Here is a 130,019-nt window from a genome sequence, read left to right on the forward strand (position 1 = left end):
CTCTACAAAGTTGTTGCTGTTGTTTAGTGAGGTGTGCGCAGCTGGTGTGGGCATGCTCCATGGAGTGTGCATTTATTTTGCATGTGTTAGTGGATAAGGATCTGTGTAGTAACTCGCCCCCTCTCCAAAGGGCAGCTGATTACATCGCACTACCCAAGCGATAGCCCTTTATGCCTTAGCTAATAGTAAGGGGTAGAGTATCAGTCTCCTTATCTGACAAAGGGGGCTCCTTTCTTTCAGAAGGCGGGCTCGGGAGGTAGCAAAAGACCTACTGTTAATGTTTCTAATGTTTACCTGGCAACCCTACAAATCCACTTGGTGGGTCATTGATGGATAAAATGTTTTGGTGTAGAAAGAGTGTGCAAACTTTAGATTTAACACAGAACTCTTCATCAGACAATATGGAAAGCAAATGCAATCTCAGCTGCTGGGCGCCGATTGGTGAAAGGATGCTCTTTGCTCTGCTGGGACTCCTGTTAAGAAATAAATAATCTAACGGGGATCAGTTATCTTTTAGTTCCTTTCTACCACCTTTTGGTAATTACAATCATATCGCAATTATATACCTTGTCAATAAGTGGGATGAAGGAAGGGTTCTCATCTCTTTAGTGAGCAGAAGTTCCCCAAGGAGCTGTTTTCGGCTTAATTTCCCGAGTACAATCTTCAGTAGCCGTTGCATTGAGGAGGACAACCCTTTTTCGTGTATCCTTAACGAAGAGCTCTGTGCAACTGGAAAGCCTGCTCTTCCTCTTAACGACGGAAGTGCGCCACTAAAGCTGCGACCTTTAAACAGCCGGACTTCGGAAGGGTCGGCATGAAAGGGGCTTGCTGTCCGGGGTAGATTGTCCAAAATTAGCTGTTGGTGCGCTCCCTTCTCCCTTGGGGGGGGGATCAAGAGGAGCAGTGAGCCTCTCCATCCACGTCAAGCCACCCAGGCCCATCCCGGGGGCGCTGAAGTGACTCGTGCGTCGGCCTGATCCTCTTGCCACTTCCCCTTCCCAGGGCTGTTCCTTGCCTTCCCGCTTTTGCAAAGGCTTCTGCCAACCAGCACCCCAGTGTCGGCGGTCAGGTGTGTGTGTGTGTTTCGCAGGCGCTGCCAGGCAAGGGCCTTCTGGGCTGAATCCCAACTGACTTTTCGGCGTCTAATAATTAGACAGCGCCAGCTAATTATTTCTCCCCTCCTCATTTCGGTGGGCGCGCAAGACTGAGAAGCCGGACGGTGGGGGTGGGGATGAGGATGATCTTGAGGAAAGTTCACACGTGCAGATGTATTAGTTACTGATTCATTTGATTAAATGCTAGTCTCAAGTGCTCTGATCCACAGCTGAAGGCGGCTCCATTAGCATAACACTGATGTTTAATTTTCATACGCATAATTAGCCATATATTTAACACTAATAGCGACGCACGCCGCCTTTTGCCGTGTAAAGCAGCCTGGGGAATAGGGATCTTTCTCTCTCTATATATAAATCCAACCCGCCCCCCATCCGCGATGCTCCCGGGTTTGGCCTGAGCTGAACTTCTTCTTCCTCCTCTCTCCTCAGTTCCTCTCCCTCCCGCCCCCTTTCCTCGGTTACACCTAGATTTGTCGAGGGCGCTCACAGAAGAACCCAATCTATGTAATCAAGCACACATTTTGGCAAAGGGAGAACACCAATAATAATAATAAAAAGAACGTTCAACACAAATCGTATTGCTGATGGCGTTACAGATATTAGTGGGGAGGCCTCCCCTCCCCGCGGGCGCTCTGGCTCGCTCGCTCGCTCGCTTTCTGGCTCACTCACTTTCCAGCGCCTGCGAACAGCTTGCTTGCTTGTGGATGGCTGGGAAAAGGGGGGGCAGAAATAACTGAGACCCGAGAAACTCCTTGGGGAGATCTGATCCAAGCTAGAAGGGATCCCCCCAGCCCGCCTCCCTTCAGTAGACCACGTTCAGCGGGTTAGGACATAACGATACTTCTCTGCTTCCCCCGACCCCCAGCCCAGGCGAGGGGGTGGAAGCCCATCTAGCTGCAGAGCCAAGGGACCATGCGCTCTCCATCACCCACCGTCGGCGGCGGCAGTAGGACCGCACCTGACGACGCAGCGCTCTTGCCTCAGCGGAGCTCGTAAGTGATCTGTCACCAAGGCCGGGAAGGGGGGGGAGCGGTATGGGAGGGTTGGGTCCGATCCCTGGCCCATCGGCAACAGGCGCTCCCTTCAGCGCTCTGAAGTCCCCAGACTGCCCAGGGTTGAGAAGCCCACGGTCGAGATTGGCCGTCGCTTCTGGAGGGAAGAGAGCGGAGGTTGACCTCCGGACCGGAGGAGCGGCCGAAGCAGCAGCCTGGTGTTCAGACGCTCCTCTGAGCCGGGGTGGAGCTGGCGGTGGCGGTAGCCACGCATTCCGACGCGGACTCTCCCCACCCCGGTCCACCTGGCGGCTCCTAGCCCTGGGGCAAAGGATCCCAGCACCACCCAACGCTCAAGGGTTCCCGTTAGGCAGACCAAGCGGGGGATGTTTACATTGGGGTGGCTGGGGTTTGTTATGCCTCCAAAAGAAGTCCCAGCCTTGTGTCTTGCAGGCGCTCTCTCTCTCTCTCCACCCACCCACGGGCCCAGAGCTTTGTTATGGAGTTAACTTTTAAATCAGCAGGTTTAGGGTTGCATCCTTAAGGTAAAGTTTATGGTTCAGTTACAACTTCTTTGTGAGAAGCTTATTTCCTTTAAGGAGCCACAAGGGTCCAGCCGTGGGGGGAGGGGACCGGAAGCTTTGCCCCCTGCTTCCCCCCGTCCACCGTGCCCGATCTACCAAAGTCTTAGTGTTCTTGGCTGGAACGGCTTCAGTCCTCTTAAAGTCTAGCTGCCATCCTGAACTATTGGGAAGAAAATCCCTTGCGATCCAGTGGGACGTCTGAGTAAAGGAGTTCAGGGAGTGCACTTTTAAGCTGCCCATTGGGACGGGGGCGTTGAGGGAGGCGTGTATCCCACTGAACGTAGTGGGGCTTATTCCTGAATAATAAACCTGTTTGGGATTGGGCATTGCCTGTCAACATTGCCGACTTTGGCTTTGAACTGGATGTGTATAGCTAAGCGGTCGCCTTGGAGAGCACCTGTGTAGAAAGAAATCTGTCGTTGTTCTAGGCTGTGAGGGGCACGGGTCTGTCTTATCCAGAAATTCATCAAGGTTTGTTTCTCAGTCGGTTGGGGGGAGGCGTAAAAAGAAATGCCAGGTGGGCACTGAAAGGCCTTCCCGTAGACTGGCAGACTTTGGGCTCTGGGAAAGGGGCAGCCTTTTCAGTCTCCCACATCTGTAAGGGCAAAGCCACAGCAGAGTTTCTCTCACACCCACTTTAAACCTTCCTGCAATCACCTTTATAATTAAGATTATAAATGTGTACCATAAATGCCACCACCTCGCTCTAATTGCTACGCAAACAGCTTGTTACCGCAGCAGTTGGTGAAATCCTGCGGTTCTAATAAAATTAACGGGGGGGGGGAGGGACCTCGCGGGAAAAGCAGATACGAAACCGAGAGAGATGCTAGCCCAGTCCGAGGCATATAGCACAAGGCCATCAATGTCTACTCAGAAGTAAGTCCCGTTGAGTTAAATTGTGTTTACTCCCAGGTAAGTGGGTATAGGACCGCAGTCTTGTGGAAATGTAGCCGCAGCAGGCGGAAGCCTCTGTTGTTGCTTCTGCTTCTGCGAACTTCCAAGGATCTAGTCCTCCGTGTTCAAGTGAACTCACCCAGGGCCCCTTGTTTGACCTTTATTTCTTGACATTTTCTAACGGGATCCGGATTCCTCCCACAATCTGAGTCGGGGTCTGGTGGAAGATAGATCTGGATCTACTGGTAGATGGCCGGATGGATTTCTGACTTATAAGCAACCAAAAGGCAATGTTCTTCTGAATTAGGCACCCCTAACCTGCTGTAGGTTTGTCCGTGTTGACGTGTGTGTTTGAGTCATCTCAGCGTATACTGCGGTTCATGAGCCCCATCAGGTACGCAAGAGCCACCGTGGGCCCTTGGTTGGGCCCTCCGCGCCCAGCCGTTTCGCTACTATTTCGCCCTTGGCTCTGATTGTTGGACCTCAGCATTCTGGCAATAAACAAAGCAGATCCGTCAAGCCGGAAGCCTGTCCATGCCCGGTCGAAAAGCACAGATGTCTGGGAGGAGCAGATATGGGGTAGGGTGACTTGAGGAGAGTAACGGCGGTAGTATCAACCACAAACGGATCTGCTTGGGCCGATAATACAGGGTAACCTAGTTTATAAAGTCCAGTTTAATTCACTGGGACTTCCGCTCTTGGTAAGCGTGGTTGCAGCCTCAGTGTAGCCCAGTGGAGTTCAACGTGGTAATTGCCTTTGGGTCAATGGAGCCAGGGGCTAAGGGTTTGGACTTCGGAGCCGAAGGGCTTAAGGAGTTTCCTCGCCCCTTTTCTCAATGAACATTGGATGGCCTTGGAGAAGTCACCGGCTGTCCGCCTCAGCTCATCCATGAAATGGGCATACTCCCCGCCTGGCTGGGGTTGAAGAGCCAAAGATCGAAAAAAGAAACAGAAAAGCTTGGGCTGCCCTGAAATGAATTAACCCTAAGTGAGTCATGCTCATTCACTTCAATGGGTCTACCCTGAGTAGGACCACCGTGGTCCTTTGTATCGGGCTCGGTTTCCTTAGGGGTTGCAATGGGGATTCCTTCCCAAGAAGTGCGCCTAGGCCTTTGAAGTGCTGAATTCAGGCCAAGGTATACACACACACTTAGCTGCGAGCAAGTCATGTTGAACTCCTGTTCCCGCCCTGGGTTTCTACTGGGAGGAAGGGCGGGATATAAATCTAACAAATAAATAATAACATCATAAACTCTCAGGGATTTATCTACAGGACTGCACAGCTAAGTTCCTTTTTATCGCAGGACGGGGACTTAAGCGCGTGGATGGCTTTAAAAGAGGATGAGACAAATTTATGAAGGGTAAGGCTATCAATGGCTACTAGCCCTGATGGCTACGCTCTGCCTCCAGAGTCGGAGGCAGGATGCTTCTGAAAACCAGTTGCTGGAAACCGCAGGAGGGGACAGCGCTCTTTGCCTCAGGCCCTGCTTGCGGGCTTCCCATGGGCCTCTGGTTGGCCACTGTGAGAACAGGATGCTGGACTAGATGGGCCACTGGCCTGATCCCGCAGACTCTTCTCCTGAGTTTATGCTTAACCCTTCGTGGACAATTGGGCTTGTAAAAGCGTTGCTTCTGTAAGCAGTAGCGGAGACATTAACCCTCTCCCAAACGGAGCTGCTGCCCCATTGACTTCAGAGCTTTTCAGTCGAGCTACTAAAAGGAAAGTATACCTCCTCCCTCCCTTTTCTCCCACAGAACTATTCAACAACCCTAACCCCCCAAGCCTTCAGAATCGGTCTTTAATTTTAGTTCTTTAAGGCTGCAATCCTAAACGCATTTACCTGGGAGTTACATCCCCCAGAAAACTCACTGGGGCTTACTTCTGAGTAGGCATGCAGAGGATCGCGTTGTAAGGAACTTTCTGCCAAAGGCGGACAGGTTTAGCAGCAAGGCGCGAAGTCCTTGCACGTGTCACAGTAAGGGAGGGAAAACCCTCCTGCCCCTGCCTCGCCCTTGCCTTTCGGGTCTCTTTGATTTCAGCGTAGCTTCCTTCCAGGGGCCGCTAACCCTGACTGGCCACTAACTTCCCAGTTAAGCCGCCTTTAGGATTAAAGTGCTGCCACGTTTTCCCTTTGCGCGCGTTAGACTGCAATCCTATACTCATTTACCTGGGAGCAAGCCCCCTTGAACTCACTGGAGCTTACTTCTGCGTAGGCGCGCGCAGGATTGCGCTCTAGGCGCGCAGTGGGGACACAATCCCACCGCAGCCTGGTGGCAACGTCGCTCTGCGTCTGCTTGCTTGTTAGGGCTGTCGGCGTAAACCGTCAACTCGATTAAATATATTTACAGCTTGGAGGGTCCCCCTTGGCCTCGAAACTCAGATGTAAGGGGGTCGGCCGCGGCGCTTTGTCTGGAAAGATAATCTCCCTTGGCTTTGCCAATGCCTCGCCACACCACCACCAAAGCGGCCCAAACCCCAATCCACTGTAGGGAAGAAAAGCTGTCAATTTTGTAAGGATTCAGGCAGAAGCCAACACGCAAACAAAACCGCAGCGGAAATCTCGTTGCCCTCCCGGTGGCCACCGCACGCCACTCACTGCCCTCCGAGCCTTTGAGAGGCTGGCGCCCTCTCCCTTTGAGGGCAGCAAAAGCAGCTTTGCGCCCGAGCCTTGCGGCGCGTGTGCGTCTCCATGCCCTTCGGGGGGGAGCTATTAGCCAGGTCTGGGGGTGGGGTAAAACTTCAGGGGGTGTCAGCCGCCAAACTCCCCCCTCCCTGAATCCGATCTGAATCTCAAAACGCTTCCTTTTCTGCATTCAGGCGGCATGATTAGGAAGCACCTAATTGCAGATCATCAAAACCCTTCCTTCCTTCTTTGGGCTCTCAGCTTGGGATTTGGGGCAGCTGGAGATTTGATTCTTAGGCGGGCAGATCAGAGAACAGTCCCTCCCGCCCCCCCTCCTCTCCTCCTCCAAATCCAACCTACCCAACCCAAATAAACAAATCCCTTCCCGGCAAGCAGAGGCTGCCCATCTGGGATCAGGCTGCTGCCTTGACAAAATAAAAATAAATAAAACTAGAGAAAACACAACGTCTTCCTAAAGCAAAACTTAAAAGAAGGTATGATCATTAGCCTCCCTCTCCCCAAAAGCTGGAAAATATAATTATTATTAGCATTAGCAGCTTCCGCTTTGCCTCCCCCCCCCCCACCGATGAATCGGTTTCAAATATCTGGCGTATCTGTGAACATTCGCTCCTAAAAATATTTGAAAGCAGTGAAAGCAACGCGGGGGGGGGAGAAGAGAGAGTTCCAGTAAGCGGCTGTTGTAGGTAAGACGAGTTTACAAGACCAAGCCGCTTATTTTATTTTGTTTTTAAAATTTCTTCGAAAAGTAGCGTTGCCGTTTTATACGGAGCGCCTGTACCGTTAGATACAAATGTCAAAAGTAGGAAAACACGCAAAAGAGAAACCAAAACCTGGAAGTCAGAAAGGCGATGTTTGGATTTCGCACCTGCGAAGCTCATCTAGGGAGGAGTCGTTAAACCGGGGGCAGCTTACACGCTTTTGCCCAAAACGCTTACACTGCAAAGCAGTAAATAAATTCAAAACACAAATATGGAGGAGGAAGAGGAATCGTGCTGCAGTTCAGCTCTTTAAGGGAACGGCCACGTTAGTCAATTGCATTTAGGAAAGTGACATCCTCCGATAGGTCTTTTGTCCAGCAGCGTTAAGTATCTCTCTACCCAAAGGGAAGGGGTCAGGGAAGACAGCGGCTTCTTCTTCTTCTTCCCTCGCCTTCAGGGACTCTTCCACACGGCAACTTTCTCTCCGGCCTCGCAAGATTTCCGTCCAATCCATGCCAGGCCTCATCAAGGAATAAAATCAACGCCCAGTACTGTCTGCCAGCGAAGCCTCTGCTGCCGACTTCCAGGGAGGAGTCGCCTCCAAGTTAAGACAAGAAGACGGGTCCTTTCTTCCAGCCCTGGTTGCTTCTGCTCGGCGTCGAGTCCCCCATGCCAGGCGGCGTTCCCAGCTGGCCCTTAAGTTTCCCCCGCCACTTGGGTCAGGATTTCTGCTCCTCTTGAAGTAATTACAATGGTGTGCTCGAACTGGGCCGATCTGAAATACACACGCAGGAGCATTAATTAGCGGAGGGGGCAAAGGTGACCCCAGGATCCGAGATGTACTTCTTGGGGAAGGGAGAATTTTTGAAAGAACCGCTCAGCGACACAATCTCCCTTCTTTCCTTTTGCCAGAGAGTTCAACAGCTAGATACACATTAAAAACCGATTTGACAACAACAACAAATGCAACAGTAATAATAACACTTAAAAAAATAAGCACCTTCTGTCGTCCACGGATACTGCAGTCCATTTGTCCTCTAGGATTTTAAATTCAGAAGAGCCTTCCATTATTATTGGTTCTGTCATACAGCAAAATAAAACATAAATGAAAGGATGGTTTGTACAAATCTCCTCCTTCCTAACCCTAAAATGTCAGCTTGTCCAGGTAAACCCTGCGGTCTTCTATTTTACTGAGCGTCCCCTTCCAGCCCCCCCCCCCAAAAAAAACATCAAATCAGACAAAACAGCAACTGAACTGAGAAGGAGAAAGTGACAACCTTCAAGCTTGCACTTGGGTGCCTTCTGTTTTTAAAGAGTGAAGAAGGGCATTTTAATCAGGCTTTAATTAAGATCCCCATGGATCATAACAACCAAAGCGCCAGCCACTCTCCTCCAAACAGCAGACAGGATGAAAATATTTGACTTTTTTTTTAATATAAAAAAACAGGCTTTAAAATGTTCATTAAATCAGCAAAACAACAATTTTCTTATTTTCCTCTAATTGCCGCACCATTTAGGCACGCCGTGAGCGAGGAATACATTTTTCCCCCTTCACCCCCTTATAAGCTCTCTATGATTGGTATTTCGTATGTTCAATCTCCCAGGCAAGGACTGCTGACTGGCTACTGAGAACGCAACACAGCCAAAACAAGGCAACAGCAGCTCCCTGGTCTACAATAAAGGGCATAATCGTTCCCAGAGAGCTGGGTGGTTAACGTTGCTTTGGGGGGGGAGCTTTTAGATTGTCCTCTTGGGGCAAACACAGCTCCTAAAACCACATTATTGTCAAAGCCCGGGTCAAATCTGTCATTAAGATTGACTGAGGAATTTTTGTCTCTTCCCCACCCCCTTTTTGTCGTTTGATTACTACTTGAGCAGATTGTTCCACTCACTTCCGTTTAAATGATCTACCTCACAGGGCTGTTGTGAGCATAAGCACACATATAAACAGGGCAAATGCACTGTGTAAATTCACAGTGCTTTATTCTTAAACACACCAATATTAAAAAGTTAGGCTCCGATGGAGCCATAGCAGTTGTGACCTAATTACAACTAACTTTGACTGGATTGGGGGTAAAACGGGAGGGTGGCGTAGAGCTCATTAAAAAAATGAACTGAATACAAACAAACTGCATACCACAGTCCAAGCCTGGGGGCACACATCCAAATATTAAGGGTGTCATAAGTACCTTTTTATTAGGAAGAATTGTTTTGGGATTTTCAGTAAATCCTAATATAAATAAATCCTCCATAAATAAAAATATTGCTCTTGTTTTCAGTACTAACCTATTGTGAATGCCATACCCTCTTGCATTAACAAATCACTTTCATTCTCTGCAAAACAAAACAAACAAAAAAGCATTTTAATTGCAAGTGGAAACAATGTGCTCAGGCACAGACAGTATACGATACATACTACCTTTCCTGGGGTGTCATCTAACAGAATGTCTTCCTAGTATTTGAGGGATCAGTTGACCAAATCAGTGGCTCAAAACAAACGACACCCACACCTTCCTCAAAAATGCCCAAAATGTCCCTGCCCGTAGTTAATGATTCTGAATTCAAAACAAGGCAGCCAAATTCCAGCCTGCAGTTGCTTCAACCCTTGTTCCCCAAGTCTCTAGGGGCAGTTAACCATTGCTCAGGGGTATGTATCAGTGATGTGTGTGTGTGTGTGAATCATAAAGAAAATACAATCAAGCTGTTGTGCATCTGTTTTTAAATTAAATAATCATATGAAGCTTCTAAAGACCTTTTATCAAAAAACAACTGAAGATGGGGAGTGCTGGATTTTTATCAAAATCCCATGGCTAATTTTTGTTCTCCAAAGAAAACCAAAACTGAGGTGTTTCCAAATTAGTAGGAGGCAGCAATGCAGAGGTAGGCAACATGGTGCCTGCCAGATGTTGTTGGCTACAACTCTTATCACTCCAGGAAGCATGGCAAATGGTCAGGAATTATGGGAGTTGTAGTCCAAAACACCACTTCAGCGACCCTTGCACTAACGCCTGGATTCTCCCTTAGCATCTTTTTCTGGAAGTATGCAAATCAATGGGGCTTACATCCAAGTACATTTTCCCTTCTCTCTCTTTCTCTCTCTGTGGTGATCAATTGGGATTGCAAGGTCTAACTTCTGGGTTCCCCTCTTTAAAAGAAAAAAAGCTCCTTCTGCCCTAGTGCTTTCTCCCAAGTTCCTGTGCAGCAAAAAAGGGTGGTTACTGCCAAGAGTTGTCTTTTATTAACAATACTGAGCGCTGAGCATGGTTTTGTTCCTGTACAAAGGTGATTCACCATTCTTTTCTAAGGGGGAAAGAAGAAAAGGAAGTGGGTGTCACTCAGTGTCAAAGGAAAGTTGGAGCTTCTGATCTGCTTGTTCCACTACTAGTCCCATCATCAGTAACAACTTACAACCTTTCTCTCAGAGAGTCCTGTGTATTCCTTCCTTAGTTAAGCTACAAAATGAATAGAAGGGCAATAGCTGCAGGCACAGATGCCTGTTGGGAGAGAAGCCTGGATTCTAAATCTTGACTCCTATTTGTCAAGCAATACCGAATTACTGGGCAACCAGGAGGACTCAATCTCATTTCCCCAAAGCTCCACTCCAATTTCAAAGACCCAGTGTGAATGTAGCAGTAAAAATTACAAGACAATCTGCAGCACGTCAAAATGTAACAGACTGGTTGTGATGAGCTTTTGTAGGCAACAGCTTACTTCAGCAGATGCATCAGAAGAGCAAAAGCACCTCTGCTTGGCACGCCAAGAGATACTTCCTGTTTGGGATTGAAACACTGAGTCACACCTGGAAAAATCAGGGCTCAAATATGCTCCCTGTGAAATGTCATCCTGCCATAACTTTTGGTTGAGCAAAGGAACAGCCTCCATTAAGTCATTGTGTTGGAGGCAATACAAAAGGTGTGTGTGGGTGTTTCAGATGTGATCCCAAAGTCATTGTTTGATAGTCTGGTCACCAGATAATGAACATGTGTCTGCAAACTCTTCTCATTGGCCCTCTTTATAGCGATAGGTGGAATGGTAAAGCTGACTTAGTACAGTGACAGATTACGATGGTTTTACATGCAAGAGAACTGAAGGGCGGTAAGGACCACCCTATAACTCAACCCACATTTCATACATTTTCCAGGACATAGGGAGTCTTGATGGGACTTTGGCAGGGGTGGCCAATATAGGGCCCTCCAGATGTTGTAGACTTCAACTTTCATCTCCCCTGATCATTGGCCATGCTGGCCAGGGCTGATGGAACTTGTGGTCCCCAACATCTATTCATTTCATAGCATTTATTCATTTTGCTTTTTATAAGCTTGTTTTTAACACTGATTTTTATTAACAATTTTATATTCTTTGTAAACTGCTTATATACTGTTAAGTGGTATGCAGATGTTGATAAACAAGCATCTGGAGTACACTACACTGGCCAGCCCTTCACTACGCTCTTGTAACATGTCAAAATATTAAAATGACAACACACACACACATCACAAAGCGACTCCAACAGCAGATTTCCCTCTCATCTAATGCAGGGACAGCCAATGTGGTGCCCTCCAGATGCTGTGGACTACAACTCCCATCATTCCTGACTATTGACTACACTGAATGAGGCTGACAGGAGCTGAAGTCCAAAATATCTGGAGTGTACCATGCTGGCCACCCCTAGTCTAAGTGGAACCAAAGGAAGGTTGGCTTTGCAGCCTAGAGCTCACAAGCTGCTTAACAAGATGCGAGTATTGGGGTGATGTAATGAAGCCTAACAACAACAGACAAGCAGTTCGGGGGTAAGGTGAAGAGCAAACAAAAAGCAACCCTAGAACCTGTTGGGATCAGGAAAGCATCAGACTCTGGTTTTTGTTAATTTATTTTTCCTCAGTCAGGGGTGTTGCTAGATACTTGAAAGCCCAAGAGGAACAGGCCCATGATACAAATTTGCACATGCTCACTTATGCGTATAGATGCAAATTTAGGTCTCTGAGCAAATTAAGTTGATGGGAGGCTGCAGCCTCACCAGTACTGTGCACAAGATCCAGGGACCACTGTAAAATGCCCAGGGGTTGGGCCTCTTGGACTGCTCCCTAACAACATCCCTGCAAACAATCCCATGTCTTTTGTTTCATACAGGGCTGTGGCAATTGACAAGAGCAGACTTCAGACTTTCATCTCCCCCCCCTCATTTTTTAAAATTGGAAAGGGGCACATGTCTTTGCAGCTGGGTGGAAATGTAATCCAGGATGCTCAAGCACAAGGGTCATGAACAGACTGAAAGGGGGTCCTCTTACCATGATGCCAAACTTCAGGGTGGCCGTGGAAGTAAGATCCTATCCCGTGTCCAACAAAGTAGGGGCATACTCGAAAATCATTCTGAAGGGCTATATGGCTTTTTAAAGGAGAGCAAAAATGAATACATTTCACAGAAGAAGAAAATTACTCTCCAGCATTCAGAGAATGAAGTAAACATTAGAAGTGTTCAGATATGCACATTTGTGTCAATTAGATCATTAGTGACTTTTTCTGTTTCAGTAAATTTCAGTAAAGTTAAGTTCAAGGTGGGTTACAAGGCGCTCTTTGAGTAATGCAACACTTGCATCACATTTCCAATGTGGTTGGATACTTCCCAAATACTTATCTATGAAATACCAAACACTGCTTTTGAAGGTCACTGTTGCACATAGAGCTCTCTCCCCAGAAAGACACAGGAAGGTGGTAGTTTCATTTTCTCTTTGGGGTGTCAAGAAGACAAGATATGAATCTTTAATTCACAGGGTTATCCTGGCATTCAAAAATCAGATAAACCTTTAAAAACAAAGTTACATTTATCATGGAACTGACAGAGGGTAACCAAGCAGGCAATGCTTTTTAAAGTTCCACCAAGCATCAAATCAGCCTGAGCATTAGTGCCAAGCTGAAAAATAAACCCCAAACCATTTATTGTATGAATAAATGTGCATACGTGGATGCAGATACTAGCAAGAGAATGGTTCTGCAGCATTTGGGCTACATTTGGGGCCACAACTGTTATTTATACACCCTCCTATATGATGCTGCCTTATGCCAAATCAGACCATTGGTCCATCTAGCTCAGTAGTGTCAACTCTGACTACCAGAGGCTCTCTGGGGCCTGCTGAGATCATTTTAACTGGAGATGCTGGAGACTGATCATGGGCCCTTCTGCATATAAGAGCTGCTTTATAATGAAGCTACAATAAGCAAGAATCTTACAATTGAAACTTACTAAATTTAATCTGGCATTAGACTGTAGACATAATACATTAATACATAATAAAAAGTTGCCGTATATCCTCACCCCCTAACGGGAGTGCTTCAGTTCAGGGCTCCAGCCAGTTAGCTGTTAACAGCTCAAGCAATCCAATTCACTCCTTGACCCACTGGGCTGTATTTTGAGGGGGGGGTCAGGGGGGAATTCCTTATATTGGTTTTTTAAAAAAAGGTTTTTAAATACTTTTGCAAAGCTGAAGGCTTGCCCAAACTCACTGCTACTTTCCTCTTGTTTCAGTGTTTCCTGTCAGCATAGGGGCAAAGCTTTTGCTGTTAGAGGGAGTGCTTAATCAGCCTTAAATATACCTTTACATTTCCATATTCCGGTAGGTTGCTCCCGTGGTTTACAGAATACAGACATTCAAAGACAGGTATCTTCAATCAGAAGACCCTTTAGGTATTCTTTCTGGAATTTAATAATGCCGTCACAAGGCAAAATGGAACCATATGAAAGGGACGGTGATTGGATGAAAGTTTAGGTCTCTACTTGCTCGGATACCTGCCCTGCAAAAGCCTCACTTGAGATGTACATTTCACCATCACAGAGACAAGGATGGCTCTTATTGTTTTTCCTCTTCTTAAAACAAGTAACATAGCCCCAACTTAGTAGTGTCTGTGGGAAGCATGAGAAGTTGCAGTCTTAGACTGTGCCATGTACACACTTTTGGTGTGTGGAAATGTTGTAAGTACCCCTTTTAGCAAAGTCATCATCATGTGTACATGCAGAGGGCATGTGATTTCCACACATTTTATTAGTTCAGCAGAAGACCAAGGTGTGAGGCATTTAAAGAAGCTACTGTTTGGTTTTAATTTTTTTTAAGGGCTGAATATTCTTTATGGTTAGATTTCAGATAAATCAGTCTATTTGCCTGTGAAAGTCAGGATTTGATTCCTTCCTCTGAATCTGTTTACATGTAGCTTTGTTGCATCTGGCCACGCATTTGCCCCACTGCTTAAGAATGTATCACTGCTACAGTTGTGCTGCCCTCACAATGAATGGCACCCCAGAGCTGAAAAGTGGAAGACTGGAGAACTAGGTTAATAACTTTTAATGATGCTCAGAGATAACACCTTGAATGGATTTTTTTGAACAGGTCCAATAGATTAGCTACTGTTGTCGACCACACCAACAAAAATCTTTAGCTATTATGGTATTTTGTTTGATTCTGGAGCACAGCAGAGTATAGATCTCAAATGTATGATAGCTCAAATGTCTTTATGGATCTCCGAAATACTCACAAGGAGTTAAGTAATAACACAAAGAAGCAGAAACATGGAAGTTAAAAGATTTTTTTTTAAAAAAAATCTTCCTAGGGTTTCAGTGGTTTTTTTTAAAAAAAAAATACAATTGTTTCACCGCAGTCTTCAAAAAGAAGAGAAGTAGAAATGAGAAGCTGGAAAGTTAACAATTTTCTCACTAACACATAAAAATGAACACACAAAGGAGACAAGAACAAGTAACTCATTATTTCCCCCTCCTCCGATGGGGGCACCACCCTTTGTATATCTCTCTGCTTGTCTCCAAGTGTGTTTCCTAGTGCCAAAATAATTTAATCAGTTTTCTATTTGGGTTTGCCTACCTTTTTCTTCCTACTTATCTTGACATACTAACGGAGCCTGTCCTTTTCAGGCTTAGTCTAAAGCAGCAACAGAAGGTTTTTCCAACATGCAGGTTATTATTTTTTAAATCCTCTTTGAATTTTTATTCAGAAATAGAGTGTTGGTTTAAATATGCACACACTACTTAAATCTATCAAACTAGAATGCAGTTTGATAAGTCACCACCACTAAGGAAGATGATCGAAGGAAGTAAATGTAAGCTCCATTCATGTGGCAGAGTTTCTAATGCATGTTTGAAATACCCAGTTAGAACAGCAGGAATTTATACTGACTATTGAATGTAATATTGTGAAAGGTGACAACTGTCCACCAAACACAGGTTATCTAAATAATTTTAAAAATGCAGTACACTGCACATCTGTATTGCATTGTGTTTCTGGCACTGATTGGCTGAGCCAGTGTGATAGCATGGAATGTTGTTTACAAACCTTCCAGTCACTCCGGAGACCAAAGCTGTCTATGTTTGCACTTCTGCTTTTATGAAGGAAGGGAAGCTTGTCAGTTTGGCTGGGATTAAGCCTCACACCAGCCCTAGGAACAGCAGCAGCTTTATGTGTCAGGGTGAGAACTGGGGAAAGATCCCAGGAAGCTAGATAACAGGGAACCGGCAGACAAGTTTGTTGATCGAAAGGTGCAGAGTATGCAATGAAGTGAGAAACAAGAAACTGAATAAAGAGGAGATGCTGGCATGAAGAAAAGGACAGAGGAGAAAGGATACTGAAGTGACAAGGAGCTCTGAAGAAATCTCACAACATTTATGTTCAGTTCATGTTTCATAACGAGGGAAGGAGAAAGGGAGACAGGAATGCTAATGCGGCTGGCAAAGAGACACAGAATAGATGGGAAAGCAGGGATCTAAAACAATGGGAGGTGGCACATGAAGAAAGGAAAAGTCAAAGAGAAAGTAAGATGGGCCACAACTTTACACTGAGTGAAAGGACAGAAGAGAAGATAAGGGAGGTTTGGGAGGCTGAGGTGTGGGAGCAAATGAGGCCAGGCTTGCTAGATCTAAACTTGAGCCTAAGGCTGCACCAATTTTGGAGCAAAGAGGAGGTTTTGGAGAACACATTCTTCAAAAGTTGACTTTTTTTTGCTCCATTTTACTCCTCTTCACTGTACCTTTCAACAACTGTTTCAGCATCATTAAAAAACAAAATAAATTCTTCTCGACAGGAAGCATTACTGTCACTCTGAATAGGCTTCCTGACAATGTCACAAACATGCAAACAATGTTGCCTCTTTGCAGATCCCCCAACAATTGCCAAAATACAGAGGCCAGTTTTCATGGTGGCTGAAGGTTGCCAATGCCACCATTCTTTAGCTTTTGGACTAGTCTATATTCAGTTCTAGTCTAGCTGTACCTTTTAAGAGTTAAGAAGAATAGAGATTTCTGCAAGTCATGTTTTTCTGCTGCTGCAGTATTGTGACCTAGCAACTCTAACTGGGCAACAAAGTCCAAGATAATAGTTGTGGGGGCAACTGAAATTTCACATATTGATTTGAACCAAGTCTGACAATTATTTGGCTGTAGGCCTCTATATATGTTAACAGAGAATTGAAGACAGCTGTAGGTTTCAAATTAAAGCACAGAACATGTGCACTTGTTGAGGAAGAATAAGTGATTTGCCAATTTGCAAAACTGCTACAATCTCCCCCCCCCCGCCCCAAAAGTCAACATACACTGGAGGTAAATGCTAGCTATTGGTGTTGAAATCTCTCTACCTATTACCTGCAAGACATCTGGTTTTATTCAATTGCAAAGGAGCCTTCTGCCTTACTGGCTGAAGTTATGTGATGTAACCTAATGCTTATATGGCCATTAGGGTTGCCAGGTTCTTGGCCTGAGACTGATCCTGTATCTTTAGGAGAAGAGAAAGTCAGCCAAGTGCAGGTGTTCTTGCAACTCTGTAATGGGAAAAACCACAAGGTGCAATTCTTCCTTTCCCCTGCACAACTTTTGAAGATACAGAAGAACTCTTGGTTGCCAGGCCTGTTTAAGCATACTGACAGCACAAAGTAGGTTTCTTCTGTAATTTCCTCTATTCATGACTTTGCACTCAAAAGAAATTCCTTATACACAGTTCTACCAATGGATTCGGCTTCATGTGCTACAGAGAGATATAACAGCACCTTGCAACCCTGGTTCTGAAAGAGGCTTAGCTTTCCCCCATTCTAAAGATGTTAGAATAGACGGCAAAAGCCAGTTATTTGCCCAAGGCCAAATAGTAAAACCTTGGCTGGATTGGGAATCTGAACCCACATTTCCCAATTCAAAACCCATCTTTTTATACATTGGAGCCCTAGGCCCTGTATCTGTTACTGGACATGTGAAAATCAGCATTTAAAGATAATAAAAACACCTAGCCTGTGAGAGGCAGAGCTGGAGAGCTAATGTGAAAGAAAGCCTTCCATGGGACACTTTGAAATCCAGTGCTATGCATCTGGCAGCACTCTGCATTCTACACACAAGTGACAACTAGGTATGGGGAAGAAATCTGGTTCACTTTGCATTCTAATGCAATCCCACCTAACTGGCACGTTCTGAAACAATACATGAATCAAAACAGAGCTATCATTTGAAATGTGCACCTCTCTGAAGTTTGTGATACAGTTCTCCAACCCAAAACTGTGCATATTAGAGGAAAGTGTGCATAAAAATGCACATATATTAACATACAGACATGAATTACATTAGGGAAAATTGCTTGCAAAAATTTGTATATTAGGAGAAATGTGTATTCAAATGCTGACAAGTTTTTGTGAGGAATCTTTAAAAAAATCACAAACTGATGTGAAAATGTGGTGCACTAAAGACTGCAAAATAAAAAACTGAGTGAAACCAACATTGCTAGATCTGTCTACCTCTAGTGACAACAGGGAGATGTTGAAAACAGAAGTGAAAGGCCAGCCCCCTCCCCCACTGAAGATCTAGGAAAAGGAAAAGTGACAAGCAAGTGTCATAGATGTGCCACAGAAAGAGGCTGGATGAGAGCTTTCCCAAAACGTTTCTCCTTGGATAGTGTTGTAAAGATTGGCATTGGGTATGAAGTTCAACTGACGAAAAGCTATACCCCAGAAAATGTTTACTTTCTGCACATTTTCGTGTGACCCTGGAGAACCACTGGGGTGTCAAGTTCAAGGTGTGAGTGACAACTTCACTCTGAAGGGAAACTTTGGGAAGAGATGCTGAACTTGTAACCCCCTCAAATATGAACCAAGTGAAATAAATCTCAATTGAAACAGGTAGTGACAGATTCATAATTACCTCCATGTCATCTTTTCTTAGTTGAAATGAAAACTGGAAGCTGTGAGAAGGTAATTCAATTAAGCTGGGTCAGAAGGTGCTTATGGTCCTGGAAAACCCAGAAAGATCTGGCCCCCTGCTTTTGTTATGGGCTCAGCTTCTTTCCAGCCAAGAAAGCCCTAATGTTATGGGGGCAGACACTGAGAAGGGAGGAGAGAGAACAATTAAATTGATTTGCACCACTTGGATACAGAAGTCTTTCCGTCCAAAGAAAGGAATGGAAAAGGGCAATTCAATTGTGCACCCTTGTACAACTGTCCCATGCAACCATACCACCTGAAGATTTACAGTGCAGTTGCTTCTGTGAAAGCACCTCTTTAGCCAAATTGCATTGCATGTTACATGCGTGAGGGAGAAATCTTGTATAGAAGACTTCTTCCTAATGCATCATTTTAACACATAGGAGCAGCTTTCATTTTAGGGCTACCAGATGTCTGGTTTCCAGTTGGATACTCCGGCTTTTGGGGGTCCTCTCTGGGTCTCCGGGTGAGTCAGCTTAATCTCCAGACTCTCAGCTTTCATTTTTTTAAAAATTAAGTTTCTAGGTGGTCTGGTTCTCGAGATATACACCAAAACTTCACACACACCCCACAACTTCCATGAAATGATCTCTTAGCTGGCTGCTCTAACCCCGCCCTTTCAGGTTTGTAGCCAGTAAGTGAAGTCAGGGTTGTGATTGATAAGGGATTTCTGGGCCTCCAGGCAGTCCTTAGATTCCATTGCAAAGGTAGAAAATGATTGTTTTTTCCTGTTTATCTGAAAATCTCATAAACTGAGTAAGTATATAGCTTTCAGCAGTATCAAAAGTCTTTTTTCCTCTTGTGTTCACACGTCAAAATTTTAAATTTTCCTGGGCTGTTGAAGATGGCAGTGTTTTTAAAACCTTCCTAATATGAAGCTTTAATCCAATACTTGTTTTTCTGGGAATAAAGTTGCTATGCTAATCCCACATACCCGGAGTAAACCCTATTGAATTCAATAGGACTTTTGTGTAGACATGGTTAGGATTGTGCTGTAAATTAATGGGACTTTTGAGTGAATATAGTAAAGAACTGTGTTCGTGTTGCAAAACTTTCTCTCCCCCTCCAATCCTATTTTTAAAGCAATTAGGCAGGGTTTACAGAGATATCACTGCTTTTATTATGTAGGAAACTAATACTGATTTTTTAAAAATGTTCTGCAATGACCAACTCATTGGACAATAAACTATTATATGGGGTCTATGTATTTTTACATCTCCAGTGTGTGTGTGTGTGTATGGAGTCTTCCCAACAACCCTGTGAGGTAGGATTGCCTATTGGAAACCAAGGCAGCTCACAGCAAGAAATAAATCCCTTTAAAATCCAATAATCATAAAAAAGTATAGACAGTTGCAAAATAGCTTAAAGTGGCATGATTCTGAATTTTGGGTTGGGTGAGTGTTCCTTATCACTTGAGGCTGCAGTTCTGTGCATGCTTCCCTGTTTCAGTAAGTCCCATTGAATACATTGGGACTTGCTTCTCAGTAAACAAACATAGGATTGCACTACAAATATCTTTACAGGTTGTGTAAATAATAAGCATCTTTGAAAGTCATGCTTATATAATATTTCTTCATTTAAAACATGACTTTCCCTAAAGAATCCTAGGAAATGTAGTTTCCCCCTCACAGTTATAGTTCCCATCACCCTTAACAAACTACAGTTCCATTTTTTTCTGTGGTGGGATTCATGTGCTTCAAATGTGTGTTGAATGTCCTTTAAATGCATGGTGTGGATCTGCCCTAGGTATGATATGCATTCATTAGTGAATTGAAAAGAACAATGTTAAAATATACTTTTTTAAACAGGGGAAGGGCTGTAGCTCAGTGGTAGGGCATATGCTTTTCATGAAAAGGTCCAAAATTCAATTTCTGGAAAACACTATTGCCTGGAATCCTGGAGAGCCAATGCTAGTATGTGTCATCAGTACTCAGCTAGATGGTATCAAATGGCCTGAGTGATTCCTTTGTTCCTAAAAGTGGACAGAGACCCAAGGGCCACAGTGACTCCAAAATTTATTTACGTATTTTATTTATAACATTTATATACCGCTTTATTGTAAAAAAAACCTCAAAGGGGTTTAGAGAAGGAATTAAAATTATTGGCAAAAACATACAGGTATTTAAAAACATTCAAAATAATAAAACCAACAATGAATTAAAAACAGATAAAAAACACAATAGCTTCTACATGTCTGGATAGGCTTGCCTAAACAAGAATGATTTTAGCAGGTGCTGAAAACAGTACAATGAAGGTGTCTGCCAAATGTCAATAGGCAGGGAGTTCCAAAGTGTAGGTGCTGCCACACTAAAGGACTGATTTCTTACAAGAGCAGAACAAGTACTATGTGGCACCTATAGCATGGAAAGCACACCTTGAACTTGGCCTGGTAGCAAATCAATGACCAGTGCAGATTTCAGAGCAGAGGTTTTATTTATTTATTTATTATTTAATTTATATCCCGCCCTTCCTTCCAGCAGGAGCCCAGGGTCTCACTCTTGTCAGCAATCGTGCCACAGCATTCTGCGCTAACTTCAGCCCCTGGGTCAGGTTGTGCTGCATGGGGATTTCTGTGACCTTGGCTGACCGGCTGCCAGGATTTTTTTTAGTTTGGTTAGGAATCCTGACTGTTTGTGGGATGCTGAATTTTCTGCCTTACTCAGGAATTTTGTTGTGGTTGGTATGGTATTGCATTTAGGAAATCATCACTGTCTTTTATTTTTACTTTTCTATTTGCATTTCATTTACCTTTAACCTCACTCCTTTACATCCATAGAAGCAAAAACAGTGGTTCCATGTGCTCAGCTCAACCCCCTTAAACCCACTGATGATGCACCTTGTTGGTTGCATGACAGTTTGTTTGTTGCCCAATACTGGCAAAAGAGAATTCACATACAGTAGGGCCCTGCTTTACAGTGCTTTGCTGTACAGCGATTCACTAATACAGCTGTCTCAATTAGACTAAAGCCCCACTCATACGGCACTTGTTCTGCTTTTACGGCAGTTTTCGGGCATCGCGCAGCATTCTATTCAATGGGTTCCGCTTTACAGCGATTTTTGCTTTACAGCGGGGGTCCGGAACATAACCTGCTGTATGAGTGGGGCCCTACTGTACTGGGAAATGTGGCTGCAACTGTTGTTGTTCCCAAGCTGCTGTCTGTGCAGGTAGATCAAACCATGTGTGTTTTCCCTCTGTCAATTATTACTCACTGGAATTGTATTGGCTGTCAAAGTGAGTTTATAGCAGCCCACAAGGTAGACAGAAAAGAGCAGAGAATCTTCTTACTCTTACTCATTTCCGAGACCTCTTTCAGAAGTGAAGGGTCAAATCTATAAGGTACGGGCAGAGCATTGCAGGCATGGGGTTGCCAACCCTCCTTGGATATGGAAATATTTGCAGAGGATCCCTAGTCAAGCTTTACCAACAGCACAATCCTAACCATATCTACTCAAAAGTAAATCCTATTGAGTTCTATGGGGCTTAGTAAGTGTGTTTAGAATTGCAGCGTTCAGGAGCATCCATCTTTAGTCCTGAATGCTCCTATCTAACATCTCCACAACACTAGGCTCCGTTCTTCCTACAATGGCCTTCTGGTGACTGGGCTGGCCTGAGGGCACTTAAATCCTTCTTGCCAGAATCAAGTAGGCTAGATTAAATGTTCCCTACCCAGGCTCTATCTGTCAGCTAAGATTTCTATCCTAATTTCCAATCAGAGAAATGTTTTTGTTTGAATTGTATGCTCCAAGCAACTGTGGTTGATGCTTAATGTATCATGCTTAATGACATCACTACAGCCCGCCCCTGTGACATCACTATGGCCCACCTCCATGACATCACTAGGGCCCGCCCCAGAAATCTCAGGCTTTGGAATGCTTCTGATCTGGCAACCCTATTTCATATATATGTCACACACACACACATCCTGACATCCAATTTTGCAATGGTACAGTATGATGTCACTTCCTGCAGATTGTAAACGTCCTTCTGCGTAGGAAAACAATAGTTACTTTATATGGTTATATTGGAATGCAGATTACCTTTAAATCATTTTTTACTTAGTATCGACACAAAGCCTAACCTAGCCTTTTATCCTTTTTAGAGATGGCTGTGATGCAAGCCAAAGCCTTATGGGCACTAGATTTTCACTGCAAGCAAGAAACAACTTGAGCCACACATGAAGCACATCAGACTTGTATACTCTGCATTGCAAGTATCTGACAATCTTTATGCCAGCTCACACAATACATTTTCTGACCATATGAACAGTCTCAAGGTTGCCTGGATATACACTAATATAGAGAAACAGCATATGTCTATGACAGTGGAGTTAGCAGAAGCGCCTGCATTTGCAGCTAATGGGAAAAAATTGCCACTATTATAATGAGGCTGACTACAGCCATGAACCATCGGTTCACAAACCACATTTCTCCACAGAAGCACATACCTAGGAAAGATCAGGACTTCTCACATGGACCAGCCCCACCTCTCTATCCAAGTAAAATGATTGTACAAACTAGATTTATGGTGAAATAGCAGGGGCAAATGCCCCAATTCCCATTTCCCCACACATGGCCATATTAGTATATTGCACAGAATCTCACTCTTGTGGATGTAAATCTATAGTCCCTTGTTATGCTTCACTGAGCCCTATCCTTTTGTTCCCCAATCTGGTCCAAGAGGTGAACTACGCAGAATTTCGTCTTCTTTATATTTTTTGTAATTGCATATCTCTGCAGGCTTGCTAGATGAGTATTACTAATCTCTGTGTTGGGGGAATAATACAGAAAAAAGTGCTTAAAAGGAGGGGGGAAGGAGCTTATTTAGAAAGAAGCAGGCTCACAATTGTTAAATGCAAAATTACCTAGTTCTCGGAAGAGATTTAACACAAGGTGAGCAGAAAAAAGGACCAGGAGGGTGATGGGAAACCAAGCCATGGCTACAGATCCTTATGAGATAGGAACCAACTGCTAACAACCAAATGCACGAAAACAGATTTTATTTCTAATTCAGAAGCACTCAAAGGGGGCACCTCACTACATACAACCATTAGCTTTGTTAATCAGCACTGCTGAAGCTGGAAGCAGGGTAACTGCCAACTGAGATGCAGTCCAATTTTTGAACATATATGTTCAATTCATAATTTTTCCAACGGTATTATAATAGCTTACCTGGTTGATTACCCAATGTTTTTGGGAGAGTTTAAAATATTTTCCTTAAGTAGTAGTTCTAGACTAAGGGAATACACAAGTTCAGGGATTCCCTCTAATGACAATGAATGATGAAGTATAATTAGTAATATTTTTGAAAGCCCACAATTTAGGGCCTTCTCCTTATAGAAAGGTACATTTTTAGTTTCAAACTAACACAAATTACTATATTTTTCTTACAATAGTGCTGAACTTTTATTTAAGGTGCTCTGTTTCTGAAAGGCAGACATGATGGATTGAAATAAAAGATAATTTATTGCAATGCTTACTTTCAAGTGTAGGGAGAAGCAGTGTAATTGTAATTTACAGTAGCTGTCAAAGAAAATCTATCACAGATGACATTAAAATGACTTATTTTGCCTGAGCCACTTATTGTTTAAATGTGCATAATCTGATAGAAACAGATTTCTTTTTTAAAAGTCTGCCTTTGTATTGTTCTAAGTTAATATCAAAACATATATTTATAAGTTAAAACATTTAAAAACCATTTATTGATACTCTTATCTCAGTAATTTTAACTACAAGTTTGAAATTGGCATAATTTAACTGCAACGTTTGCATGCATTTGCTTAGATCTATGCAACCACATTCAGGGAACCTGACTCGCTGTTTTAGAAACTGTTAACCTGTAGAGGTTTTTTAAAACAAATTAAAAAAAAAATCTCACAAGATATATATAAACTGCATTCAAATCCAATTATGTCCCCATTATACTTCATCTGAATTTTGGTGATCAACTTAAATGGACTGAACAAAAATAGGTTAGTAATTGTTTAGGCATAGAAAACCAATCTGCTGAATAATTTTTGTAAATGTATTCATTTCTTCGATTAGACATACTATAAAAAATTGCTATAGTTCTTTAAGTTATAAGAACATTCTGGATTACAGAATCCATTCATACGCATCCTATATATTAATATAATGTGCTTTCTATGGCATCTTAAGATACATGCTGCAAACATACTGAGCACATTTGTAGAGAGAAGGCATGCATTCAAATCTTGACAGGTCTCTCCACTAACACTGACAAGGGGAAAACCTATATATTTCCCCTACCAAACTCTAGCTTTGGTTACATGAATATAAAATGACAAAGTCTACATATACAAGATTGTAACAGGCCAGGAAAAACATTACTGTATGAAGATTTGGGCAAAACCAGCATATTTAAACACAGAATAAGATATTAAAGGAGGTGAGATAGGCGCCCAGATGATCATGGTCTGTTATTCTGTATGCGATTGTGACTATGGAAAAATCCAAATTAATTTGTTTTTCAACAGAGCTTTGCATACGCATTTACATGCTGTGAATTACTGACCTCTGCATCAACATAGGGGGAGAAAAGGAAGGAGAAAGAGAAGGAGAAAGAAAAAAGAGAGAGGCCAACGTCACTTTCAATTCTACTCCTCTTCTCTCTCTCGCTCTTTTTTTTAAATACAGCTAGAATTAATGTAGTGAATCTAATGAAATGCATTATCCTGCACGGAGATTTATCAGATTTTCTGAGTGAATGCTGTACTTTGCTAGCACTGGCTGGAGTTCACCTGCTTGTTGGTGTGGCGTGTGGCTCTTTTTTTGTAAAGAGTTAAGTCGTACACAAAAAAGGGGGAACAAAGGTCAGCACCCAGTCGCCACTTGAATGTGAGGTTTTTCTTTTTATTCCCCTTGATGTGTGCTAGGCTCTGTGTTATTAGTCTTAATGATGGAAAATTGTAGTGTTGATACAAATCTTTTTTTCAAAGTAGTAGGCGGGAGCTCCATTTGTTAGTAAGTTTTTTTGTGACTAAAAGCCACGGACAGTACATTTATGTAGCAGTAAAAGTCCTAGATGCTCTTTCCATAGCAGAGCTAATTATTCCCACTGTGACCTTCCTGATCTACCCTATTCCTAGTACATCTCATCTGCACGCCTGTTCCTCTGTGTAGATGGTGTCAGAGAATATGAAAAACCCTATAATGAAACCATTTTCATGATGGAGAAAGGCTACTGGAGTTGCACTTGCTACAAAGAGGCTCAATTATATGAGTAATTGTGATAATTTTCTACATTCATAGCCTTCAATGGGGGGGGGAAGAATGAGAGCCACAAAGGAAAATTACTTTAACAAGAAAGTACAGAGAGTAAAAATGGAAGAAGAGACAAAAAAAGGGGGGGGAAGAGAGGGGGAAAAATAAGCAGAGAGGGGAAAAAAGTTTAAAAAATAGATCTGGTAGGGAGGAATAGCAAGACAGGGAGAACAACAGAAATGCTCAAAAAGCCTATGTGCAGCTGTGTTGCACAATTAAATTGAATTTTTTCCCCCTGCAGTTGATGAATGTGACTACTGCAAATGTGCCTCTGTAGTTAGCTATCATTTGTTGTTCCGTGACAGGAAAAGGATAATTACCTCTCAGAGAGAATCAAAGGCTGACATGCCCTTTAGACACAGCCATGAATGCAGTGCTCGAGAGAATGCTTGAATAAGAATCTCGTCTTCTGTGCCCCCTTCGACTCAAGAATAAATTTTGTTAAAATGCAAGAGCACCACCAGTAAATTTGTTGAACCCTAGGTGTTCAAAAATATGGAGGTGCATCCATCGACTCATCCCATTTGCAAAAATAAAACTACATTTTGAATTCACTTCTATTATATTCATGGACAGTAAGATAGTGAGATATGCATTAAATTTCTTTTCCCAGTAGGGGTCTGATTCAACATTTCCTATGAAAGAACAGAAAGACACTATCCTTTTTCCCCAGGCTAGTTAGCCTATAATTTAAAACTGTCAAAAACACAATTTTATACAAAGTCTTCAATAAAAGCTTCTCAGATACAACCCAAAGTGGTTTTACTAAAGTTTGATTCAGACTCTGTTACAATATTTTTAAAGCTATAAATACATCAAACTGATATTTTCCTGCTCTCTTTTCTTATTTCTCTTAAAGTATTTGAAGATTCATACAGCGGGTGGGGGAGGGAAGACAGCATTTTTTCAGGATTCTGAGCAATGCATGTTTTATAGCCATCAAGATTCATGCAATTTCTTCCTGATAGCATTAACATATTAATGAAAAGGTGTGAGATGTAACTCCCCCTCCCCCTCAAAAAGTGTACAAATAGTAAAAGTATTCGGTAATATGTTTTAATAAACTGGAACATAATTGGCCACTAGAGTTTTATCATGTTGTTCAAGGATCAAAGCCCCAAACAATGAGGGGAAAACCTCTTAAAAGAGCTCTCTTGAATTTATGTTTGTATGCATTTTGTTATAAAAGGAAAGATTTTTTAGTGCTGAAAAATACTGATGATCTTCAATAGTTTCATGACATTAATAACGTCCTTGATGGAATTATTTATCATGCAACAAACAGATGATCTCCAATATTTCTAAATACGATTTTATTAAGGTAGTCAAAGAAGTTACCAATCATACCTGCAAAGGTAAGACATCAGCCAGTTTTAGAAAATTCTTTGGCTCTTTCTACAGGTATCTCCACTGACCCTGTCTAGTGTAATTTACGTTTAAAAATCCTTTCTTACCCAGGGAACAACATTACTGCCTGGCAGTTCACATAGTGATATCAGACTGAAATGATGGTTCTGAATCATAAAACATGTCATCAGCTTTATACCAAACCACCAATAACCTTTGTCCCACTTGCCAGCCTTCCCTTTACTTGTCAGTGTAAGGCTTACCTGATTGTGTTTCCAATTACAGAGAAAGGAGCCCCAGGTCTGCAAGCTGCAATTGCTTCATCTCTACATTTCCTGGCAACCTCCACTAACTTTTGACCAGACTCATCCACATTGCCCACTAGAATTGTTTCGGAAGTGTCACCGTGGTAGCCATTGAAATACACCTAAAGACATGCAGAAACGTAAAAGAGACATTTGCATTTTACAGTCAGAGTACACATTCATCAGTATTAAAATAACATTCTTGGGTTTCTTTCATGATGCATTTAAGGTTAGTGTGCAGCAACAATAACAACAACACAGAAAAGGGGAATAGAAAATTAGGGGGAGGGGGAAGTTAGTCTCATCTATTAACTCTGATTGTTCATGAAAATGAGAAGACCGTTAAGTATCAAACCACAAGTCGGGTGTTCTACACACATGTAAGCCATAAAATTAAAGGTTGCATATTAAGGCTGCATGCGGTCCTCCAGAGAGTTAGGCTTTTCAAGTCTCATTGGTCAATGGAATTTTCTCAGTCTTAGCATTAAATAATAAAATAATGAGAACCATACAGAAGTCAAGGCTGGAAAAGTTTAACACAATGTACAACAAATTATCTTTATGAGAATGAAGTGCAAAGGTAGACCTGAATCAGGATACAGGACCAGACCGCCACTCTATGGCCTGGGACTGCTATTTCAGGTCACCAGCCACATTTATTGAGAGGCTACTTATTGGACATAAAATTAAATCCCATGACTCTTGCACTCAACATTCTCTTTTTCTTTCCTGCAATAGATTAGACAATGCAGGACATGAGAGGAGTATCAGTTCATGCCACAAAGGAGGATAAGATAATGCCAGCATAGGATTTACAGGGTTGGCAATGTATGCCATATCTCTAAATTAGACGGCATCTGGAATTTAGGAGGATAAGAACATAAGAACATAAGAAGAGTCTGCTGGATCAGGCCAGTGGCCCATCTAGTCCAGCATCCTGTTCTCACAGTGGCCAACCAGGTGCCTGGGGGAAGCCCGCAAGCAGGACCCGAGTGCAAGAACACTCTCCCCTCCTGAGGCTTCCAGCAACTGGTTTTCAGAAGCATGCTGCCTCTGACTAGGGTGGCAGAGCACAGCCATCACAGCTAGTAGCCATTGATAGCCCTGTCCTCCATGAATTTGTCTAATCTTCTTTTAAAGCCATCCAAGCTGGTGGCCATTACTGCATCTTGTGAGAGCAAATTCCATAGTTTAACTATGCGCTGAGTAAAGAAGTACTTCCTTTTGTCTGTCCTGAATCTTCCAACATTCAGCTTCTTTGAATGTCCACGAGTTCTAGTATTATGAGAGAGGGAGAAGAACTTTTCTCTATCCACTTTCTCAATGCCATGCATAATTTTATACACTTCTATCATGTCTCCTCTGACCCGCCTTTTCTCTAAACTAAAAAGCCCCAAATGCTGCAACCTTTCCTCGTAAGGGAGTCGCTCCATCCCCTTGATCATTCTGGTTGCCCTCTTCTGAACCTTTTCCAACTCTATAATATCCTTTTTGAGATGAGGCGACCAGAACTGTACACAGTATTCCAAATGCGGCCGCACCATAGATTTATACAACAGCATTATGATATCGGCTGTTTTATTTTCAATACCTTTCCTAATTATCGCTAGCATGGAATTTGCCTTTTTCACAGCTGCCGCACACTGGGTCGACATTTTCATCGTGCTGTCCACTACAACCCCGAGGTCTCTCTCCTGGTCAGTCACCGCCAGTTCAGACCCCATGAGCGTATATGTGAAATTAAGATTTTTTGCTCCAATATGCATAATTTTACACTTGTTTATATTGAATTGCATTTGCCATTTTTCTGCCCATTCACTCAGTTTGGAGAGGTCTTTTTGGAGCTCTTCGCAATCCCTTTTTGTTTTAACAACCCTGAACAATTTAGTATCGTCAGCAAACTTGGCCACTTCACTGCTCACTCCTAATTCTAGGTCATTAATGAACAAGTTGAAAAGTACAGGTCCCAATACCGATCCTTGAGGGACTCCATTTTCTACAGCCCTCCATTGGGAGAACTGTCCGTTTATTCCTACTCTCTGCTTTCTGCTTCTTAACCAATTCCTTATCCACAAGAGGACCTCTCCTCTTATTCCATGACTGCTAAGCTTCCTCAGAAGCCTTTGGTGAGGTACCTTGTCAAACGCTTTTTGAAAGTCTAAGTACACTATGTCCACTGGATCACCTCTATCTATATGCTTGTTGACACTCTCAAAGAATTCTAATAGGTTACTGAGACAGGACTTTCCCTTGCAGAAGCCATGCTGGCTCTGCTTCAGCAAGGCTTGTTCTTCTATGTGCTTAGTTAATCTAGCTTTAAGAATACTTTCTACCAGTTTTCCAGGGACAGAAGTTAAGCTAACTGGCCTGTAATTTCCGGGATCCCCTCTGGATCCCTTTTTGAAGATTGGCGTTACATTTGCCACTTTCCAGTCCTCAGGCACGGAGGAGGACCCAAGGGACAAGTTACATATTTTAGTTAGCAGATCAGCAATTTCACATTTGAGTTCTTTGAGAACTCTCGGGTGGATGCCATCCGGGCCCGGTGATTTGTCAGTTTTTATATTGTCCATTAAGCTTAGAACTTCCTCTCTCGTTACCACTATTTGTCTCAGTTCCTCAGAATCCCTTCCTGCAAATGTTAGTTCAGGTTCAGGGATCTGCCCTATATCTTCCACTGTGAAGACAGATGCAAAGAATTCATTTAGCTTCTCTGCAATCTCCTTATCGTTCTTTAGTACACCTTTGACTCCCTTATCATCCAAGGGTCCAATCGTCTCCCTAGATGGTCTCCTGCTTTGAATGTATTTATAGAATTTTTTTTGTTGGTTTTTATGTTCTTAGCAATGTGCTCCTCAAATTCTTTTTTAGCATCCCTTATTGTCTTCTTGCATTTCTTTTGCCAGAGTTTGTGTTCTTTTTTATTTTCTTCATTCGGACAAGACTTCCATTTTTTGAAGGAAGACTTTTTGCCTCTAAGAGCTTCCTTGACTTTGCTCGTTAACCATGCTGCCATCTTCTTGGCCCTGGCGGTACCTTTTCTGATCTGCGGTATGCACTCCAGTTGAGCTTCTAATAGAGTGTTTTTAAACAACTTCCAAGCATTTTTGAGTGATGTGACCCTCTGGACTTTGTTTTTCAGCTTTCTTTTTACCAATCCCCTCATTTTTGTGAAGTTTCCTCTTTTGAAGTCAAATGTGAGCGTGTTGGATTTTCTTGGCAATTGGCCAGTTACATGTATGTTTAATTTAATAGCACTGTGGTCACTGCTCCCAATCGGTTCAGCAACACTTACATCTCGCACCAGGTCCCGGTCCCCACTGAGGATTAAGTCCACGGTTGCCGTCCCTCTGGTCGGTTCCATGACCAACTGGTCTAGGGAATAGTCATTTAGAATATCTAGAAACTTTGCTTCTTTGTCATGACTGGAACACATATGCAGCCAGTCTATGTCCGGGTAGTTGAAGTCACCCATTACTACCACATTTCCTAGTTTGGATGCTTCCTCAATTTCATATCTCATCTCAAGGTCTCCCTGAGCATTTTGATCAGGGGGACGATAGATCCTTCCCAGTATTAAGTCCCTCCTGGGGCATGGTATCACCACCCACAACGATTCTGTGGAGGAGTCTGCCTCTTTTGGGGTTTCGAGCTTGCTGGATTCAATGCCTTCTTTCACGTATAGAGCGACTCCGCCACCAATACGTCCTTCCCTGTCCTTCCGATATAGTTTATATCCAGGGATAACCGTATCCCACTGGTTTTCTCCATTCCACCAGGTCTCCGTTATGCTCACTATATCAATGCTCTCCTCTAAGACCAAGCACTCCAGTTCTCCCATCTTGGTTCGCAGGCTCCTAGCATTAGCGTACAGGCACTTGTAAGCAGTGTCTCTCTTCAAGTGTCTTTGGCACTTGTGGTTTGGCCTGTGGTAATTTTGCTCTTCTGAATTTATATCCTGTGCCCCTGCTCTCACAATGCCTACTTCTAGGCCTACCCCTTTTAAAATTTCATCATTTCTTTGGTTTTTATCCCAGGGGGGAGGTTTATTCCGAACCTGACCTTTCTCAGCTCCTGTCGGGTTTTCCCCCTCAGTCAGTTTAAAAGCTGCTCTGCCACCTTTTTAATTTTAAGTGCCAGCAGTCTGGTTCCATTCTGGTTCAAGTGGAGCCCGTCCCTTTTGTATAGGCCCGGCTTGTCCCAAAATGTTCCCCAGTGTCTAACAAATCCAAACCCTTCCACCCGACACCATCGTCTCATCCACGCATTGAGACTGCGAAGCTGGGCCTGTCTGGCTGGTCCTGCGCGTGGAACCGGTAGCATTTCAGAGAAAGCCACCTTGGAGGTCCTGGCTTTCAGCATCCTACCTAGCAACCTAAATTTTGCTTCCAGGACCTCACGGCTGCATTTCCCCATGTCGTTGGTGCCAACGTGCACCACGACCACTGACTCCTTCCCAGCACTGTCTACCAAACTATCTAAACGACGGGCGATATCCGCAAGCTTCGCACCAGGCAGGCAAAACACCTTGCGGTCTACACGCCCATCACACACCCCACTGTCTATGTTCCTAATGATCGAATCACCCACTACAAGGATCCCTCCACCCCCTGGAGATTTATCCTCGGCACGAGAGGATAGCTCCTCATCCCCCAAGGAATGGGTCCCTTCTAAGGGATCGTTTCCCTCTTCCTCAGCTGGATGCTCTCCTTCCCCGAGACCATCGTTGTCCATGATAGCAGGAGAGCTATCATCGTTGGAGTGGGACACAGCTATAACGTCCCTGAAGGCCTCCTCCACACACCTCTCTGCCTCTCTCAGCTTTTCCAGGTCCGCCACCTTGGCCTCAAGGAAATGAAGTCGTTCCCGGAGAGCCAGGAGCTCATTGCACCGAGAGCATACCCACGACTTCTGTCCAACAGGCAGATAGTCGTACATGCTGCAGGCGGTGCAAAACACTGGAAAGCCCCCACACCCCTGCTGGCTTCTTACCTGCATAGTTTTGTTTAAGGTTTATTACGTCAATGGGTTGGAGACTGCGGTTTAGTTGAGGTCAGGGAACAGACGGGCAGAGTGGGGGGCCCTGGCCTCCTCGCCCTGCTGCCGAACTCGCTCTGCTGCTTAACTCGCCTTGACGCTTTGTCAGCTGGGGCTCCCTCTAGCTCGTGGAGCAGATATATATAAATATTTAAAATAATAAAAACACAATCCAAAATACAGCATTTATACCCTACATGGACAGTTATTTATTCTGCTTTCCATTTCTCTTAAACATTTCTGTGTGGCTACCACTTGCTCTTTGCATTAATGTAGATGCAGTATAAATAAAGAGTGTATTAAGTTATAATAATATTTAAACATTTGATTAAATCACTGTTAGTGTGAACATCTACAGCTTCAGTACAGCTGGAACATCTTTAGCTGCCACTTTTAAAAACAGTACCTATAACCACTTGTGGTTACAGTGCTTTATTTTTATTTCAGTTTTGCATCTTATTGGCTCTTTTTTTTAATAAGGGAGATGACTTGTAATTGTGGCAGTATGGACATGCACAGAAATGAAAAGCTCTCAGGGTGCATCCAGACTGTCAGTATTTTTCGGAAGGGTTTCAAGTGCATAACAGAACTTCAGGTTTGTGTAATTGAGGGGGATTAAAATGCTCTGTTGCTCTAGCACAACAAATCTGGTTGTTGTTTTTAAAAAATTGACTTTTGGAAAGTGAAAATGAAACAATTATAAGTGTGGGATAAACAAATGATTAATGGAAAGAGACAAACACCCCACAAGCAAATCAGGATAAATGCTCACATTGTCATACAACTGCCCCATAAACAAATCGGAATGAATCTGCTATGTATTTTAGAAAGTTGATTGTTCACTATGTATTTGGACACCTCTTAAGGCAGTGTTTCTCAACGGGTGTGCCTCCAGATGTTGTTGGACCACAATTCCCATCTTTCCTGACCATTGGCAATGCTGGCTGAGGCTGATGGGAGTTGTGGTCCAGCAACATCTGGAGGCACACCCGTTAAGAAACACTGTCTTAAGGTATTGTAACCAAGTTTTGCATGATGGTTCCTGACATCAAGGAACAGGCTTTCATCTATGTTGGGACACAACTAGACACCATTTTGAATCAAATGGTAGACTTAACCTTTCAAAATGGCACTGGTTTTAACCAAATTTTGCATGATGGTTCCTGAGATCAAGGAACAGATTTTTATTTACGTTTGGATACAGTTGGATGCCATTTTAAACCAAGATGGCAGACTGAACCTTTAAAACTGCACCAGGTTTAACATTGATTTTTTGGGTATCTTAGAATTCCTGAGCAATCTCAGGTATGAGATTGCAAGTGCTAAATAAAGATAAAATATAGTCTAATCACCACATAAGCTCTGTGCAAGCAAATCAGGATGAACAATGAATAAACAGGTTGTGTGGAGGAACTCCCACACAAACAAAAGTGTTACTTTTGTTACTGTATGGCACCGTGCAATTTGGATTTTATCAGTAACTAAAATTAATTCAAGTTACTGAATAGATTTAAACTAAAGCAATTTATAGATTTCTCAACAGACAATTCTAGTTCTAGAACTGTAGAGTTTTACAATCTGCTATTTAAAAGATATGTACAGTAAAGTTCCCATATGACATCAATAAAATGTATGTAAGAAGCTTTATTTTAATAAGCTATCATTTTCCAGAATGTTTCTTTCTAAGCTTAAATGGAAGCTACTCTTCTAATTCCAGATAAAGCCTGAGATATTCAATATCTGCTTTCATGGAATAGGTCCCATTGTAGAAAGTGAAACTTTCCTCCGAATAAATACACAAAAGAATGTAGCCCAATCACATTCCTATTTTCCATAAGCAAATGCCGCTATTCAGAAGTATTTACTTCCAAGAAGGTGTGCACACTTACTAGGGAGTTAGCTCCACTGAACACTATAGGATGTATACCTGACTAAATAAACATAGAATTGTATTATTCAGCGCTTGACTGTTCACTGCAATCCTGAGCACCCTTACTAAGGACATCCTACTGAAGTCAATGTGACTTACTTCTAATAAGTGTGCATAAGTTCACACTGAACATTTCAATGACAAACATTTATTGTGACTTGCAGGCCTAACAGTACAATCCTATATATGTCTACTCAGACAGAAGTCTCATTCAATTCAGTGGGACTTACTCCTAGGTGTGTATAGGATTGCAGTCTAAGTTCCTCTGGATAGCACCCAGTAGGTGCAAACCACTAGGCCCAATGATCCAACATAAAAAATGGAGGTGGCATAGCAGTTGTATTTGGTTAATTGCTTCCATCATTTTTAATGAACAGAAACCAAGAGATAATGGCTCTTTTTTCATAAGGTTAGTGGAGTTGTCTCAAATTCTTAACTTATCTTTTTCTCTACCCAGGAAGATCTCTATACAATTTTCTTTCAGGAGTTAGGGCAGTTTTCAGAATCCTTTTGCTGACTTGAGAGCCCGTGTGGTGTAGTGGTTAAGGTGTTGGACTACAACCTGGGAGACCAGGGTTCGAATCCCCACACAGCCATGAAGCTCACTGGGTGACCTTGGGCCAGTCACTACCTCTCAGCCTCAGAGGAAGGCAATGGTAAACCACCTCTGAATACCGCTTACCATGAAAACCCTATTCATAGGGTTGCCATAAGTCGGAATCGACTTGAAGGCAATCCATTTCCATTTTTTGTGCTGACAACTTTCTCAATCCTTTGTACACAAAAGCACACAATCCCTTAAGCTACTACTAAAGTGAAAAATCAATCTTATAATTTCAGCCACTATCGCTGGACTTGGAAAAGCAGGACATGTAAAAAAAATGTCTTACACTGGTAATGCTATATTAACCATTGCTACAATACATACAATTCATCTTTCATAATTTATATTTTTAAGACACAAACAATATTTAGAGTAAGTAAGTAGAATATAGTAGTTTTCAAAGGGTCAGTGCTAAAATTACAACTATCTATTAAGATATGGGATAGTTCCTACATGATAATTACTGGTTAAGAGCTATAATGTGTTAGTAGCCAGTGAAGTACAAAGAATTGGTTTCTACAATTCTTTAAACAATATGTGAAGTCCATGTGATTGCAGTAAATATAACACTTTCCTCTGTAGTCTCTAATTTTTCCACAAATTAATAGAGTAAAATACATTTAGTTTGTTATTCCTAGACAATTTGCACACACAGAAGAGCATTTACATTTGATAGACAGATTATTATTTAATCATTTTATAGATCCTGTATACAACCATAAACAAATTATTGTAGAATGCCAGCAACTGTAATTGTCTTTTTTGGTCCATAATCGTTGCTTCTCGCCATGAAATGGCCCAGTTATGCCCATTAAGAAAGGTTAATCACAAATACAGCCAAAAAAGTATTCCTCAGATATATTAGATATGAATTATTATAGACTAAAACGAGAAGGATCAATAACTGCAGGAAGTAGATATTCCTGGACATTGTATTTGTGATTTTAACATTGCAGTATCAAGAAACACTTTATGAATATAAGGGAACATTTGAAATGAACTTTATTTTTAAATATTACTGTAAAGGCAGTAGTGGTGACACTGGGATTAGCTGGGTAGCAAGCTAAATTTGAATCGACAAGCAGCATGCCTGTGCAGGAATAAACAATGCAACAAAATTACACCTGTGGCTTACACCCAGATTTTAAAGATGTTTACGCAGAAGTAAATGCCACTGAGTTCAATGGAATTTACTTTCAAGGAATATATGCTTAGGATGGCAGCTTTAGAAACAAGTAGCCTGGTCTTAACAATAAAATCTTCCAATGCCAAAATACAAAGGATCAGACTTCAGGGGAAAGATTGGCACAAGGAACAAATGGGTAGGAGAAAAAGTTTGCAAACTGTTGATGACCCCATAAAGTAGAGAGAATCCCAGGAGCCTTTTGTTGCCAGGGCAAATGTGGGTTCTAGGGTAACTATTACACACCTGATTTTAAGAGAAGGTAAATCTGGAAGTGGGGCATGGACTGCGGCACTGGCTGGAAACAGAGCCAACTGTCTTGCCAGATGCAGGGTGCTGCCTTAGAAGCTGTAGTGGCCCAAGCTGTTATTTGCATCATTACAGCTACAGGACATGCATAAAATCAGATACTCAGGCTCTAAGAAGCAAAATCATTAGAGGGCAGGATCCAAAGAACCATGCAACTGGTGCTGTGTCTAAGCCTGCTTTGAACATTCTCAAACAATAGCCGCCCCCGCCCCCAAGCCCATATCATGATCTGGGTGAGGAGAAGCCTCACTCCCTTGACAAAGCTGCCTCTGATGCTGCTTGGCAGCACACTTCCTACATGTGTATATGTGGGTGGCTTTTCTCCTGGGCTCACCAGCATCACTGAAGGAACAACATCAGTGGCAACTGCTGCCCTTTTGGGGAAGGGCTACTCTGGGGGTGGAGCCAGTTATTTTCCCAATGATTTGCTCTTAATTGCTTGTATTCTACTCTTGCATTTGTTTTGTAAGCCACCTTATGGAGATAACTGGATTGAAAAGCAGAACAGAAATAATTTAACACAAACCAGTGGATATAGCAAACTTTTTCCTGAAACTGAAGAGACTTTCAAAAGAACTTTTGCAACATGCCTCTGATGTTTTAAAAGGGAAAAAAGGTAAACAGTCCCATGGCGCAAGCCCAAGCTGTAGCTCTGTGGATTCCAGATATTGGCAAGGATCCAAAGAGGCCTTTCAGACCCACTCACTGGGATGTGTGACTTTTCAAACAGGCAATGGGATGAAACACAGCTATAGAATACTGTGGAAAAGCAAACAAAAAAGCAACTGCATGAATGGGTGTTCCAATGTGTTTCAAGGGAAAATCAAGATACATTTACCAAGGGAAAATATTCACACTACTTCTTCATACTAAGACTGTTTGTGGCTAGCACAGTATGCAACTAGAGCAGCTTTTGTGAATGATAACTGGAATATTTTCCCTTCATAAGGATTCTATGAAAACATATTGGGAACAGCAATCCTTGCAGCTCGTATGTGTGTGTGTGTGTGTGTTTTCTCTGACTTTTCCCCCTGGAGTGACAAGAATAGATGCTGTATCACAGGCTCCTTATGAAATTCTCTACCATTTAAGAACAGAGGTGAGGAACCTCAGGCCTGGGGCTGACGTGGCTCCCCAGGCTGCTCTGTCCAGCCCTCAGGACTCTCATGCCCCTCACCAGAATCCTCACCCCACTTTCCTGGGAGTAAGGCCTTTTGAACTCAACAGGACTTATTTATGAGTAGACATGCTTAGGATTGTGTTGTTGGTTGCTCTTAGGACAGACTACATAATACACACAAACGTATGTAGCAATGCCCTGATGGAAAGACAGATACGTTATGCGAAGGGAGAGAGTATTCAACCTTTTTTTACCTCCTGTTTTTCTACTCCAAAACCTCCCACCAAGCAGCTTCCCCTCACACACACACACCCCACATCTCAGTGATTCTTAGGTGAATATTTACACCCAGTTGATACATCATTTCATATTTTGGCATTCATGACTGATTCAATGGAGACATGCCAACAAATCACTCTTGAGGACTAGGCATATACGTATTTTGAACAGTATAAGGCATTGGCTCCCAAATGTTTTTCCCTCATGGCCCACTTAAAAATTACTGAGGAACTTAGCTGACCACTTAATGATTTTTCTGCTACCTGTTGTAGCTATTGTAATGTGCTACGCTTGATGCTGTATGAATTTTAATTGTAAGTTTATTGTTTCTTTAATTTCTCATGTTTTGTTATGTGCCTTCAAGTCGACTACGACTTATGGCGACCCTATGAATCAGTGACCTTCAAAAGCATCCGTCATGAATCATTGATTTCTCATATATTGTATTTATTGTATTACAATTTGAGCTCCATAGAATTCAACTTGTAATAAATAAAATACAATTACAGTAATACTTCAGCTAATGAACTACATGCATTCCTGGACATTACTTCATTAACAGAAAGTTTGGTACCAGAGGTAGGAATAACATGGGATAGGTTCCTACACCACAAAAAAGAAGAGCAGTTCAACATATTTCAGCAAACTTTTTATTCAAAACTAACAATACACATGTTTGAAATGAAACAGCCAGGTCAGGTAAGCCACTTGAAGGCTTCTTCCAAAATGCTTCCAGGGATGCCAGCCTTGCCTTTTTTTTTTTTATCATGTAGCATCTTGCTGTAGCAATCTAAAGCTCTGAGCACAGTTCTCCGCTCCGTACGCTTAAGCAGGCAGTCAAGGGGCAGCTGCCGCCGCCACCCTGTACTTGGTCTCCCCTCTCTCCCTCTCCCTCCCTCTCTCAATTCTGCCCTACACTCGAGCAGACATGTCTGCAGTAAACAGTACTTCCAGGGCACGTGAAGCACTGTTTACTGTGGAGCTTCCTGCGCCACACCTGGCAAGGAGCACCATTCCAGCCAAGTGTGAGGGAGCTGCCTACAGCAGCTACAATCCAGTAGACAAGGAGCCACATTCTATGTCAGAGGGCATATGTAAAATTAGACCAACGGAAGGGAAGAAAACAAGAGATGACAGTCAACTAAGACTGCCAAGAGTGCTGAGAGTTGTTAGGAAACCACTCACAGAGGTACAATTTCCAGCACCCATAAAATTATACAGTTCCCAGGATACTTTAGGGGAAGCTATGCCTGTTAAAGTGACAGAAATGTGTTTTAAATGTATGGTGTGGATGTAGTTCAGGGATCTGCAAATTTACTTCTGTGGATCACATTTTCTAGAAGATGCGAGTGGGAGAGTATCCAATCCACTCCAATGTTTTTACTTTGTAGATGATGCTACAAAACAGTGGAAGACCTGCCCTATGAATCCTTTGTTGAATGCACTATAATAATTATTCACTAATAAGCAAAAAACCTTGCAGTTTAAGAATGTACCTATAGCCCACAGATACTTCTATCAAACTTTAAAAAGCAGGGAGATTGGGCAGCTATAGTGAATGCACCAGGGGAGCAGGAGACCTGACTTCCTCTCTGAGAAATTTGTCAAAATGCAAACACAATTTGGGCTGGTCTTTCACAATTCAATCCACTTCCTGTGTAGCTTGGAAGAATTTGGTAACATGTGCCTCTGAGCATATAGTGAGTGGTGGCATCACCTACCATCTCCAAAGATGGAGAATTACATTTTTGTATGTTTGTTGGTGTTCTTCTTACTTTGCTTCTTTTCCATGTTACTACTGTTTCTACAGAGAATCTAACCTAGCAAATCATATTTCTCTCATTATTCATCCTAGAAATCTGTGTCAAGTTCATTTTTATTAATTTCAAAGTCTTTTTAGCAGTCAATGTCATATGATGGTGAAGACAGCCTTTTGTGTTTCAAACTGGAGGTTATGCTCTATTTCTGTTTTGGGCGCATTAATAGTTGAATCTGAAACTGCAGTTTGATGTAAAATCAGACTGATTACAATATGTTGCTACTTAAGCAATGACTCTAGCTGTTGGAAAAAACAAACTTGGCCTGCCCAAGATGCACTTGTTCAGCCTGCTATGCTTAAACCATTCACTTAAGGAAAGGTGAGCATGGTCAATTAAAAACATAGAGCACACCTATAATTTTGCTAGAATATATTTCACCTCCCACCGTTTTATCTTGTGCAAACTGAGACACTCCTCATGTCCACTGGAAACTATTCTGCAGAACAGTCAGAGCCATTATTCCACAACTGTTTTTGGAACTTTTTTTTAGTGTTGCAAAATATTGCCGTACTTCACATATTCACAGAAATAGAAGCAAAAGGAAATGATTTACTACAGGAAACTTCACTAAGATTCCGAAGTAAATCAAACATATTTAAAGTGACTATCTGAACTATATCAACTATTTTAATATTGTTGCTTCCTCCTGCTAAACAAGATCAGCACAGCACATGTCTTGTTTCTGTTATTTGGGCTGATTGCAGGTGTTGCCACCACTCACCATATGCTCAGAGGCACATGTTACCAAACTCTTCCAAGCTACACAAGAAGTGGATTGGACTGTGAAAGACCAACCCAAATTGTGTTTGCATTTTGACAAATGTGTAGGGCAGTACAATATCTCAGAGAGGAGGTCAGGTCTCCTGCTCCCCTGGTGCATTCACTATAGCTGCCCAATTTCCCTGCTTTTTAAAGTTTGGTAGAAATATCTGTTGGCTATAGGTACATTCTTAAACCTCAAGGTTTTTTGCTTGTTAGTGAATTTCTCTGGTTTTTAATCCAGGAGGTAAGAAATGGGATGCTGTGCAAGTTTGCTGAGAATGGACTGATCATTTGCGTGCTTATTGAGTTCAGTGGGATTTACTCCCCTGCAATCATGCTTAGGATAGGTGAGACTGACCGATGGGGAGGGGAGGAGGACGAGCGGGAGGAGGGGGAGGAGGAGGGCAGGTTTGATCATTTGCATGTTTATTGAGTTCAGTGGGATTTACACTCCTGTCCAATCATGCTTGAAAAAAATGGGCTGCCTTCAAGTCGATCCCGACTTATGGCTACCCTATGAAGAGGGTGTTCATGGTAAGTGGCATTCAGAGGGGGTTTACCATTGCATCCCTCTGAGGCTAGTCCTCCCCAGCTGGCTAGGGTCTGCTCAGCTTGCCACAGCTGCACAAGCCAGACCCTTCCTTGTCTGCAACTGCCAGCTGTGGGGCAACTGGGCTTCTTGGGACTATGCAGCTTGCCCATGGCTGCACAGATGGCAGGGCACGTAACCTCTGAGCCACTCACTGTGGTGGTGATCTTTAGCTGGCCCTTTACACCCACGGGACACGAGCAGGGATTTGACTCACAGACTCTGGACTCCCAGCCAGGTTCTCCTCCCCACTGTGCTAACTGACCATGGGAAGGAAGATCTGGAGTTGGCAGGAGAGGAGGAAGAAGGAAGAGGGGAGGAGGAAGGGAGAGGAGAGGGGAAGGAGGGGAAAGGCAGGCCTGATAATTGCATGCTTATTGTTCAGTGGGATTTACTCCCGTGCAATCATGGCTAGGATAGGTAAAACTGACCATGGGGGAGGAGGAGGGGAGGGGAGAGTAGAGGGAAGGAAGAGGGGAGCAGAAGGAGGGGGAGGGGGAAGGAGCCAATTGGAAGGGGCAAAAGGGAGGTTATGGGATGTAGGAGGAGGGGAGGGCAGGTTTGATCATTTGCATGCTTATTGAGTTCAATGGGATTTACTCCTGTGCAATCACGCTTAGGATAGATAAAACTGACCATGGGGGAGGAGGAAGGGGGAGGGCAGAGGGGAAGGGAAAGGAAGGGACTGGAAGGGGATGGGGAGGGGAAGGGGTGAAGGAAGGGGGAGAGAAGGGGCAAGAGGGAGGGGATAGGAGGGGAGGACAGGTTTGATCATTTGCAACCTTTTTGAGTTCAGTGGGATTTACTTCTGTGGAATCATGCTTAGGATAAGTGAAACTGACCTGGGGGAGGGGCAGCATGGGGAGGACAGAAAGGGGAGGGGGAAGAGAGGAGATTGGATGGGTGGGCACTGGGCAGAGGGGAAGCCCCTTTCCTTTCCTAAAGGAAAACACTGTGAACAGTATCATTCTTTTTCAGAGTTTCCCCCACCTTTTTATTCTATAGCAGGCACATGTGGCCTCCCACCCAAATTTAAACCAAAGCTGTCACTGGCCACATCCACACCAGACCTTTATTTCACTTTAGACAGTCCAAAGAATCCTGGGAAGTGTAGTTAATAAAGGGTGCTGAGAGTTGCTCGGAGATGCCCTCTTCCCCTCACAGAGCTTCAATCAGAGCAGCTGACTGTTAAACCACTCTGGCCACTGGAGCTCTGTCAGCAGAAAAGGAGTCTCCTCTCAGCACGCTTCATAAACTACACTTCCCAGGATTCTCTGGGGAAAGCCATGACTGTCTCAAGTGAAATCAAAGTCTGATGTGGGTGTGGCCCCTCTCATGGCTGTATAATAAGTATACTTTTGTTCTTAACACTCAGAACTCAAGAGTAAACCCACTGAAATAAATGAACTTGTTACATCAGTGGGTCTACTTTGAGTACAACTAATGTTGAATATTAGAATTATCACTGCAGCATTAAGAGACATTAAGTGGTTAAACAAAATCTTGTTGAATCAGTACAGTATTCCAAAATCTGCCTTAATTGGTTGGTAGTCTCTGTGCTGATAAGGGGGAAAAATAACAAAATTAAGGTGAATTCACAGTTTGTATCAAAGGAATGCTTGTTGTTCCAAAATTTACAATCAAAGTCCCACAATTTCCCCCAAAATCCTGGAGGATTAAAAACATATATATTATAAAAAAGTTTAAACTTTAGAGGAAATAATAGCTAAAGCAAATTCTCTTTCAATATTAATTTTTAAAGAAAAGCAAGTTACAAAAAATTGGCAAAATGTAATTAATTTCTCTTTTGATAACTGAACACACCTCCATTTATGCTTTTAGCATTCTTGGCTCCTATGTGGTTCATTTTCAAACTAAAATTTGTTCAGCAAAAATGAACCCTCAGTATTTACATCAGTGGTGTGCACAACTCAGTTAAGCCAAAAGATGGGTTTTAAACTTAAGTCTCAAGGGAAACCAAGTATTTTGAATTAACTGAGCTGTGGATCAAGTTGTGTATTTGTGAGTAAAGGGTTCAGGGCTCTTATGCCACAAATGGAACACAATACTACCTTACGGGGATTTTAATAAATGTACGGAACACTGCTAGCAAAAGAGTTGCTGTCCAAATAGACTGACACAGGCCAATGTAGCCTCTAATGACAGAGTAAGATAATGACAGGCCCCACTCAAAATCAGCAGGAAGAAGAAGATCAATCTTGGCAGAGTGAAGGAAAAATGCTGGCTTTCTTCATGTTAGCTCATCTCATACATATCTGTCTTCAGCTGCTGCCCAGTACTGTGGTGCTCTGCATTAACTACACAGTGGATCAATAACAATTACACCTTCTCAGAAACATGACACATAGCAGGATTGGGTTGACATTTCACTTAGGCCAACATTGATCTCAGTGCATCTGATTCCAGCCCTAAATTCAAGTCAGGCCTGAGTCTAGTTGGAATAAACAGGGTGGAAAAAACAAAAGAGGAAACCAGCTGCTGATGCCTTGGCTTAGAAGTAAAACGGCACATTCATCTGTGTACGCTACATTTGCAATCTACTATTCTTCCTGTTGCTACTAGAAATCCTAAAAGTTGATCAAAGACTATTTTTAAAAAAATACAGATTACTCACTGTGACATCAATGTTGATAATATCACCATCCTGGAGAGGGCGGCTTAAGTATAATCATAGGGAAAAACAACAACACATAATGGTGATAGGCAGTTCTCAATAAAGGAACAGAAGAACACACATATAATCACATATACATCTAAACAAAACTAAAAGGAGCAAATATAATTGTTTGAACAGAATGGGAATGAGGCAAATGGAATCACTACTTCTGAATCACTACTTCCCACTAGTTCAAACGAACCCCAAACAAGTAATTTAAATGACAGAAAGAGCCCACAATATAAAAGCATACTTTATAACCATACTTATCACAATTAAAGAATGACAAATGGCATTTTTTACTTTGAGAACATGCAATATTAATAATTAGTAAGATATTAGTGTATAGTTTTGTTTTGTTTTTAAAAAGCCACCTTTAAGCATCTGGAAAAATTAGTGTAATTTTTCTTTTGAATGACTTTTCTCTCTTTGACGATATACTCTAGACTGAGGCATCGTGGCATGCTGGGAAGAGATATGGCAAAGCACTAATCATTGTTTTTATTACTACACACCTTCGTTATGTGCCAACATCATTTTCTTACAGCATGACAACCAGCTGCATTAGACTTTTTGGTAGCTTTCAATAGAACTACAATAGGCTTTGGGCGCAATTCACCAAGCATGGCTGCTGCGCAATCTCCATTCATTTCAGTAAGACAGAAAACAGTCATACAGACCCACTGAAATACACCTAGGTGTGCAGTACTGGATTCGGCCGGATTTATTGTGTTATACATTTCTTTTTACATTTTATACAAATAAACTCGTATCAGCAAAATATTTTAACTTTGCAATGGAGGGGGGGAAAAACTAGAAGTACCTGTCAGGAATCCCATGACACATCACATTGTTTATGGAGGTACACACAGATTTTGGAAAATTTCCATAGCCCAGAGGTGATGGGTAGGCATTTTGCCTGATTATTTCATGGTGAACTAAGCAATCTATTTCTTCTGTAGTCATGCCAACCTGAAAGATTACAATTTAAAATTTGTGATGGATTAAGTGCCTAGTGGTTCCTCCATGCTGTACACATGATAAAAAGAAGACTTTTAACAAAGAACTTGTGAATCATCTCATGCTGCTAGCAAATATGAGGCTTAGGTAAAGAATGGTTCAATACCAGAGAGCTGTATGGGAAACACTTGGACATTTCTAACAGGCAGCACAGAATTTTGGACCCTTGGGCAAGAGTGTTCTGTTAACAGGCAGCCCAGTGTGCACAGAGACATAGAAACACAGGAAGCTGCCTTCTATGGAGTAACGACCATTGGTGTATCTAGCTTAGTATTGTTTACACTGACTGGCAGTATCTCTCCAGAGCTTCAGGCAGGATTCTCTCCCAGCCCTACCTAGACATGGTGGGAATGAACATGGGAACTTTTGCATACACAGTACTCTCCCACTGAGCTATGGCCCTGGGGCACTCTTTGGCTTGGTCTACTCATCCTGCAGAATGTCAGAGTAGTAAAATGGATGGGACTACTTCATACTTCAGGCGATGGAGCACATTTATGAATGCTACTCTAAATAAATAGCTCCTTTCAAGTAGGGAATTAGCACAATGGGAAGCAGGCTAGGTTAGAACCTGTCTTCCTGTTAACTTGCTACTTTCGGGAAGGTGTTTATATAAAGGAACATTCTTAAATGCCATTTCCCCTCTTGCAGTCAACTGAAGTGGTACAGCTACTCTGCCATACGTGTAGATTTTAATCTGGTAGATACAGGATGTGCAAACGGAGAATTCTCTCACCTGGCTTTTATACTGCTTGGTAGCTCCATGCAAAGTGAGAGTGGTAGCACTGTTGGGATGATGGGTCCCTTTGATGGTCTTGCGCCCCCAGTAAATATCCAACCTTGCCACCCTCTGGAGTCAGGGCTGACACAGTCTACTTTTTTTCCTTACCACAAATTTATCTTTTGCCTTCCCAGTCCACTTCCATGCATCTGCTGAAGCAGAGGGTCCTACCTTTTTGTTTTGTTACTCTGTAAAAGGCTATGCACATTGACAGTGCTATATAAATAATGAACAGCAATGTGGCACTTGCATGCTCCTGGTGAGCCATTTTCTTCTCAGAAGCTATAGACAAAAGAATTTCCTGTTCCAAACCTTCTCTCCGCAATCAAAATTATTTTCTTCTTTAGAATTCATTTAGAATTGCCATCTCACTTTAATATTTCTATTCATGCTTGGAAAAAGCTCATATAGCAACACAAGCAGCCATAACTACAATACAATTTAAACCTGTATTAGCATTTCCAATCCAACACCCCGATTTCAGAGACCTATCATTTCTAGAAACTTTCATTTTTTTCCAGCTCAGATTTTCTGATTCTGTTTTATACTGGAGCTGATTATTTCTAGTAAGATTTTGAGAAGAAGGGGGAAAAAAAGGTCTAGGCCATTTTTGAATATGAGTAAAGTGGGGGAAAATATACACTTTAAATATTATCATTACAACTCTTTTTCCCAGAACAGAACCAGCTGTGAAATGGTGAGGGTTGAAAGTTGAAATTTGGTAGGAAAACCTCCCTCATTGTCAAGAAGTGCCTTTGAGTGTTCCTGTGAAAATTGGTTGTGATTTGAATGAGCTATAAGCCTATGAATATGACACTTTAGCAGAGGCACTATGATAGGTATAAACTTTCAGTACCTTACTTGAGTATACATCCATATGCAGCACCTCACAATACAGCAAAATATATAGGAATTAGGTCACACAGAAGCTGTTGCCAGACTCCTCCTTTCATGTGAAATTGACATTATGGTTGAAGTTTAGGGGTAACAAAGACATATGTGGGGGCACACCAGGTGCAGCAAAGGGTGCTGCAATGGGTTTAAGTCATTCAAGGACCGTATTACTGTTCTTTCACTCTGTAAAGAATTCCACCATTGCAGAAGATGGGCAGTAACCTCCAAGCCTTTGGGCAGAGACGCAAGCTATAAATAAATAGACAGACTTTGTCTTCATTGACATGCAGATCACTAACTCATGACCCAAAGATGGATGTTGTGCTCTTAACAGCAGTTTGACACAGTGAGTTCAGCAGGTTCAGTTTCTATCCCAACACTGCTGCAGATCTAAGTACTGAACAGTATGTTTTAGATTTAGATCTGGGAAAGCAAGGTTCATTCAACTCCAGCACAGACTCAGTGGGTGATCGTAAAATATACCAATTCTCATCCTCAGATGTTTTATCTTTAAAAAGGTTTGGGGGGCTGGGGATGGATAAATGAAATTTAAGGCTTGAATGGAAGTTCCAAGGTATGATCTGAAGGCACATGAGGTTACCACCAAGTTGAAGCTAATCAGATCTTGGTTTGGCTAGTGCCTGGACAAGTGACCTCTTGGAAACCACATAAAGGAGGAAAGGTGGGGCATTAATGTGAGAAAATAAACAAACTCATTAGGTGGGCTTAGGGCCAAACTATATACATTATGAAAATAACATGTGTAAAAGCATTGCTAGCTATTTTAAGGTTTTGCAAGTAGCAGCCATGAGAAGAGGGTGTTCTTCAGTCTGGATTGGAACCACAGCATAGGGAGAAGGTTCTTTTAAAAGCCTTCCCCCTTTAGTCTGTTTTCCCTATGAACTCTGCTCAGCTGCTTTTACAAATGGGGCAAACAGCAGGTTTGGTTGGAGGGACAATTTTTAACAAGAAAATGTACAGAAAAGTTTGTCCTTTCTCCTTTTTTGTATTTTTATCAGCATCTTCCAATTCATGCTAGATATCACTCCCTCTACTAGCAAACTCAGTGCTCCTGTGCAAACAGGAGTCAAAACAAGGCCACCGAGAAACAAGAAAGAATTATCAGCATGCTTGAGGGGAGGGGACTCTAGTGCAATGCCTTGCTGACTGGTGCATGATCTCAGAGTTCAGTCTTGTCTCCCACACCACTCCCCATTTATCTATTTATAGTATTTATAAACCAACTCTTCATTGAAAAATTTCAATCCCAGAGCCAGGGACAAAATAATAAACAGAAACAAATATACAAAAAAAAATCCAAAGTCATATAAACAGGTCCAGTAAACAAATTGACAATTCTGTCATGCAGCTTAATATCTGTATATGAGACTACTGGGAGAGATCATCCAAGGATCTGGAGTGTGTTGTCATCAATATGTTAAGGACATGCAGATCATTTTCAGTTTCATTTAATACCAAAGCAAGCTGTTGATGTTCTGAATCACTGCCTGGCAGTGGTAATGGGTGGGATGAGGATTAATAAGCTGAAGTTTAATCAAGACAAGACAGAGGTTCTCAGCGAGGAAGGAGACAGACTCTGGAATAGGGATTCAACCTGTTTTGGATGGGGTGGTACCCCTCCTGAAGAATCAGTTTGTAGGTGCTCCTGGATTTACCCATAGCAGGAGTGCTTTTGTCCACTTTAAACTGGTATGCTAGTTACTCCCATTCCTGAGGAGGCCTGACCTGGCTAGTGACACCTAAACTGGATTTCTGCAATGTATTATATACACAGGGCTACCTTTGAAGAGTTTTTGGAAACTTCCATTGGTCCTGGATGTGGAGACAAGGTTGCTTATAGGCATGTACCCATGGGATAATAATTACAGATGTCTTGAAACACCTGAACTGATTACCAATTTGATTACAATTCAAAGTGCTGATTGATTCTTACCTGTAAAACCCTAAATGGCTTGAGTCCAGCCAGGACTGCATCCTCTTGTAGCAGCCTGCACATGCATTAAGATCTAGTGGGGAGAGCCTCCTCTGTGTCCCACCATGGTGGAAGTTGTTTGGTATTTTAAAAATATAAAATGAAATAGGAACTAAGTTTCGTGGTCCTATTTCTTAGCAGAGATATAAAAATGCAAGCAGCAGAGTGAGATAAAACCAGTCCATACCTTTCCCTAGGCACAAATAACAACAGACACAATCCTCTTAGGTAAAAGATACAAGAATATTTACTCATGACCTTTCATATGATCAGAAACATAGGCTCTAGCTTAGATGAAAGAAAAAATATAAGTCCATCTTAGTCTTTGGTAGTGATGCTCTCAGAGAAGAGCATCTGCCATGCGGCCTCTCTCAGAGGTAAAAAGATCAGCAATGGAGATTATTCAGAAATCTCCAGGACAAAGGAGGAGGAAACCAGGTAACTAATCCCACCCATTAGGAAGTTATATCATGGTAAACAGGTACATGGGATATTTTCCCCAAATATCCCTTAAAGTGAACATGCAAGTTTGCCTATTCCAACAGAAGTGAAGTTGTTGGGACAAGAAAGAGAGCCTTCTCAGTTATGGAACACCTTGGCCCATGAGGTTCAAACAGCTCCATCGTTGATTGCTTTTCTCCAGCTTATGAAGACTTTAAAAAAAAATCCAGGCAGGCTTTTCATTTGTCAGGCTATGGTGCTTTCAGTGGCAAACTGTGTTTTACCTGATGTGCTTGTTCTATCGAGTTTGCTCGACATTTGTTGCTATATATTGAATTTGTGATTGCTGTACTGTGATTTTTATATTGCTGATATTATTATATTGTGATTTTAATCAATGTGTATTACATGTGTATTAGAAAGGTAGAGTAGACATCTTAAAATTTATTTATTTATTGCATTTGTATACTGTCCCATAGCCGAAGCTCTCTGGGTGGTTTACAACAAATCTATCTAAATAAATCTATCTAAATAAAAATGTGAGCATCACGTTGCAGTTTATAGTGCCACAGACAGATGGTGCTGCAAACTGAAGTGTGAACGCTTCCCCCACCCCACAAGCACATTGCTTGCATGGTCCACCATTGGCCACCTCGGCAAGCAGGAAAAGCAGCAGCAGCAATCTGGCTGGTGTGGCTGGCTGGCTGGCTGGCTAGCCAGCACACTGTGTGGTGGTGACATTTGAGGCAATGGCGCAGGGTGGCAGCGGCAGCCTGGGCAGGAGGCCAGTTTGTGGCCTAACTGTGCTGTGCTGTGAAGTGGCACTTTTTGTCTGAGGTGGCAGAACAGGCAAAGCAAGCTAGTTGGCAAGGGTAGTGGGGGTGCCTGAGAGGGTAGGGGTTGGCAAGGGGAGTAGGATCACCTAAGGGAGGATTGGCAGGGATGGGAGGTTGGTGAGTGGGGATGCCGACTGGGGGGGCAGAGCCCCTCTAATACATAAATAAATAATAAACCCAAGGTTTGCAAAAGGACAAAATACTTTTCAAAAAGCATTTAAGTAGACACCCCCCCTAAAAAAAAACCCCAAACCAATTTAAAGTTAAGTATGGTTAGTGGTCACTAGATGCTATGAAACGATGAGTGTCAGGTTGAAAAAGAAAAATGGAAAATCAGGAAAGAGGAGTGAATGGACCTTATTAGAGCCAGCTATCTATGCCCAGGGAAAGCCATGGCTAGGTAGCTGAAACACTCAAGAGGAGCACTCCTGTTAGTGAATGAGGATATGCTGCAACATTCTGCTGCAGTTTCCTGTTGTCATTCCTAACCTAATACAGGCCTGCCTTCTTCCTCTCTAGCTATTATTCCACTCTTGTTCATGACCACAGTGGTCCATGCGTTGGTAACCTCAAGAATCAATGACTGTAACACGCTTTATGTGGGGCTGCCCTTGTACCTGGTCCCAAAGCTTCAACTAGTGCAGAATGCAGTGGCCAGACTGATCACAGGAGCAAATTACTGGCAATATGTTACCTGCTACTGAAAGCTGCACGGGTTGCCAATTTGCTACCGGGCCAGGTCCAAGGTACTTGTGTTGATTCACAAAGCCCTAAACAACTTGGGCCCAAAGTACCTTAAAAACTGCCTGACTCTCTATTGAATTGAATTGAATTGAAACTTTATTTTTACCCCGCCCTTTTTCCAAACTGGAACTCAGGGCGGCTTACAAATAAAACTAAGTGTAGTTAAAAACATAGAAAAACATACAATTAAAATGCAATTAAACTATGCACAACCTTAAAACCATAAAAGGCACTTAAAAATCTAAAAACAATTTAAAATAATACAGATAATAATATAAAACATTAAAACAAGCCTTGTAAAGCCCAATCCTAAACACCTTCTATCCCAAAAGCCTGTCGGAATAAAAAAGTCTTTACTTGCCGACGGAAGGATGGCAAGGAGGGGGCCATTCGTGCCTCCCTAGGAAGGGACTTCCAGAACTAAGGAGCAGCCACCGAAAAGGCCCTATCTTGCGTCCCGACCAATCGCACTTGCGAGGGTGTTGGGACTGAGAGAAGGGCCTCTCCTGAAGATCTCAGGGCCTGGGCAGGCTCGTATAGGGAGATACAGTCTGACAGATAGCCTGGACCTGGGCCGTATAGGGCTTTAAAGGTCAAAACCAGCACTTTGAATTGTGACCGGAAACAAACTGGCAGCCAGTGGAGCTGTTGTAACAAGGGAGTTGTATGTTCCCTGTAACCAGCCCCTGTTAATACTCTGGCTGCAGCTCTTTGTACCAGTTTAAGTTCCAAACAGTCTTCAAAGGGAGCCCCACGTAGAGCGCGTTACAGTAGTATAAACGGGATGTAACTAAGGCATGCATCACCATAGTCAAATCAGGCATTTCCATGAACAGGCGCAGCTGGCGCACTAGTCTTAAATAGGCAAAGGCACTCCTGGCCACGGCCAAGACCTGGGCCTCCAAGTTCAGAGCAGAGTCCAGGAGCACACCCAAACTGCAAACCTGTGTCTTCAGAGGGAGTGTAACCCCATCGAGCACAGGCTGAATCCCTATTCCCTGATCTGCCCTTCGACTGACCAGGAGCACCTCCGTCTTGTCTGGATTTAGTTTCAATTTGTTCGCCCTCATCCAGTCCATCACTGATGCCAGGCACTGGTTCAGGACCAGGACAGCTTCCTTGGCTTTAGGTGGAAAGGAGAAATAGAGTTGGGTGTCATCCGCATACTGATGGCACCGAACCCCAAATCCCCGGACAACCTCTCCCAGTGGTTTCATATAGATGTTAAATAACATGGGGGACAAAACTGAACCCTGAGGGACCCCATAGGTCAATGGCCAAGGGGTCGAACAGGAGTCCCCCAGCACCACCTTCTGAGTTCGTCCCTCCAGAAAGGAATGGAGCCATCGTAACACGGTGCCCCCAAGTCCCATCCCAGCAAGGCGGTCCAGAAGGATACCATGGTCAATGGTATCGAAAGCCGCTGAGAGGTCCAGTAGAACTAACAGGGACACACTCTCCCTGTCCAGCTCTCTGCGAAGGTCATCCACCAAGGCGACCAAAGCTGTCTCTGTCCCGCAACCAGGCCTGAAACCAGACTGAAATGGATCCAGATAATCCGTTTCATCCAAGAATCTCTGGAGCTGGGCGGCCACCACACGCTCTATTACCTTGCCCAAAAATGGAATGTTGGAGACTGGCCGATAATTTCCCATTATGGAGGGATCCAGGGAGGGCTTTTTCAACAAAGGCCGTACAACTGCCTCTTTTAGGCACGATGGAATTCTGCCTTGTTGTAAAGAGGCATTAACCTCACCCACTCGGCCAGTCCCCCTCTGGCACTTTTAATGAGCCAGGAAGGGCAAGAATCCAGTAGACATGTGGTGGCTCTCACCTCTCCAAGGATCTTGTCCACATCCTCGGGCTGTACAAATTGAAAGGAATCCATTATTATTGGACAAGCAGGAGCCAAAGTTATATCCCCTGAGACTGTATCAATTTTAGCATCCAAGTCGGAGCGAATCTGAGTGACTTTATCTGCAAAGTGCCGTGCAAATTCTTGACAGCGGGCTGTTGAGTGGTCTATATTACCCTCCTGGGAGCCAGAGTTTAAAAGACCCCTGACCACTCAAAACAGCTCCGCTGGACAGCTCCCAGCAGACGCAATGGTGGCAGAAAAGAAAAGTTTCTTCTTAGCCCGCACTGCCACGGAGTAGGCCTTCAGATAGGCTCTAGCCCGTGTTCGGTCAGACTCGCACCGAGTCTTCCGCCAACATCGCTCTAGTCCCCGTCTTATTTGTTTCATCGCCGCCAGCTCCCAGGTAAACCAGGGAGCTGGTTTGGCTCCACTCCGTAAGAGGGGACGCTCAGGAGCAATCGTGTCCACCACCCTGGTCATTTCCCCATTCCAGAGGTCAACCAGGGCTTCGACAGAATCACCTGCCGCGGTGACAGGAAAATCCCCAAGAGCCATCAGGAAACCATCCGGATCCATCAGCCTCCTGGGGCGGACCATCCTAATCGGTCCCCCACCCCTGTAGAGGTTCTGAGTCCCAGTGAGTCTAAACCCAACCAGGTAGTGATCTGTCCATGACAACGGAACTACAGAAAGTTCCTCCACACCAAGATCACCATCATCCCATCCAACACAGAAAACAAGGTCCAAAGTGTGACCAGCGACATGAGTGGGGCCAGATAATACTTGGGACAGACTCATGGTTGCCATGGAGGCCATGAAATCCTGAGCCACTCCTGACAGAGCAGTCTCGGCATGGATGTTGAAGTCACCCAATACCACAAGCCGAGGGGACTCCAACACCAACCCCGAGACTACCCCAGCTAGCTCAGGAAGGGAGACTGTTGAGCAGCGGGGTGGGCGGTACACCAACAGAATCCCTATTCTGTCCTGGCCACCCAACTTCAAATATACACATTCGAACCCCGAAGACTGTGGGAGAGGGCACCTGGTCAGGGGGATGGCATCACGATAGACTACTGCAACTCCACCTCCCCGTCCCCCCGGTCTTGTTCCATCTTGATTAATAAGATCTTCTGATGGGGCCCTTTTGGTGGTTCCCCATGTTCCTGAGGTTTGATTGGCCTCCACCACGGACTGAGCCTTCAGTGTGGCAGGGCCTGCCCTGTGGAACTCCCTAACAATAGAGGTTTGTCAGCAACCATTCCTTCTTTCTTTCAGGCTTCTCCTGAAAACTGAACTTTTTAATTAAACAGGCCTTTTCATATCAAATTTCTTTTCCAACCAACACAGTACTTATGTGTGCCTTTATTATTGTTTGTAATAATGTTTTTATTGTTTTTTAATTATATCATGTTTCTGTATGTTGTAATGTTGTCTTGATATACTTTTACGAAGTGTGACTTATAAATATTTTAATAATAAAAATGATCATGTTCACCCTTCTCCCTTTGGTCCCTTAAAACTGTAACTCTGCATGTAACAAAGCCTTTCCTTTTCATGATTTTCCCCTATCCTAGCAGGCAATGATATATTTATAACTACTCAGGTAGCAAAATTTGCTCTAGCTGCGGGAAAAGTAAGAGTTAGATACCAAAAACACCTTGTGGGGTGAGTGGGATGTGCCCCAGCGCTAGTATGACTGTAGTATTTATACACTAAGACATGGGGTGGGTCAGGGTATATTTCGCTCAGGAGAGGAAATTTTATTTGAAATGTATTGTTCTTTTACTGTATATTGTTGAACTGTGTTTTGTTGAAATATGACTTGTATTTTAATATGTATTTTGTATTTACCTTTTACATGTGTTTAATTGTGGTAGCGTATGACTCTGAGCAATACAGATTCATTTCATTTCCCCTTTCATATTATCTTACTATTGTACTCCTACTAAAACTTTATGTCTCCTGATTCTCTAGTTCATGCTGCTTTTCTCTTGGTTTCTCCTGTTTTTCTCGCTTCCCCGGCTGCCTTGAAGCCAGCCTTCCTTGTTAGGTGGTGCAGCCACATTTCTAGGTGGGGCATTTGGGGGGGAGGTGCATAGCACCATCCAATCCCCTGCCCCTCACTGGTGGAGAGGATGTGAGGGCCAGGGGAAGGGAAAGGCTGTGACCATCCCTATCACTCCTCCTCCAACCAGAGAGTGTGTTAATTTACATGAATGAAGTTTAACATGTGAATTGTCTCACCCTTTTTTGAGAGATCCCCAGGAACACCAAACTCAGAACCTTGACTTGGCCTGCAGCTAGACTCTGCTTTCACTTGTGGTCTGTCCCTGTGTTCTGATTCTTCATGAACTTTACTACTTTAATAAAGACAGTGAGCTCCTGAGCTTGTTTTGATGCTTCATTAAGTATCTCAGTTTTAGATTCCACCTGAAAAACAAACTTGTCCATTCTACAAGTTTAGGGAAGGGCAAAGAAAACAAACACAATAGACTGTGTTAACTCCTCCTTGAGAGTCCCTCCTTCTAGTCTTATTCCTGGCCTTTTGATTTTCCTTCCTGTTGGGACAACTGAGGCAAATCTATTTGACTGGCTGCTATATACAGGATGAACTAAACAACTGGAAACTAATTGGGGAAAGCAATCGGATTTTTTTTACAGGTTACTAGGTTGATTTTTCTTCTGCCCAGAAACCATGAAAAGGCCTCATGCTGAGCTGCACATATTGAAAAACCAGAAATTAGGCCTGAGTTACAGGCTACATGTCTAGCCACCCAGCCAGCTTGATAACAGCAGACTACACAGCAATATTTCTATTCTCCTAGGGCTATTATCATCCTTTGCCATCAAGTAATCAAGAAAAAGAAGAAAAAATAGCCACTATGATTGTGAGTATAGTGAATGCTTTAAAAGAGTAAAGGGTAGCCATTTTTCAGGTCACTTTAAGTTTATTTCACCCTTTAGCAATGAGCACCCACTCCTGCTCTACTCATTATAAGAACTTCAGAATAAACAACCTCTTATTTCTTACAGCAGGCAAGCAAACATACTTCTTGTTTGCTGGCTGGGCACACAGCACAACTGAAAATGAAAATGAAAGCAGAGCAAAGGAAAGTCCAAGGAATGGAGTCTAACTCTAGCCTATAATATAAAGTTCTAATATTTAACCCTTCAAGGGTCATGTTCTTATACAGGATATTTTTTCAGCATCTCTTGAGTAATTATAGGGTGACTGTGATCATGAAAAATCCACCCTGAGTCAGGGAAAGTCTTGAGTGAACAGACTTTTGGGGCTCTTGCAGATGAGGCTTTGGTTGTGCACTCCCCCTGCCTTATTCACTGTATTTTTCAGAGGGTCCTATTCTTAAATTGCTCCTGTTTTTAAAGCAAACTATCATTCTTTAAACGGAGGTTGTCATTTTCTGTCATGTCACAAAATAAAAAAACAGTTTCTCCCCAAAGTCCTAGGGGGGCACTGCTTGGGGGGCATCCTATTCCCTCCTGGCTACAGGCCTGCTCCCCAGTCATGGCAGCAAGATTGTCTTCTTTTCTCCATCAGTTACTTGTTTTCCTCTTTTCCTCCTTCATGTTATTTTATTTTTTTAAATGTCACATGGCCTCTTAGTTTTGTCCCATCCAATTTACATATTGCTGATATCCATGTCTTATTGGTTTTCTTTCCACTTTCCTTTTTAATTTCACTTCTTGGCTGGCTAACTTTCCTCCTTTATCCTTGGCAATTTTTGTCTCTATGTTAGTCTCTGTATAATTTCTTCCATTAAATGCTTTTTATCTGTCCTTGAAATTTTTGGTTTTTCTCTTTGATTTGCCTTAATGACAGCACTTTTTTATCTAATTTGTTCACTCCCCTTTCAGAACACAAATTTGTTCTTTACTCTCTTTACTCCTTATTTTGTTGCCTTCTTGTATTTTTCCTTCCCTCACCCCACTTTCATTCTCCGTCTCAATTCTGCTGTCTACTGCTTCCTCAGGAATTTTCTCCCCTCAGTTTAGTCTCAAATTCTTGGTTATGATCCTTCCTTTTCTGTGTTCTCTATTTTTACTGCTTTCTTCCTTGATCAGTATCAGCATTCATTTTCTCCTTTTCCTTTCTTGTTGGGCTCCGCTAATGTAGTCTTTTGGCCTTGATTAGCATGTTATATCAGCCATCTCCGGCTGTTTTTCTGCTCCATTACTCACCATGGTTGCATTTACACACAAGACTAACCTATGGTTTAGTGTTAAGTAGACAAGCCTGACGGAGTCTTAGCAAAGTGTCTGCCTTGTGCAGTCTCCTCTTCTCCTCCTGCCAGCTAGGAGGACTCCAAGAGTTTTGTTTCAAATTTAGAGCATCCTGACTTAGTGATACATCAGAATCATGGATCCTGGTTTAAAGCTAATTTAACAAGCCAGCTTCATAACCCATGGTTTGAAGTTGGCTTGTTATGAAACTTAACAAAGTTCAGTTTTCTACTCATGTTTAGTTTCTACTCAAACTCGTTGTTTTCATCTTTGAAATATCTGCAGTGTAGCTAAATAATTATTTCACTGTCTGCTCCCTATGGCTACAACATATTTCTCCTTGGACCTCTTCATTCCTATATTTTGGCTTTTTGTTTTAGTCCTAAATACAGCTTCTTGGCTTACATTCAGTGCTTGTTATTTCAACCATATGGACTACCCATTTTTGTTCTCTGTACTGGCTCCCGTTTCCCTTTAATCTTCACTAGAACCTTCTTAACTTACATTTAAATCTCTTCATGCTCTTGCTCCTCATTGTCTTTGCTCCCTACACCACCCTTATATCTTCACTCTATTTCCTATCACCATTTCTTTTTTCTTGTTACACTAATATTGGCATCCTTGAATCTGTTGGTAACAGCTTCACAAAATCTCTCCAAACACAGTCATCTGAATGAGATTTCCTGCTTTTAACTGATATCAAGGGAGCTTTACAACTGACTGGTCAGGCCCACCAATTGCATCTTCTACCACAGAGTCTCTATTCTATGAATACTATCGAAATAGAAGCTGCAAGATTAATCAGTTACAAGTCTGCCACACTTGGAAGAAGGCTTGCAATTGCAAAGACTGGACTAGATGGCCTTTTGGTCCCTTGAGTACTACCTATTAATTATGGCCAACTTGCAGCAGATAATTCAGTTTGTAATCGGGAAACAGTGTCCTTGGCAAGGCCAGCCCTACCATTAGGCTGAGTGAGGCAGCCGTCTCAGGCAGCAGATTTTGGCGCTCATGAAGGAGCAGCAAATTGTTAGTCATTTAATTTGTTATTATTGTATAATTACTGCCAGGCGGAGGGGAGAAGCGCTTGTGGGATTTTCTTCCCCAGGTGCCAAAATAACTTGGGTAGCCTTGGGTATAATATAACTTGACTTAGTGGGAGGAGGGAAGCCATTTGCTCCTCTGCCTCAGGCAGCAAAACGTCTTGGCTGGCCCTTCTCCTCAGTTTATGAATTATCAGGTATCAGCATGACTTGCAGCCCAACAGAGCAGCAAGCACCAACAACGTTAATGGGTCTTACTCCCAAGCAGGGATGGACAGCAGGGCAGCCTTCACGTTACTGATATTAATAGTGCAATCATAGGCATGCCTGCTCAGAAAGAAGTCCTATTAAGCTCAATTAAGTCCCAGGTAAGTGTGTATAAGGCCTCATCTGTACCATACATTTAACACAGTATTATATCACTTTAAACAGTTATGGCAGGGGTGTCCAACATTTTAGGACCAGAGGACACATTTTAAATTGTATGAGTGCTGGAGGCACCAGTCACAAAATGGCTGCCAAGGGGGTGTGGCATAACATAAAATTGTCATGGTGAAGCTTTTCCCATAATTGTATTTCCATGCTAGAAAAGGCTTGACCTGTTGAATTTTTGCCTGCCATACAGCTGGTTCAAGGAACAAGAACCCTGTTTTACCCCAATACCAACTCTAATCTAAAGCCTAGGCTGCCATCCTGTATCCACGTACCTGGGAGTAAGCCCCATTAAACACAAAAAGGCTTACTTCTGAGTAGGTATGTGTACAATTGTACTGTAAGTTAACTATACAGTGAATATTTAATGAGTCCCTGGTCTTCAGCTCCTGCAAACATGCAGGACATGCCTAAGCCTCTTCACAAAGTTTTCACATTTGCCTTTTTTTGGGGGGGGGGATTCTTCAACATTCACCCACACTCACTGCGTAGTAGTACTTGTAGAAAATAATTTCTATGCACTACCTGATCTTAGGTGAACCCAGCACAGGAAAGATGCATCCTGGTTGCTAGGGAAACAGGAAGGGTAAACTCCAAGGACTAGAAAAAAAAAGACAGAAGCAGGAAAAGTGAACTAAAGGGGAAGGGAAAACGGAACTTCTTTAGGATCCTAGGGATTTGTATTCCCTGGTGTCCAACCAACTCACTTATCAATTACAGCCCTGACTTCACTCATTGGCTAATAAAACTGACAGGCAGAAACAGCCAGGCTGGCTCACTTCATATTAATTGCTTAGAAGGGTACCTACACATTTTGCTCCATAACTTTCTTTCTAGGAGGGCTAGAGACTTACTTTTAAAAAACATGAAAGCTCAGATTTTGGGTTATCTGCTGAGGGCACCACTGAAGGCAAAATGGTTGGCAACCCCTAAGAATCCCAAAGAATCCTGGGAACTGTAGTTTGTTACGGGTGCTGAGAGTTGTTAAGATACCCCTTTACCCTTCACACAACTACAATTCCCAGAGTTCCCAGGGAAGAGAGACTGACTGTTAAACCACTCTGGGAAGTACAGCTCTGTGAGGGGAATAGAGGTCTAATAACAAGTCTCAGCCCCCTTAACAAACTATAGCTCCCAGGATTCTTTGAGGGAAGCCATGTATGTTTAAAATGGTATGATACTGCTTTAAATGTACAGTGCAGATGGGCCTTAAGACTGAAACATAGCTGGATTATTGCCACAAAGTGACTAAAGTTGGGTATAAATGGCTGTCTAATTCACTGAAGTCCATTCAGGAACCATATTGACTTCTAAAAACAAAATATGCATCTAGGTGAATGCTGACATTATACCACATTAATCTAAGTAGTACTCTAAAAATTTATTTATTTATTTATTTCATTAAACTTATAGACCGCCCCATAGCCGAAGCTCTCTGGGCGGTTAACAAGAACAAAACAACATAAAAACACAATAGCATATAACACATTAAAACGCAATTAAAATACAGAATATTAAATTAAAACAATTCCAATACATACATACAAACATGATTAAGATGGTTAAAATGATTAAAATGCCTGGGCGAAAAGGAAAGTTTTAACCTGGCACCGAAAAGATAGTAACATTGGGGCCAGGCGTATCTGCTCTGGGAGGTTGTTCCACAATTCGGGGGCCACCACTGAAAAGGCCCTTTTCCGTGTTGCCGCCCTCCAAGCTTCCCTATAAGTAGGGACTCGGAGGAGGGTCTTCGATGATGAGCGTAGTGTACAGGCAGGTTCATATCGGGAGAGGCGTTCCAACAGGTATTGTGGTCCTGTGCCGTGTAAGGCTTTGTAGGTTAAAACCAGCACTTTGAACCGGGCCCGGAAACATATAGGCAGCCAATGCAGGCGGGCCAGAACCGGTGTAATGTGGTCGGACCGTCTAGTCCCCGTTAACAATCTGGCCGCTGCATTCTGCACAAGCTGCAGTTTCCGAACCGTAAATATTTATAAAGGAAAGGTATTTATATTACAAATGGAAAGAAATTAGAAAATGAAAAACATGGGTTAGCTATTACAACTGTGCATACAATTGGTATACATCCAGGTGGTTATTATTGGCAGGGTCATGTGCTAATGTATAATTGCTATGCTGTACTGGTTATAAGTTTCATTTACTCCTGCCTGAGACGGTATTATTATGATTATTGTTCTTGATGTTGTTACTGCATCTTTCCCTGGGATCACTTTGCAAGGAAGAGCTGGTTAAAAATAAAAAATATACTAACATGGATTATATTTTTGTTTCAGAAATATAATTAAACTTATTGACTCAGTGCCCAAATGCAAAGTGGGGGGAAAGAGGTCACCAATTTCCTCCCCACCCTTGCTGCAGTTTCCAGTGCCACACTGCATGCTGTTCTGGATGTTCCCTGATCCTCAGAAGTTGCTTTCTTGGGCATGGTGTTGGTGCTGCAGCAGGAAATGTACACATTGAACCTCTCATGTGGTTCTTTGAAACTAACCTACTGGAATTAACATGCGCAGAATGTCAAAGTTAAGGCTAAGTAATTATACTCTTTCTTGATGGCCTACAGTGAAACCTTAACAGTGGAATTCTATGCATATCAACTAGAAAGCAAGCCCCATTGGGTTCAGTGGGAATTACTCTCACATAAGCATGCAGCCTAGATCTTCTGTTACCATCCCTCTTGAGTAGTATGTAACATGTATCCATATGACCAAAATTCTCTCTGCTATTTTTCAGGCAGATTTTTTTTTTAAAAGCCCTCCATTTCCTAAAATCTTGTAACCGGTTCTCCATAATGCTCTTCTTTTAATAAAAGGAGATAAACAACACAAAAATATTCTGAAGAGACATTACAGAAAAGCAAGTGCTCCTGACATTATGTTGTGGCATGCCTTATAAATGGGTTTGAAGCTTAAAATGTGCTTTTTAGGAGGAAAGGGGAGGCAGAGCAGTAAAATTGCTAAGAAAGGAGTGAACGGCCCGATCCAATTTACATAAATGCACAGCTGAAAATTAACAAGTGTGAACAAAGGGATTTGCGTTGTGACTAAACAACACAGAATCTCATGTGCCTTAGGACAAACATATGCAACGTGGCATGTTGGAATATATATTCAAATGAATTTGTATATCAAACCCTGATTAAATGATATTAGGGTTATTTGTAGAGCTACAAATGCTTTATTTATATAGTCTCAGACATGCTGCATGCAACATTGAATCTGGCATGGAATCTGGAATCCAAAAATCTGTTTTTCCTGGCTTATAAAGACAAGTTCCTAGTCCCCATTTTCCCAGTTCAATTTCCATATTCTCTTTATGGGCACAAATCTTAGTCTACCTTTCTGGACTTACACAATTTGAATCCTTTAATAATAATAACAACAACAACAACAACAACAATAATAATAACGCTTTCAAGGTACAATCAGAACAGAACAAACCAATAACTCGTATGTCAGCATATCTGCTTAACTGACATGATTCGCTTTGAATTTAGGGCTCATTGGTGCAGATTTAGAACTGGGGGACAGTGTAGGAATAGCATGGTTATGTTGAAGCAAGCACATAGAGGAAAGAAACTCTCCTTTAATCATTCTACAAACTTAAGAAGATATTGAAATAGAAATTAAAAACAGAGTAACTCAGAACATTCCAAATGGAAACACCAGAGCTGCCCAAGCCCTTACAAGCCTTCACGTGGCGGTTACCTTTAAACTCTTCCCAGCCAAAAGCAGGACGTGACGGGCCAGCTGACAAGCCTGATGAAGCCCTTGAATCTGATCTTCGTTCTTAATTTCTATGTAGTCTCCCCAGTCTGGTACAATGCCTGTCGTCACATAGTCTGGCTTCTTTATGTGCTTGGAGAAAAAGGATTGAACACGAAGATCAGAAAACAGAGCATGACAATGGGATCATTTTCTCAGATAGAGCCTCCTGCTTCATGGCAGCTTGCCCTTTCGGTCATCGTAGCGACCTTCCTAAGCCATCAGGGCAAACCCTCAAGGCTGCCTCAGTGTTTCTCCAACTGCCCTTTTGAACTTAACATTGCCTGTTACTGGCAACTCTGATAGTCTGTTAACCTTAAAGCACTGAAATTCAAGATACCGCAGCTGCTTTTCACTCCAAGGCTTAAAACTATCCAAAGACTCCTCAGAAACCATACTTGCTTCCAATTTATCTCCTAATTTTTAACAACGATGCTATATTTTGGACAAAACCCAGTGGAACCAGTTGGTTTCTTCACAGCTATATAGCCCAAATCCTGACATTTTTACATACGCTGCAGTCCTAAGGAAATCGACAGGAGTTCTGTGTGAATGATGAAGAGTTGTAACTCCACATTCAGACAACAGTACTCTCCAGATATTTTGGACAATAGTTCCCATCAGCCTTGGCCAGCAAGGCTAATGAAGAGGGGTGAATTGGAATTATAGTCCAAAACCTCTGGAGGGCACCATGTTGAGGAAGACTTCTACAGTTAATATTTTACAATGACAGCACCTTTGCTGCTGTTTATTTATTTATTTAAAATATTTTTAGGTCACTTGCAAATGCTGCCCAAAGCACCTTATTATATTAAACAACAAAGGACAAGAAAAATCATCCCTGCTCATGCTAGGAGAAAACAAACCACAATCCTTGGCTTAACTGTCTAAAACAGCAATCATAGTTTGTTCCACTCCCAACAAACCACGATCTGTAGCCAAGGTTTGTTCTTGGTTCACTGACTGTGGATCATGACATCACAACCCTCTTTACTTCTCCTGTCTCCCAAATTGACAGCACACCTTTTGTATCTTTGCTATGTAACAAAGTGTGGATGGAGCAAATAAGAGAATGCTGGGACCTGCTTATTACAGAGCAAGGTATTATAGGATTGTGAATTTTACTGTTGCTAGAGAAAGCAGATTTTAGGTGTATGTATGTAAGTTTTAAAGAACTAACGAATAAATGAAATAGGTTTGGACACTGGCAGTGATGACAGATTCCAGGGTTGAGCCTTTGCTTTTTTGCCTTATCTTGCGGCGTGTAGCTTTGCTCTTTTTGCCTCATTCATTTGAAGCTATTTGCTGTCCAGGTACCTGTATTGCAATGCATGCACTCTTTCTGTGCAATGCTGCAGTCTGGATGTGTGGTTTTACCTTTGGGGTGGGGTGGGGGAACTGTTGTGTAGAGGTAGACTTGACTTCGGACAGAGAAGGAGGCCTGTGGTAAAACTGTGACGGGGCTGTATCACTGCAGAAGGCAGAGAGAGACTCACATGACCAAATGCTCCTCCAAAAAACCCAAAACAATTCTACATAGAAAACAAGCATGTCAGGGTAAAGGGCTAGGCAGGAACTCTGTCTCCAATGTGCTAGTTTTCTATGTAAAGGATTTTTTTTAAACTGAGGAACATTCAGTAATGTCATTTCCCCATCTGCAGCCTAAAGTGGTACAGCCCAGACACACCGTATAAATGAAAGTGGGTCATAGCAACAAAAACGGATCTTTCAGAACACAGCTCACCAATAATAATAATAATAATAATAATAATAATAATAATAATAATACATTTCTATTACACTTTCAAGTGAGGTTGATCTCATTATTCCCAATCTCCCTTCTAGCATGAAAATCACAAGGAGTTCAGGTAGGCAGACCTTAGCACTGCTTTGGATATGCGGTTGCCCATCTCAGTCTTTGAAAACTAAAGAACTGATTTTGGTCCTGTAATACATTGCATGGAATTGCTGTTTTGGGGTTATGGGTGGGGTGGTTGTTTTAATTTTTGTTTTTATATGCTGTTACCTAACCTGGGACCTTCTGGTAAAAGGCAGGTCAGGAATAATAATAATCAGCAGGAGCAGCAGTAGTAGTTGCAGTAGTAGACAGTTTGGGAGCAGGCAAATGAGAACAGTCGCTGCCTGACTTTCTTTTATTTGCACTGTTGGCTTTTTTTTAAAGCAGACAATCAGACAACTTGGGTTGCACAATCTAATCAAACCAGTTTTCAGTGTTACCTTCTGACACCACAATTGCCCTGTGAATACATTAATTCATGTGTCAGTGCTACTACTTCCCATTCAGATTTTTGAAACCATCTAAGATTTGGATACTATTTATTTTCCTCAATTCAAAGCTTTCATAATAGAAGCTAGTAACATCTTCTAGATTAGAAGACACAATGTGTCTTGGGAGACCAGGATTCAAGGCCAGACTCAGGGCCCAGGTGGTTGTTCTCACCTGGGAGACTGGGCTTAAAGCCTACACTCTGAAACATGAGCATTTTTCACATCTTCAGCTCCTACTAACAACGTAATGTACAAATTCACTCAAGTTCAGAGCCACTTTGAACATTACATGATTTCTGGAAGATGTGAGAAATGTTCAGAATCCCCCTTACAATGGACTAAACATGCAGAGCTCAGTTACAATGATCAGCCATGGAATCACTGGTATCCTCAGGCAAGGCACTTGCTTAACTTCAGCTGCAACATACTTAGAAAAATGGACAAGAAAGTAGTTTTGCAAGTTAAAAACCGCTATATAAATGAAAACATGTTCCTGGTGCCGAAACATTCCTCTATTAAATGTCATTCTTTTCCATATGATTTTGTTCAAAGTTGTTGGAAAATCTAGTAAATGCTTTACTTTTAGTTAAAAATGTGTTTGGGCACAACAAAAACACTATCCAAAATATTTTGAAAGCTTCAATCTTATGCCTTGGAAAATGTCCTTGGAAAAGCAATAATAATATTTCGTTATTACTTACAAATGAGTAAATTCCTATCAACTTAAACCCCACTCAGGCGTTCAGGTGAATGTATGTTGGCTTCAAGTGGGGTGGGACTTGCATATCATTCCCACCTCCAACATTCCCAATGCACTGGCTCTGCTTCTAACCTTCACGTGCTTAGCATGAAGTTCTGAAGAGAGATTCTAATTGTGTCATCAAGGTTCCCAGGCGTGGGGAGGCTTCTAAATGTATTATCCCAATGTGCTTTGAATTTCCCTTCAGTCCTCCACACTGGAGGGTCTGCAGTACAGCTGGTGCATGCTGGGACATTGCAGGTCAGTCCTGTAACTGGGTATCCCTCCTCGTTTGCATTCACCCTGAATGCAAAAATAGGACTTACATTGAATTAATTTCAGAGTAAGTAATCATGAGATCAGGCTGTATGTCTGCAATCCTAAGCATAGTTAAATATCTAATATTGAAATCAATGGTGCTTATTCTGAATAAATACGCATATGGGTAACATGTAAATCAAGAATACTAAATAGGGTTGAGTTAACTTTCCATGTACACTGAAAATGGCAAGATCCAACACACAGTTTTTAGGGTACCTTTTGAAATATGCTATTAGTTTTCCAAGAAGCTAGTTTCAAGCAGTAACAGCAAAGTTTACTTAAGATACATAGTAGGGCAGCTAGCTGACATTTTAATATGCACTTCATTTTAGATGGAAGCAAATTAACAAAGCTGGTTGTGGATAGAAATGTTTTTAGGCTTGCTATGTTTAAAATATATGCTGAAAGACCACGATTTTTGCTCAAGCACAGTCAATTCACATTGACTTGACTTCTAACCAATTGTAAAATAACTTTTTTTTAAACAAGAGGCTAACAAAAAAAATCATGTTTGGGTTGTGGCAGCTGAAGGAGCATCAGATTTAAACTAGCTCAGAAATTGATTTGGTGCTCTCTTTAGCATAGCAGGGAGCAGAAATCTTTGTGCACCAGTGTTCCAATATCAAATCCCAGCCCTGGTAACAAAACCATGATTCAAACTCCCAGCTGTTGGGAATGAATGTACTTGATCTCTTGTGCAGTCAACCTTTATATTGACTGGAGAAAGGATCAGATAATTGAAATTACAGTAGTACCTTAGGAACTGGATGAGCTGGAGAAACCATAGCTGGCCAGACTATGCTATAGGCAGCATTTCTTTGTCTCTGGAAGAAGAGATATCTTCTTTGCAGAATGCTTGACTGCTTGTGTAAGTGGATATGATCAACTGACAAAGAGAAAAGTCGCTGATGGCTAGTCGCACAACCTGTGGATTGATATATATATAAAATCTGAATAAAAGGAATGGTTACATAGCCTTTTATTACCACATTGTTAAGTTACAATCATGCTAAGACTACAAAAAACACACAAAACCTTGTGTTCTCTAGAAAGTTCTGCTTTGCTAAATCTTTTCAAGCATAGCTTATTTACAGTCATAGAATAGTGTTTGTTGGGAGTAACATCAATATCTTCTACCTAGTTTAACTCCTCAAAAGAAGATAATTTAACCTTTTTTAGCAGACTGATCCATACCATAGAGGATTATAGCTTACAGTCAGACACATTATATTATACACCAACAAACAGAAAGCAGCAGCAATTCTCCAGTGTTACCAACAAACTCTTCTAGAGCTGAATATTTACTCCTTACCTACAAAATGGAAACCAGTTAGCTGCTGATAATGAAGAACATGTGTACCAACTCCCCTCAATCCATTAATTTATCCAGGCCAACCCAAGCTAATGTATGGAAGAACTTTTTCCCTATGGCAATGGGAAACAAGGAGCCTCAGTTCTTTGATGAGTAGCAATCTCCTTCTTACTGCTATCCTTTACACTTTTTAGTCATTTGTTCTTGCACCATTATTTGGCTTCAACATAAAGAGCTCAGCTTCATCCATTCCTTGCTCCCCAGTATACTACAGTTGCATAGCATGGCCATATAATAGTATAGAAAAGAATACAGATATTGTTTGTTATACTTAAATTGTTTTATTCTAAAAATTTTAGACATTGCACAAGAGCAAAAAAGAAGAAAAGGACAGAGTTTGGGAAAGGAATATCAAGGACTGTATGAATGGAATACTGGTAAAGTAACTGACAATGATTCAGTCACATCGACAGCACACATTTAAAGCACATGGCTTCCCCCAAAGAATCCTGGGAACTGTCGCTTGTTAAGAGTGCTGGAAATTGTAGCTCTGTGAGGGGTAAACTACAGTTCCCAGGATTCTTTGGGGAAAGTTATAACTGTTAAAAGTGGTATAAATGTGCCTTAAATATATGGTGTGGATGTTACCAAACAGAACATCATGAGATGTTGGATATTATTATTATATGGTATATCCTGCCCTTCCTCCCAGAAGAAGCCCAGGGTGGCAAACAAAACACTAAAACCTCTCTAAAACATCTTAAACATCTTAAAACAAAAAAATCTTTAAAAACATGTTTTTTAAAAAAGGTTTAAAAACATATTAAAAAGCAATTCCAACACAGACGCAGACTGGGATAAGGTCTCTACATAAAAAAAAGGCTTGCTGGAAGAGGAAGGTCTTCAGAAGGCACCGAAAAGATAACACAGATGGTGCCTGTCTAATATTTAAGGGGAGGGAATTCCAAACAATAAGTACCACTACACTAAAGGCCCGCTTCCTATGTTGTATGGAATGGACCTCCTGATAAGATGGTATCTGCAGGAGACCCTCAGCTTCAGAGGGTAGAGACAGAGTGGGTATAGACAGTCTTTCAGTTATCCTGGTCCCAAGCTGTATAGGGCTTTGTAAACTAAAATCAGAACCTTGAACTTAGCCCAGTAGCTAATAGTTAGCCAGTCAGAAGCATTAATGGATCAATCTCCAAAACTCAGGAGGCAGAATAAAAAAAAGAGATAGAAGCAGATATGCTGAAATTATTTTGTTTCATTGAAATGGTGTCAGTTCTCATTAACTACTCAGCCACATAGCCCATATTGCATTACAGCTGTGATCCTAAGCACATTTACTAGAGAGTAAGTCCCATTGAACTCTGGGGCTTAATTATGAGAAAATAAGCTTAGAATCAAGCTGCACGAGTCTGGATAAATATATTTAGTTTGGAAGGATTATATTTAACATAATAGATAATCAATTATAAACACGAAAGTAGCTGTGCTTTCCAGTTTACAAGACTACTTCAACGAGGTAGAGAACTCAGTGCTAAAAACAATTAAAAAGCCTTGACATTGTTTTCTTGTCCAGTTCAGGTATTCTCTTAAAATGTTCAAAATTTTTGTTTTGGAAAATGTTGGAAAAACTTGGCGTTGTTTGTTTTCTTCAGGGATGCTAGCTTTTTGATTCTACCTGTTTTCCCCCTACAAAAGACACCCTTTGTAGCTGTGGTACAGACATTTCCCCTCTACCTTTACAAAATATTTGGCTTCTTTTACACTTCCCCCATCTCACCCCTAGTATTCCATAGAGCACATGAAATGCGGAAGCCTGTCCCCTTCACCCATTTATTTTAATTAGAACAGTGGGACACTCCTTTCAGGAGCCCCAAAATTACAGAACAAAAGGCCTGGCTGAATAGGAGCTGCTATTTTAAGAATTTCTCCAGGGTTCATAATGTTCTTTCCAGATTTTGACAAGTGGCAAGTAAGCGAAAATTGCTTAGATTTGTATAGCACCTCAAGGGATAACAGGGGCCCAACATATTACCAGCAACCTTCTCCTCTCCATTATCCCACAAGTATAATATATGGTCTAATGGGACAGGAATGGAGAGGGAGGATTTAAATCCACCTCTCGCAGACAAGCTTGAAATATACTGAGGGCGCTATCTCTGGTAATTAAGGAAAAGAGGGCTACTTGTGGCTTTTTTGGAGAGATTTGGGGAGGGCTCCTACATCTGTAAAAATGTATTGTAGGAACATGTGTAGCACACATATAAGACACAGTGCCCAACGGATTCATTAAAATGTGTGTCCTAAACACGGTCAATATTTCACAAGTTTGTCAGGAAACCAGTTGTATATACATAGTTGCTCATTAAGAGATGCCCATGTGTACCCGTGGAAGAGACACATATCAGCCCATACCCGCAAAAAGCATTATGGAGTACAGCCCTGAAGAAGCAAAACATGCCACATACCATTATGCAGACATAAGGGGCCAGTCCCAACAGTGCAGCTCCGGTGGCACAGGGAACTTCTGTGCATGGAACAGAATTCCTCTCCTTTCCCCTCCATCCCCCCCCCCATCTTCAAAATCAGCTCTGGAGGGTTGAGGGATCCGCCGGAGCATTTTGGGGGGTATGTGGGGAATGGAGAGGAGCAGAAGTCTTGTTACACCCGTGGAACCCTGCTGTCACAGTACTGAATACAAGCCAAGGGGCCTAGTCTGGAAGAGCAGGAGCACCACAGAAGGCTGCATGCCTCCTCTGGCACTCATGGTTAAAGCAAGTAATGAGGATGGAGCAGAGGACACAGCCTTCTCTTGGTACCAAATCAGCTCTCTTGAAGAGTGAAAGCCGCAGTACAGGGGGTGGCGGCAGTGAATAGATTCACTGGTCCCACTTGCTCCGTCCATTTCAGATTGCCTCTGAGAGGTACACAGCCTGCCTATTCTTTGCACACCCAGTCAATATTTCCAGTGTCTTTTCTTCCCAATTGCAGCAAATATGGTCTTTGCTCCTCTATTGGGTTCTGAGCCTGTAGGGTCTTAAAATGAAGAAGCATTATTTGATCATTGCACCCATCAGGAGCCATACTTTCAGTACCCTATTGCATTTTGGGGCTACTGGTTAATTAATCTAATGCAGTGGTCCCCAAATTCTTTCCCCCCCCCGACCACTTGAAAATTGCTAAGGGTATTGCCAGACAAGTTCATGATTCTTCAGCCCGTCATTTTGCAATTGCAATGCACTAGGCTAGATGCTGCAGACCACCTGAATGAAGCTCACAGACCACACTTTGGGAACCCCTGGTCTAATGGTAAATTGCAAATACACACACACACATATATATACATACATACTATTTATGTATATTATTTAGTGTATATATATATACACACACACTAAAAAGTATAAGGGTACTTCCATTATAACAGCAGAACAAATCCCTACTTTATTGCCTTTATAGCAGCCTGTCTTTTCTCAAGCCTCCAGCCATCATATCTTCATCTCTTTCTGTGACACTTTCTTTTTGTCTTCCCCTCCCCCCACTTCTCATGTCTGCCTGAATGTATTTATGAGTATAATCACTCTTTAGTGTGCAAAATGCATTACTGTTCTTATTTCATTTTTGCTCCTGCAACTTTGGTTAGGCTGAAGGAAAGTGACTTCCCCAGACAATATTGTGAGCTTCCAAACACTGTGCTTTATACAGTCCAGCACAATCCACTATTTCATATACATACACTCCTGATCCCTCAACATCTGTCTGATCCTGGATCTCTGTCTTGCTTCCTGCATATCTTGCCAATGTTTCAAATTTAACACGTAGATTTAAGATACCCTTACAAGACTTCTCTATCATTGCAGGAGGGTGCTATGATCTCCCCTAACTCTCAAACTTAAGGCTAATCTTTGATTCAACTTTGCTTTCCACATTCAAGCCATTATCAAGTTCTGCTGCTGTTCTCCAAGAGCATCCTCCTTCTATCTACAAACAAAGCCCAAGGCTGGCATCAAGAGTTGGTATGGTTGGGCATCTGCCCACACTCCAGCAGGGAGCCCACTGAGCTCTCCCTGAACTGCTTTCCCTTTTCACCATTTCAACCTGCTTGTTCACCTGCCTCTCATACTGGTGGTGGCGAGAAGGAGGAACAGTAGATGCCATTGCCTGCTTGCCCACTGGGCCTCTGCCTAGCAAGCAACTAGGAAGCAGCAATTATGAGGCAGGAGAGGAGCATCAGGAGCAACTACTGATAATCATGGTGAGGAGGCAGATGATGGGGAGGGATGAGGCACAGAGGATGTCTTGCCCAACCATCAAAACCAGGAGCCGGCGCTGACAAAGCTAATGCCAAAAGCACTGTCCAGTCTTCCATGGGGACTACAGAGGCCTGCTTCAGGGTAGCCTTTGCTCTTGCCATATCTCCCATCTTCAGTTGATTCAAAATGCCTCTTCTAAGGCCCTCTCTTTCATTTTCACTGCTACAGTTACACCAGCCTGTGTACTCTGCACTGAAATAAAAATATGGTTCAAAGTAACCCAAATTCTGTGCTTAAAAACACCAAATTATGAAACTTGTAAAAATTATATAAAGTAAGCAAATTTGTATAATTTGCTTATTTTGCATTATTTGTTCTGCTAATCGTGGATGGGGCAAAGCTACATGGAGCACTAAGTTTCACGAACAGTAGAAACACCTGCTCTTAAGAAGGTAGGAGGAGCCCTGGTGGACTAGACCAATGGTCGATCTAGTCCCGTCCCCACAGTGCCATCCAGATGCCTGCAGGAAGACAACCTTGATTATCATCATACCTGAACTTTGACACAATCTTACCTCTCACCTGCCCTGCATCCTTCCACCGTATTTGCCAGTGCCTGACCTATCTTATAATGACCTCCCCAACCCAATGAGGGATATGTATCCGACATGTGCAAAAGAATGCGGATCACAAGGTTCCCAGTGTTGCATTTCAGGCTGTACACACTGGTTCTATCTTGACCCTATGTTGAGAAATGTATGCAAAATGCCAAAGAGATAGCTAGCATGGCTACCTTTGATATGCCAATCACCTGTCTGGGGGAGTTAATGTTGGCTCCCATCAAGAGGGGTGGAGGCAGGGAACCATCTCTTGAAAGTCTAAGCTGAATACATTGACAACCTACTGTGTGCACATAGCTTTGTACTGGGGCATATCTAATGCAGATTATGAAGCCCTGTTGGCAAAAAGTACTAAGTAGAAATAATAGCCATCAGTATGGTCAACTCACATAATTATTGTGCTGGCTATATTTGGATTATATAGTTGCCAGCAGCATCGCCAACATATTTTGGATGTGATCTGCACACAGTGCACAAGTTTATCTGTGGTTGCTTGATACAATAACGGAAGCTGTACAGGTGGTTAATGTAAAAACTATAGCAAAAGAAAAAAACAGAACAAAGCGGTAGTCCCAAGCACACTTACTTGCACACTCCTATTGAACATAGTGTGATTAACTTCTGTGGAAACATGCATGGGATTCCACTGTAAATAAGTTAATGTTAAAGGCTATTGTGGATCAGGCTACACTAACCCATTCATCACAGAAGTCTACTTCAGAGTCTCCCTATCTCAGAAAGACCTTGCTGTCAGGGTACCCAACTAGACCATACACAAGATATTTAAGGAGAAGCAGAAAAATATACCTTTCCATTATGCAACAAAGCCGTTTCCTGAGCCAGGACAATCCAAAAACTAGAGGTCTGGAGTTGGGTTTAAATCCCTGCTTGGACATAGATCCTGCCTTTGTCACTTTTAGGTGAGATACTATAAATATGACTAAGGGTAACAAAACAACCCACCAACAGTTTATAAAATGCTTAATTACTAAGTACCCCAACTGAAACAAAGGGTATCTATTTCTTTTCCGTAATGCGATTCTTGGTAATGACCACAAACTCAGTATTCTGAGTTCTTATAGTTTTCATCACTTTTCAACAACAACAACAAAAAGGATGGGTGCGGCAAGCATATATTCTAAAAGTAACAAAATCACAGGATAATGCGGACATCATTTTAATAATGGTTAAATATATGCCAGAATTAAGGAATTAAACTGCAAAAAAAGCCTGATCCTATGATCTGCTATGGAGAGGTAGCAGAGGACAGGATTGGACTCAGGGCTTCAAGGGCTGACAAGAGGAAGGGGAGAGGGTTGTGCTCCCATTGCTTCAGGTAAAAGGAGCAGCTGGCCCTCCTGTAGTAAAGTGGCAGGTTTCGACACTACTGTACCAAGCACAGAGAAGGAATGACACATAAGAGGCTTGGGAAGGGGTAGACGGGAGGCAGGCTGCTTCGGCTCCATCCTAAGGCCTATGGAGCTAGTTCTCAGCTCCCTCTTGTGACTGCTGCAAGTTGCAGCAAGGGTTTTTTCCCTGATTTTCATGGCAAGCAGGACCCAACTTACAACACTAGCTCATTTGTCTCACACAGGATGCCACAACAGCTGTTGTGGCACAAGCAGACACTTGTGCTGCAAGAGTTATGGCCCAAAATAGGATCAGGCAGCACAGCGTACAAAGAAGAGCCTTGCAAGATATGTGTAAAATAAATGTGTAAAATAAAACCTGAATTATTCCCTTCCCCTCCCGTGTTAACACAAAAGATAGTCTAAGCAAACATGATTAAGGAGTGCGCATGGAAAATCAATATGCAGAGGGCCTTAAGAACAATGGAAAGCCTACTCCGCAGCAGTATGTTTTCTTTGCAAATAACGTACTTCTAACATCTCTAATTCTACTCTGCTTCCAAACTTCAAATATTCACAGCCAATTTGATGCACTAACATCATCCATCACTAGAGACAACAACCACTGGCTGTGTTTCTCAATCCAGTCTATGCAGACTATATCTCCCCACCCACCCCGGCCACCCCAAACACACACACTTTATACACATCTAAGCCTTTGTCAAATTCTGCTTATTCCTGTTTATTCTACAGTTGACAGCCTCTCATGCATTAAACTGTTTAGATCCTAAATGTAAATCTCAAGAAAGATGAAATACTGGTTTGAAAACCAAATGTGGTATTATATATACTTAAACCCATTGATTTATCAACACCACCAGAGACCTGCTTACCGGGTGCAGTTTCAGTTTAAAAATACTTCTACAGGGGAATAGCTGTAAATCTCACTGAGAAAAACATCCCAAAATTAGCATTCTGTATCACCATCCTTAAAAAATGGTGTAACATTGACCACCTACCACCTTTCTCTGGAGGCTGCAAATCCATGGCAGAAATGATGCTGAATAAATCCTAACTTCACCATGTTCTGCAACAGGAATTACCAGCATTCAAAATACAAATCCCATCAGCAGTTGGGTTCTTGGGTTGGTATTTCCTTGTTTTTTTACTGCTCAAAGAGAACCGTATACTTTGATACACTGTTGTCGCAAAATGTGTGCATGTCTTTTGTAAAATCTGGATGTTCCTCAATATATCTTTCAGGGATATTAACTAATATTTAGTTATTAACTATTATAGTATTGCTGAGGGGTTTCCTCTTCAATAATTTACAGAAAATAATATTTTTTGAAAACCATACTTAATTCAGCTAAAGGGACTGAATGGAGAACTGGACTGATGATGACTGGAGTGGGAAGCGTATTTTAATTTTACAGCAGGCACCATACTCCATGTTTATTAGCCTCTTTACTGCAGGTCTATTTTAATTATTATCTGTTCATGCATGCTATAGCATATAATGAAATGCTCCCATTTCACTCATTGAGTAGTAAGGATTTTTATGTGTATTTCCAAAATGACCCTTAGTTAAGCTGATTTTAGTAATTCAAATATGGCTTTTCTTCCGGTCAACAAGATCCCCCACCCTAAAGAGAAAGGTTGGCAATGACTCCTTTTAAAGTCTTTCTTATTTAATAGTTGCAGGAATAATTGCTTTCAGTTCTAGAGAGCTGTAACATAGTCCATCAATAACCAGAACTACAAGTCCACATTATTTTCAACACAGATTAGTGCAAGTGCTCTCACGTTTCATCATGCTATTAAAACCTGTTTGGTTAACCTTGAAATTAAGCTGCTGAAAATTTGCTACAGCAGAAATGTAAATAAAGGCAACAGCTAATTAAATTATATATATATATACACACACACACACACACACACAGAGCAGTGAATTTGAATATTGTAATATACTAACCAACAGTATTTGCAATACAGTGGCAAATACCAATTATATACCAAAACCCAAACCATTTATAATGTTTAAATTGGACTGATATAAAACATAAAGGCTCATTAAGATATTATTTTTTAGCAACTGATTACAGAGTGGACAAAGTTTTGCTTAATGAAGCATAAAATTATTAGCTATTTCCAAGATAGTTATATTAAACTTATGCCAAATATTTCCCACTATTGTTTGATCTGGATTCCAAATTGTCAGTTTTGGAAGACATTACTAATTTGTGAACTCCTACTTTAAGATGTTTAATGCTTAACATATTTAGTACATTAGAACATTCCGCAAAGGAATAAGCAACCAAGTTCCTTCGCCTCCAGTTTTTAAAAAAAATCTTGTTTCATGATTAATTTGGATTTATATAAGCTCTTTTGCAATAGGTTAACACAGACTATGGACTCTTAACAAATTCAACTGGAACTTGCAAGTTTTTGTTTTTAACTCTCATGTTTTCAAAAGGTATTTCAGTGGTTCAAGTTTCCCAACTTGAGATACTAAGTGTTTAATGCCAAGATAAGTAACAACACAGATTCTTAGAAGGAAAGGCCCAAAGCACTCTACTGATCGACTCGTGTTGCTGTATTTGTGTTGTATGCAAGGGGGGGCACATGTGCTTGAAAACCATACCATGAAAGATTAAAGGGTCTTTGCAACTCTGTGTAACCTGCGCAAGAGACTTAGAGCTCACATTTCACACGCAATAACCTGTGCACTGGCAGAAGAAAAGAACAACACAGGGAGTGCCTCAGGCAGAAGCTTAAACTGATTGGGCAAAGAAGGAAGACAAGAGCCCTTGAAATTACACAAAAGCAAATTCACCCCGTTGACAGATGTTGGTTACATCAAAGCAATGAACAACTTCTCTCCCCCCCCCCCCCCCCGTGGGTAGCTAATACCACCTCATTATCTGTACACTCAGGAGCAAACATATTTTAAATCAACTTTTTGCATGTAGAATATATTAAATCCAGTAAAAATGTTGTAGAAAAAGGGCCTTGGGTAAGCAGGCTTATTTAAACAAGAAGGCATTCACATGGTCATGTCTGCACACCCGTGCTGGTCACGCCATCCTCAGCCCTTTACTTCTAGGGGTTAACTACTCTGGCAGCCAAATAAAACAGTGCGAGAGTCATGCAATTACAGAGACAGTCAAAGGGCAGGCTCTATTTTGAAATCTATTTGCACAGACAAGGCCTTCCAATTTAAGTTACAGGAAACAGGCTGGTAAAGAGAGTCTCCTTTTCTCCAGATGCTTTCTACTCTTTTCCTCCATGGCAGGAAATCATGGCTTTGGACTGGCCCCTTAGAAGAAATCCTTAGCCCCAAGGAAGAGAACCCTCATGAGCTTCTTCCCTGCTTTCTTTCTCCTCACCTCTTCAAAAATGCCTAGCCTCTAAAGCCTACAGGTTTCCTGGTCTAACAGGCAGAAACACTCTCACTCAGCCTGCTTGCCTTGTGAATCCATCATAGCTGTGTCTGGGCCACAAGCAAACCAAGGTGGAGGCAAGTTCAGGGCGCACAGATGCTCCAGCAGAGCCAATCCAATGCATCTACCCAGCCCTGACTTTTCCACCGCCTTGCTCCAGCACCATCCAGGCAAGCTGAAGTGGTGCCAGTGCATCAGGAAGGCAGCTCTGCCCCACTACAGTAGTCAGTACTGACCAGCAGACTCCGGGGGTTGAGGGAGCATTCTTCTTAAGCTGGCTGCCTGAAGTGGAGCCTGGCGGTGTCAGCTCCTTACCACAGCTCTGGCCAGACACTCTTTTTTTTTAACACGCAGAGCAATAAGAACAACAAGACAGACCATTGAAAATGTTAATCAGTCAGAAATTCAACATTTGTTACAACATGTTCATTTAGAGGGGAGGTTGGTGGGCAAGAACTGAGAACCTACACAGCCTAATGGACAGAGGCCTGGATTTAGACCTGGACTGAAGTCCCACAGCTGCCATTGACTCTGTCAGTGTATACTGTTAGGCTAGTCAATATTCTCTGGCAACCCAATCCTAAACTTGCTGGAAAATGGGACTTGCTTCCTAGAAAAACAGCATCAGTCTCAAAAAATACTGACCCAAGTGGCTTGATAGATATGTGTACGCACACACACACACGGTTTGGCACGATGAATTTGAAATTAAATAAAATATAAAAGCAAACATGGCAGAAAAATAAGCAGTTTATGCTACACATATGAAGCAATTCCACTATAGCATCCCCTTCAGTGCCGGATTTAGGCATAAGCTAAACAAGCTACAGCTTAGGGCCTCACAATCCACAGGGGCCTCAAAAAAAAATCAGAATTTTTGGGGGGGGCTTTTAAAATTTTATGTGTACTGAATAGGTGTAATTTTTTTAACAAAGGGCCTCCAAGCTTTATATAGCTTAGGGCCTCACCAAGTCTAAATCCGGCACTGATCCCCTTGCTCTTATATGAACTAGGAAACCTGCTCAATCTAGTGGCCAATTGTCGAATGAATTGGATTGTATGGTGTATTTTTAAAGTGATCGTTTAATATGCGTTTTCCAGCAACTGGAAAGGAAGTGCCTTTATTTATTTAGATTTCTTACCTGTCCTTCACCATATGGTCCCAGAACAGGTAACAACCATGTAATCATACAAACTTAAAATCCAACAAAACAGTTCTCAGAAATCCATGGTTGTGTTAAGTCTTGGATCAACTATTAAGCATATCAGGCAGGTTAGCTATCCTAAGGTCTAGTGTGTGCCTGTTTTTCTCAGTTGGTCACTGGTGACATGAAGGAATATTAATATAATGTTCCATTATCTGAACTGGCTGCCTTAAGTGAATTTTTGTTGCCCTAGGACAGCTTTCCTAGGGCAACAAATAGGATTGTTGGATGAGCCCTACATATTCTACATTTCCTCTAACATTTTAGATGGGAGTCAACTTCTTGGCAAGTATGCCACAAGTCAAGTCCAAAGTATGATAAAGTATCATTCTAGAGCACACTTCAGTACATCTGTACATCTTTCTATCACCCAATCTCATGCCTTGTGGGAGGTTTTAACTCTTGTCTACTGAGCCAAGGAGCTGGCAGCAGAGTACTGGAGAGAAAACTAGGAGTGCTGGTCTGACCATACTCCTAAACTGTCTAGGAGTGGCACAAGTACCTGTTCCTCTACCATTTGTGATACCTATGTCACAGGTTGTCCATCCATGGTGCTTAATGGGCCACTGATCCCACCTAGTAAGAATATACTCATGACCACACATCTTGATGCAACTATCAGGACAGGTTTTTAATCGAATGTTATTAGGACTCCTGCACAAGGTGAAATTGAGCAGGATTTGTATGGACACTATTCTCTGTGAACAAGAAATTTTGCTACTTAGCTGAGCTAGGCATTCGTTATCAGCCATATACATTTTTGACTCCGTAAACAACTAAATTAAATCTCAGCTGCCATTTTCACAACTACTGACACGGCTTATTTTAATTTCCTAGACTCCATTTTCAACATTCATGCTGTGATCACGACATCTGAGAATAATGCAGTTCTTATGCTTGCAGCGCACAGTGAGTCACAAGAGACTAGGGCTTTTTTTTTAAAAAAAATGCTGCATAGAAGGTAAGCTGGAAAACACTGGAGAATCAGAATGCCACCATGTACAGGAAGGATGACAGCCTAAGGGTACTCAAGTCCAATAATAACAACATTCAAGTAATAGTGCCTGGGTCATGACAAACCATGACCCTTCCCCAGAGCTCTTTCAGGAAGTTGGCTTGGAGCCACCTTTTATCAATAGCAATTGATACTGTGCAACTTTAACAAGCCTAGAGAAAGACGGAAGACGTTCTCATTTTACACCCTTAAAAACAAATCCCAAAATCTTCCACTGATGATTGCCCCAGCAGTTGTACATAAAAAAAGCAAAAAGCAAAGACAGTAAGGTAAGTTAATTTAGTGCTTTACTGAACAACATGCTGAAGCAGTCGCGGAGTATGTATGAAACACAGCCACAGCAGAGTATTGCAAGCCTATTCCATTCATCCTTCCACCAAAGGGGTTTCATTGTCTATTAACAAAAGTGTGACTTGATGTAATGCGCTTTCTATTTTTAAAAAACAGTATCCTGAACTTTGTCTGATGATGGCATTTATTTGATAAAAGATATCTATCTCAGCACAGCAAAAAGGGTTACTAAGAAAGCAAAAATCTAAAATTTACATCTCAACATCCTTTTGTTATAAAATGTCCCACTGCCAACATGGTATAAAGAGAAAGCATAAGTCAAGCGCAGCGTAAGGCAACAACAGAGCTGAATGAAACAAGTCAGACCCAAATGCTGGACAGAGCAATTTTTTTAAAAGGTTCACACATGGTTAACACCAGGGGAATACAGGCCTCAAACGAGCACATCTGGCAAATTTCAACTTTAAAAAAACCTAGTTAAAGAAACATTCCTATTACCTTGCCTGCACTTCTGTTAAAAAAGGGGAAACGCATAACTCTATAAAATGTCTATAGTTATAACCAGAATGTACAGATTTGCTCATATCTTCTATGGATTATCCTATTTGAAGTCATAGCAACCTTTGCAAGCCCCAAATCTTGATTTTGACAGGAAACTTAAGTGTTCAACAGATTTAGTATTTATATTTGTAAACACAGACAGAAGCCTACTAATGAACAGGCATTAAGATAAATAATTGTTACCAGGCACAGATCCTAACTGTAATCCACTGGGAACCCATTTAATGCATGCTTACACAACTCCCACTAATTTCAATGGTGACTGCACTGGAAACCTTCCTATTGGTTTGTGTCCTTGGTATGCAACATACAACACCTACTAGTGGTTACTCCAGGTTACTTTTTTTGCTAAAATTACAACAAGAAAAGAACCATAACAGTCATGCAAATTGTGTTCTGTGTACACTGTGCGATGTACAAATATGTACATATTACTTCCTGTGTTGTATAGGAAAATAACATTTTTTTAAAAAAAATTGTCAATGTTTCTGTTTTAACATAAATCCATAAACCTGTTCTTATCCTAGATGCTTCTGAAAAAAGTAGCAAGGGAAAAAAATAAGAAGTTGAATCTGGGTTAGTATTTTTCTGTACTCCCCTATCCAAGTTACTCTTAACATTCAGACATATAAATAAAATAGATACCATCTCCACAGAAACTCATTATTATTTTAATTTCAGTTTTGCCCATCTACAGTCATACAAAAGGAAATACAATAACAGTTGCTCGAGTCATAAGCCAGCCTTACCTTAACAATGAAGAAAACTATAAATTATGTTAGAATTTATTCCGTGAGAAATCTTTTAATAAAATACTGCTTGTTTGGAAATGACATCTAGCAGTGAGTGTTTCCTCCGCTGTGTCAGGTTTGGTTAATTACCTGCATTATCTTGTTTTATAAGCAGCGGTTGCAAGCATCTGAAAACACAATTTTATACATTATGGGGGTTAGCTTCCCATTGAGAGAGAATTTACAAATGCAAGTTACAGCCATAAATTTCTCACCATGCCTATGATAAAAGGATACACTTAAGTATCTTTCATACTACTACAAAATTAAATATTAATTCTTCCAAAGTTCCAACGATATTGATCCTCCCCGTCCCTCAGAAAGGAAAAACTAGACGGCTTGGGCAGGGACAGTGGGGGGACCTTCAGCCTACAGGCCAGTTGCAGCCCACAGGGCTTTTATGTCAGTTCCACCACCTCTCCATCAGGCTCTGCCCCTCTTTGGGCCCAACACGACATCCTCCTCCAATGCCCCATAGTGATGACCGTCTTTTGTGTCACAGTGATCAACACTGTGAGTCTCCACATGGGGCTCCGCCCACCTCTTTGTACGCCATGTTGCAGGTTTCCACTGGAGCTACCTCCCCTTGTGGTTCCGCTCAGCAGGTCAGCATACTTCTGCTTTCTGATGAGGAAATCAGTATACAAGCCTCCCCACTCTTTGAGGCTCAGCTCTCCCACAAATAGGGCCAAAGAAGGAGCTATAAATGAGCTCTCTCTCTCTCTCACACACACACACACACACACACTTATTTTTATTTTATTTAAATCTTTATAATCTGTACATTCATATAAAATATCAAAAGGTGGCATTCACACTAAAACACAGTATTACAATAAAAACATCAAAACACATCAGTAAGAGCTGGTTGGCAAAGAATCTTGGATCTGAAGAACTGTTTGAATGCCGTTTTTAGAAGATGTCTCAAAATAAGCAATGATGACTCCTGCCGAACCTCTACTGGCAAGGAGTTCCAAAGGGCAGAGCCAGCCACATGCTAAAGGCTTGGCCACTGGTAAAGGCCAGCCAAACTTCAGGAGCATGTAGAGCCACCAACGATGCCCCATCAGAAGACCTCAGCTATCGAGGTGGAACATAAGGAATCAGGTGGTCCTATCTCATTCACTTGTCGTGGTGAGGAGGGTCTCAGTAATAAGCAAAGCAGAAGGTGTTGGTGTTAAAGTTTATTTCTGACAAAAATAGTGATGCCGCCAAAGTAAGAAAGATTGGATATTTTTGGAAGACATATTCTGACAAACACAGAGACAAAATATTGTCTCACATTTATAAGATGTAGATGGAATCTAAACATATTTCTGTATTTCAGATCACATACTGTGTAGCCCAATTTCACCTAGGATTTGGTAGTTTTATGATAATTGTTTTCATGCCAGACAGCCACTAAAGTACTGCATTCTTGCATACCTAGCATATTTATCCACACCAGTGTGTAGGGTTTGATTTGATGAATATATTTAACAGGCAGGATTACAGAATCTTCTTGAAGCAGTCCAAGATAAAAGAAGAGGCCTTCTTGTTCAAAATATAGTTTTCCCTCTTTAGCATAAGGGAGCCCTTGTTTATCAAAATAGCAATGAAAGTAAAATTGTTTACATTTTCAACATCAACATACATCATTTATGACAAAAAAGTCAAGAAAGAACTTCTCAATCATTGTCAATCATATATGCTAAAATATACATAAACTAAAGCATACGGTGTGAACAGTATTACATGCAAACCGAACACAAGGTTACCAACATAAACAAAAAAACACAAATCATTATAAATCACTCATAGACCTATTTACACATCTTATAAAGCTCCTAGAAGGAGGGTAACCATAGAAACCCTTCAGACTAAGCTCAGCATTTTAAAGTTTGCATTTATTTTAAAATGCTGCAAATTATGTTCCTGTTTCATAAAATTCTTGGGTGTTCTTTTTTTTTTTTAATTTTAGAGCCCCAGATTGTTTCCTTTGTTTCCTACCCATTGCTCAAAATGACTTTTCCATCTCAATTACTGATAATTTGCCTTTTAAAAATTGTATTTAAGCAAAAAGATAACAGTCTGCTATGGGGGGGAAATCAATATGTTTTAGTTTTGCAAATTAATATTGCTACTGTAAAATGGAACACAAAATGATACACACGTAAACCAACACTCTGATTTTAGTGTTTTATTACAAATGGGTTTTAGGACAGAGACTTTTTTTAAAATTCAGACTTGTAAAAAGAAAAAGAGAGGAGAAATAGTATTTTCAGTTTATGATTTCCCCTGACAATTACAATTTACAGGGTGGCTTAATATCTAATACTATTATTAGTACTAAATGTTTTTTAATTTACTTCATAATTTAAATTAGAGGAATATTTGTAGTTCACTGGCTGCTACACTTAAGATGTAACGTTCAGTGCATATTTCATTATGCAGATGAGCAATGGATGTTGCCCAACATGATTTAAATGGGTCAACAGTATTTTCCTATTCACATTCATCATTCAGACAGCTAAAAGAAAAAAAGTATTGAAAACTAAACTAGAAGATGTTTTTAAAAATCACTCACACCTACCACTAGCTAATTTATTATCCACATCTCTAAAAGGCATGATAATTGTGTGGCCAATATTAAGAATTAGAAAAGAGGGCATTTGCGTTCATACTGAAGAAACCAAATTTCCACTTAGATCAGGGAGGCATACACACATATGGAAGTCCATTAACTTTTCAAAGGCCACTTACATCAGTAGCAAACTTAGCATAGAAGATAGTAGGAGGCAGAGTTAATCTGGTAAGAATTCAGACTGTAGTCAGAACTCCCATTGCAATAAATGGAATCAGTTCAGAGTTATTTATTACCAATTGTTCACAGAATGCATCAAGGCCGCAGGCTCTGTTCTCAAACTAAGTGGCCATTGCACGTAAGGCCAATTTTTATACGCAGCAAATTGTCAGGAAAATTGTAATTTGTAAATTAAGAAGTATTGCTGTGCAAAGGTGAAGCTCTTCTGGCCGAGTGTGAGGAGGGGCACAGACAAATACAAAAACAGACTAGAAAGCAAGGAAGAATTAAATGAAAAATATTCAGTGCTGGTTCATACACACCATTTCAGCCTTTGGTTGCTGCTGCCTGTAACTCAGCAATGGTTGTTGGACTACTACTCCTATAGGCCCCAGCCAGCATGGCCAATGATCAAGGATGATGGGAACTGTAGTCCAACAATATTTCTGCACCATGTTGCTCACCCATGCTCTAAACCAAGCACAGGAAACCTATTGCGCCCAAGGAATCTTATCCATGTTAAATTGTTCAATGGACCACGCCAATAACATACGGATCCCCTTTTGTTCACAGCCACATAAGCATCTACACATTACAACCTCACTGTCTTGTAGTATGATTTTTAATGGACTGGATCTAGAGTTCCTGTGAGCAAAACTCTGCTCAAGGGATGCTCCCAGTGGAGGGAGTGGAGGAGGCTGTTATAGCAGATTCCTCCCTCATGGTGCCCCCTGAAAAGCTGTTGTGGAGGGTTGGGGCAGTGTAGGAGGTGACACAGAGGGAATCAGTAAGAATTGCCTCTTCACCCGCTCCCTCCAGCAGGAGCCTCTGTTGGACCTCAGTGCCTTTCACAAATGAAAGGAGCCTTTCGCTTTTGGGAAGGACACTCTGGATCCAACTCATTTATGTATTTTATGTGTACCTTGCTCATCCTCCTAATCGCTCAGAAACCACTCTCAGGGCATATACTTACACAGTATGTACTGTTATCTGCACAGTGGCTTCCAAACATAGGAGCAAAAGGAAGCTGCCTTATGCCAGGTCACGACTATTTCTCCATCTAACCTTGTGAAGTCTACTTGACTGGCAGCAGCTCACAGATGTCTTTCACAGCACCTACTAACTGCTCCTTAAGAATGTAAGAAAAGCCCTGCTGGATCAGACCAAAGAACTATCTAGTGCACTCTCCTTTTTCCCCACAGTGGTGACCTTGGGAAGCCCATCAGGACATGAGTGTAATAGCCCTTTCCTGCCGTTGCTGTGTAGTGACTGCTTTTCAGATGCATGCAACTGCTGAACCTGGAGATAGTATAAATTGAGGGGGGGGGTTGGCCTGGTGGGCCAGATCTTTATCTCCCCACCCTGTGGGCCAATATTGACAGATGGGTGGGAACACTCACCTATCAATCATCTGACATCATAATAATGTATTGTGATTTGACAGGCGGGTTGTCCTGCCCACCTGTCAAAAATTGATCCATGGCAGTGGGGGGGGGGGAGATAGTGATCAAGTAGGACTGAACTCCCCACGCATCAGCTGATGCACTGGTAGTACAGTCTTGCTTTCTGCAGGGTTTGGGTACACCAGCAAGCACCACACAGGGAACTTGCTCGCGGACCCAAACCAAACACGATTGAACTCTCCACATATCAGCTAATGCGTGGGAAGTTCAATCCTGCTCTCTGCAGAGGTGAAGTGCGCAAACAGCCGATTCAGCCACACCTCTACCTGCCTAACACCTGACTTCACATATGAACTCACATGTGGGGTAGAGGGCACGATTTGGGGAAAACTGCTTAGCAGTCAAATGGCAGGCCAAATGGGGAGGACTGGAAGGCCAAATTTGGCCCACAGGCCAAAGGTTCCCCATCTCTGGTATAAACCATCATTACTGATTCTTCTAACTGGAGATGCTGGGTCTAAAACTGGGACCTTCTGTATGCAAAACGTGTCACTCTACCACTGAGCTACAGTCCCTCCCCATAGTAACTGCAGCCAAATAGTTGTACCATCTGAACAGCTCTCTGTATGCTTTTCTCTGCATTGGGGGGGCACAGGAGAGAAATGTGAACACTCTACCTTGTGAAGTACAACACAAACATTCTGCTATGAGCACATGGGTCTCACCTATATTTTTCCTACTCTGAAGCAGCCCTGAAACTCCACACAGAGTCATAAAAAGTAAATTGTATCAAATCACTGGGTGTAATGGTATGGAATGATCACATTTGATCGCAACCCCTGCTAGGTTAACTGGTGATGAAGTAGCCATTGAAAGAGACTCACCTGGCTATAAATGAGACAGAAATAGAAGGCCTTACATGTACACGAACACAGGATAGATTTGGAAGATAGATTGAACAAGACAGCTAACCCTGAGAAGCTACCATGGAATATTATTCCTAGGAAGAGGTGATGGGAGAGTCCCGATTCTCATTATGTTTGTAGTGTCTTAAATTCATACAGAAGACCAGTCAAACTAATCCAAGCTTTGTCAAGAACATCACCCCCTCGGAAGCACTTCACCATGTTGGCTAGCAGGGCAAGCAGGTCACTTTAGCCCTGGAGTGGGCAACCTGTAGCTCTCCAGATGCTGTTGCAGTAGAGATCTCATAATCCCTTACCCATGACCAAGCTGGCTGGGGCTGATGGGAGTTGGAAGTCCAACAACATCTGGAGGTCCACAGGTTGCCCAGCTTTCCTTCAACCCACACAGAATGACAGTGGTTGTGAAACCTGCTTAGTAGCAGGGACGCATAGAAGATTACAACTCAGAAGTGGATTTCTTTTTCCTCTGGAGTTACTTAGAACAAAAAGCCAAAAATCTAAGGGATAAATGTTTGCTACACCAATACATTGCCTGGAGTGCATTGGAAAAATACAGAACAGACACACAATCAGAAGCAAGAGGCAGTTATGTCCAAATAATAATGTAGCAGCCCATTTAATTAAGCATTTTCCTGATCACACAGGAAAAAATTTTTTAAGTGTCTTCAGGTGACCAAATGCAGCCCTGCCACCAAGACAGTAGATATGTAGCAACCACACAGTGCCCACCTGTTTCTTCAGCCCCTCTCTCTTCCTTCAAAGAGAAAAGGCCTAGACTGGGGTTGTCACAGCATATTGCTATTTTCACAGCAGGGAAACACAGCAGTCCATTAGAGCCAGGCTCACTCCCCAACCCCACCTCAACTCTATTCACAGAGAGCAGAGCTTGGAAGATTACTTTTAAAAAGTAATAAATTACAGTTACAATTACTTGGCCAAAAAAATAGTCATTACCGTTACAATTGCAATTGCTCTGAAAGTAACTGATTACTTTACTTTTTCTCAAAGGTAATCACTACAATTACATTTCAGTTACTTTTTTAAAAAAACTCCTACAAGGTGCTGGCCTTGGCTGCTGCACATCTAAGAAGCCTAAAACAATATTAAAAATAAACACACACACACAGGGGGTAGTAGAATAAAAAAAATTATCCATAAGATTAACATAATGGCATAACAGAATCTCACATCCCCCCAAGCAATGAAGGTACCCCAACTCTTGAAATCAAATTTTACACTTGAAATGCTTTTATAATATGTTTCTGTTATGTCTCAAAAGAACAAGATGCTCAAAGAGCATGTCAGACAAGGAATGTCTTTTTACAGTCATTACATTGCCACCAGTACTGAACAGGCGTTCTACTGCGGCGCTTGAAGGCATGCCTGTGTTGTGCTGCAAAAAACACCGCAGCACACGTGGAAAGCCATGGAGTGATGACACTTCCCTGCTGGGAGACCTCAGGTACCTCACCAGTTCCTCCTCAGCAGTGTCCACTGCTGACTTCTTGCCCTGGGGCAGAAAGTTAAAGAAGTCATCTTCTAAGTCATCTCCTTCCTGGTCTTTATCTGAAGACTGATCACTGTCCTCATTAAGTACACCCATCTTTATTTCAGCTTTCAACAAGGCTTCCATTGTGTATCTAAGAAAGAGAGAGGATATGTTAACACATATATGTTAGGAAACCATCATCTGCTCTTCATTTCCTGATGCTTGTCATGTCCCCTGGTTCAGGGTCCAGCCTGAGCCTGTGGATGATGACATGGAAGGTAGGAAGGTGACCAAGTCACCACACTCATGGGGCAGCACAGCAGACCCTTAAGGATTACCTGCAGCAACCCAAGGTTGTGATGAGGAGCCCCAGGAAGAAAAGGCCCAGCCCCTGCCTACCACCTTAAGCCCTCTGATGCCTCCCTTGAGACAACATTTCCCTTGGAGTAATCCACCCAAAGGGCTTCCCTAATGTTCTTACTTGTTGGTATGGGTGGTGGCCTGACACGATTCCAGCCAATCTAGTTTGAAGCGAGGGTGTAGGCAGGCTGCCAGAAGAAGCCTCTTGTCCTCCCAGATAGCTGCAAACCGCTTTCTTAGGACTTCGCGCACACCTCTCAGCAGCTGAAAACAGTATGTGTACCTCTCAGGTTTGTTTTCCAGTCCTTCTAACTTGCGGTCCAAATTGCAGAGCGTTGGTAGCAAATACCCCATGAACATGCCGTTCTCCCATTGCAGGATATCTAGGGACTGGGCTAGTGGCTCCATAATCTCTGTGTATTCCTGTACCACTTCAATCTCAGCAGCTGTGATCCTGGACAAGGAGCAGTGGTCCATTATGACATGCACTTTTAGTGGCACAGTTGACAGGAGCTCATGTAGTTGCTTCAATGCATCAAAGGTGGAATTCCACCTGGTCTTATTCGGTACCTTCAGATACACACCACATTGCGCACGGATATACTCAGCAATCTGTGCTGACTGGTTCTGCTTGGACCACAACTTGCTGCACTTTCCCATCAAGGAACGAAACTGTTTCTTGAAAGGACCAAGAAGACTACTTTTGGAGGAGTCAGAAAGCATGGCCTCTATGTCTTGTGTTGCCACAAGGTTGAGGGTGTGGCTAGCACATCTCTGGTGTGGTGGTAAAACAAAATCCTCTCCTGAGTCTGCAGCTTCTTCCTCTGCCTCAGGTCCTGTGTCCAGGATCTCACAGATAGGCACAAACTCCACCTCAGCCTCCTCCTCCTCCTGGTTATCACCATCATCGTTACTGGTGCCTGCAGCTTCCACTGGTTCTTTGGCCATGAAAACTCTGAACGCTTTCACAAAGTTGGAGCCATTGTCTGTAGTAGTGCACATAACTTTGTTGTGGATCCTGTACTGCACATGTACATCATGCAGTGCTTTTGAAAGGACATCGTATGTATGGCGCCCCTTCAGACGCTTACAAGCCAAGGCCCCGACCTCACGTTTCAGGGTAGTTGGGTTGATCCAGTGGGCTGTTACCCCAAAGTAACTCTTCTTGCCATTGGTCCAACAATCTGCAGTGGTTGCTATATATGCCACAGCACCCATTCGGTTTGCAAGAGTTTCTCTCATGTGGCATGCTCTCTTCTCAATTCTGTCTCTCAGAGTCTTGGCACATATGATGGTGAGATCTTTGGGGAGTCCAATGCGAACCAGATTAATGAATGATGGTTTATCCACAGTCTGAAGTGGTAATGTCTCCTCTACAATGAAATCAATGATTCTCCTGTCGAGATTGCTCTGGGTGACAGGCTCCCTGCCAGATCCCCACCTCTCAAGGATTGTCTGCTGCTGCTTCAGCATTTTGGGAGGAGGGGTGTCATGCATTGGTTCAGGAAGGCCACGTCTCCTTGCCTTTATTGCTTCTTCAATTGCTCTCAGCTTCTCAGGGTGTGCCCTCTGAGGAAGAAGAACAAAGCATGAATCCAAGAAAAAATGGAAGACGAACTTCACAATTTAAACATAAATAGACAATGGACACTCTTTGAGGACCAGCATGACAAAGGCTTACCTCAAAATGTTTCTTCACATTGGATGAGGAGGAAACAGCTGATCTCAGATTTTTGATCCTTGGAAGGCAGTAATTGCATCGGACAACAACATTTTTCCCACTCTGGCTCACAAATGTACAAGCTTTCTCAAAGCCAAACCATGGTACTTGCTGTTCTGCAGATGTGGCTGTGGGCAACTGGCACTGCTTCATGCCCTCCTCCTCCTCGTGCACAGGGCCTCCTTTCTGAACCTCACTTTCTAGTTTTGCCTCCTCAGGATCAACAAGCTGTGACTCAAGTGGCCGCACTAACTGACTGCTGCTCTCAGCAGCAAAACCTGCAACAGGCATCTCTGTAATAAACAAGAGATAATGCTCCTATATGGGTGAACTTCAGCTGTGATGTGCCCCCATCTCTTCCCCATGCTGCAAGATCCCCCAGTCAGAGTGGAAGTAAGCAGGTCGATAGCACAATTGAAAGAGATCCTATTTGCATCATTTTTGCTCACTGAATAACCCTGCCTGGGCCAGTCTAACCTACTATCTCACAGGGTTGTTGTGAGAACAAAATGAGACTAGGGTTCAAATCCCCACATAGCCATGAAGCTCACTGGGTGACCTTGGGCCAGTCACTGCCTCTCAGCCTCATGAAAACCCTATTCATAGGGTCACCATAAGTTGGAATCAACTTGAAGGCGGTACATATATTTTTTATTTTGAATATGATGATTATGATAATAAATATGCAGCATTTCAAATTAATTCTGTATGAGAAGCATTCCATGCCAAGCTTGGAAAACCAAGGATGAGGTATAAAATGTAGACAAAAATACTTTTGACAAAATGCCGTTTATCTTTTATATCTATATCTATAATTAGCAATACAGCTGAATGATGTATGTAAAGTATTTTTTCTTTCCCTTTTCTTTTTTATTAATATTTTAGTACTACTGCTAAAGTTCTGATGAAAGAATAAAGCATTCATTAGCCAAATTCAAATGATTAGAACACATCACATAAATTCCACTGAAGTTGGAGTTTTTGCCATAGAAAATGAAAAAAACATATAACCTATGATAGCCCAATAGACAATCAGAACTAATATAAAACCCTATTGCTTCTCATTTGCAAATCTTGCAAGATCTAAGGTAACTCTAGATCATGTGAGTTCAGGTGATGCATGTTATGTACATTTGTATAGATATTAGCAGAGATTGTCAACAGTCTATCTCTCTCTGGGACTGGGAATCTCTCTCTTTCTCACAGAACATGAGTTTGAGAGCTGGGGGACTGAGAGGAGGAGCTGCAAGGACCCTACTTCTCACCTCATCTCTGCCAAGAACAAAAAAAATCAGCCTTAAGCCATTTATTATACGCCTAATGATTTTTTATTATTATTATTATTACTGAGACAGTTTTTGTCCCACATACAATTCAGTCTTGTGATTAAACAGGACAAAAATACAAATAAAAAGAAAGATGGAGTTCAAATAAATATACAATAAAAAGCTAGCCGGCATTTTAAAAGGCAGGAGTGCTCTGTCTGGATAAATACAGCACACAGGTATGCATGGGAACAAGGGGGAGAGTTCAAAAAGGAGGGGGAAGGAAGAGAAGTAGGCCAGAGCTTGGAAAAGTTACTTTTTTGAACTACAGCTCCCATCAGCCTAATCCAGTGGCCATGTTGCCTAGGGCTGATGGGAGTTGTAGTTCAAAAAAGTAACTTTTCCAAGCTCTGGCCTACTTCTCTTCCTTCCCCCCCTTTTTGAACTCTCCCCCTTGTTCCCATGCATACCTAGGCAAGGAGAGGCAGTGGGGGGAGCAGAACGGGCTGCGGGGGGTGGGGGGGCAAAAATGCCACGGGGGGCGGAAGGGGCCACGGGGACACACACACACACACACACAAATCATCATCACTCACCTCCACAGCTCTTTGCCATTCTGCTGCTGCCTTCTCCGTTGTCCTTGCCCTGGCTTTTTCCTCCGGCGTCCATTTTTTCCTCTCAGATGCTAGCAGGCCCTGCCTATTCACCTCTTTCCTCGTGACTCCTAACACAGATCACGAGGGAAGAGACAGTCTGCGCAGAGGTCCAATCAGTGTGAGGCACATGTCTTGTGTTAACCAATCACAGCCAGGAGCTGACTCCCCCTTGTTCCCGCCCCCAAGTAACGTCCAACCTAACGTGGAAACGTTAAAGTTGCAGCTGAAAAGTAGGGAAATTACTAGTCATTCCGTTACTTGCCAAATGTAATGGAATTACCCACTTGTTATTTAAAATGGTAACTAATTACAAGTAACTCGTTAAAAATAATGAGTTACTTCCAAGCTCTGACAGAGAGAGAAACCCTCCTGACAGGCGATGGTCCACCCTTCCCTGGTTCAAGGCCAGAAGGCAGAGTGGGCGACACACAAGAGCTGTCACCTTAACACTGAGCTAACTCTGACGGTGGCAGAGCATTGACAAGGCCCACTGCTCGTCCCGGTTCCCTTTGGGAGAAGACTGTGCTGCAGAGGAAAAATAATGGAAGGAAGAGAGCTCAGGCAACCTGAACAGGGGACAGGAGAAAATCCCTGAAATGACTACTTATAAAGTTACCGCAATAAATGCCCAAAGGCAACCATTGCTACTTGGGCTGGAAACTGCATGGGTTTTCAGAGTAAGTTTTCTTGACATATGTTATTGCCAGATGCAGTGACTGAAAAAGCAAGATGGTGAAAGACCTGCACGGTATTTGTGCTGCAATACATTGAGACACCTATAGAAAGTGGCTTGGATAAAGTCAGCAGCTTCGATCTTTTCAATCAGCAGGTAGGCAATTAATCATCTCTTCAGCTGGCTTCTCTGGGGACCCTGTTCTGTGACCCTTTTCTGTTCAAACAGGTGTATGGAAAATGGAGGGAAGCCCTTGGGTCCACAACATCATCAGCATGCATTTGATATGCAGTACTACATTCCCTTTCTCGCCCTCCCTCTCTCCCTCCCTCCCTTGAATCAAACTCTCTTCTTTGTTGGAAACAGACTAGGGTTGCATGACAGAGAATCCATTACCACTCAATTCAAACAATATGAAACTAATTTTGGTACACAGGAAGAAATAAATGGAAAACAGTCACAGGGGTAGCCTGTTCATGCAACATAAAGTGCTTTGTCAACGAGGCTGGCAATCAACATGGGTTTCTAGGCTTGTTGCTGCTTGTGGTGTCTCTCAGGAGGTTTGCATCTGCTGTTTTGCACATTATTTGAGGCAGAATGTATCATGTATAGTTTTCACAGTTGCTGTTGTCCTGTGTCTTGTCCCAATTAACACCCCACTTCTGAGAACTAGCCCGGAATTAAGCCCTCTTCATGTTTTACTCATGCAAATAGAGAAAACGAGTAGAGAGGGGCTACATTCCTTGCCCCACCTCTATGGCTTCCCTTGCACAGCTACATCTTTGGGCGGAGGGTTTCCCTGTATTGTGGGATCTTAAGCAATCAAAGCCCCAGGATCCAAGAAAGCCTGCATGAGAAAAGGAAAACATGCAAAGCGTTCCCCACATCAGATGGCCATGTTAACTAGGCTGATAGTGAAGGCAGGGCCAAAAGTACAGCCCTGCATCCCTTCTCTTCTTGCTTTGCCTTTTCACTCAAGCAAAGCAGAAAGAGGGCTTTAGACAGATACATGGGGGATAACCAGTGGCTATTATCTGGGTGCCTACTCCGAGGGAAGCTCAGAGAATGGCAACAAGGGAGAGGACCTTCTCAGTGGTGCCCCCCAAATTATGGAATGATCTTTCTGATAAGGTGCGCCTGGCGCCAACACTGTTATCTTTTCAGCACCAGGTCAAGACTTTCCTCTTCTCCCAGGCATTTTTTAACAGCATTTGAATAACTTGCCTATCGGTTTTTATGGTTTAATTTGGTATGGTTTAAATTTGTATACTTGTTTTTAATATTTTTAATTGTTGTAAACCGCCCAGAGAGCTTCGGCTATGAGGCGGTATATAAATGCAATAAATAAATAAATATTACCCATGATTGCTCAATGGAACCTCCATGTTCAAAGACAGCATACCATCCTCTGGAATACCATACACTGGAGACAAACAACAAGAGAAGATCATCACCTGTGTGATGGGTTATGGGTGATGGGTTATGGCTTATAGGTTCCCAGAATCCGACTGGCCACTTTTTGGATACACAACGGCCACCTGCCCCAACTGTGAGGTCATATAGAGCTGCCAGTGGACAACTGGAACCCTTAAAATGCAGTATGGGCAGGACAGCCTCCTGGATTGGCTGTGTGTGGTGCTTTGAAGTACTGGCTTCAGGACTTCAAAGCGCCAATCACCAGATGTCACTATGACATCACATGACTGACAGGTGAGCAACCCCTCTACCTGTCAAATTTGGCCCATGAAGCTAGATCCTAGTAAGGATCTTGCTCACGGAGCCAAAAAGGTTCCCCACTCCCACTGCAGCGTCTCTGGTGTTGGGAGGGTGGCTTCAAGGCTCTTCTCCATCACAGTGGCCTCTAAAAAGCCTCAAAAGTTCCATCCATTGTTCCAGAACTCTTGATGATCGTCCAGGTGCTTTTTGGCAAACAATATTCTATGGACAGATGAGTCGAAGATGGAACTTTTTGGGCAACATGGGCCCCGTTATGTCTGGCAAAAAAACCCCCACTGCATTCCACATGAAGAACCTCATACCAATGGTCAAGCATGGTGGTGGCAGTGTCATAGTTTGGGGATGCTTTGTTGCATCAGGACCTGGAGGACTTTTGCCATCATTGAAGGAACCATGAATTCTGCTTTGTCTCAGAGAATTCTACAGGAGAATGTCAAGCCATCCGTCAGCTGAAGCGGGGTTGGGTCATGCAGCAAGACAATGATCCAAAACACACAAGCAAGTCTACATCAGAATGGTTGAGGAACAAGAAATTTAAAGTTTTGGAATGGCCTCGTCAAAGTCCAGGCCCAAGTTTGTATTTGAAACTGCCCCGATGTCTGTTTGTATACTGTACCAGGAACTGCTGGGATTCATAAGTAACTCTTTAAACCTCAAAAATCAGCCGAGTCCAGGTGCCTTAGAGCGAGTGTCCAAGCCCTGGTTTGACCAGGACTGTGTGACATTGAAGAATACCCTAATGGCCATTTATAAGAGATATAGAGCTGCTGAATTACCAGCACTCCCAGCTGAATACCTAGCTATTAAAAGACACTATAAAATTTTAATAAAAGCGAAAAAGAAATCCCACCAAAAGGAAGTCTGGCAGAATTTAATAGAAGCCTCCCGGCTAAAAGATTCAGGAAGGTTCTGGAGGCTGGTTTCAAGGGGGTGCCCGTCTGTCCCGTCATGTATTGAATATCATATACTGGCCGGTGAATGGGAATCATACTTTGCTGGCATCTTTGCCAAGAGCCAGAAAGCTGATCGTTCACTGTGGGATGATTTTAATATGCTACCCAGCTGGCCTCCAGTCTCCATTTGTGAGATTGCCGCACTTATTAATAAATTAAAGACAGGCAAGGCGCCTGGTGTTGACAATATCCCCCCGGAACTCCTTAAAAAACATCTAGATTGGTGGGCGCCTATACTAGCAGCTTTGTTCATGGCTATAGATCAATCAGTCTCCATTCCCGATGACTGGCGGATGGCTATTGTTCTCCCCCTCTATAAGAAGGGTAAAAGAACGGACCCATCGAATTATAGACCTATTAGCCTCCTCAGTGTCATCAGTAAACTTTATGCAAGCCATCTTTTAGAGAAGCTAACCTCTTGGATGGAGGATGAAAACATCTTGGCCAATGAACAAGCCGGTTTTAGATTGGGTCGCTCCACTGTGGACCAGGGTCTTGTCCTCCAGCATTTGGCTGAAAAATACTCCTCACGTAAAGGGGGGGCATTTTTCACCGCCTTTACAGACCTTAAATCAGCTTTTGATGTAATATCCCAGGAGAGATTGTGGGCGAAACTGATGGACACAAATATTGATAGACATCTGCTCTGTTTAATTCGCTGTTTGCACAAGAAGACCCGGTTAAGGGTAAGGTGCAATCAGGCTGGACATTTGTCTGCGCCGATTCCATCTTTTAACGGAGTGAAACAGGGTTGTGTCTTAGCGCCCTCTTTATTTAATTTTTACATTAATTCATTGGTGAAACATCTATTGGCAGTAAATTCCCACCCCCCCATTCTGGTGAGGAGACATATTTCCTGCATACTGTACGCTGATGATATTGTCCTTTTATCCCAAACACCGATCGGATTGCGTCGCCTGTTAAGAGAGCTTACTTCTTTTTGCAATGACGAACTTTTAAAAATTAATTACGCAAAATGTAAGGTTTTAGTTTTTTCCAGAAGGAGACACAAGTACCGATGGCAAATTGATAATCATTTCATCGAACAAGTTAATGCTTTTAGTTATCTTGGCATAGTATTCCACTCTTCAGGCTCCTGGAAGGCCCATCTCACTAGGTCTGCTGAGACTGCCCAGAAAACGGCTAAGGCCTTACTTTCTTTTTTTTACACAAAGGGCGGTTCATATGTTCCCGCAGCTGTTCAGGTGTTTAATGCCAAGGTTCTCGCCCAATTACTTTATGGGATACAGATTTGTAGTGGGGGCAATTATACACTGCTGGAAGTGGTCCAATCCAAATTCCTGAGGACTGTAATGGGTGTCCCGATCTGTGTTCCTAATGTGGCCCTACACTTAGAACTGGGTGCCCTTTCAATCGAGACCCGAGCTTGGATGCTTAGACTCAGCTACTGGCTGAAGCTATTATTCATGCCCACGGGACTGGCCTCACTAACCTTGGCAGACCCTTTCCAGTCCCAATGGAAACAGGCACTGACCAAAAAATTGGAAACCATTGGCTTCTCGTTTTCAGCTATTGAGGCCCTAGGTTATACGAGGGCCAAAACAACTATCACGCAACGTCTTAAAGACATTGAATTTCAAAATAATCTGAGCCTGGTCGCTGCATACCCCCATTGTCACATTAATGTGAAACCTTTTGTTCCTGCTAACTATATTTCAAACCTGTCTATTCCCAAATTCAGAAGAGCATTTGCCCTAGCACGATTTAACGCCCTCCCCATAGCACTATTGGAGGGCAGGTATAAGGGTATTGCCCACAGTGAACGAATCTGCCCCTGTGGAGCTGAGGAGGTGGAGACTGTATGTCATGCATTGCTGTGTTGACCTTTATACTCAGACCTTTGTCGCAAGTTTATTTACCCAATTTTATCCCATTCTTATCTGAGTTCCGAGGCTGTGTCTTTACAACGACTATTGGCCGATCTGAATTCCCGGACTACTGTGAAGGTTGCCTCGTTCTGTGCAGCTGCCATGGCTCGCAGGAGGGAACTAATTAGTCCTTGAGTGCTGCTAATCTGTTTGACTTCGGGGATTTTGAGCTAAATCTTAATTTTTATTTTTCTGTTTTTCCCATTATTTTCTAGTTAACTATGTTATAGTCCCCTGTATAGTAGTATAGTTAACATCCATGCTAATACGCAACAGTTCAGGTAGATACAAGAGTGGCCCTTCAAACAGATTTCGTTTTAGCCTTTTAAATTGACTGTGTTTTTAGCATTGTATTTTATTGATATCCTGATATTTGGATGATTTGTATTTGCATTGCTGGTCCTCAACCGTAATAAATTGTATTCATTCAAAGTCCAGACCTAAACCCCACTGAGTTGTTGTGCAGGACCTGAAAGGCACAGTTCATGTTTGAAAACACACAAACGTCACTGAGTTATAAGCAGTTCTGCATGGAAGAGTGGGCCAAAATTCCACCACAGAGCTGTGAGAGACCGATCAAGAACTACAGGAAGCGTTTAGTTGCAGTCATTGCTGCTAAAGATGACGTAACCAGGTTTTGAGTCTAAGGGGGCAATTACTTTTTCACACAGGGGCACTGGGTGTTGCTTAACTTCCTTTAATAAATAAACGAAATAAGTATCAAAATTTTGTGTTATTTGTTCGCTCAGGTTCCCTTTCCCCTAATGTTAGGTTTGGTTCAAGATCTGATAACATTCAGTGCCAAAAATATGCAACCATGCAGAAAATCAGACAGGGGGCAAATACTTTTTCACGGCACTGGCTGGGAATGTTGGTCCTTGCTAAGTAGCCAACTATATGATTTCCCCACAGGTTCTGGTGTTGGTGTACAAAGCTCTATACATCTTGGGACCAGGATACCTGACAGATCGTCTTACTCTTTATATATCCAGTTGATCATTGCGCTCTACAGGTGAGGGCCTCCTGCAAATACCATCCGTTCCACAAAACATAGGAAGCTGACCTTTAATGTTGTAGCACCTATCCTTTGGAATTCCTTCCCCTTAAATATTAGACAGGCACCCCTCTGTGTTATCTTTTCAGCACCTACTGAAGACCTTCTTCTTTCATCAAGCCTTTTAAAGTAGAGATCTTATCCCACTCTGGGTCTGTGTTGGAATTGCTTTTTAAGATGTTTTTAAATTTTTTTAAAAAAAAGATGTTTTTAAAGATGTTTTGTTTTAGTATATTTTAAACTCTGTTTTTAAGTTGTTTTACAGAGTTTTTAGTGTTTTGTTTGCCACCCTGGGCTCCTTCTGGGAGGAAGGGCAGGATATAAATTTAATAAATAAATAAATAAACCATCTTTCCTCAGCACCTTGCTTCACACTAGCCTGGGGTAGGTAAGCCTCATTGCAGTGTCTGCGCTATACTACTTCAGACTCCAGGTTAGAGCTAATGCTCCACCAAGGGGAAAAAAATAATAGTAATTCCCACATAGACAAAACTAGCCTGACAGAAAAAAGACCCTACTTACCTGGGAGTAAGCCCCATTACATTCAGGAGGACTTACTTCTGAGTAAATGCCGCCCTGGGCTCCTGCTGGGAGGAAGGACGGGTTATAAATAAATAAATAAATAAATGTGATCAGGATTGCACTGTGAGCTAGAAACTTCACCAACACCTAGTTTTCTAGCTTATTTATTTTAAAGTGGAGATGCATTCAACTGTAGCTACAGTCCGCAAGTTTTCTTTATTATTTATTTGATTTATATTCCGCCCCACCCCTGAGGGTGAAAACAACAGAGGGGAACCATGACCACCCTAATGAAGAAGGGCACACTAAAATGTAGAGGAAATAATGTACAACCAGTGTGTATTCAGATACTTATTGAGACATAATATGAAGAAATATTTATATAAGCAAGACTGTTGAAGATGTTTATTATTATTATTATTTATACAACCTGTAAAGATCGTTATAGTGCAATCCTATGCATGTTTACTCAGAAATAAGTCCCAATGTATTCAGCTGGGGCTTACTCAAGACTGCAACCTCAAGTGATAAGGAACTTCACTCTCCCAATCCAACACTCAGAATCATGGTACTTTAGGCTGTTTTGCAACTTTTACACTTTTTATGGTTATTGGATTTTAAATGGTTTTATTTCTTGTTGTGAGCTGCCTTGGTTTCCAATCAGCAACCCTACCTCACAGGGTTGTTGGAAAGACTCCATACATACACATACTTGAGATGTAAAAATACATACATCCCATATAATACTTTATTATCAAAATGAGTTGATCATTGCAGAACATTTTTTAAAGACTTCAGTATTAGTTTTCTACCAAATAAAAGCAGTGACACCTAAGTAAGATGCCTTAACTGCTTACAAAAAATAGGATTGGAGGGGGAAAGAAAGATTTACAACACAATCCTTTCCTATGTTCACTTAAAAGTCCCATTGATTTACAGGACAATCCTTACCACGTCTACTCAAAAGTAATTCCTATTGAATTCAATGAGGTTCATTCCCAGATACATGGGACTAGCATTGCAGCTTTACTCCCAGAAAAGTGAGTATAGGATTAAAGCTTTATATTGGGAAGGTTTTCAAAACAAGTGATGAATTAGAGAAATAAACTGCCCTCTTCAACAGTCCAGGAAAATTTAAACTTGTTTGACTCCTTATAATTAGAAAAGTATAACACACTATGGCATCATAAGATGTACACTTCTTTAACATTCCTGTTCAAAAATGATTTGAAAGATATATGCTATTTTTGCAATTTAAAAAACCCTGCATGTACAGTTTTATTATAATCATAATTGAAATTGTTTACTGTGCATGCCTACCAAGATCCTGCTATGATCTTCTGATCTAGATTTCCTGAAAAAGGTACTCCTGTTGCTGATGAAAGCTATAAACTTACTCAATTCGTGATTTGAAGATAAGCAGGAAAAGGACTCTACATGCCTTGCAATGAGTTTTAGCTATTGCCTGGAGATCAACAAATAGCTCATCAATCACTCGTGTTGTCCCTCCTTAGTAATTTTTTTTAAAAAAACTGACAAAATACAAACACTTTAGCCTATTCTTGTAGCAAAAGTGCTCCAACATGATGGTCATTTTGGTTGCCCTTTTATGCACCTTTTCCAGCTTTCAAAACCTTTTTAGAGATGGGGTGACTAGAACACTACAGTATTGCAAGTTAAGCCACATTATAGATTCATACAAAGACATGATACTGGCAATTTTACTTTTAATCCCTTTCCTAATAATCCGTAGCATGAGGATCCTAACCACTTTTAAAAGGAATTGCCCATCACCATCAAATGATTTTAATCACAATGTAAGACTTTGACATTATTAAAGTGGAAGGCAACGATGTATAAAAACAATTAACAGTGTTTTTTCTTTTGCTGCAGGTCTGCATACATAAGGTCCTATATGAATAACACACAACTTTGTCCAAATGAAGTGTTATATTGACAACAAGCAGCAGCCTGCGATTTGAGTTGGGGTTTTAACACTTTGCATTCATTTCAATTGGTATAAAAACATTGTGATATGCATTACATAGTATTTGCGATGTGGTACTTAGGATTTTTGGGAGCTAGTGTTTTGCATGATACAGCCATAGGATTATTTAAAACAATCAGTTTTTCTGAAACAATAGCCATCAAATGTCCATCAACTTCTGATTTGTTTATATTTTTTGAGGGACAAACCAGAAGTTGAAATGAACTGAAAAAGTATCAACAATCCCCTGCAAAATTAGGGGCTCTTGCCTACTTCTCTATGACCTCAGCACGGAGGTGTGGTGAACAACCTGCAATTCTCTCATTAAAACAACATTTGGATAACCATTCTGATACAATAATCTCAGAAGCCTGACTTCCTAAACAAACCTTCATAAAAGCTCAGTTGTGATTTAGTCAAATATTGGAGCACCAAAGGCTGGTCAACTCAATGTATATGACCAAGCAAGCAACACAAACAAACAACAACTGTCTTACAATATTCTAAGGGAAAGAATTTTTCCCTATTCAAGGAGGATGCATGCTACACAGAGAGACCTATTTACCTGATACCTCTGAATGTATTAGAAACTAAAACAGTAGCATGATGATGTAGATATGGGGTGCTGAATTCAGCTCCCCATATGCAGATTCAGAAAAAGTGACCAGCTTTAACGCTTAGGGTGATGATTTCGCCAATATGGTGAATTTTGGTGGATTCACTGTGGTGGCCAGCATGTTCAACGGTGGTGTTCACATTTTACCACCTCAGACATGCAAGTATGAAACTGGACATTTTATCAAAATAAATTATTTTGTGCAGAGAAGGGATGAGGATCCTGTAGATCTCCAGATGTTGACTCAAGCTCCCATCAGTCCAAAAATACTATGGTGAAGAAGTCCAACATCTAGAGGGCCACAGGTTCCCTATTCCTGATGCAGAGTTTATTTTATACTTTGATTACATAGAATTACACTTTAGAAAGATTGGGTTGTGAAGCATGATGAGATAAAATATGACTGCATAGAAAAATAACATATATTTTTAAAACTTTAAAAATGAACAGAATATAGTGGGCTAGTTTCAAATTTGCAGAACAGTGGCTGATATGAATCAAGACTGTGTAGTGCTGCTGCTGTTGTAGAAGATCCAGTTCTACTGATTCACTTTTGAAACTCTGGTGTGGCCCATTGAGGATCAGTAATTCCTATTCAGTATCCAATTTATGTAGACACAATTAAATGTGGGGCCATTGTGGGCTATATTTGGAACCGTCATTACAGATATTAACGATATTAAGAGTGAAGTGTAATAAAGAAGTGATCAAAACATGCAACAAGTCACAAGTCTTAACTATTCCATGATACTTCTTAGTAATTTAATTCACAGTAATTTTCGTGAAAATTTTCAGAGCCTTCCTGCGCTATAAAAATGGAAATGGATTGCCTTCAAGTCGATTCTGACTTATCGCAACCCTATGAATAGGGTTTTCATGGTAAGTGGTATTCAGAGGGGGTTTACCATTGCCTCCCTCTGAGGCTGAGAGGCAGTGACTGGCCCAAGGTCACCCAGTGAGCTTCATGGCTGTATGGGGATTCGAACCCTGGTCTCCCAGGTCGTAGTCCAACACACTGTTCTTGACATTAGCATTTGTCTCAGATTTTTTGCTATTATATCATTATTGCCATGGCTTATTCCTCTATGAAGAATTTTACATTTCACACACACACACACATCTCTCCCACTCAGAACAGAAAAAAGACAGCCATGAAACACTCAATTTTTGCTATGGTAAGCACTGAAACACTGATACTGGTCTGGTTTGCACATCTTGGTAAGCCACAGTTAGAAAAAACCTATGGCTTACTGTGAATGAGTAACATGCTGGTGCACATTATTCAAATCGTGCACACCCCGCTCCTCCCTGTGGCGACCAAGGTAGAAACAAACTACAACGCTGGCTTAGCATTATGTGAGAACCAGTGCTCATGGTTTGCTTCTCTCCAAACAAAACACGAGGAAGCTAAAAACAAACCTTGGCTTCCTCCTATGGTTTGCTTAGAGAGAAACAAACCACGAGCGCTGATTCTCACATAACATTAAGCCAGTGCTGCGGTTGTTAGGGAGGAGTGGGGCAGGCACAATTTGACCAGTGTGCACTAGCATGCTGCTCATTCATAGCAAACCTTAGTTTGTTTCCAAATATAGCTTATCATGCCATGTGAAAGGGGCCTCTGTCAAATATTTATTATATCAGATAGGGGGTTCGTGTCAAGAATCCACACAGAAATAACCAACAGAGTCTTGTGGCATCTTAAAGATGAACAAATTTATTATGGTATAATCTATCTTTAAGGTGCCACAAGGCTCTGTGGTTGTTGTTTTTTTTTGCTGCAACAGACGAACACAGTCGGTTACCCCGCTAGAAACTGTTACAAATGTAAATGATCAAGAATAGAAATGGCTTCAGTTTATCATCAGTATATTTAGACACTTGGCCATATCAACTTAACAGCCACCCCCTGGTCCCAAGACACATGATATCAAAGTAAGTCAAAGTTCCCAGACAAGAGGGTTTCATTAAACAATAGTCAAGATTGGTAAGCAATGCTGCCAAATTACTCCAGCATATGCTTCATTTGGTTTAGTTATATTTTTAAAATCCAAATTTAATAGAAATTGGCTTCTCAATTAACATATAGCTACATCATAATTATTTGTGAAACATCCAAATAATCTAGATCTAGGTCAATGTTGCCTTCTGTTCCCCCCTCCCCCAAATTCTGGTTCAAAAACTTATACATTTTTGCTCGTATCAAGTTTAGTGTGACATATGGTCCAATGGCAAATGCCACTTATTTAAGTGAGATTTATTTGCATACATTAGTCTGGGAACAGAGATGGTTCCATCAAGATTCAAATTATTTAAATAAACAAACAAAATAAACATAAACAAATAATTTGGAAGGTGAGCCTTTTAAATGGAAGACTAAATGCAAAAAGATCTAACAATGGAAAGAGACTATGAGGGGTGTCTAGCCAGTATTTTTACAGAAACCATCCACATACCTAGATTCACTACAGCTTAAATTCAGCCTGATCCTCTAGCTGTCTAGCATGTTATTCTGCAACTATAAATTGTGTTTGCAAAAATGCTGCAATAACAGTCCTGAAAAAATACACAAAATCACAGAAACAGTGAGGTGGGAGCATAACTCTGAACAGAAAAGATGGTTTTTATAAACCTAATAAATGTCTCCCAGCCATTTCTGAAGTTTATATATTTACCATAGGTAAATTTCTATCTATTTCTTAGGTAGGAGGAGTTAAAACAATTAGCAGATGAAAGAGACATTGACATCATTTAGCGTGTTTCATTGTGACTGTGAGCATTTAATTCTGAAAGGAAACACTGCACCTGTTAAACTACTTGAGAACAGCATATAAAATACTATTTAACATTTTCATAGCATTTTTTATCTTCAAAGAACTTTACAAATGCAAACTAATTAATCTGCCACAGAAGTGGGTAATACCTCTCTTTTGTGGCTGCAGGTTAAATGGTTTTGTCTGCTATAATCAGGATCAGAAGAAGCCAGTGGTTTCTGGTTCTTGATCCCATGCTCTTGCATTTCTCACACATATATGTGCTTGGGAAGAACAACCCAATTCCAAGGATTGGAGATTTACAGCCCACTCCCATACATCTTCAGGCATGCTTAAGTTCACTGATTTAAATGACCTTAAGCACACTAAACACCACCTGTGATCAGACTATGGTTTAGAGACCCTATTATCAGGTAGGCATATGTAAGGGTATCTCATTTAGTTCCCTAAAAGTAGCTTCTCATATTACATCAGAAATCACTTTTGAACCTTCCATTTTAAAAGCAGCTTGTCAAGCAGCAAACAGTTTGCAAACTGTGCGTGAAGAGATGTGAAGAGATGAAGAATCTCTGCTGTGCACACCAGGTCTTCTGAATCATGGCTACAGAGGGAATCTAGATCACATCTAATCCAACCCTTTATTTATCTAACCCAGATCCAATTAGCAGAATAACATTTGCCTGCACAAACTCTACATAAATGGCTTCCATACATTTCAGTGGGGCTTGTTCACGAGAACTGACTAGTGAATTGATGCTTAATATCAATAACACATTAATTTATCTAATCCAGATTATGGCATACCATAAACACAAAAGAGTAGTTTTAAGCATAGCACATTATGTAGGATAAGCTTAATTTTTTTTTAAAAAAGTTGTTTTATTAAAAAAGGGAATGTTGGGCAAGATATTTAGTGATTTGTATATTTACAGTTGTTAGAAACTTCACCAGCAAGTTATCTGCATGTCGTACAGCTCAATTAAAAATATTATAATTATACAGTAAAAATCCAAAATAAATCTTAAATATCCAACTGAGCATAAAACCCCAAAAGACATAAGACAAACACAATAAAATACAATACAAATCATAGGATCTAAAAATGACCAGAAAATACAGGAGCTAAAACTACCACCCAAACCATAGGACTGAAATAACATGACCTTAAAATGCTTGTTTAAAAAGCCTTATCCTGTCACTGACAATATGAGCACCAGGCACACTTCCCATTCGAGCATTCCATAGCTGGAGGGCCACCAACAGAAAGGTCCTGTCTCTTGTGGACACCTTCTAAGCTTTGGACTGAGGAGGCACTTGGAGAAGAGCTTCCATAGATGACTGTAAGGTATTGGTAGGTACATTTGGCCACTTATTTCTAGAAGTAGCAAGAGGTCTTTAATATCTGACTGAGCACTAATCCAAGAAGCACAAGGAGGATAAAGGAGATACTGGATCAATGATATTGTCAAGCAGCTGAACTCCACACACAAAAACTGTTTTATCAGATCCTTCTATTTATTTTATTTATTTATTTTATTTCATTTTTAAACCGCCCGTAGCGAATAGCTCTCTGGGCGGTGTACAAAAGATTAAAAGTACAGAAATACAAAATATCACAATAAATAAACTGAAACAAAGAGATTTAAAATTGTAACATTAAACGCTTTAAAATGCCTGGGAGCATAGCCAGGTCTTAACCTGGCGCCGAAAAGATAGAAGCGTTGGTGCCAGACGTATTTCTTCGGGAAGGCTATTCCACAATTCGGGGGCCACTACAGAAAAGGCCCTAGATCGAGTAACTGTCCTCCGGGCTTCCCGATGGGTTGGTACCCGGAGGAGGGCCTTAGACGCTGAGCGAAGTGACCGGGTCGGTTCATAGCGGGAGAGGCGTTCCACAAGATACTGCGGTCCCACGCCGTGTAAGGCTTTATAGGTCAAAACCAGCACCTTGAATCTGGCTCGGAAGCAAATAGGTAGCCAGTGCAAACGGGCCAGAACAGGTGTTATATGCGCTGACCGGCTGGTCCTCGTCAGCAGTCTTATACTGCAATGACTTCCCATTCTTTGATAAGACTAAAGAGAGACGTAAAGACAAAGACATACAAAATATGTATTTCCGTGTGTTCAGTCCCTTCTTCATACTCCTTTGAAGACTCAGAAAGGAAAACACTTGTTTTCACATTTACACAGAGCTCTGAATTATGCATTTATCCCAAAGATATTCTTCTGCTCATGGAAGGGCACCATTTGATCCAGCCCTATATTTCTCTTTCATTATTAAATAAACTGCACGGACTTCTGCTGCATTTCTCCAGGCCACTCATCACAAACCAAATAACAAAGTGAAAGCAAAATCTTGCCAAACAAATTTCAAACACTAAATTAATAATGATGGTGACAAACATTCAGTTGTACTGAGATCTAGTATCTAGCATCATTTCAAATGGGCATCATTGTTCTGTGAATCTGGGTGGAGTTGCACTTTGGTGAACCATTTGCCAGAACCATGGAATTCAGCATGCTGACATATATTTTTCTGAAGCGGATTTAGAGGTTGCATACTGATTGGTTATCCACAATAGTAACTGATTTGCTGCCTCTACTAGTAAGAAAAGGTCCAGCTATGGTTCCACCACAAACTGAGTGCTCTGCAGGTTCACAACAAAACAGCCTATGAGAACAGTGGATATCCCTTGCTTGGTTACACTGATAAAGGATGTTGCTGTATTTTATTTGTTCTTGTATTATTATTAATTTGCATTATTTTATCTTATTGTAAGTTGCTTCAGAGTGTTTTTTTGGCCAGTAAGTGATATAAATATAATAAAGGCTTATGAAAAACAGGGCTGTGGAGTCGGAGTTGGAGTCGGAAGCAGTTTTGGGTGGAGTTGGAGTCAGAGTCGGTAGAAATGTACCGACTCCGACTTCAAAATAAATTTTGATTGACAAATTTTTTAAAATATAAATTCAAAATGTCAAAGAAGCTTCCCATGAAGTCAGCTGTAGTTGAGCATTTCACCATAACTCAAGATGGAAAACATTTTGTGTGTCAGTGTATGACACAGGACCCAGATGAGGACAAATGCTGTGATGCCAAGATCAGCGCATATTCAGGCAATGATAAAAATGCTCCTATGAGAGCTTCCAATTTAAAAAGACATTTACAGCCCTTTCCAGGGCTGTGGAGTTGGAAGCAATTTTGGGGTGGAGTCGGAGTTGGACAGTAGAAAAATAGAGGAGTCGAGTTGAAAGTTTGGCGTACCGACTCCACAGCTCTGATGAAAAACCTAGCAAAGTATTATTACGGAGTGGACAGATCAATTGGTTTTTGGTCTGTGTCACTTTCTCTTTTCTCCATCCATAAGTCCATTCAGTCTCATTTCTACATTAATCTGTAATTTTAAAAGAAATCCACATAAAATTTGCAATTAAACATGAATTGAAATATTTTTAACATATTGTCTCACAAAATACATGTTTCTAAAAATATCCATTTAAAAACACACTGATACATTTTTTTCTAAATTTAGAGAAGTGCAAAATCCAAAGGATAACTATGTTCTGATGTGCAGATTGGCCTGGGAATTCTGAATTTGGTCAGCTTATATTGAAATATGCAAATATCAAATTCTTCAAGCCTCCCAAGATATAATGCACCAGCATACATGTGTGTCCTCTGACGAGCCTCACTTGGTAGTATTGCTAGACATTAAATTCAGTTGAGATTTCAAGAACCTAAATGCAAGTTTTATTTATATGGCTGAAAGGTAGGCAGCAACAACGGCTGCTTGATTTTGCCCTCAAATTACAAATGGAGCAGGTTAAGAAATAAGATTTTAAAGGGAACAAAAGTCACTCAAAGTGCTGCAATGAGATGTATTCTCTTAATGTAAGTATTGCTCTTAATTAATGTGTGGACTTAAAAAAACAGAATTAGCACTAAACATAAGCTATATTTTCTTTTATCAGATCATCTGTAAGCAGCATGTGCATCTTTAATGGTATGTATTCATTCAAAGTAAAAGTCTTTCAAGTGAAATCACCAACAACTGAAAAAGGATTTCATCAAGGTGACGTGAAATAGTTCAAGCTCATAAGGCTATGTGTGTAACAGGCACAAAGAGAACGGTGAAAACAAGAGGTGAGCCTTGAACACAGTTTTCTTTCAACTCCCTTGGGAATCCCAGTACTATAAGTCTTGAATTCCTTAACACAAGGGATCATGTTCACCGCGTACAACAGTACATCTGGGCCTAGGTCCAGGGAGTCTGCTTGTCTAAGACTGATGAAATATTGGCGCCACCAGGTAACAGTGGTGGTCAGAAAACCTGCCAGAAGCTTGTAACTGAAGACTAAAAAATGAACTTAGCACATTGCTTTAACCAAAGGGCTTCTTTCTGCAGCATACAATAACTGCAAGATACAGACCATGCAGACCAAAGGTAAATCGTTCTACACATTCACATTTGGTAATGCAATAGTTAGGATTATTAAAAACACAATATATATATTAAAGCTTTTTAAAAAAAGACACCCCAGGACAATTAGAAAAGGAGATATTTCTGGGTTCCATGAAGCAGGACCAATGAGAAGAGAAAAATAAAGATGAAAGGAGAGCACTTGCTCCTCTTCTGAATTTGGAGAAATAAAATACCATGTTTATATTGCATATTGGTGAGGTTGGCTGATGAATACCATGTTTTGTTTGCATACAATGGGTTGTATCCAACAAAGTCATCCTGTCAGCGCAAGGGTTTTCACCTGCGCAATGGACTTCCTCTTCTTCTCTCCTCCCTCGTGCCCCCAAATCTGCTCCAGAGGGTTGGGAAAAAACCCAGAACAGATTTGGTGAGGGCACAGGGAGAAAAAAGTCCTGTTGCACGGTGGAAATCCTTGCTCTGGCGGGATGAGTTGGTTGGATACAACCCAATGGACATAGCTCTGACCAAGTAAGATGCAAGGACTAAAAGAAGCCAAAATGCAAAGGACTGTATACAATGTAATCCAATTCATGCAATGATTACCACTTGCAACAATAAGAAAGCAACAGTAAATCACAACATAGATAGATTTATTAAAAGGTCATCACACCTCCTGATTTTGCCTTTTTCAGGACAAAGAGAGCATCCTCCCAATACAAAGTCCGCCTTCCTCAAGATCTCCCCTACCTTATGGATTAATGAAGTGCAGGTATACCAAATCAGAGGTGGGAGGGAGAATGGGGAAGGGGAAATGGTTGGAAAGGAAGAGCGATAAGAGGAAGAGGAAAGGCTTTGAAGGAGTTATATTAGAGACATGCAAAAACATCATTTGATTGTGGCTGTCAAAGGAAACTAATGGAGAGAAGATGGATAGGGTTGAAGACAGGACAAGAAGGATGGTTAGGAAGATTCTGTGGTCACAAGCAACCGCTGTTCAGAAGAAAGGATCTTACCACCTACCTAGTGAGCTGATAAATGCAAACAAGGTAGGCCCACTGAACAGGGTGTTTGGATTCCCAGACTAGCACAATGGCATAGCTGGTGCTACTGCTGAGGCCTGACCCCAGCGCCAGCAAGAAAGCAACCATCAGTGTTGTGTGGTGGCAGCTATCTCTTGTCCTTGTCACAAAAGCAAAAGCAGTTTTGGCTACACTCCTATATACACTTTCTTGGGAGGAGGTCCCACTGAACCCAACTGAGAACTTTGTAAAGCAGCCCATTCCAGCAGGCTTCCTGTAAACACCAAACAGCTGATCCTTTGCATCGCTGCCAGTTCACCATCTCAAACCTGTTCAGACAGCTAGCACCCACTTTTACAGTCGCTTGATTAAAAGGCCCAAAGCAGTGATGTGAGGTAAGATTAAAGTAGGTTATTCAGAATTGCTTGGGATCAGATCATACCAGCTCCACTTTAGCCAAACTGAATTTATTAAGAGAAGATAATAGCATGGTATTTACTGTCAACTTAAAACCAAACAAGAAAAAAATTGTTATAACCTCTAAACTTGCCCAAACTGCTGAAACAGACAAGTAATGTCTCTTACGTGCCGCAGATGATTCCTTTTTGACAGCAATAGGAGTCTGGGTTCGTCCATCTCTTTTTCTACGTTTCTGGCAGATCTTAGGCCACTGCAGCCTTATCAGCCGACTCCAGCCAAAGAGCCCAAGCAGAGAACTTGGTTAAGCCTTTGCCTGTGGAAACTGCCTGTCTAATCTGATTCAGGAAGTTGGGCAAGGCCAAAGCAACAGTCAACCCTGATTGTACTACGACCGCTGCCTGCTCAAGAAGAAAGACAGGAAAGAAGGAAAGTTGGGGTTAGGATGTGACAAAATATCAGAACAGACTTAAAAATTATCTAAAATTCCTAACTTTTTGTCCTTCGCATCCAAACTCTTCATAAGATAAAACAAAAATGTTGGGGAAAACACGGTGTGCAAATTAACAGCCATTAAAAAAAAAGAGAAGAAATTAAAAAATACAGTACTAGTAGAATATTGATTGGAATTAATTTTTTTTTGCAGTCAAGATGTAAAGATATAGTTCCATTTTCAGCTATTATTTCAGGACGCAGAATAAGGGAGAACCATCATTTGATCAATACAACATTATCCAGAGACGTCAGCTATGATCTGTGCCAATGATTCTGTCTGAAGGCTGGAAACTTTAGCTTTCAGCCTTGCTATTAAACCACTATAATGATACCAGGAGACAGTCAAAGGGACAAGTAACATCACAAAATATTCTGTGATGAGAGAAAAACATGACAGTGCTAGGCCCTAAGCAACAATACAGGATTTTGAGCCCATACTGTTGATTTCAGTTGGACTTTCACATAAGTGTGCTTTCATTGCATTATGCATCACACCTAAACACATATACTTGCGTGAACATGATGAGGGTTTAGTCTTCATACTGATTAAAATCAATTTAGGATCAAGCAATGTATCTGTTTCCTCACTTTTCTCTTCTAAAGTATCAGTGCATTCCATTTCTGTATTGAAGCATGGACAATTATGCCATTTTGAAAAAGGTAAATTTATGTGGTGCAAAAAAAGTACAGATGGACATGCTGCAAATCCGACACTATTGTTTTATTTATATGCTAATATATATATAGACTTCAATCCTTTACACACTTAAATAGGAGTAAGTCCCACTGAATTCAATAGGACTTGCTTCTGAGTAGACATGCATAGGTTTGTGCTGTCAGTTCTTAATAACTGTAACTCAGATCACTATAGCTGAATTATACCTGCTGAGCAAGAAACAACCATTCCTACATCCCCTTTCCCTGGCAAAGTACACCAGCTCCGGGAATCTATACTGATAAAGTGACTCTTGCACTAGCAGACACTACTGCTAACATAAGGGGGCAGAAGTGGAAAAAAGCAGGGCATGGCAAGGGCTTAGCCCAGAATCTATGTTTCCTCAGGGCTCACAAATGTTTCCAGTAACAGTGTAACACTGACCCAATAAGTGATATTATTATTATTACTACTACTATTATTATTATTATTTCAATTTATATCCTGCCCTTCGTCCTGATGGAATCCAGGACTCCAAGCACATCAATAATAATAAATAAATACTTTTTTAAAGCATTCTAAAAACAGTTAAAAACATTATCTCAACCAGTGATTTCAGGGTTGCCAGGAAGAGTATCTTTCAGCCACTGAATGTCTAGGTAAACAGGAATGTTTCTAAATTCCTCCTGAAAGTCAATAATAAGGGAGACAGACGTCCTTCTCAAGGGAGGACATTCCACAAACTGGGAGCTGCCAAACACTGCCCTACTAAAAAATCTCCCCTTTTAAGTCAGCAGAGAGTTCCACTGCTCCCCTGCCTTTGCCTCTAAAGTCACAAATGATAGGAAGACAATCACAACACGCTGCTAGATACCAAAGACCCAGGAACTGACAGATTTCATATATCAAGATGCTCATAAAGGGGCTAAGTCACTCTGCCCCAATGTATGTAGCACTATGAGCACTATACACTAATATATTTAGCACTATGAGCATATAAGCAGGGACTCTGGTGTTGGGAAAACTTTGCAAAAGGAGGAATATTTCACAAACAAGCATCCAACAGCCAAAACAGAAATAAAGCACAGATGAGTAACACTTCTCTTTCCAGAACTCTTACAAAAGTGCAGCATTCTGAACATGCCTGTATGGGATCACTGTTGATCCAGCAGCAGGGCTCTAGCCCCTTTTCTGGGGAGGCTGGAGGTTATGGGTTCCATGTGCAGGCCCCTTTCTACAACTAGGCTATGCAGTTGGCTGTTGTGACTGTCATGACAGCCCTTCCTTCCCTATCAGCCCTGGCATTTTCCTTGGCAAAAGGATTGTTCACACCTTATGGTTATAAGTGATCAGTTCAGTCCTCTGGCCAAACCAATTTGTCCTTTCCCTGTCAGAGAGATAAAGAGAGACAGGAGTGATGGCCTCACCCTCTTTTGCCTCTATCCCCACCTGCAACTGGCTTTGGCACCACCCATAGCCAGCATGCAGCCCCCAACAGTTTGCCTCACAAGGAAATGAGGCCCTCACAATAAAAATAAAAATAGTTGCCTACTCCTGGCTTACATGCTGTTGCTACCCTTTCCAATTGCACTACTGCTGGCTGCTAGAGAACTTGCACTACTGCCTGAGGAAAGGCAGGGACAGCTTACCGCTGCAAGCATCAGTTGCTCATCTCCTACTTCATAGGCCACATATGCCTCTGAGAAGAGAGGTGCTGTGGACTCTTCTTGGCAGAAGAGAGGACTGTGCATGGGACAGGGTGTTGCCTTGTAGGATCACATCATCAAGACATTTGTGACATCACCAGTGTTTTGTTCACCGCCCAGAGAGCTATTCGCTATGGGTGGTTTAAAAATGAAATAAATAAATAAATAAGCATTCATTGGTGCCTTCCACACACAGCCAACACAAAACAGTAGGTGTGTAATGTCATGAATAATGAGTGACAGCCACATTGCCATGGTTATTGTAGGAATGTATGCCAGCGCTGCTAGTTTGCCTCTTGCTTCTGCCCATATTCTTGTGCTCGGTACTTTGCTGTCAGCATAGCAGAACCATTGGCCCAGTCTGCCTGTCAAAAGATGATAATCCAGATAACATTTTGTATCATCCCTCCAGCTTCTGCTTTTCAGGGAGCTTTATATGCTATAATGCCCTATGCAGCAAATTGTTGCCAGGCAAGAAACATGGATTTTACTATGTATATGGTACAGTTAGAGTTTTGTAAAAGTATGTGAAATCATATAGATGGTAAAGATGGTAAATCATACAGATGGTAAATCATACAGATGGTAAAGCCTCTTCAGACAGGCTTTTAGGGTGGGTTAGGTTTTTTATATAGTTGAGATTTTAATGTTTTAATGTATTTGTATGTTTTTATTCTGTATGTCGCCCAGAGTGGCTGGACAACCAGCCAGATGGGTGACTAATAAATCTAATAAATAAATAAATAAAGCAAGCCATGACACACAAAACACTCACATTGCATCTTATGTTACAATTTGGACACACTTCTGTACCTAGAGTAGTAAAAAATTGTAGGAAGTATAGTAACATGTTTTTGAAAAATAATATACAAAGCCACAGTTAGAGTAAGGTTCTGCTTTATATTCTAATATTATAAAGTACCATACAAACTGAATCAATCAATGCAGCACTCGACTTAAATACGTAATCTGGAAATCCATATTGAGTGCTACCACATAAATCTTAACTTCATTTTTTTGCAATAAATCAAAATTAAACAACCTTTTTTTCTCCCCCTCCCCTTTTTGAGCAGCAGCAGAGAACAGGCTGCACTAGTATGAACACAGGGCAAGAAGTGATCTATTGAATAAGTTACTTCTTCTTGTAAACATGATTATTTTCTTATAGGTGAACATCCTGATCCTTTACATTGAAGAAGTCACAAATAAAAAAATATTATAGCCTTCCTATTTGTTTTTGGACTTCAAATATAAAATCAAGCATTTACCCAGGAACTGAATGTTTCTGAAGATTGAGAGCCACTTACAAGAAGATGCAAAGAGTGCCTGCTTCGTGATGATTTAGCTTTTCAAAATCAGTAAATCAGTGCACATAAGAATATTGCAGTCTCTCATGCCCCTTAAGATGGTTTTCAAAGCCTGATTTTGTTATTAGCAATGGGAGTATCACTCTGATGCAATTATTAATACTTGAGAACTGTTCCAATGCATAATTAGAACATTTACATTCTACTACAATAATCAATCATGTCAATGAGGACTATAGCAATGCTCAGATCAGGTTTCTCCAACCTGGTGCCCTCCAGATATTTTGGACTACAACTTCCATCAGCCCCAGCTAGCATGGCCAATGGTAAGGAATCATGGGAGTTGTAATTCAAAACATTTGGAGGGTATTAAGTTGGAGAAAGCAAGCCTAGACAGATAATAGCTATTTTGCTTCATATTTATGCTCAAATTATTGTTTGTTAAGGAAAAACGTATTTCCAGCAAAAGTCTTCTCCTCTCTGGATTCCAAATTGTTCAGTAAGCAATGCTGCTAAAGCTCTTCTGCAATTGATGGGGCAAACTTCAACTACAAGAACATTCCATACCTGCCTTTGGCTAAGGGGGGGATTTGGATTGAGTGGAGGTATCCTGCTATTCAGCTCTGTGGCCTGAACCAGACTCCCACTCGTCACCGCTAATGGAATGACATAAGTACCATTCTGTCAGCACTGACCTCTCTCTTCCAGCCACTGAAGTGTATAGGAGGCTTGTCGGCAGTATCCCTGCCAGTGGGAAGCCCTGAAATAGGGCATTCTGAAGGTAGGGAGGAGGCGAGTCTGACCTGGCCTAGGATCCATTGGATCCCACGATGGCATCAGGCCCAATCCGGATTCAATCACTGCACCAGCCTGGATCTGTTGCAGCATAGAGTCTGATCATCCTGCACCCCTTCTGAGGTGGCTCCACTGTTCCATAAAGCCCCACTGGGGATGGGGGGTTGCATTGTACCCCAGGTTTTCAGTCCTATGCACACTTATCTAATAGGCTGCATTTAACCAATTTCTTCCAATTAAACATGTAAATGATTGTGTGGTGACTTAAGTCCTGTTGAGTTCAAAAGAATATGAGAGTAACTTTGTACAGACTGGGGCCATGCTATTTTAAATACAGTACACAATATGGCAGCAAAATAGGTCAAACACTTAAGGATTACCCTTCATTTCAAAGGAATTATAGCTTCACAACTATTAACAATGGATGTTTTTTTCTGAATGTTTAAGGTGCTTTTAAATATTTATATTTCCCCAAATAGCTATTTGAATGCTTTACTTGCTATTCTTCATTTCAAAATTAAAGTTTTCATTACTCCACCAGTACAATGCACACAGTTGTTCAAGCTCTTTTTCCACAAAATCCTGTTCACAAAGTAGGCCAATATTTTTCCAGTTACACAAAAGACTATCCCTGGTCTGCCAAGCAGCAATTATATAACAACATTTCCAAAAGATATATTATGCCAAATCTTATTTGCTTACTTTAAAGATGGGTCTGGTATTGTTACTCCAATATAATATAATGAAATATAACCCATGGGAGACTTTTTGCCCTCACCACAATAGTTTAATTCATCAAGGTGAAAATTATTGGTTATGTCACTTCTCATTAAATCAGAAGGTGTCCACTTCAAGCAATAATTTCACAACTAGTTTTAACATAAAGTTACTTATGTACATCGTTTTTAATTTTGATAGAACCAAATTATACCCACCAACAGGCTAACTGCATCTATATTTGTACAATAACCCCCAGCATTCACAACAGTTGAGTGGTAAGCTTTGCATGCACAAGGTGTGAGGTGCAATCCCTGACATCTCCAGGACTCAGGCAGCATGGCTCAGGTCTACCTTAGAGAGTTGCTTCCAGTCAGAGTAAACAGTATTAGCCAAGATGAACCAACTGTCTGAGGTACAATAAGGCAACCTCATATATTCACTTTATATGAAGGTATAAGAAAACTACATCAAATAATTTCCTGTATCATTCCTTAGAGGGATACAGTTCCCAGATTTTAAACAGAGCTTTAAAGCTGCAAAGAAGAGTTCATAATTCATTATATTTGTCCTGTTGTTGTGATGTTCTGAAACAGGGTGTTTTTTTTCAGTCAAGAGAAACTGGGACTCTTAGCCTACAACTCTCTGAATTAATAACACCAGTATGCAATCCTCTGTATGTCTATGCAGAAGTAAGTCCTACTGAGTTTAGTATGGCTTACTTCCAGGAAAATTGGTACAGGATTACAGCTCAAGTCTTTTTTGAACCTATTATGCAAAATAGCAGGGAACTCCTACTGGAGGAGGAGAGGAGGGAACAAAATATACGTCGTAACTACATATCTAGAAATGCAAATAAATAAATAAATAAATATTATAAAATAAACAATGGAAGGCAACTTTCCTCTGTAGCTTTCACCTAAGGGATGTATATGTGTACGAGAGAGGGAGTATGAGCTATTCCTCGTCCTCTCTACCCTTCTCGTACTATAGCCTGCAACTTCTCCACTTTCCTCACCCTTAGAGACACTCTTCAGGCTCACCCGTGATCCATCACATAGAATTCACTTACCTCTGAATAGCAGCAGCATGTCAACAATACTCCTGGGCGCCGCCATCTTGTACAGACGTGTTGAGTCACGTGGACGCGTGCAGTAACCTCCCCCTCGCAGGGGTCAGGTGGTGACTAGGCCAGAAGGGTAAGGGCCGAGTGGCCGAGTAGAATGTGCTTCTGTGGGACTTGTGGTCACCTTTACGTCTTTACTCAGCAACACAGCCAGGCTGCAAGTAAGTTAAATTCCCCTTTGCATAGCAACCAGCGAGGTAGTTGCAGTAAGGGCTCGGGGTGGGTGGGAGGGAGGGAGGGAGGGAGGGAGGGAGGGAGGTAACTTGATGACAACGTAAAAAGAAAAGTGCTGAGCCGTTGAACCGGGAATTATTTGATATTTATTGGAAAATCTGAAATTTGCCGTCAGGCTTTGCCGGATTTAATTTTTTTTTTTTAATCAGCTATATCTCCCCCCCTTTCCCCCCAATATTCTTAACTTGTTTTATGTCCTTGGCTTTGCAGGGCGAACAGAAGAAGAACGACTTAAGGAAAGATGAGTGTGATTTTACAAAAATGAAAATAAAATCTTGTCCTCTGGTTTTGCAAGTCAAGATGTATAAGATCTCACGTTTCTTAATGGTTCAATTGTGACTACTTGGCAGGAGTCAGTTTTCGACAATTATAATTCAGGCGTCTTCCTATCCAAATCAGAGCACACTGCAGCTGCCACTCTGGATGAGCTTTTCTTTGGCACACTCTCACACGCCCCAAATCAGTTGCATTGTTCCAGTTCAGGGACACAAAAGTGAAACTCTAAGCATTTTTATTTGAAAGGAGTGAGGAGAAGCCTAATTGAAGTCAGTAAGACTTACTTAGTAAAGTAGAAACATAATTCTGGTCATGCTGTGATATATTTTACCAGAAGCTCACAGCTTGTGTCCCATCTTGCATTTCATGTGCAGTCAGTTTAAAGCTGCATGTTCTTCTACTGTTGGCTTCAGTTTATTACTAAAGTAAACTGGATAATTTCTAGGAAAAAAGGTTTGGAAGCCAGTGTGTTTCTCCTGGAATCACTACACACATACCAGTCCTAAATGTAAGGGGATCTGTCCTATTGGATTGTCTCTCTCCATAGAGAAAAACTTCTCATGTTTTATTTCATTACATGATATGTTAGTTTATATTCTTTTAGTCAGGGCCAGCCCTACCACTGGGTTGAATGAGGCGGATACTAGGGGTGGGCAACTGTTGGAGGGGAGAACTATAGGTGCCATGCGGCCTGCCCTGTGCTCCTTAAGCAAGCCTGCTCCCTCAGGTATAGTGGAGAATATTGTCCTCTCAGCAGTGCTGAACTACAAGCCTGGTCAGATTCTGTTTGTGGAAGGAGCAGGACACCATCTTGTCTTTCACCTCAGGCAGCAAAATGTTGTGGGCTGCTCCTGCTTTTAGTTAACTGGCAGGACTAGAACTGAACATGGTTTTCCACTGATTCCACAAGAGCTCTGCACTTCTCACTCATAGTTCTCTTGCTTTTTAAATTGGATCTGCACACTCTTTCTACACGATTGCAGGAAACCTGGGATTAAAAATGCATGGATCTGCCATTGTGTCTAGTTTGGCCCCTGGATTCCAGTTATATAGAAGTGCTGAGAGAGGGAACGTGACTACAAACTGCATGAGGGCAGCAGAGGTTAATTTCAAGGTAGGCTGAGCCTACCCATCACTTTTGTCAGTCTTCTCCCTCATATTGGGACATGAAAAGAGAGACCAACACTTTTCTCTTTTTCCTCCTTCTGTGCTTTCTATTTTTGTTTTTCTGGTGCTGTTCTTCCTCACAGCTTGAGGCCACTTCAACCTCCACCTCAAAGTGCAACCTTAAGGTGTTCTGGAGCCTGCTCTGCTACAATCAGGTTTTGGACATCAAGATGGAGATTTGGCACCCTGCTGTGTTCAGCTGTTGGTGTTTTGCAATATTTATTACAACTAGCTTTGAAAAATGCATAAATAACGCTTGTTAACATATTTTCTTCGGAACTGGTTTACCAAATACATATTTTCAGTCCATTTACAGTTGTATTGTTGTAATAAATAATTCTTTTTTATTGTGATTAACAATAAAACTGTAAATGGACAGCAATAAGGCCCAATGTGGCAAACAATATACTGATTATTTGTTCAAGTAAGCGTTTGGTAGGTACACCCCTGCCAGCACATCTTTTAAATAAGAATAAAAAGAGAGCTTTTAAATTTCAGTTTCATTTTGCAACCTGTTGCACTTCCTATGCTGCGAGCTGCAAAACTGAATCCAGCTGTAACATATTTCCCACAGCTGGGGACTGTTTCCCCACCCCCTGAAACCTACCAACGTTATGCACCATCCAGAGGCTGAGTGCCCCCCCCCCAAGAAATCAAAGTGAATTTAACCTTGCATAAAGGAATGTCCCATTGAACTCAGTTACATGTACAGGATTGAGCTGTTAAAGCATTCTGTTATCTGTAGTAACCATATATTCCTCCCAAATGCAAGCGCACACACAAGCATGGAAGTATGCATACCCAGATCCTTGGGAAGCAATGGCGGTGCATCTTCTTTTACCTTCCAATAACTGTGATGTGTGTGCCTGGCTTCCTAACATAGCTGGCCAGTCATATGCGTGCACCATGAGTGGAGCTGAGATTTAGGATGTTTTCCTATAATACAAGAATCCATTCTTCTGTTCACAAGTCTGCTCTCACTTAAGGAACTTCACTGTAAGAAGCAACTCTTAGAGCTTCTTAGTGAAGGATGAATGGAAAGTTTTTTTAAAAAAAGATGAGAGGCTCTCATATAGAACTCATGCACACCAAGCATGGAATGGTGGTACAGCGTGCAACCATTGACAAGATAGGAATGCATCCCAACCTTCATGGCCAAACAGAAAACATTGGGTTGAAGGAAGAATAATAGAGGAGCTTACACGTAAGCTTGCCTCCCATTTTGAAAATCCTGAATCTAACTCCACTTTGGTAGCCCTCAGTCGAAAAGGATCGTACCAATTTAAACATAGTCAAACAAAACACAGAACACTCCAATGGGGTGTGTGTGAAAATACTTCTGTGCCCTTGTTCTAGTTTTGGTAGCACTTTGTCTAATAGTGTTCCCCTTCACTCCCACTGCATAGCTCTATTATCTTTAGGCCATGCTACAGTGTGAGTGAAACCAGTGTGGGTTTTAAATATAATGTACTAGGGGCTGTGCCTTTGCTCACATTGCTTTCTAAGCTCACCTACCATTGTGACATCACATGGTTGACAGGTGGATTGCTGTGCCCATCTGTCCAAATCCCAATATCAGATGATGAAAGGAGGAGCACAGGAAGACTTGTAAACTCTGCCCCAAACTGATTATTTTGCAATCATCACTTCTCACTTGCACCCCCAATGGCCTTTGCACTGAAGAGCATTTCTTCCCCACACACATATCCATCCCTTTCTATCCAAGAGCATCTATTTGCCCCAACACACCCCACATATCCTTTCCCTTTTTCTATCCAACAGCATCTGTTCCCCTGCACCCCAATTATTCTCTCCACCCAAAAGCCCCCATTCCCCCACATCCTTTCTTTACTCAAGAGCACCTCTTCCCCCCACCCTAACCTAGAACCTAAGCCAAAACCAATCCCTAGCCAGAACCCAACCCTAACCCTAAAACAGAATCTAACCTTAACCCTAACTTGGACCCTAACGCTTACCTTAACCCTAACACAGAAACTAATTCTAACTCTAAATCAGAACCTAACCCACTTGGAACCTAACCCAGAAGTTAACCCTAACTCTAATGCTGAATCTAATGCTAACTCAGAAACTAACCCTAACCCAGAAACTAACCCTAACTTAGAATGTAACCCTAACCCAGAAACTAACCGTAACCTGGAACCTAACCTTAACCCTAACCCTAACCGATAAGCTAATGCTTACCCAAACCGTAGCCTGGAACCCAGTGCTAAACTTTGCCCTAACTCTGAATCCAACCCTAATGTGGAACATAACTTTATCCTTAACCCTAATCCTGACCTCAAACCCAACTCTAACCCTAACCCCAGAACTATCCCTGATCCAGAACCTAACCTGGACCCTAACCCTAGCCCTAACCTAGAACCTAAGGCTAACCTAGAACTTAACTCAGAACCTAATCCTAACCCAGAATATAACCCTAACCCTAACCTGGAACCTAACCCTAACTTGGACATTAACACCAACCCAAAACCTAACTAATTCAGAAGCTAGCCCTAACCTGAAATCTGACCCTTACCTGGCTCCTAACACTAACACCCGGAAGCTAACCTTAACCCAGAACCTAACCCTAACCCTAAAGCAGAATCTACCTTAACCCTAATCTGGACCCTAACCCTCACTTTAACTCTAATCCAGAAACTAACTCTAACCCTAAACCAGAAGCTAACCATAACCATAACAAGGAACCACGCCCTAACCTGGAAATTAACCCTAACCCTAACCTTGAACCTAATGCTAAACTCGAAACTAACCCGAAACTAACCCTAACCCAGAACCTAACCCTAACCTGGACCCTAACCCAGAACTTAACCCTAACTTGGAAACTAACCCGAACCCTAACCCTGAACCCAATCTAACCTGGAACCTAACCTTAACCCAGAAAGTAACTTTAACCCTAACCTGCCCTGCCCAGAGCCCGAGACATGAGGCTTGGTTTAATTCTCATTTTATTAGGGTGATGATTACATCCAAAGCAGTGTGCTTCATAAACCTGTCTAGCTCACTACTTTCCCTAGCTAAGCTACCTAAACAGTCTCTGCAGCATGTGGGGAGAGTTGACTCAGCACTGGAGTCTGGGTGGGCACCTGCTTAAGGAAGGAAGGTCTTCGCCCATAACCAATGGCTCCTCCACAGTTCCACCCTCTGGGAGTCCCGCTTCTTACACCCTTGCACGCGGCGTGAGGGGGGGAGCCTCCGATGTCTCATCTGACAGTGGGGTTTCACTAGGTGATGGCACGACCTCAGGGAGCAGGAAGTTGGTTAGCGGGCAAGCATTTGAAGTGCCAGGCGGGGATTCCGGTGTGGGTGGGGTTGGTGCACGCAAAGGGTTGCTTCCCAACGGCTCAGATGGTAAACTTGCAGACGGGGTGGGATCTGCCTCGACAGGAGGGATGGGCGATGAAATCTGTGGGCTGACAGAGCCCCTCTTCCTATAATGTCCCCAGGGACCTCTTCCTCATCTGACTCCTGTCCGTGATCTAACTCTCCTTGCACCTGGGGAGCAACATAAACCAAACAACCCTAGCGTGGATGTGAACACTTACCCAAACCCTAAATTGGAACCCACCCTAAATTTAGCCCTAATTCAGAACCTAACCCTAACTTGGAAGCTAACCCTAACCCACAAACTAACCCTAATCCAGAACCCTAATTCAGACCCTAACCCTATCCTGGAAACTAACGCTAATACTAGCCTGGAACATAGCCCTAATCCAGAACCTGTCTCTAACCTGGAAGCAAACTGTAACCTGGACCTGGAAATTAACTCTAATCCTAAACCAGAACTTGACTGTAATGTGGACCCTATCCCTACACTCTAACCCTAAACCCTAATGTGAAACCTAATTCTAACCTTGAACCTAGCACTAACAAAAAAACTAAACCAAAACCTAACCCTAATCTGGAAACTAACCCTAAATCAAAACCGGAACGTAATCTTAACCCTAACCCTGAACAGAACCCTAAGCGAGAAGTGAACACTTACCCAAGCTCTAACCTGGAACCCAACCCTAAATTTAGTCCTAACTCTGAAACCAGCCTGGAACATAAATTTAACCTTACCCTAACCCTAATCTTAAACCAGAACCTACCCTAACCCTAACCCAGACATCTACCTTAGCCTGGACACTAACCCTAAACCAAAATCTAAATCTGTCTCCCTAACTCCAAACCTGTCCCTAACATGGACCCTAACCCAGAACCTAACCCTAACTCTAAACCAGAACCTAACCCTAACTCTAAGCCAGAATCTAACCATAACCTGGAAGCTAACCTTAACCCTGACCCTAACCCTAAACTGGACCAAAACCCTAACCTAGAAACTAACCTTAACCCTAACACTGAAGCAAACCCACACCCTAACCCGGAACATAACCCTAACCCAGAATCTAATCCTAACATGGAACCCTAACCCAGAACCTAATCCTAAACCAGAACCTAAACCTAATCCTTACCTTAACCCTAACCTGGAAGCTAATCTGAACCCTGAACCTAAATTTAACGCCAACCGAACCCTAACACAAACCCAGAACCTAGCACTCTCGGAAACTAACACTAACATGAACCCAGAAACTAACCTTAACTTGGAACCTAACTTGGAAACTAACCCTAATCTAGAACCTCACTTGCAAACTAACCCTGTCCCTAATCCCTAACTGTCGAGCCCCAGATCCCTCAGGGGGATCAAGGAGGGGGGCTGGATGAGCTTCAGCTCCCTCAGCTAGGGCAAAGGGAAGAATCAGAGGGTGTTGAGACTTTCGAGGACAATGAGGGAGGGGGTGTAGTTGACACTGTGCCAGTTCCCATGGACAGTTCTCCCGCCGAAGAAGACTCCACTCCACCTCCAGACACCCCAACAGAGCAGTTGGGGAATGTCCTGGTGCACATGCCAACTCCACCCCCCCTGAGCTCCCCTCCTGACACTTAAAACGCTTCCCCGCCTCCTGAAGCCAAGCTGGCACCTATCAACAGTGGCGTCACTAGGGTTGGTGTCACCCGGTGCGGTAACTCATGGTGTCACCCCCATGGACCTCCTCCCGTACCAGACCATGCTGAACTACAGCTCCCATCAGCCCCAGCAAGCGTGCCCAACGGCCAGGGATAACGACGGGAGTTGTAGTGCAGCAACATCTGGAGGGCCAAAGGCTCCCCACACCTGGACTCAACAGACCTGCTGGGTTTGTCTTTTCTTTCTCTCGTTTTGAAATTCCACCTCAGGATAGAAAGATTCCGAAACACACATCTTTGCTTTGCTAGTGAAGTACAAGGTGTGCCTTTTTGGACTTGCAAGGCCCATGCAAACTATGCCACAACCCTCCATCGCCAGAACAAAATGTACCGATGGTATCTTAAAGACAAAAGCATTTGAAAAACATAACCTCTGGTCCTGCCCCTGCCATGCAGCTCCTGCCTCTGTGGGATCTTCCCCCTTCAGCCTGCAGGGGTGGGGGAGGGCAGGGGACTCCTTCCCCTGGGCAGGAGGGAGAGCTGCTTGATCTGTCTCAAGAGACAATAAAGTCACATCCCTGACAAACCGCTTGAGGCCACCTGCAGAGGATTCTTGGGAACGGGCCCCCAAAGTTCCGCAGAGCCACTTTTATGCTCACACAGCTTCTGCTGTGGCCGGTCGCCAAACACGGGTGCAAGTCAGTCTGGGAGCGCACAGGCATCTGCCCAGTCTGCTCTTCCTTTTGTTCCAGTCCATCATTGCACCGCTTCTGAAGTCGCTTCCAGACAACCTGTTTTACTGAGCATGCATCCTGATTTGTTTGCACAAGGTTTGTGGGGAGGCAACAGTCTGCTTCAGCAGGTGCACAGAATGGTGGAAAGGGTCTGCGCCTGGCTGCATGGGCTGATGGAGATGGACGAGGCGTGCCAATGTCTCTCAGTTGCCAGAGAGCAAAACAGAAACCACCTCTGCAAAATCATAATTTAGGGCTGATCCCAAACATTGGTGCCTTGCGTGGAAAATCCAAATAGCACCTTCCCCTCCCATCAATGAATCCACCAGGGCCACAATCCACTGGGCTTGGTGCTTTTACCCAGCCTCCCATTCATTTCAACGAGGCTTGCAGAGAATAAATTTCTGGTAGATTTTGTACCCCACCCCCATTCTCAAACCCACCACTCTCTTTCTCAGCAGCCATTCATTTCTTTAGACAATTTAAACTTCAAAGCAGTCTAAATGGTTTATATCACAAAATCAACACAAAAAATACAAATTAAAATTCCACATTTTAAAGCTGCACAAAACAATTAGTTTATAATATAAACTAAAACAGCTAACCTGTTGGGATCACAGTAACAACTAGGACTAAATCGATCCTTTGCCTTAAAGCAGGAACCCTGAACAGTCTCTGTGGCCCCAGGTGGAAGGCGGCAGCTTTTTGCAGAGAGGCAGCCATGGATTGCTTAGCGCGGGGCGGGTGCAGGGCAGCTCTCTGCCTGTTAGCTTCCTTCCTGCTCTTCCCCCGCACCTTCCACAGCTGTGCGGGCTTCCTGTTCTTCCCCCGCGTGCCGCGCCAACGCCTTCCACGTGTTGTTAGCGCGGGCAGGGCAGCTCTCTGCCTGCTGCTTCCCGGCGGCGGTGCCTAGGGCGGGGGGTGGCTCTGGGTGTCACCCCCGTCTCCTGGTGTCACCCGGTGAGGCCCACACCCACCACACCGCCCTAGTGACACCCCTGCCTATCGAGCAAGTACTGTCGGATGAGCCAGTGGACGTGCTCCCCCTCTTGCCCCACACAAGACATCGCGAGAAGTGCTTCAGTTAGAGGGAGAGTCTTTGAAGGAGTCAGAGATTACAGGTGAAGACTTTTCCTACTTAAGACAGCACCTCTGATCTGGGTGCTGAGTCAACTTTCTTCACATGCTGCAGAGTATGCTTAGGTAGCTTAGTTAGGGACAGTAGTGAGTTAGCTTAGCTAAATCTATGAAGCGAGCTGCCTTTGATGTTTCAATTACTCTAATAAAACAAGAATTAATTTCATCCTCGTCTCCGTCTCGTGACTCGCACTCTGGACAAGACACTAACTAACACAGACCTAGACGGTAACCCTAACTTCGAACCTAACCCTAACCTGGAAATTTACCTTAATCCTAACCCGAAAACTAATTCTAATGCAGAACCTTATCTGCAAACTAATCCTATCCCTAACCCAGAACCTAACCCAGATCCTAACCCTAACCTGGTAGCTAATGCTAACCCTAACCTGGAATGTAGCCCTAACCTTAATCCTAGCTCAGAACCTAATCCAGAACCTAACCCTAACCCAGAAGTTACTCCTAACTGTAACCATAAGCCTGGGAAATAAGTGTAACCCCTTCCTTCCCAATCTGTTTAGACCTCTCTCATTGCTTTCAACCACTTTTCCCCTATCAGTGTTTTTCCCTTCTCACTCCCATGTCATGGCCACTGTGCAACCTGCCTTCTCTTTTGCTCCCCTACCCCACCTCGACTTTATGCAAATCCAGGATTGTGATGAGGCACTACAAGTCCTCCAATGGGGTGGCAGTCTGGCTTCATGCAAATCCAGGACTGTGATGAAAAATTGAAATAGACTGCCTTCAAGTCGATTCCGACTTATGGCGACCCTACAAATAGGGTTTTCATGGTAAGCGGTATTCAGAGGGGGTTTACCATTGCTTTTCTCTGAGGCTGAGAGGCAGTGACTGGCCCAGGGTCACCCAGTGAGTTTCAAAGCTCTGTGGGGATTTGAACCCTGGTCTCACAGGTCCAACACCTTAACCACTACCCCATACAGCAGTACAAATCCTCTAATGGGGGTTGCTTGATGACATTCTTACATTTTAATTCTATATAAGATATATTACAGGAGCTGTGCCTCCCTGTTTGCTCTGCTCGCCAACTCCCACTGGATTTGTTCTGCTCAAGTGGCTGAATCAGGAATGGATTCGGGCAGAACAGATGTGCAACCAGGGATGGCCTGGAGTGCTGGCTGGCAGGCTGGTTCTCTCACTCATTTCAGGCTGCCATCCTTCAGTCCCCACCACTTCCCCTAGATCAGTCTTTCCCAACCTTGGGTCCCCCGATGTTACTGGACTACAATCTCCATCATCCCTGACCATTGGCTATGCTGGCTGGGGCTGATAGGAGTTGTAGCCCAACAACATCTGGGAACCAAAAGTTGGGAAAGACTGCCCTAGATGACAATCTAGTGCAAATACAGTACAGAGAGATAAATATAGTAAGATAGTAGCTAGGGCTGCACACTGTTGTCAGCCAAGGCCCGAGGCCCAAACCAAATCAAGCCTATCCAGTACTCCTAAACTATGCACCTGCTCCTTCAGAGGGAGTTTAATTCCTTCCAAAATAAGCCAAGCCCCACCCACTAAAAGCGCCCCAGTCTTATCTGGATTACGCTTCAGTTTATTGGCTCTCATCCAGTCCATTACTGAGCTCAGACATTGATTTAACATATCCACTGCCACACCTGCAGATGTAAAGGAGAAGTAGAGCCACATTGTTGACAATGCACTCCAAAATTCTGGATGACCCCACTTAGCAGTTTCAAGTAGACATTAAACAGCATGAGGGATAAAATTGAACCCTGCGGCCCCCCACACTGAAGGCTCCATGAGACCAAAAAACATACCCCCCCCAAGCACCACCCTCTGAATATGGCCATCCAAGTAGAATAGGAACCATCACAAAGCAGTACCACCCACTACCAACTTGTACAGCCACTCCAGAAGAATACCATGGTCAAGCCACCAAGAGATCAAGGAGAATTAACAGGGACACATTCTCCCTGTCTCTTTCCTGACAGAGGTAATCACACAGGTTGACCAGGGCAGTTTCTCTGCTGGAATCACACCTAGACCCAAATTGAATGGATGTAGAAAATCAGTCTCCTCCAAGAGAGCCTGGATCTGGCCGCTGACCATGCACTCAAGAACCTTGCCCTGGTAGTGGACATTAGCAGCTGACTGATAATTGTTTAGATTTTCTGGATCCAGGGAGACTCTATTTTTCTATTTATATATTATGCTCTTCCACTGCTTAGTGCAGTGGTTCTCAAACTTTTTTGGTTTGCGGCGCACTGTAAAACATATAAAAATTTTCTGGCGCACTTTGTGTACAAAATTAAAAATATATTAATATATTTTAAACTATGAATAAAAATAAACTATAGAAAACTATTACTTACCCTATACAAATGGGTTTCTTCTCATTTTTAAAATATACTTTCATAATATTTGAGGCACACCTAGCCACCTCTTAGGGCGCACCAGTGTGCCTGGGCACACCGTTTGAGAATCACTGGCTTAGTGTGTGTGTCTATGCTGATTATAACCACCTTGAGAGTACTGGCTAGAAAAAGTGAGGTTTACAGTGAATTAATACATAAAACCAAAAAGTGTTATAACACAGCATGAAAAAACTATGATTTGGTATCTGCAAAATTATTTTGTCTGATCTAGGTACTACATATTTTGTTTGCTTGTTCTGAAAATCGGAAGCTACAGGAAGGCAGAATGCTGTTACGCTCAGGACTTGCTTGTGGGTTTCCCATAGGCATCTGGTTAGCTACAGTGAGAACAGGATGCTGGACTAGATGGGCCATTGGCCTGATCCAGCAGCCAGGCTCTTTTTATGTTCACTATGCATTTGGATGACTCTTAAGATATCATAACCAAATTTTGCACAATGGCTTCCGAGATCAAGGAGCAGGTTTTCTTCTATGTTTGGATACAATTGGGTGCCATTATGAATAATGATGGTGGACCGACCCTTTCAAAACTGCAGATTTCAACCTCTCATTTCAAAACTGCACAGATTTTTATGGTTTCTTCGATTTCTGAGCAATGTCAGGTATGAGTCTGCTAGTGGAATATAACTAAAGCCTACAACCTATCCTGTACGTGGAATGATATTCCATCCAGCAGGCATCATCCTGTTTGCCCCCAAACACATGTATAACTTTTAATATTTTTTTAAATCTGCGTTTTGTTTCTAATAAAAGAACTCTCAAACAATTGATAAATGTTATGAAATAAACATACTTTCCCAACTCTTTTTTTACTTAGCCAGCAGGCATGAAAATTGTAATAATGTAACAGTGTGTATTTTTTTTACATCAAAGTGTGGGTGGGTGGGGAGTTTAAAAACTAGAGCTTTGCTTATTGCAATGTATTTAGAACAAAGGTGCAGCAGATGCTGAATCTCCCCCCCCATTTCCCATTGAACCAGATTTCATTTATGTTTGTTCTAATCCACTCTAACTGTGCAGAGCAGCCTTTACTGGGAGTACATTCTTCCTATTTGAGGCACGTTAACTGCATTATATTTCTCCTGATCACTACCAGAAGAAAAGATCCAGCTGCTGCAGCAGGAACAGACAGCCCACAGCCCTGTTCTCTTTGCTAACATCCAGACTGACTCTCTCCTATTTCTGCCCTCCCCCCCAACAATGGGCATGATATGGGATAGCAAATACAGTGCCAAGGCCCATGCCTTTGTATGTTGTCACTGGAAAACTGATTCATAAAAAAAAAAAATCTCCCACTTGAACTGGATGCAAATAATCCTCCCCTCCAAAAAACCCTCCCAGTCTTTTGTAATATTTCAAAAACTTGTACAAGCTTGCTTGTGGTGGGATAGTTTGAACCTATGCCTACTTAAGGAAGCAAGTCCCCTTGAGATCAGTGGGTTTATTCCTTTTGCAAGGCTATTATAATGTGACGTAGCCTTACTATTTTCAAGATGAAAGCTAAGGAAGAGGGAATCCTGGCTGCATGTTGCTGTCAGAGAGGAAACTGAACTATCGGATGCTGGCCTGATCTCATATAAGTTCTCAGAGGAGATCCCAGAGGGAACGCTTCCATCCTTAACCTGGTAACAGAAGTGCTGCTGAGAGGTATCCAGCTAGAGGTCAGTTTTCAGGGAAAGAATTTACCTGCTTCATCAACTGCCCTGGGTTAGTAGTGTTCATTGTATGCTGGCTGGGGCTGCACTCCCCTAAAAGAAACAAGTTCCTGGTCTCAGAGTGCTCACCGATCCATCTTATTAATTGGAGACACAAGTTGCCTCGACACAGAGCAACTTCTAATAAGTTAGGCTCCTGCACCAGCTGTGATCCTACCTGGAGAGAGCAAGCCTTGCCTCAGTGATCCATGGTAACTTCAGATTAGACTAGTTTTACCAGTATGGCATATGTATGTAGGGCAGTGTGTTATGCTTGTGCAGAGTAGTGCTTAGTGTTGGACACTGACCTGGGAAACCCAGGTTCCAATGTTGATTCAGCCATAAAGCTCACTTGATGATCTTTGGCCAGCCGCTATCTCTCTGCTTAACCTACCTCACAGGGTGGTGGCAAGGATAAAATGGAGAGAACCATATATACCACCTTGAGCTCCTTAGAGGAAAAGTGGAATATTAATATAATAAATTGGCAGAGTATTACGCTGTCAGCCATGTTCTGCTTCCACTGCAGGCGGTGACATGCCTCTGAATACCAGTTGGGCACAAGTGGTGTTGTGCTCAGGTCCTGCTTGTGGGCTTCCCATAGGCATTGGGTTGGCCCATGTGAGAAGAGAATGCAGGACTACATGTGTCTTTGGCCTTATCCAGCAGGGTTCTTATGATGGACCAAGCAGGGATGGAGAACCTGTGGCCCTCCAGGTGTGCTTGGACTCCAGCCTGGCCAACAGTGAGGAATGATGGGAGTTGCAATCCAGTAATATCTGGAGGGATGTGGATTGCCCATCCCGTGCTGGTTTCTGGATTTTTGGCAAGAATGATGTGCAGTGTGAACCATGGTCTGCTTTTGCAGAGTACATTTTATATTCTTAAGTGGATTAGACCGAGTGTCCACTCTGTTAACACAGATGAGTTGTATCTTATACCTCTGATTTACTGATTTACCTTATGATCTGTAAACACATCAGTGGACCTGAATTTTTTAGAAAACCAGCCCACACAGTCAGCTAACCCCTTAAGGTGTTCCTCCATTACCTTCACCATCAGATATCATTGCCCAGTCCTATGTAATTTAATACTGGACATTTGTTACTGTCTGTTTAATTCACTCCTCATGTAACCTTCCCCGTGTTTAATCTAACCTGTGTTATAATACATGGATGACACCGTTCTGGGCTATTTTTCCTGTTTGTAGGTGTACCGAAGTTAAGACAAAATGAGAACAGGCAGGTAAGGTCAGGAGAGTTTCCAGTCTAAAGAGAAGTAACTTGAGATAGTTAAGCAATAACAGTAGTATTACATTGTGTTAATTGATGGAGAAAGAGGTGGGAGTGAATGCGTGGTATCCAGCCAACTTGTTCCATCAGTGCAAGGATTTACACTTGCGCAATGGAACTTCCCTCCTCTCTTTCCCTGCATACACGTATGCTATGCCATCCCGAAATCTGTTCGAGAGTTGTGGGAAACTCCAAAAGTGATTTAGGGGAGAGAAGTTAGTTGGATACTGCCCAATGTTTCCCTGATATCCGTCAATATTTCCAGGGAAACAGAACTCATTTCACTGAAGCTGGAGAAGCAGCTCTGCTTATTAGTTTACTTTATTCTTTCATGACTGACTCTGGACGTGACCTCCATTCCAGTGTAATGAGTTATTTGCAGGTAGAGAGGATATAGCCCAATCCCTGGCCTCAGCACTGACAACTGCGGGTACTACTGTGTGTCTTAAATACAGCTCCTTGGCTTAAGGAAGAGAAGGTAATATCTAAATGAATGAAAGACAAAAATTTTGCAGAGGAGCCCTTTAGTGGTATTAAGGATTTTCCTCAGGGAGGAGAAGCCAGAGAGACAAACTGTTGTAATCACAATTTCCAGTTAGGCCTGGGCTCCTCCATCCCTCATTAAGGATGGTAGAACCCACTGTTCTGTGAGCAAGGAGGAGAGCAAAACAAGCCATCATCATTGCCACATATTTAAGCTGGCTTTTTAAAGACCACACATACACTTTACTGTTTTAGTGATTTCTTGTTGTTTTTATTGATCTTATATAAGGCTCTCTGGAAGACTTCTCTGGTGAAAGGCAGGATAAAAATCCTTTTAAAGTAAACAATAACTCATGGTGTATTGATAGCTGAAGTTGTTGGTTGCATTATTAGTACTATAAAACAGCATTTGTAAGTGAAAGAGAAAGACACTACCAGAATAAAGTGCAGAACTCTGCCTTGCAATGCTTATATATAGCAGATACAAGTAAGGACAAT

At 42.2% G+C, this 130,019-nt stretch overlaps 1 protein-coding gene across 4 annotated transcripts; it reads right to left on the minus strand.

The window, feature by feature from the left end:
* Window positions 1-7,338: 7,338 nt before the first annotated feature.
* On the minus strand, window positions 7,339-115,170 carry METAP1D (methionyl aminopeptidase type 1D, mitochondrial). 4 transcript variants are annotated; one of them, XM_061608493.1, is made up of 11 exons: window positions 115,075-115,112; window positions 79,626-79,795; window positions 65,574-65,743; window positions 61,413-61,562; window positions 44,224-44,372; window positions 43,359-43,401; window positions 27,049-27,212; window positions 12,217-12,314; window positions 9,215-9,262; window positions 7,929-8,007; window positions 7,339-7,703 (listed from the first exon to the last, which is right to left on the minus strand). In XM_061608493.1, exons 3-11 carry the CDS (start codon window positions 65,601-65,603, stop codon window positions 7,625-7,627), a joined length of 840 nt encoding a protein of 279 aa, XP_061464477.1. In that variant the 5' UTR covers window positions 65,604-65,743; window positions 79,626-79,795; window positions 115,075-115,112; the 3' UTR covers window positions 7,339-7,624. The 4 variants fall into 4 exon arrangements, with proteins under 4 accessions (XP_061464477.1, XP_061464475.1, XP_061464476.1 ...); XM_061608491.1 differs by lacking the exon at window positions 79,626-79,795 and having other exon boundaries at window positions 115,075-115,170; XM_061608492.1 differs by lacking the exons at window positions 79,626-79,795; window positions 115,075-115,112 and adding an exon at window positions 92,301-92,340.
* Window positions 115,171-130,019: the final 14,849 nt, after the last annotated feature.

The sequence above is a fragment of the Rhineura floridana genome, chromosome 2 (genome assembly GCF_030035675.1).
Source record: "Rhineura floridana isolate rRhiFlo1 chromosome 2, rRhiFlo1.hap2, whole genome shotgun sequence".
NCBI classification, from domain to species: Eukaryota; Metazoa; Chordata; class Lepidosauria; order Squamata; family Rhineuridae; genus Rhineura; species Rhineura floridana.

What these genes read in the sequence shown, in the direction of transcription:
- METAP1D (XM_061608491.1), bottom strand. Translation starts at nt 115,120, where the DNA reads ATGGCGGCGCCCAGGAGTATTGTTGACATGCTGCTGCTATTCAGAG. An exon ending in CATGCTGCTGCTATTCAGAG is followed by an intron (nt 65,744 to 115,074) that starts GTAAGTGAATTC and finishes ATCAATCCACAG; the next exon opens with GTTGTGCGACTAGCCATCAG. An exon ending in CCCTGAAGTTTGGCATCATG is followed by an intron (nt 9,263 to 12,216) that starts GTAAGAGGACCC and finishes TTTGTTTTGCAG; the next exon opens with AGAATGAAAGTGATTTGTTA.